The sequence below is a fragment of the Phyllobates terribilis genome, unplaced genomic scaffold (genome assembly GCF_046119375.1).
Source record: "Phyllobates terribilis strain yellow unplaced genomic scaffold, ASM4611937v1 Scaffold_7__3_contigs__length_470593459, whole genome shotgun sequence".
Lineage (NCBI taxonomy): Eukaryota > Metazoa > Chordata > Amphibia > Anura > Dendrobatidae > Phyllobates > Phyllobates terribilis.
In genome coordinates, this window is record NW_027362767.1 from 137,013,731 (window position 1) to 137,157,909 (window position 144,179).

A 144,179-nucleotide genomic window follows, 5' to 3' on the forward strand; every position below is an offset into this window, starting at 1 on the left:
CCTGTCTATATTTCCTGCCTTACGGTATCAGTTCCCGTGTCTGAACTGTGTCTTGTCTGTGCACTCTAGCCAGCTGTCTCTCTGCCTTCCTGGAGGCTGTATTTCCAGGCCTGTCTGAACACGCGCCTAGCCTGTTTGTCTCGCCCTCTGGGGGCCGCATACCCAGACTCGCTCCTGTATTTGTTGCAGTGCAGTTCCTGCCTGAACTGTCTCCTAGCTTCCTACCTGTTTTGTCTTTATGTCCATTTGTTCCCTTTTTCTGCAGTGTCTGAACCAGCGCTTGGCTTTACCTAGGCTCGTTCCTGCATTTTGTTGCAGTAACTGTTCTTGTCTGAACTGTCTCCTAGCTTCTTACCTGTTTTGTCTTTATGTCCGTTTTCTCCCTTTTTCTGTAGAGTCTGAACCTGCACCTAACTTCTACTCGTTGTCATTGTACTTCCGTTTGTGAGTTGGAGTCCTTTCGCTACTTCTTTGCAAGTACCTTGTGTGTATCTGGTTCTGCTTTTCTTTTCCAGTCTGTTCCGTGTGAACAAAGCCCTATCCCTTTTGCTTTGTCTTTGTTTACCTCTTCGGCGATTTATCTCAGCCTTGTCCACCGCGTCTGCGGTTTCGCTCTGCTCAGCCTTGTCCACCGCGTCTGCGGTTTCGCTCTTCTCAGCCTTGTCCACCGCGTCTGCGGCTTCGCTCTGCTCAGCCTTGTCCACCGCGTCTGCGGTTTCGCTCTGCTCAGCCTTGTCCACCGCGTCTGCGGTTTCGCTCTGCTCAGCCTTGTCCACCGCGTCTGCGGTTTTGCTCTGCTCAGCTTTGTCCACCGCGTCTGCGGTATCGCTCTGCTCAGCCTTGTCTACCGCGTCTGCGGTTTTGCCCTGCTCAGCCTTGTCTACCGCGTCTGCGGTTTCGCTCTGCTCAGCCTTGTCTACCGCACCTGCGGTTTCGCTTTACTCAGCCTTGTCTATCGCATCTGCGGCTCTGAACTCGTCTCCCAGTCTGTACTGGACCCTACCCAGCCTGCGCTCTAGCCTGCCTGTTCCTGTATTCCCCGGTGTGGGTCAACAGCCGTGTCCGGAGTCTGACCTGGAGTAGACCCTGGTCTCTCTGCTCGGTTCCTCCCTGGTGCACTGGCGTCGTATGCCGTCATGCGACCTTGGTCGGATCGAGCAGATACTTAGCTACGCCCCTCCAGGCACTCTCCAGTTCATGGCACAGTGGAACCACTAAACACGCACATGCCAGTCAGTCCGGGCGTGTGCATTACAGCATGCTCAGGCCATGGTTCCCGTTGAGCCCCACGGCCTTCGCTCTCTGAGACGTTTTTCAGCGAATACGTGCATCTAGAAGAAATTTATTATTTATTTTTTTTTTGCTACCAGCTGAGTTCCAGGCGAATTACGCACCCGTCCAGATGGATCTATCTGCACTCGTTCCTGCGGATCCGCCACGGTACTATGGGGATCCAAGACTGAGTCGTGCATTTGTGGAGCAATGCTTGCTACACTTCAAGTTCTACCCTCTTTGTTTTCCCACCGATCGGGTTAAGCTGGGATTCATGATGTCTAATCTAGCGGGTGATGCCATGGAATGGATCAACCCCCTATGGGAAACACAGGATCCTATCCTCCTGGACCTTCAGGCCTTCCTGGTGGCCTTTCTAATGGTCTTCGATGACCCTAACCCGGAGGCTCCTGCTGAAGCTTCACTTCCCAATATACCGGAGCAGCCCCGATGGGTAATGTGTGTGGGTAGCGCACTAGTCCTCCTGCCCGAAGAGACTACTGCCCACCCAGAATCCACACAGGATGACTACGCTCTCCGGAATACTTCTCCCAACCTCAAGAGGCAGTCCAGACGTGCTAGGCGTAGAGGCAAGCCGTCACGCCAGGGTCTGTCCTCCCAAAGACCTCCTGACCCCAACCTTGAAGTCCCTGCTGAAGCTTCACTTCCCAGTATCCCGGAGCAGCCCCGACGGGTAATGTGCGTGGGTAGCGCACCAGTTCTCCTGGCCGAAGAGACTGCTGCCCACCCAGAATCCACACAGGAGGACTTCCTGCACCCGGTATCTGATACTTTACCCACTTTAACCGGTGAGCCTGTCCAAGGGTACTCCGAAGCAGTGATTACCTCCGAGTCCATGCACCTCTGCAACCTGGCGGAGGACCCCCTGTTGCCTCCTGAATCCTCCGGGATATCACTTGATAACAAATGGAGAGAGACTTCCCTACACCCGGTACCTGATACCTCGCCCGCTTCGTCCAGTGAGTCCGACCTAGTGTACTTCGAAGCAGAGGTTACCCCCGAGTCTCTACACCCCTCCGACCAGGCGGAGGACCTCCAGTTGTCTCCTGAACCCTTCGGGGTGCTACCTGGTAGCGAATGGACAGAGACTTTCCTATACTCTGCACCTGATACCTCGCCCGCTTCATCCAGTGAGTCCGACCTAGTGTACTCCGAAGCAGAGGTTACCCCGAGTCTCTACACCCCTCCGACCAGGCGGAGGACCTCCAGTTGTCTCCTGAACCCTTCGGGGTGCTACCTGGTAGCGAATGGACAGAGACTTTCCTATACTCGGTACCTGATGCCTCGCCTGCTTCATCCAGTGAGTCTGACCTAGTGTACTCCGAAGCAGAGGTTACCCCCGAGTCTCTTCACCCCTCCGACCTGGCGGAGGACCTCCAGTTGTCTCCTGAACCCTTCGGGGTGCTACCTGGTAGCGAATGGACAGAGACTTTCCTATACTCTGTACCTGATACCTCGCCCGCTTCGTCCAGTAAGTCCGACCTAGTGTACTCCGAAGCAGAGGTTACCCCCGAGTCTCTGCACCCCTCCAACCCAGTGGAGGAGTTCCAGTTGTCTCCTGAACCCTCTGGGGTGCTACCTGATAATGAGTGGAGAGAGACTTCCTTGTGTGCTGTTCCTGGTATTCCATCCGTTTCGTCTGGTGCTGAGGATGGCTGGATAGGAGGTAGCATCCTAGCTACCCAGATGAGACCAGTTTTGTATCTTCCTGTGGACAGTAGAAGTAATCTCCTTGAAGAGAAGGATTGGCCCTCAAATTCCCTGTGAAAGATTCTGGCAGGCCTGAAGAAGAGGGGGCGTAAGGGGGGGGTACTGTAACATACCTGGCGGCGTCCTTGCATAGTGGTCCATCTCCCACTGTGCAAGAGCGCGCACTTGATCTCCAGTCCAGACTGCCACTCTGGCTTCTTTCCATGTTGTCTGCTTTGCTTTGCTCTTGCTGTTTAGGGCGACGCCCGCCGAACTTCCTGATTCTTGTAGCTGCTGCAGACACACCCCTAATGCTTCCTCAGCCTATTGCTGTCTGTCACCTGGTATTTAAACCAGCTGCTCCTTGGAATCCATGCCTGAGCATCTTATTCTATCAGTTGGCTTCTGGTCGCTGACATGCCAGGTCCTGTCTATGTTTCCTGCCTTATGGTATCAGTTCCCATGTCTGAACTGTGTCCTGTCTGCGCACTCTAGCCAGCTGTCTCTCTGCCTTCCTGGAGGCTGTATTTCCAGGCCTGTCTGAACACGCTCTTAGCCTGTTTGTCTCGCCCTCTGGGGGCCGCATACCCAGACTCGCTCCTGTATTTGTTGCAGTGCAGTTCCAGGCAGTATTATAATAGAATGTGAGCCCGCAAGGGCAGGGTCCTCTTCCCTCTGTACCAGTCTATCATTGTTAGTTTTTTTACTGTAAGTGATATCTGTATTTTGTTTGTAACCCCTTCTCATGTACAGTACAATGGAATCAATGGCGCTATATAAATAAATAAATAATAATGGCCCCTTCCGGGTATAATGTCCCTCTTCTTGGGCCCCTTCCAGTAATAATGTCTCCGTTTCACCTCTGTTCTCCAACACATTTTAAAAAAATTAATGATGCTTCTCACCTACCCACTCTCCCACGACGTCCTCTTCTATAGCTGGTACAGAAGCCGGCAGCTGACTTCGGTGAGCCTGACAAGGGGAGCACATGAAGTCAGTGCCATGCGCCGCCCATGATGACATGCTGACGTCAGCTGTCGGCCTCTGATTGGCCGTCGGCGTGTATTGCGGGCGGCACGGTGGCGCAGTGGTTAGCACTGCTGCCTTGCAGCGCTGGGGTCCTGGGTTCAAATCCCACCAAGGACAACATCTGCAAGGAGTTTGTATGTTCTCCCCATGTTTGCATGGGTTTCCTCCGGGTTCTCCGGTTTCCTCCCACACTCCAAAGACATACTGATAGGGAATCTAGATTGTGAGCCCCGATGGGGACAGCAACGATAATGTATGTAAAGCACTGCGGAATATGTTAGCGCTATATAAAAATAAAGATTATTATTATTAAAGATTATTATTGCGGTTGCAGGGAGCCGGCGGGTCTCTGTGGTGCAATACATTTCACCTGAATGTGTGTCTGAGGATGCTCATCCAGATGAAATATTCACTGGCGTCTACGGGCCCCCTTGTGGCACCCTCTGATCATTATGACTCTGCATATGGTAACGCCAGGGGCTTCAGATGGTGCGTGTTACTGCCGTGCACTACCGACTACCTGTCACATTCCTAAGGGACGGGATCGATGGCCTTTGCAGATACATTACACGTCCTTTAGTCTACATCATTATATTGTCTCCTCTTGCCTCATTCATTGCTAAAAGACTTAAATCTTTTGGCAATGAATCAACTACATGATAATAAAAAACATAAAAATTCGACTTAACCCTTTAAAAATAAAGGCATTAAAAAAAAACCTAACAAACATATTCCGTTTCGCCACATCCACAAAAGTCCAGTTTATCAAAATATAAATTTTATTCTGTACGGGAAATGCTGTAAAGGTTTAAAAAGAAACGCCAGAATTGCTATTTTTTCAGTGCCGCGTGCAATAACAGCCATCAAATCATCATATGTACCCCAAAATGTACAAAAAATAAAAAAAAGTTATGGATCTTAAAAAAAAAATAGCCAAACAAAAATCATTTTTTTATGTCTGAAATATTTTTTAACAGTTTAAATAAAAAAAAAGTCTAAATTTAGCATTGCCCTAGTGGTGCTGACGTGGATAATAGTATTACCAGGTCGTACTGTACAATGAACGCTGTAAAAACAAAGCCCTCGTGAGAAAGTACAAACTGGCTCTGCATCCCCTTCTTATATAACTCGCACCTTGTATACTGTATATACATCCAAGGTTAGGGCAATGTGGGTACGGCCTGGGGCTGTCACATAGCGTGTGTATATACGAGTTAGGCCAGGCACAGTGTAAGTACACCTGCTTCCTCAGATGATACTATGGATGGAGCTGTCCATATCAAAGTGTGTCCTCACATAGACATATATGTCCTCATCTTTGGTAGATCAGCGATATTATCCATAATGCTCCAGGAAACACTGCCAATACCGGACCTCTTAGTATTGCTCGTTAAAAGTCTCGTTATCTGCTCATCAGACGTAAATCCCCCGTCTTGTACGTTCAGTAATATATCTTCAGATTTGCTTTGTCTTTCTTCAGTTTTCTTATTTTTTCCTTCTCCTCTTCAGATAATTCATTGTCCCATAAACTGGAAAAGAAACAGACCCCCCCCCCCGTATTAGTGACTTTGTCACATCTCTCACATTAGTCAATGAAGCGATCAGCCTGAGGATGGAATCAGGACAAAGTTCTGTTTCTTGGACCTGGTGACACTGGAGGATTTATTAATACAATTACACCAGTGTAATGACTCTTCTGTAGATACTGTGTAACACAGCGGGCTCCTACAGTTACCACAATGTCTAGTGCTTTTCTGTTTTTTACCATTAGGCTGCGTTCACACTTTCAGTATTTGGTCAGTATTTCACATCAGTATTTGTAAGTCAAAACCAGGTGAGGAACAATCAGAGGAAACGTATAATAGAAACGTCACCAATTCTGCATTTATCACCCACTCCTGGTTTTGGCTTACAAATACTGATGTGAAATACTGACCAAATACAGAACGTGTGAACGTGGCCTTATACCGCGACCTGGACTTCTCCACAGGGGCCCATAGCGTGAAATGGCAACTGACGAGTGGAGCGAGCTGAGGGAAGAAACCAATCTAGGTTGAAACTAAAGGTTGACCAGAACAAAATATGATCCAATGCGTAATTTACGATAGTGAGTTAGAGTCTAGAAAGTCTACCAGGACCAAGCAGTCAAGGGGTCTAACCAGTGAGGGCATCCAAGGGTTAGTCAGGAGAACAGTCAGCTTGGTCAGAACAGAGGCTAAAAAATTTTAACATAGCGCCAAGAGAGCCTTTTGGCCATTAAATACACCCCATAATTTGGCTACTGACTGGACCCTGTGACTGGCTGGTCAGCCCTTGGACCTGCCTGGCTTCCTGGTTGGGCGACTCTTGGCACTGTCCAGCATCTCTGTCAGCAGACAGACTGGCACAGTGTGTGTTCAGGGCACGTACAAGCAGACATCTTCTTGGTGTATGAATATGACAGACGTATTCCTACAATATAAATCTCTCCTCATTTCTGTTCATCTTCTCCGTTCTCATTACGTCACTGATAAAGCTATGTACGTTGGAGATACTGAAGGAAGGCCGGACTGTATTCTAGGCACAACCTTCTTCCCCCTCAGAGCAGTAACTCCCAGCTCATGTGTAGGAAGCCTCACTGATTGTTCACGATAAGGAAGACCTATTACCGCTGTCTTAAATCTACACACAGTTTAATCAAAGTTTAGGGAGGAGGAAGAAGAAACTTAAAATTTATCATTGACGTATTCTGTGGGACACATATGAGGTATGGTTTCCTGACACCACCTCTTACTCGGTCAATACTTTGGTCTAAAATTTTGGCAAAAGCCTTTAATAAATTTGGCCCATTTTGTCACTCCATATACCCACGCCCACCCCTACAGGTCCCCGTCCTCTTCACACTTTTTTTTATACTCACAGTAATTCCTCTATTCCGCATTCTGGACTGGACAGAGCCTCCATCAAGTCAATGAAGTGAGGACCAGACAGACGGTTATTAGACAGGTCAAGGGTCTGAAGGGACTGGTTATTCTTTATTAAAGACGCCAACTGGATGCAGGATGTGTGTGGTAAATCATTATCAGCCAAACTGTAAGAATAAGATGAGAAGATGTAGGTCTTATCTCTTCAGCAGTCCAAAAGAGCACGCAAGAGCCATCTTGCAAAAAGATTTGATATGTCTCCCAACATAGTCTAAAGAGCATGGAGAAGATACCAGGACATGGGGCGTCACACAATGAGAGCTGGACTATTACACACCTGTCCCTTAGACTATAGCCGCTGCCCTTTTTTGTGCTCCACATTGGGTCTTAGATGTGGCCGCCATTCCTCTGTGACATTATCTCTCAAAGCTTTTTGAGGCCCACTTGGACTTGATTTGTACAATTTGCACCTACTGCTCCTCAAGCCTGGTTGGTAACCCATTAATTGCTCTAAGGATTACACTGATGAGCAAAAGGGTAACAATGTTTGAACTTTGGACTTTCAGGCTCCATATCTCACCATCCACTACTGCTTCAAATGTGACTACCATCATTTTATAGACAATCATCTTGGCTATCTCATACATAAATTTGACTTGCAGCTATTTAGCATATGATTAGTTATGCAGATTCTTGTTATGTCACTGCATTGTTACTATTTTACTCCTAAAAATCTAAATCTCAAGTTTTATTATTTTGTTAGTATTTTGTAAATCCACCTTTTGTCTTTCAACACTGCTTGAATCCTTCTGGGCATGCTGTCGATCCTTCTGGGCATGTCTCGACCAAAATCTGATCCCAGGTCTCTTCTACAAGTTCCCAAAGTTGGCGCAATATGCATCACTCATTTGGGTATGTGTACAGTTTTTTCTTCAACTCTACCCACAAGTGTTGGATTGGGTTGAGATCTGGGGACTGTGGGGGACAATCCAGCACCTCTACTTCATTGTCATTGAACCATTTCTTCGCCAGTCTCGACGTATGCTTTGGGTCATTGTCCTGCTGGAAAACTATGTTGTCCCATTCATACCCATAGTACTCGTAGGAAACTCACATATAGCTCAGCATTGAGACCACCATCGATCCTGGTCAAGTATCCAACGCCTTTGGCTGTGAAACAACCCCATATCATTAGGCTTCTTCCACCGAACTTGACAGTTCCTTCAATTTCTCGATCCGTTAGACCTTTTTTCCCTTGTTTCTTCCAGACCCATCAGAGCCTAGTCTATTGACTTTTGACTCATCGCTCCAAATCACCCCTTTCCAATCTTTTACTGTCCACTTTTCGCAAACTCTAGCCGACGCTTTTTACAACGATATTGAAGTCGAGGCTTCTTCGCTTTTTTTCGGGCCACCATTCTAGACTTGTGTAACGTGCGTTGCACGGTGCTTGCATGGACGTCTGTGTTCTCACTATTATGAAGCATATGAGCCACCTCCACTGCCGTGTTTGTCGCTCCAGAACTGATAGACCTTGTGATGAGCCAACTTGCTGACTCTGATATTTTGCCTGGACGTCCACCTCTTGGCTTTTGAATGGATGGATGGACTTCATTTCATATTCTTCCAACTGTCATGGCGCTCACATGATGCAGTTTGGCAATTTGCTTGGCTGAGACCACTTTCCATGAGCTGGATGATGCGGTTAGTCTTTTCTTGGGAAATCTTCTTCATGGCTGCTCCTCGATTAGAACCAGTGACTTTTTTGCTTTGGAATCAACCTAATAACACACTGAGCTATTAGGGAATGTGAGAACTGGTTGTAATTTGTAGTATGCATGAAGAAAAAGATTTTTCCACCACCCGGAGCAAAACAGTAACAATGCAGTGACATGACGAGAATCTGCATAACTAAACATATGCTAAATAGTTGTAAGTCAAATTTATGAATGAGATAACCACGATGATTGTCTATAAAATGATGGAAGTCTCAAAGCTGTAGTGGATATTGAGATATGGAGCCTTTATCACTAACTTGTCCTCAACACATTTCCATCCCGTACACATCTCTTATACTCACCATAATTCCTCTATCCTGCAGTCTGCACTGGACAGAGCCTCCATCAAATCACCAAAGTGAGGACCAGACAGACTGTTATTACGCAGGTCAAGTGTCTTCAGGGACTGGTTATTCCTTATTCCAGATGCCAACTGGATGCAGGAAGTGTCTAGTACACCATTATTGCCAACAAAACTGTAAAAATAAGATGACAAAACGTGGATGAAAGGTCCGCAGAGCATTAGTATAAAACCTGTAGATTGTGAATGTGATTAATCAAAGTATCCAAAAGAGTAGTATATCGGTGCAAATATTCTTACCTCTCACCATGAGAAAGAACATTACTCACAGAAAATTATTAATTGTCAGCCATTGTAATAAGCTGGCACTTTATAGTCTAGGGCCTGGATCAAGGAGGACATAGCTGCATCCAAAGTGTATATCTATAAGCAGAAATCATAGCTGCTTCTAAAGGGTTAGGCTAACTTCACATAAAGGTTGGGTCCAAACCACAAAAGAGGAGCAAGTATTTTAATTTAAACTCTTTCTCTGTGGTTTCTACTGACCCCTATCCGATTTTCCTGTAAGATCGAGTTCTACAAAAAGAGTTACTATTTTTTGTTCTAAGGTACTATCCTTTTGCAACATGAACCAACCATAAACCATGAAGAGTGAAGACTTCATACCTTTGTTTTAGATCCTTGAAGAACTATGTTAATCACACTAAGAATATAAAGAAGTCAGAGCATGTTTTTATTTTGATTTACAGGGAGAAATAAAGGTTTGAAGGTGTCAAAAGGTTCTTTATCCAGATGGATAAGGCAAACATCACCATCTGCTTTGATCTCACTGGTGCAGTTAGTTTATCTCCTAAACATAACAATGGTGCGGAGCATAAAATATAATAAGATGCATATATAACTTGTCTCCACACGTCTCCGTCCTGTACACGTGTCTTTCCTGTTCACGTCTCTTATTCCCTCACGTCTCCTCCTGTACACGTCTCTTATACTCACCGTAATTCCTCTATTGTGCAGGATGGACTTGACAGCGCCTCAACCAATTCACTGAACTGATGACTAGACAGACGGTTATGAGATAGGACAAGTGTCTTCAGGGATCGGTTATTTCTTATTACAGATGCCAACTGGATGCAGAAAATCTCAGGTAAATTATTTTCAGCCAAACTATAAAAATAAGAAGAGATGTTGGTGACGCGTCCACAGAACGTTTGTATAAAATCTGTAGATTGTGAATATGGAGAGAAAATGTCCTCGGGTGTTAGTAAAATGCATAAATGACATCATTATGTCACACACGTGGATCGTGGACCCACCGTGCCAAGATCCGGCCTTACCCAGGAGGGGTGTAGCTAAGCGGCTACCCGGTGTTCGCTAGAGCTCCTGATGGTGGAGTTTGGCTTGTGCTGCAGGTAGCCGCCAGGTACCACTCCTGGGCAGTCCCCAGTACTGCAGCAGTTGACCCCCAGGGTCAGGATCGCAGTCACAGACAGCGACTCAGAGTCACCGGCAGGACAGGATTCGGATACTGGTTCTGGTTCAGACAATGTGGATTCTGGAACACAAGACAGGACGGACACTGGTACTGGTTCAGGTACTGTTGGACAGGCTGCAGACTCAGGTACTGCCAGAGCAGCTTCAGGCTCAGGTACCGCCGGAGCAGCTTCAGGCTCAGATACCGCCGGAGCAGCTTCAGGCTCAGGTACCGCCGGAGCAGCTTCAGGCTCAGGTATCGCCGGAGCAGCTTCAGGCTCAGGTACCGCCGGAGCAGCTTCAGGCTCAGGTACAGCCGGAGCAGCTTCAGGCTCAGGTACCACCGGAGCAGCTTCAGGCTCAGGTACCGCCGGAGCAGCTTCAGGCTCAGGTACCGCCGGAGCGGCTTCAGGCTCAGGTACCGCCGGAGCGGCTTCAGGCTCAGGTACCGCCGGAGCGGCTTCAGGCTCAGGTACCGCCGGAGCGGCTTCAGGCTCAGCTACCGCCAGAGCGGCTTCAGGCTCAGGTACCGCCAGAGCGGCTTCAGGCTCAGGTACCGCCAGAGCGGCTTCAGGCTCAGGTACCGCCGGAGCGGCTTCAGGTTCAGGTACCGCCGGAGCGGCTTCAGGCTCAGGTACCGCCGGAGCAGCTTCAGGCTCAGGTACCGCCGGAGCAGCTTCAGGCTCAGGTACCGCCAGAGCAGCTCCAGGCTCAGGTACCCCCAAAGCAGTTTCAGGTTCAGACAATATGGGTCTCAGGAACAGGTTCTGGTTCAGACACACAGGATTCAGAGACATGTTCTGGTTCAGACAACATGGGGGACCTAGCAACTGACTAGTTGCACAAAACTAACTAACCAAAAGGTAAGGTGTTGCTCAGACACCTCCCTACTGGGGAGCATGCCTTATATACTTGATGCCTAACAGCTATTGGCTGAGGGCTTTTCCAAAGTGCACACTGCCACTTTAAGAAGCGGGGCGCGCACACACACTAGAGCGCCGCCGGGAGACCTATGTTTGCGTCCCTGCTGGGAGGAGGGCGAGGGACCACACAGGGATGTTTTACACACTACATGCCGCCTCTTGTGTGCGGTGGATGTCAGGGCTGCCGGCAGATATATGATATGTCTGCTGGCACCGAATCCATGTTATAGAAATCCAGAATCCCTGAGTAATATCCTCACTTTATGGCATGCTGTAAATCAGTGATTATTGCAGCATATGTAATGTACAATAGAAATAAAGCTGATGGAGGATCTTGTGTCACTGGTCATCTGCTAAAATTGTCTTGTTATAGTGAATATTGTTAGTATTGACTTGGGTCTAGTTGGACAACAGCTCCTTACTACTGACCTCACAGTAATAAAGTTTGTTGGAATATTGCTTATTATTGTGTATATTGCATCAGCTACTATTTACTGTTGTTTAATAGTGCATGAGTTTTGTCTCCAGCAATAGTGTTGTATTGCCAATAAATAATTCACTGTTAAAAAACAAACAAACAAAAAAAAAACCAGGAAGTTCCTGTTCAGAGTGTGTGTTACTGGAGCACATTTTCACTTTCACTTTGCAGGCTGACAGACAAGATGCTAAGATCCTAAGCTGTAAGAAATACCAGTTGTAAGCTGTGTTATCTTTGTTCCTGAATAAACATATATTCACTGTTGAATGGCTGGACAGTACAGGGATTAATCCGCTGCCAACAAAGTTACCGAGACACAGGCTGTGTATCGGAGAGCAGAGGACGCAAAAGTGGTAACAACTGCTTCTGTCTTTTCTCTGGTGCGGAAACATGATTATGGGCACAGAATGATCATATTAATAAGCGCATAGAGCGTTCACTGATCTGTCTACACAAGCCAGTATGTTAGAAACACGTTGCAAAGGACAAGCAGATGATATACATTTATGTTTGTATATATTCTTACTGATCCAATTGATCAACATAATGGAATAAATGTATATCTGCTACTTAAATTGGTAGACCAATCGGAAGACAATAACAACAAAACCCAATATATAGTAAATCCGACAAGAGGTCAATAAGTTAAGAACAAAGACCTTTATTACAATAATTTGGGTACATAGTGGCAAAGAAAAGAGCGCACACACATATATCTTAATTATATCGAGTGATAGTGGGAGGGTGTATGAATAATAACGATACCAGGGCTAGATTAGACTCAAATATACTCATGCATGCAAATGGTATCCTAGGTCATGTAATATAGGGATACAATCCTATGAAGAAGTAGCCAATATAGGCATTCCCAGATAATACCTTTAGGTATGCATATGTGTATCAAAATATATGTTATACCCAAATGGGTTAGTTGACAAATAACAATAATGTTATATTAGATACATTCATACCTGGTATATATATACCTGCTCCTCAGTGTGGCGCCCACCCCGACGTGCGTTTCGGTGCGTCCTTCATTCATGACCCCCTGATGAAGGACGCACCGAAACGCGCGTCGGGGTGGGCGCCACATTGAGGAGCAGGTCTATATATACCAGGTATGAATGTATCTAATATAACATTATTGTTATTTGTCAACTAACCCATTTGGGTATAACATATCTTTTGATACATATATGCATACCTAAAGGTATTATCTGGGGATGCCTATATTGGCTATTTCTTCATAGGATTGTATCCCTATATTACATGACCTAGGATACCATTTGCATGCATGAGTATATTTGAGTCTAATCTAGCCCTGGTATCGTTATTATTCATACACCCTCCCACTATCACTCGATATAATTAAGATATATGTGTGTGCGCTCTTTTCTTTGCCACTATGTACCCAAATTATTGTAATAAAGGTCTTTGTTCTTAACTTATTGACCTCTTGTCGGATTTACTATATATTGGGTTTTGTTACAAGCCAGTATGTGACCACTGATTGGCTTGCATACAGCCAATCGGTCCTTAAATGGCCTGGATAGATCCATCTGAAGGGACCATGGCAGACATTATTTATAATCAAACAAGTTTATCAGATGATTGTCAGACACTTAATTCTGCAAAAGAATATAATTAGCATTTTACCTTATATTTCGCAGGTTATGTAACGCTGGTGAAAGTCTCTCTAATCCTTCACTGTCTAAAGAACATCCATATAGATTGAGTTCTTCTAGATTTTGGTAGGTTTCCATAATAAATGCCAACATCATACAGTCTAGAGATGACATATGAATACAACAAAATTCCAATCTTCTGTGTGATTTTAATGATTCCCGCACTAGAGTCTTATTCCGAGTTTCAAATAAATAGAAGAATGTATTGAGAAGACGTCGCCTGTCCTCAATTTGCATCAACCTCTGTTCTTCTGAAAATAAGTCCTTTACCCAGGTGATGACATCTCTGGAGGCCTGAGCTGCTTGTTCATCCAGATATCCAGCTAGAAATGACCTGGTGGAGCCGTCTGATAGACCACACAGGAACCGGAGGAACATTTCACCGCGACCATCAGAATACGATCGGGTGTCTTTTAGTGATTTCTGTAACTTCTCAGGAGAATAATCGGCAAAATGCACCAAGGCGGAGAAGAATTCTTGCACAGTGAGATGTAAGAAGGAATAGGCCACAGGTTCCTCCGATTCCATCAGAAAACTTGATAAAAGCTTTGACTTATTGTTCACATGGAAAGAATCCAAATCTCGGTCATCAAAAATAACCCTGTGGTTCATCACCCCATGTTCTGCCATCCACCCGATGGACCTCAGGAGCTGCTGAGCATCTCTTTTGTGCAGACTGTGATTGGACAGGAGGTTGGCGATAAATATGGCAAAGAGTTGTGTCACAGTTTTGGGTAATAATGACATCGGCTGATCACTACTTGTGGGCTGGAAGCTCCTGGATAATACCGTACAGATGATCCAGCAGTAGGACGGGAGGTAACAGAACGTGTACAATGTCTCATTCTGCTTCACGTAATGAAAAGCCTTTTCTGCCAGTTCATGGTTAGAGAAGAAATTCTCAAAGTACATCTGTCGTTCTTCTGGAAAAAATCCAATGATTTCTACTTTTCTCTCAAAAATCATACATTTAATAGATGCCAGCCTGGTTGGGCGACTGGTCATCAGAACAGAACAACCTTTCAGAAGAGACTTTCTCACCAAACTAACGACAATCTGACCACAAGGTTCGGGCAGTTTAGGATGAGAGCACAAGTGACGGGATGTGAAATCCATTGTATGAAGACTTTCATCTAAGCCATCAAATATAAAGAGAAGTTTCTCTGGATCTTGTAAGATGTTCCCGAGCTGCTGCTCCAGATATGGGTACTGATGAAGGATCAGGGTCTCCAGACTAACATTATCCAGTCTGTTCAGTTCCCGGAATTTAAAGAAAAAGACAAAGGAGAATCTTTGGTAGAGATCGCCCCTTGTCCAGTCATAGACAAACTTCTGCATCAGGGTGGTCTTCCCTACACCGGGCACACCGCTCACCATTACCATATGGGGCACAACTCTGGATCGATTACACCAACAGAACATCTTATTATAAAAAATGTATTGTAGTTCATTTTGTTTTTTCTTAAAATATTCAACGTGTTTTTCGCCAGTCTCTATAAGTTCATTCTGAGAGTGTTCCCTGAAGTGATGGGTTGAGACAATGATTAAGTTCACATAACGTGAATTGAATGGAAAACTTCCCTCTCCCTGGTTACATCCTGGAGGTTGGTATTCAACAAATTTCTTAGTTTTACTATATAAATGTTCCTTGTGATTGTTCTTCACATCTAAAGAAAACAGGAGAATAAAGATCAAAATAAGAAACTTTAACAAAACCAGGTATTTAACTGAAAAAAAAAAAATGGGAACAGTTTTATATGCGTATACTATATATACAGTGGGGAAAATAAGTATTTGATACACTGACGATTTTTCACATTTTCCCACCTACAAAGAATGGAGAGGTCTGTAATTTTTATTGTAGGTACACTTTACCTGTGAGAGACTGAATCTAAAAATAATAAAGCAGAAAATCACATTGTATGATTTTTAAATAATTAATTTGCATTTTATTGCATGAGATAAATATTTGATCACCTACCAACCAGCAAGAATTCTGGCTCTCACAGACCTAGTAGTTTTTTTTTATGAAGCCCTCCTACCCTGCACTCATTACCTGTATTAATTGCCCCAGTTTGAACTCGTTACCTGTATAAAAGACACCTGTCCACACACCCAACCACACTCCAACCTCTACACCACGGCCAAGACCAAAGAGCTGTCTAAGGACACCAGGGACAAAATTGTAGACCTGCACAAGGCTGGGATGGGCTACAGAATAATAGCCATAAAAGCTATAGAAATGGAACAGATAATGCACTCACGAACAGTGTTGCTTGATAATAGTCCTGTTTATTTGGGATTACACAGGCGGAGGGGTGGTGCAGGTTCTGGGGTGCAGGGGGTAAGAGGACAACGGCCGTTTCGTGCGCGAGTCCTGCGCTTCAACGGGTCCACTACCATAGTGTCAGCCAGGGCAACTAAGGAGTGGCTCCACAAGAAGCATTTCAAGGTCCTGGAGTGGCCTAGCCAGTCTCCAGACCTGAACCCCAGAGAAAATCTTTGGAGGGAGCTGAAACTCAATGTTGCCCAGCGACAGCCCCGAAACCTGAAAGATCTGAAGAAGATCTGTATGGAGGAGTGGGCCAAAATCCCAGCTGCAGTGTGTGCAAACTTGGTCAAGAATTACAGGAAACGTCTGACCTCTGTAACAAACAAAGGTGTCTGTCCCAAATATTAAGTTTTGTTTTCCTATTGTATCAAATACTTATTTCATGCAATAAAATGCTAATCAATTATGTAAAAATCATACAATGTGATTTTCTGGATTATTTTTAAGATTCTGTCTCTCACAGATGACGTGTACCTATGATAAAAATCACAGACCTCTCCACTCTTTGTAGGTGGGAAAACAGCAGTGTATCAAATACTTTTTCCCCCCACTGTATATATATATCAGGGAAATATTAATGTCAGGGAAATAATGAGGAATATTGAAAGCCTGTCATGGATATTGACCATTCCTCCCAAACCTCTCTTCACCCCCCTCCCTCATTCCCCTTTTGCCCAGCACAAAGCCCTAATTAACACAGCCATGAGTAAGAGCTTACACAAACAAATGGCAGCCAAGAGGTGCCACCAAGCTACTTAGAATGCAAGCCTATTGTCCCTGGCACACACAGGGGGTAATTAGTGGCAGGATTGCAATAATTTGCCTGTAACTGGGAAGATTTGCTTTCCCGAGCCTAAAAAAAGAGATCTCCAGCCACGTCAACTCCGATATGAAATATGGAATAACTGATGTCCCTTAATTCTGACAGTAACGGGACCCATATTTTTGGTGGCAGGTCACAGCTAAGAAACAAGATGCTCAGTTTTTCATAGGCGTAGGCCCCTCTGGAGAGCTGTAGCGCAAAAACCCCAGAATAGCAGACTACAACTATGTGATGTGTGGTCTCTAAATGAAGGTAAAATCATAACGGGAAAAATGGCATCTTTTGCAAGCTTCTGCGATCAACGAGCAATGAGTTATCGCAGAAGTTAGCGTTTTTAATAAAAATGTACAGGCTGGAGACCGGCCCACATGATGTCACCACAAGAGGCGTGTGGGTAAATCTCCCCTTAGGTATAAAAGAACCCATGGACATTAGAGGAGCACTCATTGCCAGGGGGTATAAGGATTATAAGAAACGGGTCGCGTTCGATAACGCTCATATCAACTGGGGAGCCCCTCCTCCACCTATGCTGATTCGTCCCTGAGAACTGTATAGTGTAAGTGGTCTTCTCTTATCCTGTTTATTTTATGTAACTGCTTATGTATTTTAATATCTCCATTGTAACATCCTTGTGTACATATTTTTCTTAAACACTGCCTCCCTTTTGGATTAAATAATTAAATATAAAATGTAATAGTTCTGTTTCTTTTGTCCTGTAATTGTTCCCTCCCCCGAAGCCATATACGCTACCAAAATGCAGGCATCTGCCCAGGCCTGTATTATATTTCAAATCTGGACGGTGGTGGCAGAGAATAATATTAATAATCGGGCTATCGTGCAGCCGGAAGCAACCGTACGGGGCGTACACATATTCCTGGAGCTGGAATTCGGAGGTGTGACGCCATATGCTTTCTGCGTGCTCGCGATTCCGGACGAAATACTGACAGCGTGACGGCACAGTGAGATATTGCGTGATCTCCCCGGTATCGTCCCTGTGTGTGATCCCTGACAATATTTATATTTATTATATATATATATATATATATATATATATATATACACACACATATATACACATACATACAGTGTATGTATATATACAGTACAGACCAAAAGTTTGGGCATACCTTCTCATTTAAAGATTTTTCTGTATTTTCATGACTGTGAAAATTGTACATTCACACTGAAGGCATCAAAATTATGAATTAACACATGTGGAATTATATACTTAACAAAAAAGTGTGAAACAACTGAAAATATGTCTTCTAGGTTCTTCAAAGTAGCCACATTTTGCTTTGATGACTGCTTTGTACATTCTTGGCATTCTCTCTATGAGCTTCAAGAGGTAGTCACCGGAAATGGTCTTCCAACAATCTTGAAGGAGTTCCCAGAGATGCTTAGCACTTGTTGGCCCTTTTGCCTTCACCCCAAACCATCTCGATTGGGTTCAGGTCTGGTGACTGTGGAGGCCAGGTCATCTGGCGTAGCACCCCATCACTCTCCTTCTTGGTCAAATAGCCCTTACACTGCCTGGAGGTGTGTTTGGGGTCATTGTCCTGTTGAAAAATAAATGATGGTCCAACTAAACGCAAACCGGATAGAATAGCATGCCGCTGCAAGATGCTGTGGTAGCCATGCTGGTTCAGTATGCCTTCAATTTTGAATAAATCCCCAACAGTGTCACCAGCAAAGCACCCCCACACCATCACACCTCCTCCTCCATGCTTCACGGTGGGAACCAGGCATGTAGAGTCCATCCGTTCACCTTTTCTGCGTCGCACAAAGACACGGTGGTTGGAACCAAAGATCTCAAATTTGGACTCATCAGACCAAAGCACAGATTTCCACTGGTCTAATGTCCATTCCTTGTGTTCTTTAGCTCAAACAAGTCTCTTCTGCTTGTCGCCTGTCCTTAGCAGTGGTTTCCTAGCAGCTATTTTACCATGAAGGCCTGCTGCACAAAGTCTCCTCTTAACAGTTGTTGAAGAGATGTGTCTGCTGCTAGAGCTCTGTGTGGCATTGACCTGGTCTCTAATCTGAGCTGCTGTTAACCTGCGATTTCTGAGGCTGGTGACTCGGATAAACTTATCCTCAGAAGCAGAGGTGACTCTTGGTCTTCCTTTCCTGGGGCGGTCCTCATGTGAGCCAGTTTCTTTGTAGTGCTTGATGGTTTTTGCAACTGCACTTGGGGACACTTTCAAAGTTTTCCCAATTTTTCGGACTGACTGACCTTCATTTCTTAAAGTAATGATGGCCGCTCATTTTTTTTTACTTAAAATTTGTATTATGGCAAGAAAAAAGCAGCTAACAGTCTATTCAGTAGGACTATCAGCTATGTATCCACCAGACTTCTGCACAACACAACTGATGGTCCCAACCCCATTTATAAGGCAAGAAATCCCACTTATTAAACCTGACAGGGCACACCTGTGAAGTGAAAACCATTTCCGGTGACTACCTCTTGAGCTCATCAAGTGAATGCCAAGAGTGTGCAAAGCAGTCATCAAAGCAAAAGGTGGCTACTTTGAAGAACCTAGAATATAAGACATATTTTCAGTTGTTTCACACTTTTTTGTTAAGTATATAATTCCACATGTGTTAATTCATAGTTTTGATGCCTTCAGTGTGAATGTACAATTTTCATAGTCATGAAAATACAGAAAAAACTTTAAATGAGAAGGTGTCCAAACTTTTGGTCTGTACTGTGTATATATCTATCTATCTATCTATCTATCTATCTATCTATCTATCTATCTATCTATCTATATATCTATCTATATATATATGTGACAAAGTCACTGGCAAAGTACTAGGGGGAGAGATATGTTTCACTGAGGCTATTAGCTTCGGTGGTTTGAAGCCTAAAAGTTTTCTCCAGCACACTAAGTACTGAGAGGGATTAATCGGCCATTTTTAATGAGCTAGGTTTTATGTGAACAGCTGTAGAGCTGGTGGGAGTCTGGCTACCATATTTCCATCCCAGGGCCCAGGGTGGGGTCTGGGATATAAATAACTAGCTTTTTGAGTCATTAGGTGTTCAGTGGTTCTGGAGGCGATGCCCACAGAGATGTGTTCTGTTAAACTGTGCTGAACGCGGTTGTTTTCTGAGCGGGGGAGATCTCTGCAGACATATGGACTGTGCTATACATTTGCTTTCCCGTTATTTCAGAAAGGCAGTGTTTGCTTTGATGATGCTTTCCATTGGTTTATGCCGTACTTTAATAAACCATTGTGAGATTTAAAGAGACAGCGTTCCTGTGTCTACCTTTATGTGCAGCTGAGTGAGCCGATCTACTACAGTTGATGCTAGAAGTGTGGGCAGTTTCCCCAGGGAGCACTTGTGGTGGTTGTGGATAACCTGCATGTCTTGGGTGAAGTCGGCAGTGAGCCAGGAAGCGAAGTCTGACAGCATGGAGGACCTGATTAAGCACCTTGTGAAAGCCCAACAGCAGCAACAGCTGGCCCAACAGCAGCAACAGCTGGCACATCAGGAGACAAGTAAGCTGCTGATGGAACAGGTCCAACAACAGCAGCAGCAGCAACAAGACCAGTACCGACAACAGCAGCAGCAGATTGAGTTGCTCACAGAGGTGGTTCATGGAAGGCCGCCCGCCCTCCCCCAAGTCAAGTGATGACACAAACGTCCAGAAGGTGGTAAGACGAGCGATTCAAAAAATGCCCCTGAGGAGATGATGTGGAAGCTTTTTTGACTGTGTTTGAAAGGGTAGCAGAGGGGGAGAAGCTGCCGCCAGAGCAGTGGGTGGAGGTGCTGGCCCCCTATTTAAATGGCAAGCCCCAGAAGGCTTATTACAACCTGGCCATACAGGATGCCCAGGAATATTCCAAAGTAAAAACTGAGACACTTGTACGCCCAGGGGTGACTATGTCTGTCCGAGTTCCAAGGGTCCATCACTGGGCGTATTGCGGTAATAAACCCCTTTGCTCCCTAATGTTCGATCTGCTGCATCCGGTACAGACGTTGCTGCAGCAGGAATCCTCCACCCCAGCCCAGATGGTAGAGTTGGTCGCAATGGACAGATTTATCCACTCCCTTCCCAGGCCTGTGCAGACCTGGGTTGCCCAGGGGGACCCTTAAGATGCAGACGACCTAGTTGACGTAGTGGAAAGGTACCAGGTGGTCGAGAGGCCTATAAGAAAGCCAGGCACTGTTGCATCCCCGTACTGGGATACCCAGAAGGTGCATGAATCTCTAAAGAGGGGTAGTAGAGCCACAACTGGGGGGAGTTCGAGGTCACAAGGGGTTGCCAAAATCTGCTAGTAAAGACTTAACCTGATGGAGATGTCATGGTCCTGGACACATAGCCGCCAATTTTCCTATGTCCTTGTTAGGAAGCGTGGTTCTGTGCTCCCACCTGGGAATGGAGCAGATCCAGTGCTACGCTACTCCGGTCGCAGGTGCCTCTATTGTCCTGACCCTGGAGGCGGAGCTACTACACGTGCACGGAGACTGTCCCAATCTTATGGAGCATCTCGTTCTGGTGTCCTGGCAATGCAGGATGCTGCTTTGTCTGGCACTAAGCAGAGGTGGATTTATGTTCATTCTGCTGTGTAGTCATCAGGGAGTGGCAGTCTGGGGATGATTGGAAGGTATTCAATACCTGATCAATAGGCGGGCTATTTAATCCTGCTCCCTGCTCAGTGCTTTGCTGTTTATTGAAGTTCTTATGTGCTGTGGTGATGAGTGGTGCTAGCATTAGTGTTGCTATCTTTTCAGGGGTTTTCTCATTTTCTCTTCTGGTTCCACTTCCCGGGGTTCTTACAGAGGTACTCACCTGGTTCTTGACTAGGCACCGACCACGTCACCAGACGCCAGCTTTCTGGTGACAGTGGGCCTGGGAAGGCCTTTGACAAAGTCCCCCTTACATTTACTGGGAGCTGGGTGAAGAGTATTCCCGGCCCTCAAGAGCTCGCCTAGATGGGCAGTTTGTGCCAAGTGCATCTGCAGCTGCGCCTTTGCTGTTTTTGGTGCAAGTCTTTCTGGGTCCCTCTGCAAAGCGCATAACAGTCCTCTGAAGAGATGGACTGCAACATGGGGAGACGCTGTTCGTATTATGCCTATCAAGCCTGCAGTGTGGACTATCAGCCCGGTGAGGGACCGAAGGCATGTCCCGTAACAATAAATGGGGTACTGCTGACGGGACTCTTGGACTCGAGGAGATTGGTGATCCTGGTAAGGGCCACACTCCTCCACCAGTTGATCCCGGAAAACGTGGGCGTCAGCTGCATTCACGAGCAGACCAAGGACTACCCTGTTGCCATTGTGACTATAAAAACGAACTGTGGCGCTGAGTCCCATGAGGTTGTAGTGGTTAAAGACCTGCTACACCCAGTGATAATATGGCGCAAATTTAGCTTGTTCTGAGACTTATAGCGGAATGTGGGGGTGCCATATGACTCAGACAGGAGCCTGTCCAACTATGATGAATCCCCATCGCAGTTGGAGGCAGATGAGCTCCCCCTGTGTGTCCTTGCTGGTGACGAGGACGAGACAGTGACTGATGAGGCTGAGATTCCTGAATTGGTGGTTTCTGGGGGGAATTTTGCAACTGCTCAAATGTGGGATCTTACTTTAAAAGGGGCATTTGACAATGTGACTGTGATAAATGGAGTCGCTCAAGAGCCAGGAGCCAACACCATGTTTCCACATTACGCTTTAAATGAGGATCTGTTATATCAGGTCACTAAACTAAGAGAGGAAGTGCTAGAGCAGTTGTTAGAACCGGGTCCCTATAGGTGTAGGGTACTAGACCTGGCCCATTCTCATGTTTTGGGTGGGCATCTGTGAGTAGACAAAACTCAGGAGAGGGTCCTTCACAGGTTCTACTGGCCTGGATCTGACTGAGAGATTATTAATTTCTGCCCTATCTGTCAGTTAACTGCTCTAGTATCCCACTTCCGCAGTCCCCTAGTGCTGTTGCCCATTATAAAGGTCCCATTTGACCGGATTGCCATGGACCTTGTCGGGCCCCTAGGTAAGTCTGCCAGGGAACACCAATACATCGTGATGGTGATGGACTATGCAACACGTTACCAGGAAGTGGTACCACTAAGAATGCTAGGAGTATAGCCCGAGAGCCAGTCCATGTTTTCTCCCGGACAGGCCTGCCAAAGGAGATCCTGACAAACCAAGGAACTCCTTTTATGTCCAAAGTGGAAGTTGTGTAAGGCTCTCCAGACTCAGGACATCTGTGTACCATCCGCAGATGGGCAGCCTGGTGGAGAGGTTCAACAAGACTTTGAAATCCATGCTTAAGAAGGTTGTGGAGAAGGATGGCCGAGACTGGGATTGCTTACTGCCGTTCCTGCTGTTCTCTATCAGGGAAGTCCCACAAGCCTCTACAGGGTTCTCACCATTCGAGCTGCTGTATGGAGAGCATCCTCGGGGACGTCTGGATATTGCAAAGCAGACCTGGAACGCAGAGGTTACACCCCTCCGGAGCGTCATCGAGCATGTGGCCTAGATGCAGTACCGAATCGCGAAGGTGTTGCCGATTGTCAAGGAGAGCCTCCTTCAAGCACAAGAGACCCAGGCAAGGGTCTACAATCGGGCAGCCCTGGAGGCTGGGTATTGGTGTTGGTACCCACGGTCGAAAGTAAGTTTCTGGTCAAGTGGCAGGGGCCATATGAGGTGTTCAAAAAATTGAGTGACGTAAATTACAAGGTTCACCAGCCAGGGTGAAGATAACCATACCAAGTGTACCACATCAACCTGCTCAAACCTTGGTGAGACAGGGAACCGGTGGAAGCTACGTGTCTGGGGGCCAATCCTGAGGCCCGGGTCAAGGATGGCACAGTGGCAGAGACACTGTCACCGGCCCAGAAACAACAGTGCAGAGATCTGCTTCACTGGAACCAGGACCTGTTTTCAGAGTTGCCGGGATGTACGCAGGTTGTGGAGCATGAAATCGTGAAGGAACCGCATGTGCGGGTGAACCGAAAGCCGTATCGGTGCCGAAGCCTGATGGAGAATAGCATTTTTGTAACGATTACAGGAAGCTAAATGAAGTATCCAAATTCAACGCCTATCGATACCCCATGTTGATGAACTTATTGAGAGGCTAGGGTCAGCCAGATACATCACCACCCTGGACCTAACAAAAAGGTACTGGCAAATCCGCCTGTCCCAACGTTTCATGGATAAGGTGACTGTCATAAAAATATTAAGAATTTCTCCCCCTCCCCTATAGTATTTGTCAGGAGAGAAGAGATGACAATCTACCATCTGTCTGTAGGCAAATTATCATCCACAGCAGAAGTGGCTTGTACAGATGCTGGCACAAAGAAAGGTGATACAACCCCAATGAGCATGCGAGTGTGTTTTCCTCTGACACAGACTTGCGACAATTTACATCTAGCTGAGGAGGACGCAGCTTGTTAACTAAGACAATTCCCCAGGTGCAAACTGCAGGATTTTCGGCACCGAAACAAAATATGGAATAACTAAAGTTCCATACGTCCGATAATGATGGGACCCATATTTTTAGTGGCAGGGTCAGCCAAGGAACAATATGCTTATTTTCACATAGCTGTGAGCCACTTCGGGGAGCTGTGGCGCTAAAGTACCAGAATAACGGGTCGCAGCTGCGGCATGTGTGGTCTCTAAAGAAAGGCAAATTCAGCCCACGTGATGTCAGCACAGGTGGGGTGGGGGCAGGTCTCCCCTTCAGCATAAAAGAATCCACTGAGGATGGATCAGTGTTCATTGCCGGGAGTATATATTTATTATAGCAAAGGATCACATTTGATAACAGTCTAATCAAGTGGAGTGTCTCCCCTCCAGCTATATTGAATCATCTCTGCGATCGTATAGTAAGTTTCTTCTTTAATCCTTATTATCTTGTGTATGTGTTTAACTGCATATGTATTGTATTGTCCCCTTTTGTAAAATCTTTGTATATTTTTCCTAAAAACTGCCTCCCTTTTGGATTAAATATAAAATTTAATAGTCCTGTTTCTGTTGCTCTGTAATAGTTCCCTCCCCCGTAGCCATATACGCTACCAGAAAACAGGTGTTATGTTCTGCTACCAAAGCTAAGGAAAGAGAGGAGATCTGTCCCTACTATGAGACTCAGCTGAATCCCTACGATGTAACAGGGAACCTGATCCTGCGATCAGACCTGCTAAAGTCCTAATCTAGTCTGTACGAAGACCTATAGATGTGGGGAGGGAATCCCTACAAGTACTAAGGACTGGGAGGAATATGGGACACCTCCTAACAGAAATAGTAGCAGACAGACGAACAAACAAAATAGATAGAACATAGAGGTCCGTAGACCAAGCAAACTAACAGAGTTAGATACAGAGCACAGGCTAGCTAGAAAGTAGATATACAATGAAGTCCAGCAAAGCCAGAAGGGCGGAGCAGGATTAAATAGGCCAACAAGGTCATGTGACCAGCAAAGGAAAAAAAACCTAACAGCAAGGTTCTAACAGTACCCCCCCTTCTAAGAGGATCCTCCGGATCCCCTAGGACCAGGCTTATCAGGAAATCTCCTGTGAAACGCTCTGATAAGTCTGGACGCGGAAACATCATCTGACCTCACCCAAGAGTTATCCTCGGGTCCGAAACCTTTCCAGGCCACAAGATACTGCAAACTACCTCTATACCGTCTAGAGTCAAGGATGCGAGAAATTTCATATTCCCCGTCCTCCACCACCGGAGGAACAGAGGCAGAGGCGTCACCATCCGACACAACAGCTTTTTTTAACAGAGAGACATGAAAGACCGGATTAATTCTCCAGGAGGTAGGAACCTCCAACCTAACAGCAGATTGGTTGACAACCTGAAGCACCTTAAAGGGCCCTACAAACTTGGGACCCAATTTCTTAGAAGGAATCCTCAACCGCAGATTCCTAGAGGACAACCAAACCATGTCACCAACAGCGAACAAAACCTCCTGTCGTTTCCTATCAAAGTAGTCTTTAGATTTTCTGTTGGCCTCCTGAAGATTACCACGCACATCCGTCCAAACTCTTTCCAAATCACCGGAAAAATTCTCCTCCTCAGGCACGGCAGATCCCAACTTGGAGAACGATCCAAACGACGGATGTCTCCCAGAACAACAAAAAAAAGGCGAACAACCAGCAGAAGAAGATGTATGATTGTTCAGAGCAAATTCGGCAAGTGGCAGAAACTCAGACCACCCCTCTTGATTGTCTGCCACAAAACAACGCAAGAACTGCTCAACATCCTGGTTTTTCCTTTCTGTCTGGCCATTAGATTCAGGATGATATCCGGACGAAAACGACAAATGAATTCCCAACCTGTCACAAAAGGCACGCCAAAAACGAGCCACAAACTGAGGACCCCTATCAGAAACAATGTCAGTAGGAACGCCATGAAGTCTGACAATTTCCTTGACAAAGGCCTTAGCGAGAGTTTTAGCGCAGGGCAGTTTGACGAAGGGAACCAAGTGACACATCTTGCTAAAACAGTCCACGACCACCCAGATGACAGTAAAACCCTCAGAGGAGGGAAGGTCAGTTATAAAGTCCATAGCCAAATGTGTCCAAGGAGCACTGGGGACCTCCAAAGGACAAAGCAACCCCGCAGCAGGAGTATGTGAGGACTTAGATCTAGCACATATAGTACATTGGCGCACCCACTTAATGACTTCCTTCTGCCATCCAGGCCACCAAAAACTGCGACCCACCAGTCTCTTGGTCTCAGAGATTCCGGGATGACCTGCCAACCGAGATTCGTGACACTCAACAAACAAATCTCTCCTAAAGGTCTCAGGCACAAACAACCTCCCATGAGGAGTGTTAGAAGGGGCATTCTCCTGAGCTTTAAGAATCTCATCTTCCAAAACGGAGTCTAAAGCAGCTATCACAACACCTTCTTGTAAAATGTTTTCCTCTTTCTCAGCACCGACTATGGGAGAAAAACTGCGAGACAAGGCATCCGCCTTAACATTCTTAGTACCAGGGATGTAAGTAACGGAGAAATTAAACCGCGAGAAAAACAGTGCCCACCTAGCCTGACGGGCATTCAGGCGCTTGGCAGCATCAAGATATATCAGATTTTTATGATCCGTAAGAACCTGAACGGGAAATTCCGCACCTTCCAAGAAGTGGCGCCAGTGTTCAAATGCGAGTTTAATAGCCAATAATTCCCGATTACCAATATCGTAATTCAATTCAGTCTCCGAAAATTTTTTTGAAAAAAAGGCACAGGGATGTAATCCATCCCCGTTATCCTGAGACAATACTGCGCCAACCCCCACAGAGGAAGCATCAACCTCAACCAAAAACGGCCTAGTCACATCAGGCTGCATAAGGATGGGAGCAGAGGTGAACCTCTCCTTGAGATACACAAAAGCTTCAATGGCCTCAGAAGACCACTGAACCGCATCAGCACCTTTCCTGGTGAGATCAGTCAGAGGTTTGACAATACTAGAAAAATTTTTTATGAACTTTCTATAGTAATTGGCGAAACCCAAAAACCTCTGTATCGATTTCAAACCAATAGGCCTAGGCCATTCCTGCACAGCCTGAACCTTAACCGGATCCATCTCAAAACCTTTGCTGGAGATAATGTAGCCCAAAAAACTAATTCTCTGTACAGCGAACTCACATTTCTCCAGCTTAGCAAAAAGCGAATTGTCCATTAATAACTGTAATACCTCACGCACGCTCCGCCAATGAGACTCCAGATCTGGCGAATAAATCAAAATGTCATCCAAATACACAACCACATTTTTACCGATCAAAGGTCTAAGGATGTCATTAATCAGATTCTGAAAAAATGCAGGAGCATTAGTAAGACCAAAAGGCATAACCAAATTCTCAAAATGACCCACAGGAGTGTTAAAAGCAGTCTTCCATTCGTCACCCTCCTTCATGCGCAACAGATTGTATGCCCCCTTAAGGTCAATTTTAGAGAACCACTTGGCCCCCAATAACTGGTTAAACAGATCAGGAATCAATGGCAGTGGGTAAGGATTGCGTACCGTAATTTTGTTAATCTCACGAAAATCCAGACAAGGACGTAAACCGCCGTCCTTTTTTTTTACAAAAAAAAATCCAACCGCCACAGGAGACTTAGAAGGCCTAATGTGACCGGCGGCCAAGCTTGTCTGTATGTATTCCTCCAAAGCCTTCCTCTCAGGAATAGTAAGGTTAAATAAACGACTCTTAGGAAGAGTCGCTCCAGGGACAAATTCAATAGAACAATCATAGTCTCTATGGGGAGGCAAAACCTGCGATTCCTTCTCAGAAAAAACTCTCCAAAAATCCTGAATAGGAACAGGCAATTCTCCCCTATCCAAAGCTGCAATACGCCCGTTACAACACTTGTCATAACATTCATGGCTCCAGGATTTAATTTCACTGGTAGACCAATCCAGTACAGGATTGTGAAATTTTAACCAGGGCAAACCCAATATTACTGGAGAAGGCAAGTTATTCAACACTACCAAATCCAATTTCTCATGGTGAACACCATTAATAGTGAGAGGAAATTCACTGACCTTGAGAGTAATATTCTTCAAAGGGGAGCCATCCACAGAAACCACAGCAATGGGGGATGATAAAGGTTCAGGTTTTAAATTGAGTTTTTCCACGAATCCCCCATCAATTACATTCAGTGTAGACCCGCAATCAACAAACACCCGAAATTCCATTAATTTTTCCTGAGCAATCGTGGAAGCAGCTAAAAATATACCCTTGGAATTTAAACAGGCAATACGGGCGTGACTGACTATTTTTTTTTCTTTCTTCATACGAAGCTCACAGCCTTTAATCAAATGACCAGATTTTCCGCAATAGAAACACAAGCCTTGCGAAAAACGACGGTCTTTTTCTTGAGAGCGAGGTGCCACCGATCCAATCTCCATCGGTTCACCACTGTTAGTACACACATTATCATAACCAGAAACTGACATAGCAGAGGATTTGCTCTCATTAACCCTAGCACGCAGTCTTCTATCCACCCGTATAGCTAATTGCATAGCCTGTTGCAAATCTTCAGGTGTAGGATAAGCAATTAGCAGGTCTTTAACCCTTTCACTGAGCCCAGCAAGAAATAGACTTTTCAGAGCAGAATCGTTCCACCCTGTTTGAGTGGACCAACGACGAAAATGTGTACAATATTTTTCCACATTACCCGATCCTTGTTTTAGACGTCTCAACTCAGTCTCAGCTGATGCGACACGGTCAGGATCATCATATAATAGTCCCAAAGCAGAAAAAAAACTATCCACTGATCTGAAGCATGAATCACTAGGTTGCAAAGAAAAGGCCCACTCCTGAGGCTCTTTGCGCAAAAGTGACATTATGAACCCTACGCGCTGGGATTCATCCCCAGAGGACTTAGGTCTCAAACGAAAATACAATAAGCAAGCATTTTTAAATGAAAAAAATTCTCGGTGTTCACCAAAAAACAAATCCGGCAAACATACCTTAGGCTCCAAGAAATGTGCTCCAGGACAGTTACTCACGTGCTGACGGAGCTCGGCCACCTCCAGAGAGAGTCCCTGCAGGCGATGAGCCAAATCCTGAACCGACACCATGATGGAACAGAAAAATCTTTCCTTAGAGAATTTGCTGGCTGGACTTACTGTTATGTTCTGCTACCAAAGCTAAGGAAAGAGAGGAGATCTGTCCCTACTATGAGACTCAGCTGAATCCCTACGATGTAACAGGGAACCTGATCCTGCGATCAGACCTGCTAAAGTCCTTATCTAGTCTGTACGAAGACCTATAGATGTGGGGAGGGAATCCCTACAAGTACTAAGGACTGGGAGGAATATGGGACACCTCCTAACAGAAATAGTAGCAGACAGACGAACAAACAAAATAGATAGAACATAGAGGTCCGTAGACCAAGCAAACTAACAGAGTTAGATACAGAGCACAGGCTAGCTAGAAAGTAGATATACAATGAAGTCCAGCAAAGCCAGAAGGGCGGAGCAGGATTAAATAGGCCAACAAGGTCATGTGACCAGCAAAGGAAAAAAAACCTAACAGCAAGGTTCTAACAACAGGTGCCCGGCCAGGCCTGTAATATATTTCAAATTTGGTCGGTGGTGGCAGCGAAAATTAATATTAATTGGGCTATCGTGAAGCTGGCAGTAACCGTACGGGGCGTGTACACATATTCCATGCGCTGGAATCCGGAAGTGTGACGCCATACGCTTTCTGCTCGCTTGCCGATAGCTACGTAGTGAGCAATCGGGATCATGTGCTTGCAAATCCCTGCTCAATCCTGTGAATTCTTGACAAAGTGACGATAGTGGCGGGATATTGTGTGATCTCGATGGTGTCGTCGCTGGCGTCCCTGACAAATTGGTGGCAGCGGTGGGATATTACAAAACATCAGTGGCTGGATTGAGCAATCATTCCTGTCACTGAAAACTTGTGCAGTTCTTGCGAGAATGCTGTGCAGAGTTTTAAGAAATCAGACTCAGTGTTTTAATATTTTTTATCTGGGACATTACTATACGTGTAGCAGTGGCATCCCCTTCCCTTCTCTTGTTTTTCTGTCCTATCTTTTATTTGGCAACGATGGCTACATGTGGAAAGCCCTGGTATACCCAGCAATCGAAGGTCACTCTCACTGCCCTCTGTGAGCTGAGACAGATTGACCCCAAGGGCAAAAACAAGGCCCAAATGATTGCTGAACTGTTGAAAGTTGCCACAGAGCCAGTCCGACAGCAGAGTCCTGATGAGGGTGTGGCCAGCCAAGGCCCGGATGGCGATGCTGCAGGGGTCCCACCTGTGCTTACCATCTAGACCCACAGCCAGGGTAGTGTGGACCCCCACCTGCAGATGGCTTTGAAGCAGCTGACCGACAGGCTGCTGAGCGCCAGGCACAAGCTGAATGAGAGGAGCGTCAGGCCAAAGCTGAATGAGAGGCTGCTGAGCAGGAGCGACAGTACCAGCTGGAGCTAGCCTGGATTCAGAAGGAGCCATCCTCCACAGAGTCCCGTGAGTCCAACAGTGCCAACTGTTTTAAACCCTGTGTGACATGCAGAAGTAGTGCTGTTGCAGAGTGTGACATGCAGAAGTAGTGCTGTTGCTTTAAAACCATTCAGCAACTATTAGAAGTAATACAAGCACAGGAAACAAGAAGTATTGTGCTCCAGAAGCATCCAGCAACTAGAGGGGTTAACACAGTCACAGGAGAAGGGGAGTGTTTTAGCAGAGCCCCAGGAGGATTGTGTGGAAGTTGTTTACTGTCTGGCCGGAGCCGAAGAGAAAGGTGGCTTATGATCTGTATCTCACAGAAGGCAAGGGAACAGAATTCAGGTCAGGTGGAAAGCTAAACAAAGGTCAGTTAGACTCCCTGAGCTAACAGTGTGGAGTATTATCGGCCAGGAAGATAAGGACTGGAAGAAAGCCTGTCATAGAGATCATCTCTCTCATCACACCCTTCCCCCGCTCCATCTCCATGCAGGATAAAGAATGCTGTGTACTATTGAGTCCTTGTGAAGGAAAAGCCTGTGATTGTGTATCCATTAAAACTGCGCTGTACTGTGCTACCAGGTAATAGACTGTGTACAGCTGTGCTGCAAAGGAGACTGTACTGTTATTACTGGAGCCTGTTGCTCAAAGAGACATTTGCATTGCACTGGCCGTGCCTCATTAAATGTTACTGTTACTGTTCTACCTTTTATGAAGACCCTTGTCAGATGTGTCTGGTCAGCAACTGAATCTATCGTGTGCTTGAGAGAAGCTGCAGCCTATGGTCGCCCTGAGTAACGATTTCCCCAGGATTCCAACGAATTCATGTAACCGGTCTCGCCCCTTTCTGAACTTAGCTGGTGTGCGTGTAACATTGGTGGCCCATACGGGGAATCCTGTAGAGGGAGAAGAGGAAAAGTGTCTGGAAAAACACAGCAGCACAGCACCTCAACTCAACTCTGCTACACCAGTTAAACGGGACCAGCCCTAAAGAAAAACTCACTAGCTGCAATGGATGTGGAAATATAAATGGACAGAATTAGTGAGCTGTTTCTTCAGTTAACCTGTGAAGAATTAAGAACAGTAGCAGAACATATAAAGATGTCAGTAGAACAGATTTCTAAAGCACACAACCGCAGGCAACTGTTAGCTGCCATTAATGCAAAAATGGATGAGCTGGGGAGAAAGAAGCTGAAGACGTCATGGGGACATTCCTCCAGGAACTAACTCAGTTTCTAACCAGGTTGAAGTTGGAGGATGGAGGGGCGGCACCAATTACCAAAAGCGGGAATCTCCGTCCACAGATTGAACTACAGGAATTGAAATAACATTTGAAAGCCCTAACAGCCCTGCAGGAATCGGCCAAAACCTCTGAACGGGTGATAGACTTAGACAGGACCTTTAAACTGCTCGGGTTAGGTAAATCAGGGAGACAGTCCTCTCTAACACCACAAATCACCATAAGGAAAGAATTCAAGATCCTAGGACAGATTGGAGAGAGTGAACAGAATTAGAGACTGTCTTATAAGAACTTGTTGCACCAGATCGATGCAGGCTTACAGAAAGGCTACCAGCCAGATGAGATCGTCGAGGGGGTTGTGAAAGCGATCAGCCCAGGACTGAACCTCCGTAGTATGTTAGAAATGAAAAGTCAATTGACCTTTTAACAGCTGAAGATGATTTTAAAAGGGCACTATAAAGAAGAGAGTACTTCAGAATTGTTCCACCGACTCATTAACCTCTCACAGAAAAATAATTAATCACCCCAAAGTTTCTTGTTCAGAGCAATTGAACTGAAGGATAAACTGTTGTTTGCATCCAGAGATGTAGAAGCGGAAGAGAAGTTTGATGCTGGACTAGTCCAGAATAAGTTCTTGAGATCATTGGGAACGGGATTAATCAGCAAAGATATCAAGTTGCAGCTGAAACAGTACCTAGAAGATCCTGGCATTCTGGATGAAGTCCTAATTGAAAAAATTAATGAGGCAGCTAGTTTGGAGTCAGAGAGCGAAAAGAAGTTAAAGAAAGGCTCTGCTCCTAAAATCACCAAAATGAGTCAGCTGAAGTTGGAGACCCCCGGTGGCCAGTCCGAAGATCATCATAGAGACCCTCCAGTGCCACCTCCGAGAGGAAACCTTAAATCACCAACAAAAGAGAGGACCTTCAGCGCCGACTGGGAGAAAGTAATGGGAGAACTGCGAGCCGAGTTGATTGAGGCAAAAAAGTTGATTCGTTCCAGGCCAGTACCGGTATCCCACAGACCCAGGAGTGGGTTCCAAAACAGAAGATACCCGGCTTGTGAAGCGTGCCGTTCATCAAATCAGAGTACGGTGTGTGTCCATTGTCTAAGATGTGGTGAGGAAGGACATTATGCCAAGGAATGCCAATGGCCACGGTCATTTGGGTTAAAAGACAGGAGGTTACCAGTGCAGGGCAACTGGTAACTGCAACACTGAGGAGGCCCCAGAAGCAAATCCAAATCTCACCAAACCCCATAACGGTGCATGAGGTAAAACGGCTGCGTCAGTACAATCCCCAAGTATGTTCCCGTGTACAACTGCAAGGGAGACAGGGGCATCAGTTACTTAATGCCCAGTGCGGAGGTCAAATGATGTACTCCTGGGAGGAGGATTCCTTGGTCAGTAAAGATAGCCTCATCACCCTAATCAGTGAAAGGTGCTTTATACAGTGCCAGCTAGATGGACTCCTAGTAAAAACACTGTGGGATACAGGAGCCCATACGAGCCTTTTAAATGAAGAATAGAGAAGGCGCTACTGCCACACACTTGCCTTCGGTCACTAAAAGTACTCTTGGGATCAATGGAACTCCACGGCAAAGCCGTCAACCAGACCGAAATCCCTTTCATAGGCTGGGTGGAAGTGACTTTCCAACTCAGGGCCACGAAGAACAGCAACACCATTGAGCTTTTGATTTTGGTACCTTTTCTCGTGACCAGTGATCAGAATGTGGCAGAAAATCTTATCCTGGGTTATAATGTAATCAGTGAGGTCATCACGAAACACAAGGCAGAGGCGATGGTGGTGGATGCAATCGCCACATCGCTCGCCATACCCAACGCCGGGGCGGAAAGGGTGATTCATAGAATGAAGCACAGAATACAATGGACCTAAAATAAGTTAAGGTAGGCTTGCGCCCAACCATCATCCCTGCAAACCAAATGGTGGGGGTGAGGTGTGGAGCCCGGGAAGAACCGGGAAGTAAAGTGCAGAAAAGACTGTTCGTGCCAAAAGACTCCTCAGAACTTCCGGAAGGCCTGGTTCAAGGTGAGACTGTGCTTACGATTCCTACTGGTGGGTTTGCTCGAGTGACAGTATCGGTGATGAATACTACGATACACGAAATTACACTGGATCCAAAGACTGTTAGGTCACATCGAAACCGTTAAAACAGTATATCCAGCCAGTGTGAGACCAGCCCAGCAGTCTACAGTGTATTCAGTCTCCCCACCAAGGAACAGAAGTTGCCCAGGGGAGGAAATCGCGTAACCCACCTCGGGGTCCTGGGATCCCCCAGTACCCCTGGAAAACTTGTGTGCTGAAGAGCTAGCGGTAGCAAAACAGATGCTGAGAGAAGAATGTCATGTGTTCTCCAAAGATAACTCTGATATAGGCTGTATCCCGTTGTTGCAGTTGAAAATCAATTTGAAAGACACGACCCCAGTAACCAGAAGTTACAGGTCTGTGCCAAAACCATTACACCGTGAAGTGAAAGAATATTTACAAGACCTAATCAACAGAGGTTGGGTCCAAAAGTCAAAGTTGTCTTATTCCCCTCCTATTGTCTGTGTTAGGAAGAAGGAAGGTACGTTGAGACTCTGTTGTGATTACCGGGAACTAAACTGAAAGTCAGTACCTGATCGACACCTGATAACAAAGGTTCTCTGTTCTCGATCAGGGTAAGGCATACCACCAAGGGTTTGTCGAAGAGTGCAGTAGACCCTTGACAGCATTCATCACACCGTGGGGGTTATATGAGTGGATCTGCATACCGTTTTAGCTCAGTTCAGCTCCAGCAGAATTCCAGAGGAGCATGCAGACATGTTTAGAAGGATTGAGGGACGATATCTGCCAGCCGTACTTGGATGACAATGTGGTACACAGCAAAACCTTCAGGGAGCATGTTGAACACGTTAGGACCGTATTACAGCGGTATCAACAACATGGAGTTAAGTTTTTTCACTTTTTGTATTGAAGAACTGAAAAAAAATTAACTTTTTAATGATATTCTAATTTAGTGAGATGCACCTGTACAAATGTACAGACACAGATTATATGCGTCTCCATGCAAGTCAATGGCGGCCATTCCGCTGCGCTTCCGCAAAATTAATGAATATGCTGCAGATTTATGAGCGCTGCAGAAACGCTGCGGAAAAATCCGCAGCATGTGCATTGACATTGCGGAATGCCATTGGGGACCATGGGGTGCGGAATACCAAGCGTTTTTGATGCGGAAATTCCGCAGCGGAAACGCATGAAAAATGCATCGTGGGCACGCAGCCTTACTTTGTGAATTTCTGGAAAATAAAGACATTTAAGTTGAACTTTACTGGGTCATGGCCTCATTACCGCACAGTGTGAACACCGCCGCACTACAATATGGTGGAGAATGTGGGCAGTGTGAACTGAGGCATACCCCAACGACAACTGCATATCCGTGATCAAGCCTGCAAAACTTCAGCTCAAGTCTGCCGACAACATGGAGCAGCTACTGAAGCAGTTGGTGCTCACCCAGCAGCAGCAGCTGCATCTCCAGCGGCAACAGCAGGAACAGCACCAGCCGCAGCGGCGCACTAATCAACTGATTGTGCAGTAGATTGCAAGTCTGCGAGAGACACCACCACCACCGACCCCGGAATGTCGTGAGGCCCGGGACAAAGTCCGTTCAGCATTGAGGAAGCTGAGTCTGGAGGACGATGTGGAAGCCTTCCTCACCGCCTATGAGTGCACAGCGGAGCGGGAGAACCTGCCAGACGACCAGTGGTCTGAAGTGGTGGCTCCGTTCCTGATAAGTGACGCACAGAAGGCCTACTTTGACCTCAGTCGGGAGGATGTCCAGGACTATGGGAAGCTGAAAGGTGAAATCCTTGCCCGACTAGGGGTTAATACATATGTGAGACCTTCGAGAGTACCCCACAGCGGAGGTTACTTTTTCCACCCCGTGTGGAGAGATGAAACATGTGGTGGGAGTGGTGAAGACCCTTCCTTATGGGATTGTGTTGGGAAGAGACTTGCCCCTGTTCTGGTCCCTGTGGGAGAACAAAATTAACCCTCCCAGGATAAATGTCATTCCAGGCGCGGAACCCAAAGATCCCGAGTCAGGGATACTTTCCGTAGGGGTCGCCAATCTAGGGACACAGTGTAACCCCAATAGGTTTCCCCTAGAGGTATTGGCAGGAGAGGTCAAGGAGACCCCGTCGATCCCAGAGCTGGAAGTGTCCCCTGGTACGTTTGGGATAGCTCAGCTCCAGGATCCCACTCTAGCCCGGGCACGAGAAAGGGTGGTAGAAATAAATGGGGTGCCTCAGCAACCGGGTGCAGAGGCGGTTTTTCCCTGCATGGCTGTCAACCAGGATTTATTATAGAGGGTTGATAAAATCCGGGATGAAGTAGCAGAACAGCTGGTAGCGCCCCAGTCGTACTGTCGGGCGGTCCTAGAGATGGCCCACACACACATGCTGGGTGGACACTTAGGGGTAAAGAAAACACAAGAACGTATTCTGCAGCGGTTCTTTTGGCCTGGGATTAATGCCGAGGTGCAGAGGTATTGTGAGTCATGTCCCGAGTGTCAACTTACCACACCCACTGCAAACTTCTGGAGTCCATTGGTACCTCTACCCATTATAGAGGTACCATTTGAGCGGATTGCAATGGATCTGGTGGGGCCTATAGTAAAATCCGCCCGTGGCCACCAACATATTTTGGTGGTAGTAGATTATGCCACCTGTTACCACTTTGCACTGCCACCTGACCAGAAGTCCGGGGTGAGGGGAAGGGGCTGCAAATGATGGAGTGAGGGCTGTAAATTATGGAGTGAGGAGGCTGTAGGTGATGAAGTGAGGGGAGGGGACTGCAAATGATGGAGTGGGGGGGGGGCTGTAAATTATGGAGTGAGGGGGAGCTGTAAATTATGGAGTAAGGGGGGCTGTAAGTGATGGAGTGAGGGGTGGCTGCAAATGATGGAGCGAGGGGGGTGACGAGGAACTGCAAATGATGGAGTGAGGTGGGGATGAGGGACCGCAAATGATGGGAGTGAAGGGGGAGCTGCAAATGATGGAGTGAGGGGGGAGCAGCAAATGATGGGGGATGGGAAGCTGCAAATGATGGAGTGAGGGGGGAGCTGCAAATGATGGAGTGAGGGGGGAGCTGCAAATGATGGAGTGAGGGGGGAGCTGCAAATAATGGGGGAGGAGGAGCTGCAAATGTTGGAGTGAGGGGGGAGCTGCAAATAATGGGGGAGGAGGAGCTGCAAATGATGGAGTGGGGGGGCTGCAAATGATGGTGTGAGGGGGGGAACGAGGGACTGCAAATGATGGAGTGAGCTGGACTGTAAATGATGGAGTGAGGCGGAGGGGGACTGCAAATGATGAAGTGAGGGTGAGGGGGACTGCAAATTATGAAGTGAGAGGGGGAAGGTGACTGCAAATGATGGAATGAGTGGGGACTGCAAATGATGAAGTAAGGGAGGGACAGCTAATGATGATGTGAGGGAGCGACGGGGACTGCAAATGATGACATGAGGGGGGTACTAAAAATGATAAAGTGAGGGGGGGGACTGCAAATGATGAAGTACAGAGTGAGGGCGTTGAGGTTGCTGGAGTGTGACTGATTGAACTGGCGGAAAGAGTATGGGTGCTTACTAATTTAACCTAATTTTAGTAGCCTCCTCATGTGGATCCTTCAGATGGAACATGAAAACCCATCTCTTCAAACAAGCTTACAGCCTTCCATGACCTTGCTTGCTGCCACCTCAACAACACCGGAGCTACTACAACCCCCCAACCTACTGTCTCCTTTCCCACCATCCTGTAGAATGTAAGCCCGTAAGGGCAGGGTCCTCTACCCCCTATACCAGTCTATCATTGTTAGTTTGTTTACTGTAAGTGATATCTGTATTTGGTATGTAACCCCTTCTTATATACAGCCCCATGGAATCAATGGCGCTATATAAATAATAATAATAATAATAATAATTTATATATTAGGTGGGGAAAGTGGCTATTTATAGTTAGTGGGGGTGCAGTGGTGGATTACAATTTATATTTGGAATGGTGGGTTGCATAATAACTAATGATATATTAATGGTGGGTGCAAGTCTGTATTCAGCTGAGTAGAAGAGGAAAAAGTGGGGAATCTACTCTAGATAACTGTTGTAGGGCAGCGGTGTTCACACCGTGCAGTAACTGAGGCAGTGACCCAAGCAAGTCCAACATAAGCAGCTTTTATTCAGCAAAACTCACAGGTAAACAGAAAGTCCTCCGGTTCACAGCTGGGCTAACACAAGTCCATAACAATGGTTGCCGGGGGCAATGGCTGTGCCGGGCCGTTCAGAGCCTGACGGGTGCAGAGCCTTCCCAGGCGTGGGTTCAACTACACACAAAGGTCCGCCGAGCTTTCCTGCTATCCTCCTAGCAGGTCCCAACACTGAACAACACTAATCCTTAATGCAGGGTTTTTAAAGGACATGTGGCAAGAGCCACTGGAAAACCCGGGTTGGAGGGAGGAGGCCGCCCCACTGCCTTTCTGTAGCCTCCCCCAAGAAATGAAGGCCCTGCCGGGTTTTACCTAATCTGCCTTAGACAGATAGCCTGACCAGGTCAATGCTCACCTTCATTCCTGCATTGCAGCAGCAGCTGTGTCTGTGACTGCAATGCACTCCAATGGGTTTAATAGGTCTCTGTACACATTTTGGGGAATATATACCGTCCCTTGTACAGTCCCTGACAGAAGTTATGTCGCTTATCCATGTTATGTAAATAAAAGCTTATAACTAGTGTTGAGCGAACATGCTCGACACTGCTCAGTACTCGCCCGAGCATCACGCTACTCGGGATGTTCGGCGAGCACCGAGCATTTCCGGGTTACTCGGGCGGGAGCTCGGGTCTCCGCCCTGCATGTTTGGCGCTCTTTACAGAGCCAATGAACATGCAGGGATTGCCAGCCAGTCACTGTAATGCTGCAGCCATGTTGTTTGTGGGCATTACAGTGATTGGCTGGCCGCACAGCATCACCTCGAGTGTTTAAACCGGGCGCCGCCATCTTGGACACAGTCGCTCCGGATTAGACAGTGTAGGGACAGCGCTGCTGATTTAGGGAGAGATATAAACTGCGAAATCGGTAGTGTAGGGTCTGTAAAGGCTGCCAGATCAAACAATCAGTCCTTTTCAGGACTAATATCCATCCCAGATACCAGGCAGGCAGGCGGTATAGGAGACACAGTGGTTATACCAGCAAACGCTGCATTACAGTCCTGTGTGCTCCTGTTGCTGAAATTGCTGGACTTATCACCAGGTGTCGGGGGCCAGGAAAAATCCTTTTTTTTTCATCTAAATCCTCCTTTTTTTTTTCCTCCTTCACACTGTACAAATACCCGTCTTATTAACCTTTTGCTGTCCCCCCCCCCAAAAAAAAAGCGTGTCTCTGATTTTTCAGACACAAATATATCTGTTGAAAATAGTCTGGTGTAGGCCAGAGAAACAGAAGTGTTGTTTTGCACTTCCACGGTTCAAACCTCTGTATTATCCATTTTGGGCCATTTGTATATAAAAAAATCTCTATTATTCAGGTTTTGGTATATTTTCCGTAAAGAAAAACAGTAGTGTCTCCTGACTGTTGTGACACAAAAATATATCTGTTGAAAATAGTCTTGTGTAGGCCCGACATCCCAGTGTGGTTTCGCAGTTCCACGGGTCAAATCGCTGTACTATCCAGTTTTGGGCCTTTGGTATCTAAAAAAAAAAGCAGTTTGAGTGTGTCGCTCACTGTTCAGCCGCAAATATCTCTATTTAAAAAAGTGTGGTATACCCCAGTAAACAATAACTGTGGTTTTCCTCTTCCACGGTTCTAATCTACTCTTTATTACCCTTTTTCCATTGATAGTGTGAGTGTAAGCTATTTTACTTCATTTACAATGGGCAAGGCGCGTGGCAAGGGACGTGGAAGTGGACATTCTGGTGATGGTTCGTGCAGAGGACGGGGCCGTGGCCAAGGTGAAAATGTGCCACAACCAACAGCCACATCTTCTCGCTCCCACTTCTTGACCGAATTACTAGGGAAGCACAGAACAACACCAGTATTGCGAACTGATCAGTGTGAACAGGTTATTAATTGGATAGCAGATAATACTTCCAGTTACCTGGGCACCACCACCTCCGGTCTGTCTTCCACACGGTCAACTCTTAGTAGCCGTGAGTCTCGACCGCATAATCCTCCTCACCCTGATGCTCCTTCCTCCTACCATGCCGAGTGTCGTCAGACAACAAGTGATCCCACACTTGGACACTCTGAAGAGCAGTTCACTGGTCCATTTCCATATTTGGGCCCCTCGCCTGATACGCTTGAAGTGGTGGAAGAGGAGATCCCATGTTGCGATGCCCAAATATTTGAACAGCCACGGCCACAGGAAGTCGACGTTGGCAATCTGTCACAAGAGGTGGACGATGACGAGACACAATTGCCAGGAAGTGAGGAGGAGGATCGCGGTGCGCAAGTGGAAGAGGAGGAGGTGGTGGATGATCTAGTAACTGACCCAACGTGGAAGGAGGACATGCAGAGTGAGGCCAGCAGCACACAGGGGGAGGGAGGCAGAGTACCCCAACAGGCAGGAAGAAGCAGTGTGGTGGCCGCAGACAGAAGGCAGGCAACCGTTCCCCGTAACACCAACACGAGGGACGTTGCCAGTACAAGCGGTAGGTCTTCCAGAGTCTGGAATTTTTTTAAAGACTCTGCTGATAACCCCAAAAAGGCCATATGTTCCACCTGCCATGCCAGCATCAGCAGGGGTGACAAAACTACCAGCCTGACCACCACCAGCATGATCAGGCACATGGCAGCAAAGCACCCAACTTTGTGGGGCGAAACCCAGGGTCCATGACCAGTGTCAGCGGGTGTCACCACTGCTTCTTCCACTGTTGTGAGTGCAATAGAACCCCCTGTTGTGTGTGCAAGGCAATCCCCTGTCCATACTGCATGTAAAGATGCCCCCTCCTCTTAGTCTTCACTTGTTATGGCAGTTTCTCAAGAAACAGCATCAACGTCCACGTCCACGTCCCACCGCAGCGTTCAATTGTCCATATCCCAGACCTTTGAACGAAAGCGGAAATTCGCAGCTAACGCCCCACAGGCCACAGTCCTAAATTCGCACATTTCACGACTGCTTGCGTTGGAAATGCTGCCTTTTAGGCTGGTGGAGACGGAATCCTTCCGCAATCTTATGGCGGTGGCCGTCCCTCGGTACTCGGTCCCCAGCCGACACTATTTTGCCCGGTGTGCCATCCCCGCACTACACAAGCACGTGTCCCAAAGCATCTGCCGTGCCCTCAACAACGCAGTTACTGGGAGAGTCCACCTGACAACGGACACGTGGACAAGTGCTTGTGGCCAGGGACGGTACATCTCTCTGACGGCACACTGGGTAAACATAGTGGAAGCCGGGACCCAGTCGGACCTTGGGACAGAACAAATCCTCCCCACACCAAGGATTGCGGGCCCTATGTCAGTCAGAGTTGCCCCCACAGTGTACCGCTCCTGCGCATCCTCCTCCTCCTCCTCATGTTCAGCCTCCATCTCAGATATCACCACATCAGTTACAAGCTGGAAGCACTGCAGTACTGCCTCCGCCAAGCGGCAACAGGCTGTGCTGAAACTCATAAGCTTAGGTGATAAACCTCACACTGCTTGTGAGTTGTGGACAGCTGTGAAAGAGCAGGCAGATCTGTGGCTGAGACCGCTGAACCTACATCCAGGCATGGTCGTGTGTGACAATGGCCGTAACCTGGTGGCGGCTCTAAGGCGAGGCGAGATCACACACGTACCATGCCTGGCTCATGTGCTTAACCTCGTGGTTCAGCAGTTTCTTAAATCGTACCCCGAGTTGCCAGATCTGCTCGTGAAAGTACGCCACCTGTCAGCTCATTTTCGCAAGTCGGCTACAGCTTCCGCCGCCCTTGCTGTGTTGCAGCAGCGTTTGCAGCTTCCGGCACACCGACTGGTGTGTGATGTCCCCACACGTTGGAACTCTACCCTCCACATGTTGCAAAGGATTTGTGAGCAGAAGAGAGCAGTTGTGGAGTACCAGCTGCAACAAGGCCGTCGATATTCAGGTCAGACTCCACACATAAGACCTCAGGAGTGGACCTGGATGTCTGACATATGTACCATCCTGACAAACTTTGAGGAGGCCACCAAGATGGTGAGTGGCGATGACGCCATCATTAGTGTCAGCATCCCACTTGTCTGTCTTTTGCAACGCTCTCTGCAGAGAATTAAAGAGGAGGCATTGCAGCCAGAATATGATGAGATGGATCAAGAAGCCGTAGCGGGTGATTACACACAGCCCAGCCTCATCTCATCCCAACGTGCATTGGGGGACAATGAGGGAGAGGAGGAGGAGGAGGAGGAGGAGGAAGAACAGGAGCTGCTATCATGCGTTGTAGACGGTAGTACCTGTACAAGTGTCATACCGTCGGTTCAGCGTGGGTGGCCTGAGGACAGGGGGGAGGAGGAAGAGGAGGAGGAGGAGGAGAGCATGGTCAGTCGTCATCTTGGTGAGGACACAGAAATCTTGCCCGTTACCAGTCTGGCACGCATGGCTGACTTTATGTTACGCTGCCTTAACCGTGACCCTCGCGTTGTCAAAATTTTGGGTGACAGTCATTACTGGTTGGTGACACTTGTAGACCCCCGCTACAAGGAGAACTTTCACTCTCTTATTCCTGAGGTGGAGAGGTCTACAAAAATGGGGCAGTACCAGAAGGCCCTTGCTGCAGAACTCTTAAAAAAATTCCCATCTGAACACGCTAGCGGCAGAGGTCACAGTTCGTTGCCCAACCAAGGAATACAGGCGAGAGAGATGCAACTCCAATCCAGCAGAGGCAGGGGAACACTGTCAACGTTCTGGGACAGTTTTCTGACACCCGCCCAGCTTACAGGCCCTAAGGCGTGGGGTACTCTCACAAGGAGTGGAAAGTTTCAAAAGATGGTGAGGGAGTACCTTGCCGACCGTACCAGCGTCCTCCGTGATTCCTCTGTGCCTTTTAATTATTGGGTATCCAAGCTGGACACTTGGAATGAACTCGCTCTGTACGCCTTGGAGGTCCTGGCCTGCCCTGCCGCTAGCGTGTTATCGGAGCGTGTTTTTAGTGCCGCTGGGGGAATTATAACTGATAAGCGCACTCGCCTGTCAACTGACAATGCTGACAAGCTGACCCTTATCAAAATGAACAAGGGCTGGATTGGGCCAGACTTCTCATCACCACCAAATGACAGCAGAGTAACATAAAGTCAAATCCACTGTGTTATTTCGGGAGGTGTATTCACATGCACCGCTTCACACCCACACATGGGTATACGCTTCCTCGTTTCGGCTGTTTTATCTTCTTCTCCTTATCCTCAGCCTCCATCACCACTATACCACCAGGGTGCCAGCATTGCAAGTTCGTCCTTATTTTTGGCAACTTTTGCTTGCAAGGCATAAGCAAATACTATGGGACACCCACTCCCCAATAATGGGACTTATGTTTGTAATATGCTGTACTGCATGGCTCTTGTAAGGGGCTTTGCAAGTTGCTCCGTCCTAATTTTTGGCAGCTTTTGCTTGGAAAGCATAAGCAAATACTATGGGAGACCCACTCCCCAATAATGGGACTTATGTTTGTAATATGCTGTACTGCATGGCTCTTGTAAGGGGCATTGCAAGTTGCTCCGTCCTAATTTTTGGCAGCTTTTGCTTGCAAGGCATAAGCAAATACTATGGGACACCCACTCCCCAATAATGGGACTTATGTTTGTAATATGCTGTACTGCATGTGACGCGCCCCCTGGGCCATGTGTACACGTGTGTGGGATACCCGGTGCCGGGTATCTGGGGTCTGTAGTCTCCGTGGCGGTGACCCGGTCCCGTGGCTCAGGCTGGTCAAACCAGTGGCAGTCTTTCTTAGGTTTTGAGGTTAATTGTCCGACTGCACCACCCGTGGATTGCGGTCAGGGAGTACCACCGCTGCGAGGCAGACCGCTGAGGCTGGTGTTGTGTGCGCAGCAGAGAATGGGATAACTCCCCACGGGAGGAGTATAGCCTCAGGGCAGTGAGTGTGGATGATGGGGGTGATGGTGCACGAGCGCAGCAGGAATGACTCAGAGTCTTTGCAGTGCAGTTCAGGGTCTTTACTGATGATTATAAGGTAGACCCTCCCGGGAGTACTGTCTGGCATAAGAGGCCTGGTCAGTCTGTGAGCAAGCAGGAGTTCCCCTGGCCAGGTGGAGTTGTAGGCCTCCCCGTCTGTCTGCACTCTTCCTGGCTACCTTGCTGTAAGCGGGTAGAAGTAGCCCACATCCCTGAGTGTACCGTGTAGTGCTCACCCATATGGCTGGTGACTTGGGGCCTTCTGTTAGCCTCCGCTCCACGACGGCGGTGCTGGTCCCTTGCTTGTGACTGAGCCTCCGGGCTTCTATGGCCAGAGGACCTGAAATCCCCTGCCGGCTGGTTTCTGCTGCTGGATATATAAGTCCTCACAGCCTCGGACTCCTGTGTCCGGTTCCTATTGTCTTCTGCCAGGGCGAGCTCTGCTCAGCTTCCAGCCCCTGGTCTTTAGCTCCTAGCTCCTACAGAGCTCCTTGCTGTTACTTTCCCATGCTCTCACTCTGACTCTGACTGTTCTCTGACTCACTCAACCCCGCCCAAGATCCAGTTTATAAGGGCAGAATTCTCCCCTCCCAGGACTGGGGCAGGAGGATGTTGCATGTTTAAGGGATCCTGACCAGGAAACCTCCCACTTGCTCCCCGACGTAATATCTCTATTACTGTGGTGACCAGACCCCTGGGGTGCCACACATGGCTCTTGTAAGGGGCATTGCAGTTCCTCATAATTTTTGGAAAGCCTTCCATTCACTGCTTAGGCCAACAGTGCACAGGAGACCCAGTTGCTATAAATGGAAAAAAAGGTTTAGTTAACGCCCTCTGACCTCCATGTCATTTCCAAGGGGCATTGGAGTGCCTCGAAATTTTTGTTAGGCATTGCACTCACTGTATGCCCTATAACTGTGTAGCCGAACCGCTCCTTTTGTTACAGAAACATATCCTACAAGACATATGTGGTTGACTGGCCTGATATTGATGTGAATGGTCCCTGTTCCTCCTGCTCTTTCACCTTTGCCACTACCTCATCCATCATTTATCACCTGAAGCTTTGTTTTAACGGGAGTCATACAACTTGGATAGTAGCAGGAAAACATCCAGCAATCCTCGGAGGAGGTAGGATATGCGCCAAAACGCTGACCACCTCAGGCCTAGCCGCTACTACATACATGCGCTTGTATTACAACAAAACAAAGCAGATGCTAACTTCTATCATCCTCATCATGCTCCTCACCTTGGCACTCTCAACTCCCCTGATGGAGAAGCCAGGGCCCACCGGAGGAGTCTGATAGTCCGGTGGGCTCGGCCAATGCTGCCCTAAAGCAGGCCAGGCTAAGAAAAGTGTGGGAAAGGTTACTGGGACAAATAGGGGTGGCTGGGGACCGAGTATGGACACCCGGCCACCCCCTGGAGGCTGGGGAGCAAGCGGGGACACCCAGCCACCAGGTGGCTGGGGACTGAGTATGGATACCAGGCCGCCGACACAGCCATGGCGTGGTGGCCAGATTCCGCCTCCACATGCCTAAAAGGCCCAATTTAAAGTGCAAGCAAGCAAGCAGTATGGTATTGCAGCCTGGGGGTGGGTGGGTGGCAGGCTGCATACTTGCGCTTGCATTGCAAGGAATGGGAGAGGTACAATTGAACACTGCCCTGGGACAAGGACTTGAATGGGGATAGTTGCAAGTCTGCAACGACAGGTGCAAGGTGGGAGGCATCTTCGCATGTACCATGAACAGGGGTTTGGCATGCACACACTACAGCGGAATAGGCTCTCCTTCCCACTAAATGCACTGGGGAGGGCACAGGTAATGTTTTGTTATACGCGCTTAATCTTATGTATAAGGCACACCAGGACAAATAGGGGCGGCTGGGGACTGAGTATGGATACCTCGCTGCCGAAGCAGCCATGAGGTAGTGGCCAGCTTCGGCCTCCTCCAAACTAAAAGGCCCCATTTCAAGTGCAAGCTAGCAGTATGGAATTGCAGTCTGGGGGTGGGTGGGTGGCAGGCTGCACACTTACACTTGAATTAAAAGAAAACATAGCAGATGCTAACTTCTGTCATCATCATCATGCTCCTCACCTTGGCACTCTCAACTCCACCGATGGAGAAGTCAGGGCCCACCGGAGGAGTCTGGTTCTCTGGTGGGCTCATTCAATGCTGCCTAAAGCAGGCTGGACTAAGAAAAGTGTGTGGGGGGGATGTTCCAAGGAGAAATAGGGGCGTCTGGGGACCGTTTATGGACACCCGGCTGCCCCCAGACGGCTGGGGACCGTGTGTGGACACCCGGCCGCGGGGCGGCTGGGGACCGAGTATGGACACCCGGCCGCCGGGCGGCTGGGGACTGAGTATGGATTCCAGGCCGCCAACACAGCCATGACGTGGTGGCCAGATTCCGCCTCCACATGCCTAAAAGGCCCAATTTCAAGTTCAAGCAAGCAAGCAGTATGGTATTGCAGCCTGGGGGTGGGTGGGTGGCAGGCTGCATACTTGCGCTTGTATTGCAAGGAATGGGGGAGGTACAATTGAACACTGCCCTGGGACTAGAACTTGCATGGGGATAGTTGCAAGTCTGCATCTTCTGATGCGGCAAGGATCACTTATGATGGGCACACTTTTAGACAGTGACCTGGGAGTCAGAGATGCTTCCAGGGGTCTTCCCCATGCTGTTCCCATGTCTTTTCAGCACTTTATTGTCACGCTGTCTCTGTGTACTGGAGGTAGGGGGCCTAAGCTGACCCTAAGCTGGGGCCCTGACTAATCCCTCTACCTGGAGGTACTGTTAAAGGTACAGAGGTCCAGGCCGCCAGCGTAACCCCTACCTCCTGAGGATCCCTGCACCTAAGTAATCTAGTCCTGAGAAGGACCCCTGATCACAACAAAAGGGGACAGGTAATAATATGCCCACACTCAGTACTTAGACGAACGAGACAGTACAAGGGCAAAACCAAAACCACCTTGCATACAAAAACTACACAACTACAACAGAGGGAACACCAACGGGAAAGGAGATAAATGATAAAGCGAGGAAGGGAAAAAACACTCCAAATACACTTAGCTCTGAAACTCCAAATACCACGATCCGCTCTGTTAGTCTGCATGAAATGCTTTCACCGACACTTCCCTAACAGACCGGCAGGCATTTGAAGGAGTCCCACTACAGCAGCATTGATTGCAGCTGGGCGAGGCTGGACCTCGTCTAGCACAGAGAGAGAGAGAGTTAACTCCCTCACTGCCGAAAAACACAAAGCACCAAAAACTCAGCTGCGAGAAGTCAGGCTGTGTAATCGTGACGATCTTCGTGGCGACACACCCGTGACAGTACCCCCCTTCTACGAGGGGCCTCCGGACCCTCAGGGCCAGGTTTATCCGGGTGAGTCGTGTGGAAGGCCCGAACTAATCGGTCTGCGTTAATATCCGACGCAGGAACCCACATCCTCTCCTCAGGACCATACCCCTTCCAATGAACCAGGTACTGAAGGGACCGGCGATTAAAGCGTGAATCGATGACCCTCGATACCTGGAACTCCAAGTTACCATTGACCACCACTGGAGGGGGAGGTAAAGGTGACGGTACCACCGGCGCCACATACCTCTTAAGCAATGATCTGTGGAACACGTTGTGAATTTTAAACGTAGGGGGGAGGTCAAGACGGAATGCCACCGGATTAATTATAGAACTGATCCTGTACGGCCCGATGAACCTGGGACCCAGTTTCCAGGAGGGAACCTTAAGTTTTATATTCCTGGTAGACAACCATACCCGATCGTTCACACTTAGGTCCGGACCAGACACTCTCCTCCTATCAGCCATACGTTTGTATCGGTTCCCCATAGTATTCAGATTCTTCAGCACCCCTCTCCATAGTGAAGCGAGTGATGAGGAAAATCGTTCCTCCTCAGGAACCCCCGAAGAGCCCCCCCTACTGAAAGTACAAAACTGGGGGTGAAAACCATATGCCCCAAAAAACGGGACTTACCAGTGGACTCGCTCCGCCTATTATTAAGAGCAAACTCTGCCAGAGGTAAGAAAGAAGCCCAGTCCTCCTGGTTCTCTGACACAAAACACCGGAGATATGTCTCCAAGCTCTGGTTCATACGTTCCGTCTGACCATTGGTCTGAGGATGAAAAGCCGATGAGAACGATAAATGCATCCCCTGCCGTGTACAAAACGCCTTCCAGAATTTGGACACAAACTGAGACCCCCGATCTGACACCACCTCGGAGGGTACCCCGTGAAGCCTCACAATCTCCCCAATGAACACCTGCGCAAGAGTTTTAGCATTAGGAAGAGCAGGAAGAGCGATAAAATGTGCCATCTTGCTGAACCTGTCCACTACAACGAGTATGACCATTTTACCCGAAGACGGCGGGAGGTCCGTAATAAAGTCCATAGACAGATGAGTCCAAGGACGCTCCGGGATCTTCAAAGGTAAGAGGGCCCCAGATGGACGGGTATGTGAGGTCTTAGAGCGCGCACAAACCCCACAGGACGCGACAAAAGTTACCACCTCCTTATGTAAGTTAGGCCACCAAAACCGACGCGAGAGGAGATACACAGTTGCTTTACACCCCGGGTGTCCTGCAAAAACTGAGTTATGGTGTGCCTCGATCACCTTTTGTCGTAACTGATCTGGAACAAACAGTCTCCCCGGAGGTCCAACAGGGGCGTCCCCCTGAGCCTCCAATACCTCCTCCTCAAGCTCAGAGCATACTGCCGAAACCACCACCCCCTCCTGAAGGATAGGAATCGGGTCGTCCGTATTCCCGGCCCCAGGGAAACTACGAGATAAGGCATCCGCCTTTACATTTTTTGACCCAGGATGATATGTAACGACAAAATTAAACCTGGTAAAAAACAATGACCACCTAGCTTGTCTGGGATTCAGACGTTTCGCGGACTCCAGATATAGCAGGTTCTTGTGATCGGTGATGACGGTGACCGGATGGACTGCCCCCTCTAAAAAATGGCGCCACTCCTCAAAAGCTAACTTAATGGCCAAGAGTTCCCTATTGCCGACATCGTAATTCCTCTCAGCGGACGACAATTTTTTAGAGAAAAAGGCGCACGGATGCCACTTACCAGGGGACGAACCTTGTGACAATACTGCTCCCACCCCTACCTCAGAAGCGTCTACCTCTACAATGAATGGCTGTGACGCATCAGGTTGAATGAGTATGGGTGCCGAGGCAAAACATTTTTTCAAGGAGGAGAATGCTTGACAAGCCTTGTCAGACCACCTAGAAAAATCCGTCCCCTTTTTAGTCATGTCTGTGAGAGGCTTAACCATGGACGAGAAATTACGAATGAACTTCCGGTAATAATTAGCAAACCCCAGGAAACGTTGTAGTGCCTTAAGATTCTCTGGCCGATCCCACTCAAGAACTGCCCGCACTTTCCCAGGGTCCATACGAAAACCGGACGCTGAAACCAGGAAGCCTAAAAACTGGAGTTCCTGTACGGCGAACACACACTTTTCCCATTTGGCATACAGTTTATTATTCCGCAAGATCTGTAACACCTGCCTAACGTGCTCCTGATGAGACACCAGATCCGGCGAGTAAATTAAGATATCATGCAGATATATGACAACAAACTGTCCCACCAGGCGGCGAAAAATGTCATTAACAAAGTGTTGGAACACCGCCGGGGCATTAGTCAGACCGAATGGCATGACCAGGTTCTCATAATGCCCCTCCGGAGTGTTAAACGCCGTCTTCCACTCATCCCCCTCCTTCATCCTAATCAGATTGTACGCCCCCCTGAGATCCAACTTAGAGAACCATTTGGCGCCCACGATCTGATTAAAGAGATCGGGAATAAGTGGGAGCGGATACGGATCTCGGACCGTAATCCGATTAAGTTCACGGAAATCCAGGCAAGGGCGTAGGCCTCCATCTTTCTTCTTAACAAAGAAGAACCCCGCGGCCACCGGTGAAGATGAAGGTCTAATATGCCCCTTAGCCAGACTTTCTGAAATATAATCCTTCATGGCCTGCCTCTCAGGACCAGAAAGGTTATACAACCAAGCTTTAGGTAACTTGGCCTCAGGGAGCAGTTTTACCGAACAGTCATACTCGCGATGACGAGGTAGTTCCTGACACCCTTTCTCCGAGAATACATCCTCAAAGTCCGCCAGAAATGGAGGTAAGACCCTAGGAGTAACCGCACCGATGACCGTATTCATGCAGTTTTTATTACAGAATTTACTCCATTGGCTTATCTCTCTGGATTGCCAATTAATAACCGGGTTATGCTTAGTTAACCAAGGAAGGCCCAACACTATAGGAGTGGGAAGACCCTCCAACACGTAGCAAGACAACAGTTCTTTATGTATCGCCCCCACTTGAAGTTTTACGTTATGCACAGCTTGCAAAAAACTTGCCTGACCGAGAGGCCTGGCATCGATCGAGAATATGGGGATGGGTTTAGCCAACTCACTCAATCGCATACCTTGAACCCGGGCAAACCGAGCGTCCACCAGATTAGCTCCGGCCCCACTATCCAGAAGAACAGATATCCGCTCAGTTCTCGTACCCACCACCACCTCCGCCGGTACGAGAAACTGAGACGAACCTAGGGACGAAATACCTACTCCCAGATTGCCATCCACCACACAACCTGGGATCAACAGTTTTCCGACAACTCTTCACTCTGCAAGGGACGGGATGGACACCCCCCAATAAAATGTCCCTTTCTCCCGCAGAAGAAACACCTTCCTGTCTTATGGCGCACCACCGGTCCCCTCCCCCGAAATGATGTCCCTCCTAATTGCATAGGCTCCTCTGGACTGACCAGGGGAACCACCATATGAGGGGACCTTGTAGGAGGTGGAGTCATCACAGGGGGTGGAGTTATCCCGCACCTCTCCCGAGGCCGTCAGTCAATGGGAATAGCAAGGGCCATAGCGGCTTCCAGTGACGCGGGAGAGTCATACTGTGCCAACACATCCTGTAATTTGTCGGATAAACCTTGACAAAACTGGCTCCTAAGAGCCGGGTCATTCCACTGGGTGTCAGTGGCCCACCTACGGAACTCTGAACTGAATTCCTCCGCCGGACGATCTCCCTGCTGGATCCTACGTAACTTAGATTCAGCAAGGGAGATCCGATCCGGGTCATCATATACAAGACCCGGAGCAGCAAAAAACCTATCCACTGACAGGAGAGCCGGGGGAAGAGAGAACGCCCAAGATTGTGGGTCCCCTTGTAGGAGCGAGATGACAATTCCCACCCTTTGTTCTTCACTCCCCGATGACCGAGGCCGCAGCCGAAAGTACAACTTACATGCCTCCCGGAAAACAAAAAACTTGTCCCGCCCCCCAGTGAACCTGTCAGGGAGAGCTACTTTAGGTTCTGGTCCGGCTTGCTCCTGAGGATACAAAACCTTGGACCTAACGTCCGCCAGCTCCATGGACAAACTCTGCAACTGCCGAGCTAGACCGGCTACTGGATCCATGGTAGCTGGAGAAAATCTAAGTGGTCGGTGAAAATGTCACGCTGTCTCTGTGTACTGGAGGTAGGGGGCCTAAGCTGACCCTAAGCTGGGGCCCTGACTAATCCCTCTACCTGGAGGTACTGTTAAAGGTACAGAGGTCCAGGCCGCCAGCGTAACCCCTACCTCCTGAGGATCCCTGCACCTAAGTAATCTAGTCCTGAGAAGGACCCCTGATCACAACAAAAGGGGACAGGTAATAATATGCCCACACTCAGTACTTAGACGAACGAGACAGTACAAGGGCAAAACCAAAACCACCTTGCATACAAAAACTACACAACTACAACAGAGGGAACACCAACGGGAAAGGAGATAAATGATAAAGCGAGGAAGGGAAAAAACACTCCAAATACACTTAGCTCTGAAACTCCAAATACCACGATCCGCTCTGTTAGTCTGCATGAAATGCTTTCACCGACACTTCCCTAACAGACCGGCAGGCATTTGAAGGAGTCCCACTACAGCAGCATTGATTGCAGCTGGGCGAGGCTGGACCTCGTCTAGCACAGAGAGAGAGAGAGTTAACTCCCTCACTGCCGAAAAACACAAAGCACCAAAAACTCAGCTGCGAGAAGTCAGGCTGTGTAATCGTGACGATCTTCGTGGCGACACACCCGTGACATTTATGCATGTGTCACACAGCACATGGCCAGATAAGGTTGTAAAATGTTAAAATGACATTTCCCGGTGAATGCATTTGTCATAGTTGAAAGCAATACAAAACTGCAAAAACGCATAAAAAAATGCTACTTGTGAACATAGCCGAAGGTGTGGAGGAGTATTTTTGTTTTTGGTCATTTATTTTAACTTATACACAAGTCTTTTCCCTGGAAAGGATGTTCCTTAACATATTTCACAGGAAAAAAGTTTCACTTACGTTTTTGAACGTTTTATTGTGAGCCCGTAAAAGTGGCTTAATACCTCTGACAACGTTGTTGACAGCAGTGACCTGGGGTTCAGAAATGCTTCCTGGGGCGATCCCCATGCTGTCCCCATGTCATTTGAGCACTGTCACTATCGTTTTGGGCACTTGTTAGGCTTTTAAAAGACTGCCGGGAGTGCCACCGCAAAAATGCTCGAGTATCCCATAGACTAACATTGGGCTCGTTGCTCGGGTCGAGCACCCGAGTATCACGGCGAGCTCGGCCCGAGCTTCGAGCACCCGAGCATTTTAGTGCTCGCTCAACACTACTTATAACCTGACGTTAAATTCATCCATTGGTTTTATAAATTACTCTTTTGAAAACTGAAACCCTCCCAAATTTGGTTTAGGTTAAGAAAATAAATTGGCATCAATGCTGAAATATTGATCATTTAATGAACACAGAATGGTCAGATTTTGGCAAGACAAAAGTTTTGTCGCCTGGTCATATAATGCACCCAATCCTAGTTTACATCCTCACCAGTGCTCAGTAAATGATCGGTTAATTAGTGGGTGTGTATAAAAAGAAACCCAGCACCCCAGACCTTCACTTGAACTGCAACTTGAGCTCTGACAACATGCCAAAAATCCACCCTGAGACCAAAGCCTTGATTATCAAGAGGCTGAAGAGCAGATCCACTGCAGAGGTGGCTGGCACCTTTAATGTGTCTCAGCGACAAGTACAAAGAATTAAAAAAAGATTTGAAGAGACTGGAGATGTGTTTGACAAGCCCAGGTGCGGCAGACCCCACAAGACAACTGCTCAGGAGGAACGTTTGTTGGTTAGAAAATCCAAAGCAAGCCCCTCTTCCACTGCAGCAGAGCTCCAACAGGCCTGGTCACCTCAAGTCCCTGTGTCAACTAGAACAGTTTGTAGGATTCTGTCTCGAAATGGCCTCCATGGTCGAATCAGTGCCCAGAAGCCAGCACTAAACAAAAGGCAAATAAAAAAACGTGTGGCATTTGCAAAGTCCCACAGCCTGCTAAACAGATGGATGCTGGAAAAGTGGCGGAAGGTGGATTTCTCTGATGAATCTTCAGTAGAATTACACCACAACCGCCGCAAATACTGCAGAAGACTTAACTGGAGCCCGTATGGAACCAAAGAACCAAAAAACACCCAGAAAACAGTTAAATTTGGTGGTGGAAAGATAAAGGTCTGGGTTACATTCAGTATGGGGGTGTGCGAAACATTTGCAAGGTGGAAGGCAATATTAATAGCCGAAAATATCAAGAAGTATTAGCTACCTCTTACATTCCAAATCATAAAAGGGGTCAAATTCTGCAGCAGGATGGTGCTCCATCTCATTCATCCATCTCTACACCAAAGTTCCTCCAGGCAAAAAAGATGAAGGTGCTCAAGGACTGGCCAGTCCAGTCACCAGACATGAACATTATTGAGCATGTTTGGGGTAGGATGAAAGAGGAAGCTTGGAAGACAAAACCAAATAATCTAGATGAACTCTGGGAGGCATGTAAGACGGCATTCTTTGCTATTCCTGATGACTTCATTAATAAATTGTATGAATCATTGTTGAACCGCATGGATGCAGTCCTTCAAGCTCTTGGAAGTCACACAAAATATTAAATATGACTCTAATAGCACCACAACTTCATTCACCAATGTTATGCAACATATAATTGTATTTTAAGATAATTATTTGTTTGAATATCACATTACTTTCTGTGGGCGACAAAACTTTTGTCTTGCCAAAATCTGACCATTCTGTGTTCATTAAATGAACAATATTTCAGCATTGATGCCAATTTATTTTCTTAACCTAAACCAAATTTGGGAGGGTTTCAGCTTTCAAAAGAGTAATTTATAAAACCAATGGATGAATTTAACGTCAGGTTATAAGCTTTTTTTTACATAACATGGATAAGCGACATAACTTCTGTCAGGGAGTGTATACAATCCCAGTCACTGCCTCACATATCCCCCCCCTCTGTTCAAACTTATGGGGTTGAACATTTGTCACCATACAGGGTACTCGGGACAGAGAACTTCTACAGAGAACTGAAATTTTGTAGTGACAGAAACCACCTGGTGACTTGCGCATTCCTCTCCTTGGTGTTGGACAAAGGTCCAACTTCGACACTTCATTTAATTTCCAAAAATCGTTACAGGAGCGTAATGATTCGTCTGGTTTCGGGATCAGTATGATGGGGCTAGCCCATTCACTCCGTTATTCCTCGATGACTTCTAACTGGAGCATTTGTTTTACCTCAGCCGTGATGGTTTGCCTCTGGGCTTCGGGTACCCGGTACGGTCTCATTCGTACCCTTACACCAGGTTCGGTGACAATGTCATGTTGGAGAACCGTAGTCCCACCCGGTAGCTCTGAGAACACGTCGGTATTCTGCTGCACCAGCGAGCGAGCCTCCTGTCGCTGCTGTTTAGTGAGAGCATCACTTATCCTGACCTCTCCCTTGGACGCACCCCTGGCTGAGGGTACACGTACTACCACCTGATCGCCCTTGTTAAAAGACCTGACCGTGGCTCTTTTATTATATGTGCGCCTCCGTGCTGCCTGGGCATCTAACAGATGTTCTTTCACGATGGGCATGACCGCCGCGATCCGGTCCTGCATACTAGCCACGTTTTCAATTAGACTCCTATGTGGAGTCGGCTCTTGTTCCCACGTCTCTTTGGCTACGTCCAACAGACCCCTAGGGTGTCTGCTGTACAATAACTCAAAGGGAGAGAACCCTGTGGAAGCCTGGGATACCTCACGGACGGCGAACATCAAATAGGGTAGTAACATGTCCCAATCCCGTCCGTCCATAGAAATCACCTTTTTTAACATGGACTTAGGGTTTTATTGAACCGTTTTACTAGCCCGTCGGTTTGAGGGTGATACGCCGAGGTGCGCAATTGTTTTGTTTTTAGCAGTTTGCACAGTTCCCTCGTCACCTTAGACATAAAAGGGGTCCCTTGATCCGTCAGGATCTCCTTAGGTAGCCCAAGGCGACAGAACATGGCAAACAGCTCCCGTGCAATCAGTTTCGCCGAGGTGTGGCATAGCGGTATAGCGTCCGGGTACCTGGTGGCACAGTCGATGACCACAAGTATATGTTGGTGGCCACGGGCGGATTTTACAATGGGCCCTACTAGGTCCATTGCAATCCATTCAAAAGGTACCTCTATCACTGGCGGAGGCACCAATGGGCTACGGAAGCTTGCGGTGGGTGTGGACAGCTGACACTCGGGGCAGGATTCGCAGTACTTTTGAACCTCCACATAAATCCCCGACCAAAAGAAACGCTGCAAGATACGCTCTTGCGTCTTTTTAACCCCTAAATGTCCACCCAGCAGGTGTGTGTGTGTGCCATCTCCAGAACCACCCGACGGTACTACTGAGGTACCACTAACTGTTCCACGACCTCGTTCCTGATTTTGTCTACCCTATACTGTAGAGCAACTCACCATTGACCACCATGCGTGGAAACACAGTATCTACACCGGGCTGTTGAGTTACACCATTTACCTCTAACACCCTTTCCCGCGCCCGAGTCAGGGTAGGATCCTGTAGCTGAGCTGTCTCAAACGTGCCCTGGGACACTTCCAGCTCGGGGATCAATGGGATCTCCTCGACCTCTCCTGCCATCACCTCTAGGGGAACCTATCGGGGTTACACTCTGTCCCTAGGTTGGACACCACTACGGCAGGTACCCCTGACTCGGGTTCTTCGGGAACAGCGCTCGTAATAAATTTTGTGTGGTTTTTGTTTTTTCACAGAGTCAAGAACAGGGGCAGGTCTCTTCCCAACACAGTCCCATAGGGAAGAGTTTTTACCACTCCCACCACATGTTTCGTGTCCCCACATGGCGTGAACAAAACTACCTCCACAGTTGGGTACTCTCGGAGGTCCCCATGGATACACACAACCCGACAGTCCGTCCACTGGGGTTGTCTCCTGCCACCAGCGACTCATGTACCAAAGTCACTAGGCTCCCCGAGTGACTAAGAGGGCCTCTGTTGGGTACCCATTAACCAGTACCCAGCACAGTTGGGGTTCGCTGTCCGGGGGGCGGGCACTCGCAGTGCAGTCGGTCCGGGTGTACAGTGAGACCCGGCGGTTATACCCGCAGTCCATGGGCTCTGTAGTCAGGGGGAAGTTAGCAACCACATGTTCCGGCCCCTGACACCACCAGCACCTAATGGCAGAAGTACTGTTGGATCTTATAACCTTTTGGGAGGGAACTGGTCTCTTGCCACTCTCACTCCGGGGTTCACCTTCAGCACGGGTACGGTGCTGACTGTCCTCAGCAGATGGACGCGAGCCCTTTTCCGGTTCCTTGTTTGGCAGGGTCCGACGTGACAGCCTCGAGCAGGCAGAGTCTTGTATAAAGTCCTGAGTGGCCGAGTACTGCTCGATCAGGCTGACCACCTGGTCGAGGGTGCCGGGGTCCCCTTGCCCCACCCAACGTTGGATAGCAGCCGGTAGAGTCCTCACCAGCCGGTCGACCACCACCCTCTCCACCATCTGGGCTGGAGTCAAAGTCTCAGGCTGGAGCTACCTCCTTACCAGCTGCAGAAGGTCATAAGGCTGAGACCGGGCTGGTCGGGTCGCCACAAAAGCCCATGAAAATACGCGCTGAGCCCTCATGTATGTACTGATTCCTAGTCAGGCAAGGATCTCACCTTTGAGCCTCTGGTAGTCCTGGGCGTCCTCCCGACTGAGGTCAAAGTAGGCCTTCTGGGCATCGCCGACCCTCATTAACCCTTAATGCAGGGTTTTTAAAGGACCTGTGGCAAGAGCCACTGGAAAACCCGGGTTGTAGGGAGTAGGCCGTCCCACTGCCTTCCTGTAGCCTCCCCCAAGAAATGAAGGCCCTGCCGGGTTTTACTTAATCTGCCTTAGCCAGATAGCCTGACCAGGTCAATGCTCACCTTCATTCCTGCATTGCAGCCGCAGCTGTGTCTGTGACTGCAATGCACTCCAATGGGTTTAATAGGTCTCTGTACACATTCTGGGGAATATACACCGTCCCTTGTATACGATCCCAGTCACTGCCTCACACTGTGTTATTCTATGCAGAAAAGACTCCTGGCTGGAAGAAGTGATGGCGGTCTGTGCTGGATGAAAAAGACAAGCGAAGATGAAGGACTTCTACTAGAGACATCACTGGTGAGTCAGTGTGTAACTTGTACACTTACACTATATATAGAGCTCCCGTGTACAATGTCACTGGTGATCCCTGTATTACCTGTACACTGACACTATACACTATGTACAGAGCTCCTGTGTATAATGTCACTGATGTTCACTGCATTACCCGTACACTATACATTATATACAGAGCTCCTGTGTATAATATCACTTATGTTCACTGTATTACCTGTACAGTATACACTATATACACTATATACAGAGCTCCTGTGTGTATCATCACTGGTGACCACTGTATTACCTGTACACTGACACTATACACTGTATACTATGTAAAGAGCTCCTGTGTACAGTATAATGGCACTTATGGTAATATTAGTATTGTGTTTTTTTATTAATGATCAGTATTGTAATATTCGGTCACTATGTGGTGGTAATATGAGGTCTGATGATGGTGTGGCGGTATTTGTTCCTTGTGTGTGGTATTATTCACTTACTATGTGGTGGTAATATGTGGTCTAGTCATGGTGTGATGGTATTTGTCCCTGTATGTGGTATTATTTGGTTACTATGTGGTGGTAATATGTGGTCTGGTTATGGTGTGGCAGTATTTGTTCCTTGTATGTGGTATTATTGGATCACAATGTGATGGTAATATGTGGTCTGGTTATGGTGTGGTGGTATTCCTTGTATGTGGTATTATTCTTTCACTATATGGTGGTAATATGTGATCCGGCCATGGTGTGGCAGTATTTCTCTCTTGTATATGATATTATTGGTCATTTTAAAAAATGTATGTGACACATTCCCTTAAAGAAAAATAAATAAAAATATGCCTAAAAAGAGTATTGGATATTTTAACAAATGTTTAATAGGTTAGAGTAGAGTAGGGCCCGGCCAGAAGAGTCTCCTTGTCGTTGTGGCGGCTTAAAAAAATCTTTTGGCCAAAGCAAAGCTGCTGGCTATGTGTGTGATCTGGTGTTCAATGGGAACTGTTATAGTGTGATTGGTGAGGACGGGGTGCAGAAGTGGAGTTTTTCCAAGAGTTAGGGGTGAGAATGTGGAAGTTTAGAGGTGTGGAGTCGGAGCTGAGGTGGAGGTGGAGCAGGGGTGGAGCCTGGGTGGAGTCTCAAGGGGGCCCGAAAATTTTGTCAGTATGGGGCCCTGAAATTTCTGGTGGCAGCCCTGTACACACATATATGTATTTATACAGTCATGGCTGAAAGTGTTGGCACCCTTGAAATTGTTTTAGTAAAATGAAGTATTTCTCAGAGGAAATGATTGCAATTACACATGTTTTGTTACACAGGTTTATTTCCTTTGTGTGTATTGGAACAACACAAAAAAATCAATCACTTCCTATAACCATCAACAAGCTCCTTACACCTCTCAGATGGAATTTTGGAGCACTTTCATATTTGAAAGCGCCTTCTCCAAACAGTAATGTTAAGATCTCTTCACAGGTGATCAATGGGATTTAGATCCAGACTCATTGCTGCCACTTCAGAACTCTCCAGCACTTTGTTTCCATACATTTCTGGGTGATTCCTAAAATATGTTTGGGGTCATTGTCCTGCTGAAAAAAAAAATGACCTAGGACGCAAACCCAGCTTTCTAACACTGGGCACTAAATTGCAATCCAAAATCCTTTGGCAATCTTCAGATTTCATAATACCTTGAACACAGTCAAGGCACCTAGTGCCATAGGCAGCAAAACAACCCCAAAATATCTTTGAACCTCCACCATATTTGACTGTAGGTACTGTGTTCTTTTCTTTGTGGGCCTCATCCATTTTCGGTAAATAGTAGAATGATGTGCTGTACCAAAAAGCTCTATCTTAATCTCATCTGTCCACAAGACGGTTTTCCAGAAGGATTTTGGATTATTATTATTATTATTATTAGCTTATGTACATTTTGACAAACTGCAGTCTAGCTTTTTTATTTCCCTGTGTCAGCAGTGGGGTCCTCCAGGGTCTCTTGGCATAGCATTTCATTTCCGAATCTAAATCCCATTGAGCAGCTATGGAGAGATCTTAAAATTGCTGATGGGAGAAGGCGCCTTCACATATGAGAGACCTGGAGCAGTTTACAGAAGAGTGCTCCAAAATTCCAGTTGAGAGGTGTAAGAAACTTGTTGCAATTATTTTGTAACACAGGTGGGTGTTAGCCTACTGCGCAATTGTGCCGGGCTTACCCTAGAGGGGCATGACTAAGCAACTACCTGGTTTTCGCTAGAGCCTCTTGTGGTGTGGATAGGTTTGGCAGCAGGTAGTCGCCAGTTACCACTCCAGGATAGTCCCCGGGACTGCAGCAGCTGACCAGAGGGTCAGAGGAACGGATACGCAGTTCAGAAGGGCAAAGAAAAAACGTATTCAGATGGTCCGAGGTCGAGGCTGGCAGCACAGTTTCAATACACGTAGTTGAGGTCAGGGGCGGAGAGGTCAGACAGGACAGGTAAACAGGCTGGGATACGAGATACAGACAATGGAAGTACGCATGAACGGGTGCTATAGAAATAGGAACCAACATTCAGACAGGGAGTGGTATCAGAGCCGCCTTATAAAGGCCCTGCTAGCACAGGATATGCCGGGGAAACTAATCTCTGCAGGTCATAGCAGGGTAAAATTCCTGCAGAGACTAGCCACACCCCTAAGGCTACATGAATGTCACAAGTAATGCAGCAGTGCAGCATGAGGCAGACTAGCGGAAGGGCCTGACACTGGGAGAAATCGCACAGTGAGTAGAGGGGCGCTGAGGAGGCAGGCAAATTACTGCTGTGACATTTTTATTCCAAAGGGAGTGCAACCAAACATTAAGTTGAGGGTGCCAACAATTTTGTCAGGCTCATTTTTGGGGTTCTGTGTGACATTATGTCCAATTTCCCTTTTTTTCTCTGTTTTTGTGTGGTTCCAATACACTCAAAGGAAATAAACATGTGTATAACAAAACGTGTAACTGCAATAATTTTCTGGTAGAAATACTTAATTTTTTGGAACAATTTCAAGGGTGCCAACACTTTTAGCCATGACTGTATATATACATAAATCATGCATCAGTGGCATATTATGATGCATGATTATGACGTGCTCGTGTGACAGAACAATGTCACACAGATTCCAGCAGACCTGTCGCTGGTGCAGGGGTAGTAGTAAGTTTTTTTTTTATTGCGTATGGTAACTTGGCATGCACCTCTGATGTCACACCCTTAAGTCTTAGGCCATGTGCCCACGTAGCGTTTTTGCGGCGTTTTTACAGCTGCGAAAACACTTGTAAAACCGTCTGCCATGCAAAGCAACGTGAATTCGGATGTGCTGTGCACATGATGCACTAATTTGCGCACCGAATTCGCATTGCGTTGCAAAATGCAGCATGACCATTTCTACCGCGATTACGCTGCAAATTCGTGGCCATTGAGGAACATTGAAAAGCAGCAAACCCGCAGGTATATGTGGATTTGCTGCGTTTCAATTAAATTCAATGGCCGTGAATTTGCAGGGTAATCGCGGTGTGTGTGGTACCCGGGATGAAGAGGAGACTACAACTCCTCTTCATCCCGGCTACCACGCGGTGAAAAAAAGAAATAAAAAAGTTAAAAATAAACAAAACCTGTATACTCACCTCTCCGGCCTCCTCCGGTCTGCTCCCGGCCGCGTCCTCTACAGTCAGGACCTGCGGTGACGTCATTTAGTCACCTGATGGTCACGCAACCACTGACGTCGGTGGTCAGGTGATGGTCGCGTGACCATCGGCTGACTAAATGACGTCACCGCAGGTCCTGACGGTAGACTGCGGGACGCCGAAGAGAGAGGACGTGGCCGGGAGCACGTTTTAATTCTCTTTTTTCTTACTATAGATGATGCATTTAAAGCATCAGTTGTTCACACATTATAAATCCATGCCGGTTGCATGGATTTATATTGTGTGACCAACTTGTCAAGCACTTTTCCAAGTGATGCTCAAAATCACCTGGAAAGGTGCTTGAAAAAACGCTGAAAAAACGCTTCTCTCTGGCAGAAAAAAACTCATGTAAATCTGCATGTAAATCTGCATGTAAATCTGCATGCGTTTTTTTCTGCCAGAGAGAGGCAAAAATGCTCTGCATCAAATCTGCTACGTGGGCACATAGCCTTATAGATCGCGGTTTAGGTGGTGATAATCTGCCTCGGTATTACAGTAGTTATGTTCCACCACTATTGTTTTACCGGTTCCATAACCTTTTCCAATGTACAGTCTTGGATCTGCTCATACAGTGTGTCTGTCTCCTGACACGTGATAAGTCCTGTGACAAGGCTCCTTAAAGGGTCACTATTGACTTTTAGGATTGCTACTTCCTGTAGGTGGCAGTAGAGTTCTAGTCCTCTTCCTCTCTGAAGAGACAATTTGCATGTCTCCAGACAGACTCAGCTCACCCATTCTGCTGGGCTCAAGTTCCATGTGTACCTCTAGATTGTCTCCGCTCTGCTACATATGCCCAAAGTGAGTCTGACTACAACTCATCTCTGCTGTTCCAAGTTGTCTATCTACATACTGTACTTGGCTCTGCTGTTATAAGGTGCCTGCATAATCAACTGTACTATTCCAAGATGCCTGTCTTCATACTCGACTGATACTGTTCCAAGGTGTCTGTCCACATACTCTGCTCCACAGTTTTACATTGTTGTCTGCATTCTCGGTTCTGCTGTTCTTTGTACTTTTTCAGATTCTTGGCTTGGCTGTTACAAAGTGCTTATTTGCATATTTGCCTCTGCTGTTCTCAGGTGCCTCTCCACATTCTTGGCTTTGCTGTTCCAAGGTGCCTGACTACAAACTCTGCTCTTCTGTTCTAAGGTGCAATGATGCAACCTCAAATGTGTCATTTCATAACCAAGGTGCCATTCCGCCCACTCAGCTCCGCCATTCTATACCTCAGGTGCTATCCAGCCTACAAAGCTTTGCCGTTCCATGATGTACACAAGATGGATGAGTTTTGAAGCAGATATGCTTCAAAGATCACATCAAAGAGTAGACAAAGAGAATTTGAAGCAGTTTCTGATTTGGATTTTGAAATGGATCTGCTTCAAAACACGCGTGTGTAAACTTTGTGAGAACATACCCATATTCTTAATATTTTCCCTAAAAACTATATATATCAGTCTGTTCAGCGTTCCAGGCTCTCTAACATGCTGCTAATAGATAGCACAGCATTTCTAAGTTGACAGGTCCCTTTTAATCACCATTGTTTGTTTCTCGACCACCACCATACAAGCTTTTAATTGGTGCTTGTTCACTATATGGTGCTTTGTGGATGTTAATCCATTTAGGTTATGACAACGAGCGCTCCAGATATTGGAAACCATGAAAGCGATGGATCAGCTTCTCCTGATTACAGCCGTCCACCTGCTTTATCCCTTTAATCTGTTTTTGGTTACATTGGTTGAGTGTCATGACTGTAAGCATTATTTCTATTATATTTATATGCTGTAATTTTTACCTGCTAATTCTGAGGTCAGTGTGTGTCCACATTCATCCAGTATGATCTGCTCCACCAGAGTGTCACCTAATAGAAAATCACAGCTATGAGTGATTTTTATAGTGTACACACATCATCAGTGCAGGGTGTACAAACATAAATGAGAACTGTCAGGAATTATCACAATATCACAGCCCGGGAACGTCACGCAGAACCACCCACTGTGATCTCTGTGTCAAACAGCTCTCTGCTGCCCCCTATCATCCGGACAATTACATGATTGGCCGGCGATCAATGGAGGAGGCTGCAGGCTGTTCAATAGTAATGCCAGTTATCGGGAAACTAACAGTGAGCGTATGGTATATACACCTCCGGATTCCAGCACATAGCATATGGGTATATACCTTCGTACGATCACAGCTAATTCCACGATAACCCCAGACTGCTCGCTGCCACCACCAGTCGGTTTTTTAAATACAGTCTGACTGGAGGAAGGCCTGGTTTCTGGTAGCTTATGGCTTTATCTCCTGGTTATAGAACAAAGGAACAGAACTATTAAATTTTATATTTAATCCAGTGTTTGTAAAAAATATACAAGAGATTTTACAAAGGGGACAAAACAATACAGCATATACAGTTACAGAAAATAAAAGGGATTAACAAAGGAAATTTGCTAAGCCGCTTGCAGAGACGGATCAACTAAGCTGAAGGAGAGCGCTTCGCTTAGTTTATGAACAACACCCAAGCCATGCCGTGATACCTCGACCGTGCAGGGTTGTGTTCATTGCCGGTGGAAACCAACTGGTGATTGTGCTCATATGAAGTAACTGCCCCGCCTGTGCCTCCTTGTAGTGTAACCTCCAAGTGTTGTGCCTCAAGATTAGAGACTATTGTTACTGTGTAACTGACGCGCCCCCTGGGACATATTCCGTTTTGAGGGGAATACCCGGCACCGGATCAGATGGGGGGGGGGTTGTAGTCTCCGAGCGGCTGTGACCCGGTCCCGTGCCCAGGGCGTCAAGCTCAGGGTTATGTGGCAGTCTTTACTGATGTTATTAAAGTTCGTTGTGTCGACTACGCCACCCGTTGTGATGCGGTCACTGTGGCCGCCGCTGCAGCAGGGTCCGCTGAGGCTGATGGTGAATGCGCAGCTTGGTGGGATAACCCCCAACGGGAGGGGTATAGCCTCAGAGGGGACAGGCGCAGAGGATGGGGGTTGTGGTGGTGCGGTGCAGCCGGTAATGATGACAGACTCGGGTAGTGCAGTTAAGGGTCTTTACTTACTGCAGATGTTCCTGGTCACTCTAGCTCCAAGTGACCTCCCGAGCCGTGCTGCGTCCACCAGGTCCTGGATCCGGCCAACCCCCAAACAAGTCCGGAGCGTGGCCCTGAGCTCTCCCTCTGTCCTTCCTTCAGCCGTCCCCACCAGTGATTCACCTAAATCCAGCTCCCTCGGGCCTTCTGTTGGGCAACCTTTGGCCTCAGGTTCCCTGACCCTCCATGTGGTGTGCCTTCAGGGTGAATGTAGTGGGTGACCGTGACAGACTCTGCCCACGGTCTCCGGTCTCTGGCTGGGGAATGTCTTTACCCCCACCAGCTTGGGTTCCGGTACCCTTCTGCTGACTCCTCACCCGGTGTTCTTATTTGGGTTCTTGGGTCCCTTCTTTGTCCCCCTCTGGGTCTCCTTCTTTACTCCACTCTCTCTCCAGGGCTGTTGTTTCTTTCTGCAGGCTTGTCCTCTGCATCTGACTTACTCTCTGCGTCTGACCCTGATCCTAGTTGGTGCCCTCCTTATATATCCCTCTATGTGTGAGCTCAGGTGACCAGCACCCAATGAGCTCCTACCACTACCCAGACTGCTCCCCCTATCTGCCCCTACACTACATGGGATGTTCCTCCCCCCTCCCACTCCAGCCAGGAACAGGCTCGGTCGCACCTGCACATTTCTAAGTGGGAGTGCCGTCGGCCTGCTCCTCTGGAATGGGATGTATGTAGTGCATGCAGTCTATCTGAGCTCAGTTCCACACTCCATCCTTACCCGGGAGTGGAATATCACACCTCTGGGTTGAGGTGCAATACCCCTGTAGCAGCCGAATCCTCAGGGTGCTACATAACTATCAAGCTCAGTGCCTCAATACTGACATGTAACCAACAAGAAATGTGCCAATACTTATTAACCTTCCGCCCTCCTTTCTTCTGATCCTCCATGTGTATACACTGCTGTGGATAACGGAGATCTTTATTATTGTGGTAATGTAAGGTATTAATGACTGACATCACATACACAATGTTACCTCTGTGACGGAGCTCATCCAGTACAGCGTCCAGGCCGGGGGATCCATGACTCCTGTGTAACACATAGAGACTGACCCACAATCCAATCACGGCTTCTCTTCCTCTGTCATAAATATCCTGTAGTAAAGTCCGGGCCAAGGATTTTCTATCATTTTCTAGACTCTTGTATTTCTAGAACAAAATCAAGATCCCACATAAGGATCATTATACTGAGATAAATGATAGCAAATGGATACTATACACAGTTATATCATGTCTGTCTTCTTATTGTATTGATCTAGAGAAAGATAAATTCATGGAATACAGAGAAAATCCTTCCTGAATTCACAAGTAACTGTTATGCGCTTTGCAGAGCGACCCAGCAAGACTGGCCCCAAACCAGCAATGACACAGCCACAGACTCACTTAGCGCAATCTGCCCAGCCAAGCGAGCCCTTGTGGGCTGGGAATGCTCTTCACCCAGCTCCCAGTAAATGGAAGGAGAACTTTGGCAAAGCCCTTCCCAGGCCCACAGTCGCCGAACAGCTGGCATCTGGTGACACGGTCGGTGCCTTTGTCAAGGACCAGGTGAGTACCTCTGCAAGAACACCAGGAAGTGAAACCAGAAGAGAAAATGAGAAAACCCCTGAAAAGATAGCAACACTACTGCTAGCACCACTCACCACCACAGCACATAGAAACTGCAATAAACAGCAAAGGACTGAGCATTGAGCAGGATTAAATTGCCCTCCTAATGATCAGGTGTTGAATACCTCCCAATCATCCCCAGACAACCACTCCCTGCTAGCTTGCACAACAGAATGGACAACATCCCACCCCCAGAAGAACCACCCCCAGAAGAAGGCTTACGCCAAAACGTGCGTAGGGGCTTGGCAACACTACACACAAGAAGGTAAAGTATATACTTTAATGATTATTTATATCATGTATTTGCCTGGATAGTAGACATGTCTGCAGGTAACTTTTACAGTGTTTGACACTAGGTTCCCACTGGATATACATATCCAGGCAGAGTAGGGATTACAGTATCTATTGATTCCATATTGTGGGTTTGTGGCGCCATCTTGTGGTTTCCCACTGTACCTTTTATTGAAATGTTATTTGTGTATTTTCTTCTGTATTTAGTAAAACATTGTTATATTTTATGTATTTTGGTTCAGGAGTACATTTTTCTATATGATATGAAAATCCCACCACTGCCTAGTGCCAGACACAGCAGAGTCCTGCGTTGCCTGGCAACTGGGGAAATCAGTGAGAGACAGGGCGTCCCGCATCCTCACACATCTTACAATACCAGAACGCGATGCTCCATAAGATTGGGAAGGTTTCCCTGCACGCGTATTAGCTCTGCCTCCAGGGTCAGGATAATGGTGGCGCCTGCGACTGGAGTAGCGTAGCACCGGACCTGCTCCATTCCAGATGGGAGCACAGAATCACGATTCCTAACAGTAACAGATATTATGTGGACATTAGAACCTGGGAAATAATGAATGGAGGAGCGAAACTTGATTTTTAACTTTTAAGGTGTTCTCCAATGTATAATATATAATCTGCTACTGGAAATTGTTCTACATTTTACTCTTTGATATGAAGTACAATTAAAATCCAGTCCATCAGAAACATCAAGATGGCGACATGGACTAATCTTTCCCTGTGACACATGAAGCTCTTGTACACCACAGCGGCAGGTCATGTCTTACCTCAACATCAGGGAGATTTCGGGAATGCAGCTCACTCAGAAGTGAGGTAGTATGTATGTTCTCTAAGATATGGATCAGATCGTCCTGGAAATACTCCTGTATCATCCGCATGGCATGGTCTTCATACTGACCAAACTGCTGGTGAAACGTCCGGGCCTCATCATCATCTAGGAAATGAAGGAGAAACAAGTATGAAACCTAGAACCTACAGAACATGGACGGTGTTTTATGATGAATATTCCTGTCCGGTCGTTTAAAAGGAACCAATAATGAGGAATCCACAACCCTCTGTAATTTACCAGTATAAATAGGATGTATTCTCAGGCGAGACAGATCATTCAGTAGTGAGAGGGGCAGGGGAGTGTTCCTCTCATGGAGGAATTGTCCTGTCCTGCATGACGCAAACATCTAGAGCTGAGCAAAAAGATTCGCCCCTGCGGACCTCCTCCTGCGGCCACCATGCTCAGTGCTTCGGTGTTTAGGCTCACCTGGTGAGGTGGATACTCTAAGCTTGAGGTCCGGGTGGGCACACGGATCCCGGGCGTTGATACAGCAGCTTGAAGACATGTGTGGAGCGAGGACTTGGTGCCCTGGAGGCCACAAACAGGTGCAGTGAGGACACAGGAAAGTCCGAAACAATGCAGGCCAGGAGCAGATAGAGATGCACAGCAAAACAAACAGGACAAAGAGTCTTAACAGAAGTGTAATCCGGTTAATGTATGTAAATGTATACACAGTATTGTGAGGGAGATCTGCCCAGTACATACTGTAGGGACGGAGCATGCACAGATATGAAATGAATGTACACCCAGATGCAGTGCGCATGCACGGGGACCTGATAGTCAGTGCGCAAGCATGGGATTTACTAGGAGATTGCCGTGACATCGGGATAGTCAAGCCAATCAATAAGGCTGCAATGGGCATGAATAATTTGAAGAGGACAGTAACTGGAAGGATAAAAAGTGCCACCCCTTTGACTGAAAGAGAAGTTACAGTGCCTACAAGTAGTATTCAACCCCCTGCAGATTTAGCTGGTTGACACATGCGGAATTAACTTGGCATTGTGACATTTGTACTGTAGATCAGCCTGGAAGTGGGAAATGCACTGCAGCAAATTTTGTTTGTTTTTTTTTGTTTTGTTTTTTTAAAACGTTAAAAGTTAATTCAGAGTGTCATTTATTATTCAACCCCTCAAACCACAAGAATTCTGTTTGGTCCCCCTAAAGTATTAAGAAGTAGTTCAGGCACCAAGAATAATGAGCTTCACATGTGTGGATTAAAGATCTCTTTTGCCAGCCTTTTCTGACTATTTAAGACCCTCCCCAAACTTGTGAACAGCACTCAGACATGGTCAACATGGGAAAGACAAAGGAGCATTCCAAGGCCATCAGAGACAAGATCGTGGAGGGTCACAAGGCTGGCAAGGGGTACAAAACCCTTTCCAAGGAGTTGGGCCTACCTGTCTCCACTGTTGGGAGCATCATCCGTAAGTGGAAGGCTTATGGAACTACTGTTAGCCTTCCACGGCCTGGACAGCCTTTCAAAGTGTCCTCCGGTGCCGAGGCCAGGCTTGTCCGAAGAGTCAAGGCTAACCCAAGGACAACAAGGAAGGAGCTCCGGGAAGATCTCATGGCAGTGGGGACATTGGTTTCAGTCAATACCATAAGTAACGTACTCCACCGCAATGGTCTCCGTTCCAGACGAGCCCGTAAGGTACCTTTACTTTCAAAGCGTCATGTCAAGGCTCGTCTACAGTTTGCTCATGATCACTTGGAGGACTCTGAGACAGACTGGTTCAAGGTTCTATGGTCTGATGAGACCAAGATCGAGATCTTTGGTGCCAACCACACACGTGACGTTTGGAGACTGGATGGCACTGCATACGACCCCAAGAATACCATCCCTACAGTCAAGCATGGTGGTGGCAGCATCATGCTGTGGGGCTGTTTCTCAGCCAAGGGGCCTGGCCATCTGGTCCGCATCCATGGGAAGATGGATAGCACAGCCTACCTGGAGATTTTGGCCAAGAACCTCCGCTCCTCCATCAAGGATCTTAAGATGGGTCGTAATTTCATCTTCCAACAAGACAACGACCCAAAGCACACAGCCAAGAAAACCAAGGCCTGGTTCAAGAGGGAAAAAGTCAAGGTGTTGGAGTGGCCTAGTCAGTCTCCTGACCTTAACCCAATTGAAAACTTGTGGAAGGAGCTCAAGAATAAAGTCCACATGAGACACCCAAAGAACCTAGATAACTTGGAGAAGATCTGCATGGAGGAGTGGGCCAAGATAACTCCACAGACCTGTGCCGGCCTGATCAGGTCTTATAAAAGACGATTATTAGCTGTAATTGCAAACAAGGGTTATTCCACAAAATATTAAACATAGGGGTTGTATAATAATTGACCCACACTTTTATGTTTAAAATTTAATAAAATTCAACTGAGCAACATAACTTTTTGGTTTGTAAGATTTATGCTTCTGTTCATAAAACCTACTCTCGTTTGCAGTTTGAAGGCTCTAACTTATTTGCATCTTATCAAACCAGCTAAATCTGCAGGGGGTTGAATACTACTTGTAGGCACTGTATGTGATGCAATCACCTAACGATACAAAGTGTTTCTTTGAGATAAATAGTGGGAGGTTTTGCTTGAGAAGACAATGTTATTGATGCACGTTGAATCACTAGCATGACACTGGGGGGCAGTTTAATATAAAAAAGGACAGGTTCCCTTTAAAGTTTGGGACTAGCCCACAGTGGGGGGGGGGGCTCATAAAAGAGGACTACTTCCTGATAGTCAGATAGGGAAGTACAGTGTCAGTGAAATATTGAGGACTATTGAAAGTCTGTCACAGATATTGACCATGATATCACTTTTGGGCTTCTGGGATCAAGGCGTGATGAGTTATCCCAAAAAAACAGGTTGTTAATACAAATCTGAAGGGTACAGCCCAGCCACAGGGGGGTCTTTCCCTTCAGCATAAAATAGTTTGTTGAGGCTGAAGCCGTGCTCTTTTCCCGGGAGTATTTGTCTATCATAGCAGAGGACCCTGTTTGATTCAAACAGTTTGAATGGAGCGTCTCCTGTCCACCTATAATGAATGGTCGCAGCGATCTTTATAGAGTAAGTTGTCTTCTTTTATCCTATTTTATTTGTGCAACTGCTTATGTATTTTAATGTCTCCTTTGTAACATCCTAGTATATATTTTTCCTAAACACTGCCTCCCTTTTGGATTAAATATAAAAATTAATAGTTGTTTCTTTTGTCGTGTAATCGTTTCCTTCCCCGAAGCCATATATGCTACCAAAACGCAGGCGTCCGGCCAGGCCTGTATTATATTTCAAACTCGGCCGGTGGTTGCAGCGAATATTATTAATAATCGGGCTATCGTGCAGCCGGCAGCAACCGTACGGGGCGTACACACACATATTCTTGGAGCTGGAATTTGGAGGTGTGACACCATACGCTTTCTGCATGCTCGCCGAAGCCAAAGGAGTGAGTAGTCTGGATGGCGTGCTCTGCACGAAATACGGAGAGCGTGACGGCAACGGCGACATATTGCGTGATCTCCCCGGTGTCGTCCCTGTGGTGATCCCTGACATACAGTAACCAAGGTCAAGCTCAAGTTGCAGTGGACAAGCATCTATTGTTCGGGGCAGTGGAAGTGTAGCACCCCGAGGGCTCGGCTGCTACAGGGGTATTGCACCTCAGACCAGAGGTGTGATATTCCACTCCCGGGTAAGGATGGAGTGTGGAACGGGGCTCGGTAGGCTGCATGCACCACACACACCCCATTTCCGAGGGACAGCTCAACGGTGCTCCCACGAGACAAGAGTGCAGGCACGACAGCATCTGTTCCTGGCTGGAGTGGGGAGGGGGGTGGAATACCCAGTGGTGTAGGAGCAGATAGGGGTGGGTCTCTGGGCATAGGCAGGAGCCCATTGGTTGCAAGTCACCTGGGCTCGGGTGTCAGAAGGAGGTATAAAAGGTGGGCACCATCTTAGATCAGGGTTCAGTCCAGTTCAGTTCAGTGGAGACAGTCTGAGGAGAAGACAGGAAGCAGAGCCTCTGCATGGGCTCTGCTCTGCAGGCAGGCCTTGTCAGGAGGCTGGAGCCTGAGAGAGAGAGAGAGAAGAAGGAACAGAAAGGAAAGTAGGAAAGGAACTGGAACAGAGGAGAAAGGAAGCAAGGAACACAGAGAAAGGCCCAGAGACACGAGGACAGAAGGAACCCCATATGCCCAGAGGAGATACAGGGTGAAGGGTTGGCAGAACAGGGTACCGGAACCCAAATTGGTGGAGGCAACAGATTCCTCAGCCAAAGACCGGAGGTTGTTACCACATCTTGGTGCGACCCCTCACTACATCCACCAGAAAGGCATACCGTATAGGGTCAGGGAAACCGGAGAGAGGTTTCGCCAACAGAAGGCCCGAGGAAGCTGGACAAAGGTGGGTCACTGGTGGGGACGGCCAGAGAAAGGAAAGAGAAGGGAGCTCTGAACCACACTCCGGAATTGCCTGGGAGTCCCTCACCTGGTGGACACAGCATGACTCGGGCGGTCCTAACTGCGCACAAGTGACCTGATAAAGAACTGTGAGTAAAGCATTGAAAACTGCACGTCTCTGTGGTTCCTTGCCGCACCAGCACCATCAGTACTGGGACACTCACACCATCACCACCATCATTCACATTAGCTGCCCTGAGGCAATACTTCTCCCGTGGGGAGTCATCCCATACTTGGCTGCGCAAACAACATCAGCCTCAGCGGTCGGCAGCGCAGCGGCGGTCCCCACTGACCGCAATCCACGGGTGGCGTAGTCGGACATTGTTAGTACTTAAGACTGCCACTGGTTTGACCGCCCTGGTCACGGACCGGGTCACCGCCACGGAGAACTACAACCCCCAGCGATCCGGCTCCGGGTATCCCCTTGCACAGCACAGGCCCAGGGGGCGTGTCAACTTTGGCGTAGTCGGCAGGATCATTACCAACCCGCTACAAGCGGGTATTGCGTGCCTGAAGAATACTGCACATGTACCTTAAAAAGAAGTTTCCCACCATCCGGAGCCGATTCCCGCCATCAGACGCCATCTTGGACCGTTTCCCGCCATCTTCATCCGTTTTTCCCGCCCTGGCAGAGCGGACGCCATTATGTGCGCACCAAAGGACAGCAGGAAGCCACCTCCCATCATGGGCCAGGTCCCAGAGTGGCGCCAAAAAAGGAGCCCGCCCCCACCAGCCATGAATGCAGCAGTGGAGATGTCCATCAGCGTGGGAGGGCTGCCCTTGAAACTGACTGTCACCAAGTTGCCCCAGGACCACCCCCAATGGGGGCGGGAAGTGAAGAAAACTGTGGGGCAGGGCGCGGTCTGGATCAGTCTGGACAGACCGCACCCGGAAATGGAGGAAGCGTCCAGCAGTGCCAACACCTTGGTCCGGAGCCTGCTGCAGGCCGCACCGCCGGACAGCCTGGTGGAGATCCTGGCGCAGCTCCCCAGAGACCCGGAGCGTGCACAGGCTGCGCTGGAGGACTTAGACCGGAGGATGGTCCGGGCACAGCAGGATGCGCTGGCCGAGTGGAGAAGGGAAATGGCCCGGCAGGCTGGAACCCGCCAGCAGGAGGCGCCACCCGCAACCTGGAGCACGCCTGCCTCTGAGGATGGTGCAGGAGGGACGAAGGCCGGAGACGACGCCGCGGAGGGAGCCGCGAGGATTGAGGCAGGTAATGGGGACGTCATCACCCCGAGCCCAGCAGCTGTAAGCCTGCCCCAGCCTCCCGTCGCAGAGCCCGAAGCCCTACTCACCACACCCGTTGCCGCGCCGCCACTGCTCCCAACTAGGCCTCAAGCGGCAGGAGCCGCGGTCACGCCCCGTTCCGCGCCACGCCCCTCGACCCCGGGCGCGGCAAAAGAGGAAGTACCACCGGCCTGGTCGCAAGGCCTGGTGAACCCGGGCGCCGCTGCCCCTCCAGCGCCCTCTTCCTCAACAGTGTCACCCCCAGACCCAACCAGAAATTCCCCGGCCTGGTCGCAAGGCCGAGTGCCCCCGGGCGCTGCTCCCCGACCGAGGCCCGTGGTGCCACCCCTGGGCGCAGACCTCTTTGCGCAACATACCAGCCCGGACGGGCTGCCCTTCGTGTGGCCACCGGAGTACGTCAACCCCCGTCTCCGGAGGGAACGACCCCTGTGTGAGCCTCTGATTCCGGCTCCGGAGCCCGCCAAAATCGCTCCGCTCCCGCTGGAGGACACTCAATTCGCATGGGATCCCACCGGTGAAAATCTCATGGGGTTCACCCAGGAGACCCGGGCGGACGCAGCCCGGCGTGAGGAGAGCTGCCGTCAACAGCTGGAGGTATTTGAAAGGGAACGGCGGGAGAGGCGAATCCGAGAGGAACAGCTGCAGGCCCGGAGCGCGGAGCAGAAGCGCAGGGCCCGACAAGACCCCCGAGCCGCCCGCGGTCCCCGAGTCAACGGGACCGTAATAAAGTTCCAGCTGGAGCATGGCTGGGGCTTTATCCGAGACCATCGAACCCCCGGCGACGTCTTTGTCACCCGCAGGGACGTCGAGAGCCACCTGCCAGAGGGACACCGCGGACGCGATCTCTACCCGAGTGATGTGGTCACCTTCACCCGGCACAAGGGTGCCAAGGGACCGTACGCCCTCCACGTTCACCGGCTCACGGAAGAGGAACTACAGTACCGCCCAGAAACTGAGTACACCGAGGGTCCGGACGGACCAGAAGATTACCCGGAAGAGCGAGGAGGACGCCGTTACCAGTGAACGGTAAAGTGGAACTGTATATAGTTACCCGTCAGGGTACAAGAACTGTTGCTGATTGAAGTGTGGTCCCCGTTGGGACTAGTATGGAACTGTTAAAGAACTGTTACCTGTGTGCCCCTAATCCCTAACCAGGCTGAGGACTGTGAGCAGCCATTCCCCTACCCCCACTGGCCGAGGACTGAGAGCGGCCATCCCTTGTATATAGTTGTGCTTCTTAAAGCGCCCCCTACTGGTTTTATACAAAAACTGCAACGCCTACCTCGGAATTAAATGGACTGTTGCACCTTTACCCGGTCGCAAGTTGCACAGTGGCCAGTGAAGAAGAGAATCTACTAAAATGTTTTACCAGAAAAAGTTTGATATGCTGAATAGTTTTATATGCTGCTAGAAAATGTTATATGACAAAAGAGTTCCAGTAATATTAAATTATTTTGAATTGTCTTTGCTCTTTTCCAGCCCGAGGACGTGCTGTGATTTACCAGGGGGGAATGTAGCACCCCGAGGGCTCGGCTGCTACAGGGGTATTGCACCTCAGACCAGAGGTGTGATATTCCACTCCCGGGTAAGGATGGAGTGTGGACCGGGACTCGGTAGGCTGCATGCACCACACACACCCCATTTCCGAGGGACAGCTCAACAGTGCTCCCACGAGACAAGAGTGCAGGCACGACAGCATCTGTTCCTGGCTGGAGTGGGGAGGGGGGTGGAATACCCAGTGGTGTAGGAGCAGATAGGGGTGGGTCCCTGGGCATAGGCAGGAGCCCATTGGTTGCAAGTCACCTGGGCTCGGGTGTCAGAAGGAGGTATAAAAGGTGGGCACCATCTTAGATCAGGGTTCAGTCCAGTTCAGTTCAGTGGAGACAGTCTGAGGAGAAGACAGGAAGCAGAGCCTCTGCATGGGCTCTGCTCTGCAGGCAGGCCTTGTCAGGAGGCTGGAGCCTGAGAGAGAGAGAGAGAGAAGAAGGAACAGAAAGGAAAGTAGGAAAGGAACTGGAACAGAGGAGAAAGGAAGCAAGGAACACAGAGAAAGGCCCAGAGACACGAGGACAGAAGGAACCCCATATGCCCAGGAGATACAGGGTGAAGGGTTGGCAGAACAGGGTACCGGAACCCAAATTGGTGGAGGCAACAGATTCCTCAGCCAAAGACCGGAGGTTGTTACCACATCTTGGTGCGACCCCTCACTACATCCACCAGAAAGGCATACCGTATAGGGTCAGGGAAACCGGAGAGAGGTTTCGCCAACAGAAGGCCCGAGGAAGCTGGACAAAGGTGGGTCACTGGTGGGGACGGCCAGAGAAAGGAAAGAGAAGGGTGCTCTGAACCACACTCCGGAATTGCCTGGGAGTTGACCGAGTCCCTCACCTGATAAAGTGACCTGATAAAGAACTGTGAGTAAAGCATTGAAAACTGCAACTGCACGTCTCTGTGGTTCCTCGCCGCACCAGCACCATCAGTACTGGGACACTCACACCATCATCCACATTAGCTGCCCTGAGGCAATACTTCTCCCGTGGGGAGTCATCCCATACTCAGCTGCGCAAACAACATCAGCCTCAGCGGTCGGCAGCGCAGCGGCGGTCCCCACTGACCGCAATCCACGGGTGGCGTAGTCGGACATTGTTAGTACTTAAGACTGCCACTGGTTTGACCGCCCTGGGCACGGACCGGGTCACCGCCACGGAGAACTACAACCCCCAGCGATCCGGCTCCGGGTATCCCCTTGCACAGCACAGGCCCAGGGGGCGCGTCAGAAGGCCTTACTGGAACCCCTTGCGGAGCTCAGGGCTGGATACATGTACTAGAAGGAGTGCCTTATCCTCTGGCATACAAGGGACTATGTATGCAGGACCGAGTGAAGGGAAGGTAATGGATCCCAGTGATGCTGGAACCTTACTGTATTAAGGAAACAAGTAATAAGAAGTATTGTGCTGTTACATATGTAAGTGGCACACGTGGTTCGTGGACCCACTGTGCCACACGGCCGGGCTTACCTAGGAGGGGTGTAGCTAAACGGCTACATGGTCATCACTGGAGCTCCTGATGGTGGAGTCAGGCTTGGGTTGCTGATAGCCACCAGGTACCACTCCTAGGCAGTCCGCGGTACTGCAGCTGCTGACCCCAGGGGTCAGGTACCCAGACATGGATAGGACTATGGCTCCATTCAGACTAATAGGTTTAGGATCCATGGGCAGAATGGTTACTGACACGGAGTCTCAGACAGGACTGATTCAGAGACTGATAGGACAGTCCGGATATACGGAATACTCGGATAGGCACACGTTCAGACACATGGGTCTCGGATACTGATTTAGGGACCAGCTGCACAAGGACCTGAGGATGAGGTTCAGGTACTGGCCACACTAGGACCAGGGACTCAGGTTCAGGATAATGGCCGCACATGGACCAGGAGACCTCACCACTCACTAGTAGACTACACAATACCTAATGATTTAATGTTGATTGGCCCCTCCCTATTGGGGAGGGTGCTTTTTAAACAAGATACCCCCCAACCATTGGCTCTGAGCCATCTTGCAGGTGCATACTTATACTAAACTAGATGGTGGCCCGATTCTAACGCATTGGGTATTCTAGAATATGTATGTAGTTTTGGGCGCGACCAATCCGCGAAGCGGGGTTTAAATTGCGCACAAATATTGCTGATTGGTCGCAGCCGGCCAGGCGCGACCAATCAGCGAAGCGGGGTTTAAAGGGGTTGTCCACTACTTTAAATTAATCCCCCAATGTATCCCCCCGGGGACCCTAATGAATTTCATAAATATCTCATGTTGCCAATACTGCCTGAGCACGGCGCTATCGCCGACCGCGCACAGGCAGCACGTGACCCCCGGCTGCAGCCGTCTCTTGCTTTCGCTTACATCACAACTATTTGCGGCTGCAGCCAGGGGTCTCCTGTTCCACGTTCCATGGTGACTGACAGGTTGTGGGCAGGGTTATCCCCCATCGCGTCACACCCGGCATCCACCGCGCGCCCATTCATTGAGAGCCGGCTGCAGCCGGGGGTCACTTGCTGGCGCAACTAATCAACGACGCGGGATTTCCGTTACAGACAAACAGACAGAATTAGACGATTATATACAGTTATATGAAAAAGTTTGGGCACCCCTATTAATCTTAAGCTTAATGTTTTATAAAAATTTATGTTTTTGCAACAGCTATTTCAGTTTGATATATGTAATAACTGTTGGACACAGTAATGTTTCTGCCCTGAAATGAGGTTTATTGTACTAACAGAAAATGTGCAATCTGCATTCAAACAAAATTTGACAGGTGCATAAGTATGGGCACCCTTATTTTCTTGTTTTAAATACTCCTACCTACTTTTTACTGACTTACTAAAGCACTTTTTTTGGTTTTGTAACCTCATTGAGCTTTGAACTTCATAGCCAGGTGTATGCAATCATGAGAAAAGCTACTTAAAGTGGCCACTTGCAAGTTGTTCTCCTGTTTGAATCTCCTCTGAAGAGTGGCATCCTGGGCACCTCAAAACAACTGCCAAATGATCTGAAAACAAAGATTATTCAACATAGTTTTTCAGGGGAAGGATACAAAAATCTGTCTCAGAAATTTAACCTGTCAGTTTCCACTGTGAGGAACATAGTAAGGAAATGGAAGAGCACAGGGACAGTTCTTGTTAAGGCCAGAAGTGGCAGGCCAAGAAAAACATCAGAAAGGCAGAGAAGAAGAATGGTGAGATCAGTCAAGGACCATCCTCAGACCACCTCCAGAGAGCTGCAGCATCAACTTGCTGCAGATGGTGTCACTGTGCATCGGTCAACTATACAACGCACTTTGCACAAGGAGAAGCTGTATGGGAGAGTGATGCGAAAGAAGCCGTTTCTGCAAGCACGCCACAAACAGAGTCGGCTGAGGTATGCAAAAGCACATTTGGAGAAGCCAATTTCTTTTTGAAAGAAGGTCCTGTGGACTGATGAAACCAAGATTGAGTTGTTTGGTCATACAAAAAGGCGTTATGCATGGCGGCAAAAAAACACAGCATTCCAAGAAAAACACTTTCTACCCACAGTAAAATTTGGTGGAGGTTCCATCATGCTTTGGGGCTGTGTGGCCAATGCCGGCACCGGGAATCTTGTTAAAGTTGAGGGACGCATGGATTCCACTCAGTATCAGCAGATTCTTGCCAATAATGTTCAAGAATCAGTGACAAAGTTGAAGTTACGCAGGGGATGGATCTTTCAGCAAGACAATGATCCAAAACACCGCTCCAAATCTACTCAGGCATTCATGCAGAGGAACAATTACAATGTTCTGGAATGGCCATCCCAGTCCCCAGACCTGAATATCATTGAACATCTGTGGGATCATTTGAAGAGGGCTGTCCATGCTCGGCGACCATCAAACTTAACTGAACTGGAATTGTTTTGTAAAGAGGAATGGTCAAAAATACCTTCATCCAGGATCCAGGAGCTCATTAAAAGCTACAGGAAGCGACTAGACCCTGTCATTTTTGCAAAAGGAGGATCTACTAAATATTAATGTCACTTTTCTGGTGAGGTGCCCATACTTATGCACCTGTCAAATTTTGTTTGAATGCAGATTGCACATTTTCTGTTAGTACAATAAACCTCATTTCAAGGCAGAAACATTCCTGTGTCCAACAGTTATTACATATATCAAACTGAAATAGCTGTTGCAAAAACACCAATTTTTATAAAACATTAAGCTTAAGATTAATAGGGGTGCCCAAACTTTTTCATATAACTGTATATAGATGCCTTACAGCCATTGGCTAGGGGGATTTTACTAGGTGCGCTCGCTGCACCTTTAAGAACAGGGAAGCATATGCACACTAAGCACGCCACCGGGAAGTGCAGCGCACATCACACAAAGAGACAGGTAGTACGCCGCGTGGTCGGGATCGTGAGTATGCTGGTGTCCCTGTATGGAGGAGGAAGGGGAGCCATGCAAGGGTGCCGGCAAATAGCATTACATGTGCCTGATACTGCGTATTACAATCTGATGACCTTGAACTGTCCTATAAACTTTCGGTTGTTAAATCGAACTGGGTGTCCGCTGAGTTATGTGCGGCGGCTTCACAAGATAGTGGCCTGGAGACAGCGGAGGCCTGCGGCCTACACGTGAGTGTGATGTACCCCGCACCCGACAGCACACTGGGACTAGGACACGGTTTTCCTGTAAAGTGCCAGAGTGTGCAGGTGCTATATCTCATCCATGGCTACCTCCCTTGGTCACTTTACACATGTATGGGACTTCAACTTTTGATTGAACCTACAATATTGCAGTATATAGTAGAGATTAAGGAAATTCATGGGAGTAAAAGATGATGGGAAGTAGAGCCTTAAAGGGGTATTCCCATCTCCAAGATCCAATCCCAATATGTAGTAGGTGTAATAATAATATTAGCAAATACCTACAATTAGAAATGTAGTATAGTATTTTGAATTCGCTATGCCACTTACCTCATGTGCAGGCAATACAGGACCTTAGGTACATAGGCGGATTATAATGAGGGCAATCCGGGCGACCGCCCGGGGCCCCGAGCCGGCAGGGGGCCCGCGGCTCCAGGCGGGGTGTCTAATGCCGGATTGCCCTCATTATATGTGCGGGCCGCCGCGGCACATAGCGGTAGCAGTGGCGGGAGGGGGGGGTCCGGACCGCTCCCCCAGCAGCGGCCGCCGCTACTTCTTCATCGGCCGAGCCAGCACTGCAGCAGTTAACTTCCCTGTGCTGGCCCGGCCGCGTCACTGCTAGGAGACACAGCCCTGTGCGCGGCTGTGTCTCCTAGCTGTGACGTCATGCAGTGCGCCCCGGCCTGCAGTGCTGCATCGGAAAAGAGACAGAGCAGGCAGGAGGAATGGAGCCGGGGGATGGTGAGTGTGTGTGTATGTATGTATGTATGTATGTATGTATGTATGTATGTATGTATAGGTGGATTATAATGAGGGCAATCCGGGCGACCGCCCGGGACCCCGAGCCGGCAGGGGGCCCGCGGCTCCAGGCGGGGTGTCTAATGCCGGATTGCCCTCATTATATGTGCAGACCGCCATGGCACATAGCGGTAGCAGTGGCGGGAGGGGGGGGCCCGGACCGCTCCCCCAGCAGCGGCCGCCGTTACTTCTTCATCGGCCGGGCCAGCACTGCAGCAGTTAACTTCCCTGTGCTGGCCCGGCCGCGTCACTGCTAGGAGACACGGCCCTGTGCGCGGCTGTGTCTCCTAGCTGTGACGTCATGCAGTGCGCCCCGGCCTGCAGGGCTGCACCGGAAAAGAGACAGAGCAGGCGGGAGGAATGGAGCCAGGGGATGGTGAGTGTGTGTGTGTGTGGGCAGATGTGTGTGTGGGCAGATGTGTGTGTGGGCAGGTGTGTTTGTGGGCAGGTGTCTGTGTGGGCAGGTGTGTGTGGGCAGGTGTGTGTGTGTGTGGGCAGGTGTGTGTGTGTTTGTGGGCAGGTGTCTGTGTGGGCAGGTGTGTGTGTGTGTGTATATGTGTGTGTGTGTGGGCAGGTGTGTGTGTGTGTTTGTGGGCAGGTGTGTGTGTATATATGTGTGTGTGTGTTTGTGGGCAGGTGTCTGTGTGGGCAGGTGTGTGTGTATATATGTGTGTGTGTGTTTGTGGGCAGGTGTCTGTGTGGGCAGGTGTGTGTGTGTGTGGGCAGATGTGTGTGGGCAGGTGTGTGTGTGTGTGGGCAGGTGTGTGTGTGTGTGTGGGCAGGCGTGTGTGTGTGGGCAGGTGTGTGTGTGTGGGCAGGTGTGTGTGTATATGTGTGTGTGTGGGCAGGTGTGTGTGTGTGTGTGGGCAGGTGTGTGTGTGTGTGTGGGCAGGTGTGTGTGTGGGCAGGTGTGTGTGTGTGTGGGCAGGTGTGTGTGTGTGTGTGGGCAGGTGTGTGTGTGTGGGCAGGCGTGTGTGTGTGGGCAGGTGTGTGTGTGTGTGTGGGCAGGTGTGTGTGTGTGGGCAGGTGTGTGTGTGTGGGCAGGTGTGTGTGTGTGGGCAGGTGTGTGTGTGTGTGTGGGCAGGTGTGTGTGTGTGTGTGGGCAAGTGTGTGTGGGCAGGTGTGTGTGTGTGTCTGTGTGGGCAGGTGTGTATATATGTGTGTGTGTGTGGGCAGGTTAGAAAGTCTTGCCCTGTTGAACACTACACCTGACTTGAGGCCACCACCTCTTGGTTCTCCAATGTTCTGGCTTCTCTAGGGCTCTTCTCAGATATTCATTATACCAGCTCCCCAGAATACCAAAGCTAGGGTGGGTGACCGCGAGCCCTGGTGGTGGTCATAACTGCGGCCACCCAGGGGCAATACTCCATAACAACAATCCCCTGAGGTGGCGTAGGATGTAAGGACCTATTCACACTACATTCAGCGCTGCATTCAGGTCTTTACACAAGGCTTACAACTGAATCCCTGAAATTCAGGATTGTGCTGTCTGAAATGAGACATCTGAATGCAGAGCAAATGGAGCCTAAAGATTCAGGCTTTAGCCTCGGTTTGCCTTTGTTCAAATCAATGGCTATGTCAAGGCCCATCTGAATGCCATTTTTCAGGGATTTAGATAGAAACCTGGAAAGAGGAGATGAATGCACTGCAAAATTTAGTGTGAATAGGCCCTTATATCTGGAGTCTTGATATTGATGCCACATGCATTTTACTTGTTTTTAACTTAAAAAAAAAATACACACACAAATTATACACACACACACACTATACATACACACACACTATACATACACACACATTATACACCCTATACATACACACACTATACATACACACACATTATATACACACACACACACACACTATACATACACACACACTATACATACACACACATTATACACACACACACACACTATACATACACACACAAAGATGTGTGTGTGGGCAGGTGTGTGTGTGTGTGTGTGGGCAGGTGTGTGTGTGTGTGGGCAGGTGTGTGTGTGTGGGCAGGTGTGTGTGTGTGATGTCTGTCTGTTTGTGTGTGTGTGTGTGTGTGGGCAAATGTCATTGTGTGATGTCTGTTTGTATGTATTTTTGTGTTTCAAATGTGTTTATGCGTGTCTGTATATGTTTGTGTGCGTGTATGACTGCATGCGGCCTCCTGCTGAGTATAGTTGGCGCCGTGCGGCCTCCTGATGTCTCTGGGGGGGGGCGCCGTGCGGCCTCCCGCTGTGTATAGATGGCTACGTGCGGCCCCCCGCTATGTATAGACGGCGCCGTGCGGCCCCCCGCTGTGTATAGATGGCTACGTGCGGCCCCCCGCTGAGTATAGATGTCGCCATGTGGCCTCCTGCTGTGTATAGATGGCTACGTGCGGTCTCCCGCTGAGTATAGATGGCGCTGTGCGGCCTCCTGCTGTCTCTGGGGGGAGCGCCGTGCGGCATCTATACTCAGCAGGAGGCCGCACGTAGCCATCTATACATGTATACTCAGCAGGAGGCCGCACGTAGCCATCTATACGGTGCCATCTATACACAGCGGGAGGCCGCACAGCACCATCTATACACAGTGGGAGGCCGCACGGCGCCATCTATACACAGCGGGAGGCCGCACGGCGCCATCTATACACTGCGGGAGTCTCAGTGCTTTGCAACAGCAGTCAAATTCTGCTTGACTAATTCTGAGCACCATAAAGTCTGGGTCGCTTCTAACCTGCTCTCCTCATTTTCAGCTTGCTGAATTCTAACTCATTTACTGTCATTCGAGACGATGCCTTTGCTGGTCTCTTTCACCTTGAATACCTGTAAGTGCTCCACTTAATGTCATATTTTTGATTCTGTTCTTCATCTTTTGGCATGTGCAATTGTATGAGCAAGTATTCATATGAATTTATGACCTACTTAAACCTTCGAGGACCTTAAATTTTATTCAATCAAATTTTTTTCCAGTTTAAAACTCTGGGACATATATGTGCCTTGGTCCTCAAAGGGTTTTTAAAGGGGCTGCAAACATAAATACGAAAAAAATAATTCAATTAGTGCTTTTTGTGTTCATTTAATTTTTATTTGAAGTCCATTTTTTTTATATACCTTGAAATTAAGCCCTACCCCATGGAATGAAGCCCTACCTACATGACATCTGAGAGCTACATGGATCCCGCTTGTGAGGTGCCTGTCCGTCACTACTATTCAGTTTTAGGGTCCACTCACTAAGCCATATATTCTCTCATGCAAGAGAATAGGGTCAATTATGCTAATGACACTCGGCTCAAACTCTGTCAGAGCTTCAACTGAGTGTGATCCGATTCTCTCGCGGCACAGATATGGAGAAGATGGAGAACTTAATTTCTCCAGCTTCTCCATAGTCTCTGTGAGTGTTCATCGGACCGCACTTGGATGACATCCGAGTGCAGTCCAATGTTTTACGTGCACCCGTAGACTTGTATGGGTGCACATGGTCCGAATATCGAATGAGATTATTTTCTCATGCCAATAATCGCACTGTCCCATAGTATAACATAGGGCCGAGTCCTATCCGATAAAACATCACATAGCATTCGGCCGTGTTATACGACAGTGTGAGCGAGCCCTTAGAGTCAAGGAATATTTACATGCAGATGATGATATTACTCTCCCAGTGTATATTTTTTTAGGCGAGTTCATAGTAAATGCTTTGCCTTTTGACATGTGATCAACTAAAGAACAAGAAAGATTTAGGACCTCGCCTATAGAGAAACGGAAAATAGTTTGGAGGACTTGCATGTCCTTTTTTATTTATTATGAGAAAATCATAAAAGATCCCATTTTTTAACCATGCTGTGACTTTCTGCTGAGGGAGAGGGAGAGAGCTGCCCTATTCAGAGTCTGTAATAAGACCTGCTGACAAAAGTGTTGAAGATACAGTCTAATGTGAATTAACAATGAAAAAAAGTTAATTTCACAAATGGCTTGTATTTTTTTTAATACAAACTTTTTTGTCTTTACAGCTCCTTTAAAGGGAATCTGTCATCAGGTTTTTGCCACCTAATCTGAGAGCAGCATAATGTAGGGTTAGAGGCACTGATTCCAGTAATGTGTCACTTACTGGGCTGCTTAGTGTTGTTTTGATAAAATCATTGATTTGTCAGATGGTAATTATCACTAGATGACTAGTAAGTTCTGTAGGACCCCACCCCCATCACTGATCAGTAGATTTCTGTGTACACTGAGCATGGGCAGAAAGCTGCCAATCAGTGGTGTGGGCGGGGCTATACAGAGCGCAGCATTCAGAGAGCTGCTAGATCTGCAGCAGATAAAACGGTGATTTTCTCAAAATGACAACAAGCAGCTGAAAAAGTGACACATCACTGGAATCAGGGTATCTGCCCCAATATTGTGCTGCTCTCAGATGAGGCAGCACAATTAATATTGTGCCAAATTAATTTCCCGTGAACTATCACATGATCTATCACAGGGGATCATGTGACATGTCACGTGATAAATCAGGTGGGGGGGGGGGCCCGCGCCTTCTAAACTGCCCGGGGCCCTTGCTACTCTTAATCCACCCCTGCTTAGGTATCCAAGGTTACGACCACTAGCAGCTACCTAACTGTTACTTCATCAGTGGACGCAACCATGGATACCTAAGGTCATATTGGGATAGGATCTTGGAGATGGGAATGCTCCTTTAAGCAGGCTTCCTGCTGCCATGGGTGAAATAGGCGCAGGAACGGTCACGTTGCACTATAGCACCTTTTAACCCCTTTATGACCTATGATGCATAGGTTCGTCATAGGTGCCTCCCCCTCTTTGATGCGGGCTCCGGCGCTGAGCATGCACCTTTTCGACACATGACAGCTGATCTGATCATGTGCCCCTAACAGCCGCGGGTGGAATTGCGATCCACCGACGGCTGTTAACATGTTAAATTCCGCTGTCAATCTGTGACAACGGCATTTAACATGGCTTCACTGGAAGTGCGTTATAAGACCCGCCCATCGGCGCCCCTGTTAACCCAGCAGGAAGTACGGCGGCGTCTAAAAATCACTACAGTAGACAAATCCCCGGGCCCGGATGGGATACACCCGCGAGTACTGCAGGAATTAAGTAACGTCATAGATAGACCATTATTTTTAATCTTTAAAGATTCCATAATAACAGGGTCTGTACCACAGGACTGGCGTATAGCAAATGTGGTGCCAATATTCAAAAAGGGGACAAAACTGAACTTGGAAATTATAGGCCGGTAAGCTTAACCTCTACTGTGGGTAAAATCCTGGAGGGTTTCCTAAGAGATGCTTTACTAGAGTATCTGAAGAAGAATAACCTCATGACCCAATATCAACATGGGTTTACGAGGGACCGTTCCTGTCAGACTAATCTGATCAGCTTTTATGAAGACGTAAGTTCCAGACTGGACCAAGGAAATGCGGTGGATGTTGTGTATATGGACTTTTCAAAAGCTTTTGATACGGTTCCACACAAAAGGTTGATACATAAAATGAGAACAATGGGGATAGGGGAAAATATATGTATGTGGGTTAAGAATTGGCTCAGTGATAGGAAACAAAGGGTGGTTATTAATGGAAAACTCTCAGACTGGGTCTCAGTTAACAGTGGGGTACCACAGGGGTCAGTATTGGGCCCCCTTCTTTTTAACATATTTATTAATGACCTTGTAGGGGGCATACAGAGAAGTATTTCAATATTTGCAGATGACACTAAACTCTGCAGGGTAATCAATACAGAGGAGGACAATTTTATATTACAGGAGGATCTATGTAAACTAGAAGCTTGGGCTGATGAATGGCAAATGAGCTTTAATGGGGATAAATGTAAGGTAATGCACTTGGGCAGAGGAAATAAAATGTATAATTATATGCTTAATTGTAAAACACTGGGCAAAACTGTCACTGAAAAAGACCTGGGTGTATTGGTGGACGACAAGCTCACGTTTAGTGGCCAGTGTCAGGCTGCTGCTGCAAAGGCAAATAAAATAATGGGATGCATTAAAAGAGGCATAGATGCTCATGAGGAGAACATAATTTTACCTCTATACAAGTCATTAGTGCGACCACACTTAGAATACTGTGTACAGTTCTGGTCTCCGGTGTATAAGAAAGACATAGCTGAACTAGAGCGGGTGTAGAGAAGAGCGACCAAGGTTATTAGAGGACTGGGGGGTCTGCAATACCAAGACAGGTTATTACACTTGGGGTTGTTTACTGTGGAAAAAAGAAGGCTTAGGGGTGATCTTATTACTATGTACAAGTATATGAGGGGACAGTACAAAGACCTTTCTACTGATCTTTTTACTCTGAGGCCTGAGACGGGGACAAGGGGGCATCTTCTACGTCTGGAGGAAAGAAGGTTTAATCATAATCACAGGCGCGGATTCTTTACTGTAAGAGCAGTGAGACTATGGAACTCTCTGCCGCATGAAGTTGTAATGAGTGATTCACTACTAACATTTAAGAAGGGCCTGGATGCCTTTCTTGAAAAGTATAATATTACAGGTTATATATACTAGATTCCTTGATAGGGCATTGATCCAGGGAACTAGTCTGATTGTCGTATGGAGTCGGGAAGGAATTTTTTTCCCCAATGTGGAGCTTGGTATTTGCCACAAGGGTTTTTTTTGCCTTCCTCTGGATCAACATGTTAGGCTATGGGTTGAACTACACTGCTCAAAAAAGTAAAGGGAACACTGAAATAACACATCCTAGATCTGAATGAATGAAATATTCTCATTGAATACTTTGTTCTGTACAAAGTTGAATGTGCTGACAACAAAATCACACAAAAATCATCAATGGAAATCACATTTATTAACCAATGGAGGCCTGGATTTGGAGTCACCCCCAAAATTAAAGTGGAAAAACACACTACAGGCTGATCCAACTTTGATGTAATGTCCTTAAAACAAGTCACAATGAGGCTGAGTATTGTGTGTGGCCTCCACGTGCCTGTATGACCTCCCTACAACGCCTGGGCATGCTCCTGATGAGGCTCAGTATTGTGTGCGGCCTCCACGTGCCTATATGACCTCCCTACAACGCCTGGGCATGCTCCTGATGAGGCTGAGTATTGTGTGCGGCCTCCACGTGCCTATATGACCTCCCTACAACGCCTGGGCATGCTCCTGATGAGGTTGCGGATGGTCTCCTGTGGGATCTCCTCCCAGACCTGGACTAAAGCATCCGCCAACTCCTGGACAGTCTGTGGTGCAACGTGACGTTGGTGGATGGAGCGAGACATGATGTCCCAGATGTGCTCAATCGGATTCAGGTCTGGGGAACGGGCGGGCCAGTCCATAGCTTCAATGCCTTCATCTTGCAGGAACTGCTGACACACTCCAGCCATATGAGGTCTGGCATTGTCCTGCATTAGGAGGGACCCAGGGCCAACCGCACCAGCATATGGTCTCACAAGGGGTCTGAGGATCTCATATCGGTACCTAATGGCAGTCAGGCTACCTCTGGCGAGCACATGGAGGGCTGTGCAGCCCTCCAAAGAAATGCCACCCCACACCATTACTGACCCACTCCCAAACCGGTCATGCTGAAGGATGTTGCAGGCAGCAGATCACTCTCCACGGCGTCTCCAGACTCTGTCACGTCTGACACATGTGCTCGGTGTAAACCTGCTTTCATCTGTGAAGAGCACAAGGCACAAGGCGCCAGTGGCGACTTTGCCAATCCTGGTGTTCTGTGGCAAATGCCAAGCATCCTGAATGGTGTTGGGCTGTGAGCACAACCCTCATCTGTGGACGTCGGGCCCTCATACCACCCTCATGGAGTCGGTTTCTAACCGTTTGTGCAGACACATGCACATTTGTGACCTGCTGGAGGTCATTTTGCAGGGCTCTGGCAGTGCTCCACCTTGCACAAAGGCGGAGGTAGCGGTCCTGCTGCTTGGTTGTTGACCTCCTACGGCCCCCTCCACGTCTCCTGGTGTACTGGCCTGTCTCCTGGTAGCACCTCCAGCCTCTGGACACTACGCTGACAGACACAGCAAACCTTCTTGCCACAGCTCGCATTGATGTGCCATCCTGGATGAGCTGCACTACCTGAGCAACTTCTGTGGGTTGTAGAGTCCGGTTCATGCTACCACGAGTGTGAAACCACAACCAATATTCAAAAGTGCCCAAAACATCAGCCAGAACGCATTAGTACTGAGATGTGGTCTGTGGTCCCCACCTGCAGAACCACTCCTTTATTGAAGGTGTCTTGATAATTGCCAATAATTTCCATCTATTGTCTATTCCATTTGCACAACAGCATGTGAAATTGATTGTCAATCAGTGTTGCATCTAAGTGGACAGTTTGATTTCACAGACGTTTGATTTACTTATAGTTATATTCTGTTGTTTAAGTGTTCCCTTTATTTTTTTGAGCAGTGTAGATGGACTTAGTCTTCCTTCAACCCTAAAAACTATGTTACTATGTTACATGATTGTGGGGCGCCAATGGTTTGGCCTGACAACCCTGGGTTTACAGGAGACCCCTGTGGTTGTCATTGCAGATCTGCTTTGAGCACTGCCTTGCTGTTGGCGCTCATAGCAGATGAGGCTGAGGCCCTCCCTCCTATGTGTAATACAAGTGATCAGACGATCGCAGCTTCAAGTCTCCTAAAGAGACTATTGAAGCCAGTAAAAAGTAAATAAAAATGTTTTTAAAAATATATATAAAAAATTAAAAATATAAAAAGTTCAAATCACCCCCCTTTTGCCCCATTCAAAATACAACAAAAAAAAAAAATGGTATTGCCCAATCTATCAATATATAAAAAGAATTAATCAATTGGTAAACGGTGCAACGAGAGAAAAAAATGAAAACCCCAGAATTATATTTTTATGATCGCCGCAACATTGCAATAAAATGCAATAACGGATGATCAAAACATCGTATCTATCCCAAAATTGTATCAATAAAAACGTCAGCTCAGAGGGTAAAAAAATAAGCCCTCACCCGTCCCAAGATCACGAAAAATGAAGACGTTATGAGTCTCGGAAAATGGCGCCATGTTGCTTTTTGTTTTTTTTACAAACTTTGGATTTTTTTTCACCACTTAAATAATAAATAAGAACCTATACATGTTTGGTATCTACAAACTCGTAATGACCTGGAGAATAATAATGGCAGGTCAGTTTTATCATTTAGTGAACGTGGTAAAAAAAAAAAAAAAAAAGTTTGTGGAATTTCACTTTTTTTGCAATTTCACTGCACTTGGAATTTTTGTTCCCAATTTCCAATACACTGTATAGTAAAATGAATGGCGTCATTCAAAAGTACAACTCATCCCGCAAAAAACAAGCCCCCACATGGTCATATTGACGGAAAAATAAAAAAAAAGTTATGGCTCTAGGAAGAAGGGGGGCAAAAAATGAAAACGCAAAAATGAAAAATCTCAAGATGGTGAAGGGGTTAAATGTACAGTTGTATTCTGGGGACCATAACCTGAGGATTCTCATGTTGGGGGCAATGGATAAGATCAGGGAACTCCTTCGACTCTGCCTCCGGGTCTAGCCTGCACTTAGCTGCCTGTCCTGTCATCATGGCTAAACAGTAGTAAACATTTTTCATCCGCATAGTCGTAAAGAATAGTTTAATTGTCTGGTTATTGCTCAAAGGCGTCACTTTATGGTGCAGGCATGTGCAGGCTCAAGGTCGTCCATGCTGCTCACGTCCCGACGCAGAAGTGAGTGGCGCTGAGAAAACGCTATCCAGGACAATACACAGCAGCTATATGACGGTATTCACTGATAGGAGCCATGTCCTAGTTATATGGAGATTGTAAGGCATTCACCAAAAACAGTAATATAAGGTAGAAAGAAGATGAGGCATCCTTACCATCCATCAGTCCTAGCAAATAGTACAATTCCTGGAAAGGAAAACATTACATTTAGTCTATTACACAGAGTTCTTTTGGGTCTTTTTTGACTACGATTAAGTCAACTGGGCTCGAAACATCTCACATAGCTTTCTAGGAGATTTTGGATAAGTTTTACCTTTCCTTAAGTGGTTTTGAAAGCATTTTGGAAGAGTTTATCTTGAGACATTTCTTTTTTTGTTGTTGTTGCTGCTGGTGCTACTGGGAGCAGAAGAAATACTTTAAATCCGATGGTCATAATCGTTCCGACCCGTGGAATAAAAGTATTAAAAATGGGAAAAATAATGGCAAAGTTGATACTGACCAGTGACTCCATAATGCGGCCGTATCCCGTACGTGCTGCAGTCACAGCGCTTAAAGGGTTAATATATATATATTTTTTTATGCTGCCGTTTTCTCCATTTTAAGTAAGGAGAAGCTATGCCGAGGCGTGCCATGGCTACACAAGCAAAATAAATATATAGCGCTTTTCTCTGTGCTCGAGTTGTCGGAGAATCTCGCTCACACTTTGTGTCCGCGCTGCGTGCGTCCTGGGCTACCTCTTACTATATGTAATGTATCCGCCACCTGTCCTGTGTTTTGTGTCTACAGGGGGTTTATTTCTTTATCGGCTTCAACAGTCAAAAGAAACGGTGCGAACTTGGCCTAGATTGGATCTGTCTGGAAGTTTGTGACCCGATCCGTGTAATATCATCCACCCTAAAAACAAGTGACCCTTTTGTATATACAACAGAGAAGAAGGTCTTACCTGGACGCCGAGCTTAGAGTGTACAAAGAGAAGTAAAACACGAGGCGGGTACAAAGGAAGGACCTAAACTGGACAAGCAGCATTTCTGACGCTCCTCAGTTGTTAATCCTGGAGGTTATATTGTCAGATTCTGTATTCTTCACCCCATAACTTTTTATATGTTGGTTATAATGGGAGGTGGCGGTCATGCCTGCTGATCTCCAGCACAAGAAAGTGCGCCAAAACCAAAAATTAAGAAATACTGGAAAACTATTTTTTTCATCAGAAATATAAACTTAAAGTCAGCTGTCACGCAAGGTGTGGGAAAGACTAAGTGCAACGCGAAGGGAAGATGGGGAGGAAGCCCAAACACTAGGGAAAGGGGGAGTGGAGACCCCTAGGCAAATCTAATTTCACCCTGCCTCCCCTATCATCCCTATATTGGTTCTACACCTATCACCAAGCAGGACCCTAAGCCCTGAATGTCCCTAGAGCTAGGCCCTAGATAGTGAGGGGGAGGGGTAATCACTGGTCAGGCCCCACTACAAACTAAAGACAACAAGGTCGACAAATACAGGGGATGAACTTATCTTGAGCACACACCAGAGAAGTAATGCCACTTTTCCCCAAGGGCACCAGAGAAGAAGCCAGCCAACAGATAGTGCTCCAAGCATGCACAAATGTACATAGAAGTATCACTGGCTTTTGCCTGGAGCAAACTGAGGGCTTTTAACTCCCAGGCAAGGGTGTGTCAATCAGATGCAGAAGAGAGGTCGCCGCTGGGTTTTAAAGGAAGGATTAAGAAAGCGTCTGTAATGCCAAGTGCAGTGACCTTCTACAGCCAGATCCAGAGCGACTGTCTATTACACCTGACACACCCGGTGACATCAGCCTTGGAAACCAGAGGGCCATCTGCTGTCCACCAGACAGATGTGCACGCCGATATATCCGCTGGTGTCGTAGTGGGGATTCTTGAGCCCACCATATAAATATGCAAAAAACATTTCACTTTCCGACACGCCTTGAAAAGCTGCCATGATTTTATATTACTCAGCTGCTATATCTGAGCAGAATGCGGCGATCTGGGTATTTTCTGATTATCTGTTAGGCCACGTTCACACGTTCAGTATTTGGTCAGTATTTTACATCAGTATTTGGAAGCTAAAACCAGGAGTGGAATAATCAGAGGAAACGTATAATAGAAACACGTCACCATTTCTGCATTTTTCACCCACGCCTGTTTTTTGGCTTCTAAATACTGATGTAAAATACTGACCAAATACTGAACATGTGAACGTGGCCTTATCGGAGGAGAATAACGGAAGAGATAAGAAATTGGTGCAATATCCAGAAATGGTCAAATGACGTTTTTATTTCTTAGTTGATGAAATGATTATCTAAGAACATAAGTGAGGATGGGGATCAGTAGGGCGAGATAACTAACGATTAATCTTGGCTAGTTGCCATCACCTCTTTCCAGGAGGAGAGAATCCCCTTTGCTTCGGATTAAAGAAAAGAGAATTTACGGTAAGAAGTGGCACTAGATGTTATTTTGTGGGGCTTGACGTATCCGTCCATTAGATGAGGTTCACTGAGGATAAATGTAAAGTTCTGCCTAGGTCTACTAATAATTTACATAAATCGTATGTCGGGGTGAAGTAACAGGATGGATGATGTAGATAGCAGCGCGCAGTATCAATCAATTGATTTTCTTATGTCATACACACATGAATAAGTACATAGCGTAATGCAAAATACAATAATGCTAATTTACTTATTCCTACACAATAGCACAGATGTTAAAATCTATGTAAAACAAAGAGCAAGCCTCGAGAATTCCCGCTCTGTAACGTTATGGGGTCTCTGAGTTGCTGCCGTTCCTGCCACTTCTCCACAGGTGATGGAATATATAGAAGGGAAGAAATGTCAAGATCTGACTTGTTACTCCAGGACCTCACTGGTATCAGTGAGCTCTTTAGCTTTACGCCACTCCATCCGACGCTCAGCGTTGTGCTTGGTGATATAAGGCTGGTATGCAGCGATGAAGCGCCTGGAGGGGGTATGAACGTAAGTAAAGGCAGATTGACCTAAGTCTGTGGTTTTATACATGTGTGGCAATGGGGCTGAGTTAAAAACCTTGATGAAATGATTAAGTCGTGTGTCCCAATACTTTTCTCCAGGTGATGAATACTCTAAGAAGGATTATTCTACTCCACACCTCGTCTTCACTGTGCATGTTTCCACATTTGAGGAATTACCGGAGCGGCCGCTCTCACACCCTGATTCTACCACATACTATGTAAGCTTCAGGGTGGTAACCACTTTCTATTGTGTTGAGAACAGGTTCTGAGATTGCAACCTCTCTTCCCCGCACGGTGATAGGATCTATCACAATACGTGGTACATTCAGGGCACTTTGGTCTCCTCTCTGTTTGCATTTCGACATTATATCATTTTTCCACGAGGGACATCACAGAATACAATGTTTACTTAATTGTTTCCCAAGAGTTTTCAATTTGCAAATAACTCAAGGTTATCTGATGGAAGAAGGGATCCACACCCCCAAATATCTGCTATTACGTCTCAGCAAAAAACTGTAGATGGAAGATATTCACAGTCACTAAAAAAAGCATTACTTTAAAGAGCAGTATTCATTAGAATGTAATGTGAAGTGTGGTGTGGTGGTCATCTTACTGTGTGGGGGTGGGACTTCATACTGTGTGGAGACCATAAATGGGTAACATAGTGGGTGGGAACACCGAGCGGCTTTACACTTTCTGTGTGTGAAGCACTGAGAGGTGAAATAGCAGAAAAATTGCTCTGGTGCTTTGATACAGGGAAAATATTTATCTTTGTGCCGTGTTAGCCAGTAGATAGAAAAATATTAAGATTTGAGAGTCCTCAGTGGTTGATACCTTTAATGGCTAACTGAAAAAATGGTAACAAATTGCAAGCTTTCGAGACTACTCAGGCTTCTTAATCAGGCATAGAATAACACAAAATGTGAAGAGTCACATATTTATACACAATAAGACACAGAAATAATGTAATAGATGAGACAAGTGATGGGAAACAGAACTACTGTGGGTACGGAAAGTATTCAGTCCCCTTTAAATTTTTCACTCTTTGTTTCATTGCAGCCATTTAGTAAATTCTAAAAAGTTCATTTTTTTTTCTCATTAAAGTACACTCTGCACCCCATCTTGACTGAAAAAAAAAACAAATGTAGAAATTTTTGCAAATTTATTAAAAAAGAAAAACTGAAATAACACATGATCATAAGTATTCAGACCCTTTGCTCAGACACTCATATTTAAGTCACATGCTGTCCATTTCCTTGTGATCCTCCTTGAGATGGTTCTACTCCTTCATTGGAGTCCAGCTGTGCTTAATTAAACTTATAGGACTTGATTTGGAAAGGCACACACCTGTCTATATAAGACCTCACAGCTCACAGTGCATGTCAGACCAAATGAGAATCATGAGCTCAAAGGAACTGCCCAAGGAGCTCAGAGACAGAATTGTGGACAGGCACAGATCTGGCCAAGGTTACAAAAGAATTTCTGCATTACTCAAGGTTCCTAAGAGCACAGTGGCCTCCATAATCCTTAAATGGAAGAAGTTTGGAACCACCAGAAGTTTTCCTAAACCTGGCCGTCCAGCCAAACTGAGCAATCGTGGGAGAAGAGCCTTGGTGAGAGAGGTAAAGAAGAACCCCAAGATCACTGTGGCTGAGCTCCAGAGATGCAGTAGGGAAATGGGAGAAAGTTCCACAAAGTCAACTATCACTACAGCCCTCCACCAGTTGGGCCTTTATGGCAGAGTGGCCGACGGAAGCCTCTCCTCAGTGCAAGACATATGAAAGCCCGCACAGAGTTTGCTCAAAAACACATGAAAGACTCCCAGACTATGAGAAATAAGATTCTCTGGTCTGATGAGACGAAGATAGAACTTTTTGGTGATAATTCTAAGCGGTATGTGTGGAGAAAACCAGGCACTGCTCATCACCTGCCCAATACAATCCCAACAGTGAAACATGGTGGTCGCAGCATCATGCTATGGGGGCTTTTCACCTGCAGGGACAGGACGACTGGTTGCAATTGAACAAAACATGACTGCGGCCAAGTACAGAGATATCCTGGTTGAAAACCTCTTCCAGAGTGCTCTGGACCTCAGACTTGGCCGAAGGTTCACCTTCCAACAAGACAATGACCCTAAGCTCACAACTAAAATAACAAAGGAGTGGCTTCAGAACAACTCTGTGACCATTCTTGACTGGCCCAGCCAGAGCCTTGACCTAAAGCCAATTGAGCATCTCTGGAGAGACCTGAAAATGGCTGTCCACCAACGTTCACCATCCAACCTGACGGAACTGGAGAGGATCTGCAAGGAAGAATGGCAGAGGATCCCCAAATCCAGGTGTGAAAAACTTGTGGCATCATTCCCAAGAAGACTCATGGCTGTACTAGCTCAAAAGGGGGCTTCTACTCAATACTGAGCAAAGGGTCTGAATACTTATGACCATGTGATATTTCAGTTTTTCTTTTTTAATAAATTTGCAAAAATTTCTACATTTCTGTTTTTTCAGTCAAGATGGGGTGCAGAGTGTACTTTAATGAGAAAAAAAATGAACTTTTTAGAATTTACCAAATGGCTGCAATGAAACAAAGAGTGAAAAATTTAAAGGGGTCTGAATACTTTCCGTACCCACTGTATCATTATGGGAGAGGGATAAACAGTTGTGGCCGTAAATATTGGAATAGTTCATAGATAAGGAGTGTGAAAGTTTTATTGTCCTGTGATTGAGGTCTGGTCCATGGTTCTGATGCCCCCACAAGGTCTGAGGAGCACATTCCTTAGTTGATATAGAAAGACATAAATCCATGCGACACATTCATTCCTGCACTGAATGTCAAAGGTTGTCATGAGTTTGTACTCCCAGACTCTTCTGTCTCTCTGAGATCTGAAATTACCTTTTAATACCAGTAATTTCATGTCCGTGATGCTGTGATCAGGGATACAAAAATATTTGGCCACAGGTAGATCTATTCTTTTTTTCTTTTATTGTGTGGCAATGAGAATTCATCCTTGTTCTAAGTTTTTGCCGTGTCTGCCCCACATACAGACCCTGGACATTTGGTACATATAATTAAGTACACCTGGTACTCTGCACATTAACCCAATAGAGAGGGAGAAGTGGAGAAGAATCAGTATGGCTCTTAATCTTCTAAATGCCGGGATCAATAGAGATCACAGCATTTAGAAAGCTACGAGAGGAAGGGGGCTGCATCCGAAACAACCTGATCTATAAAAATGTCTCATTATTTAATCCCTTAAGTGAACACCATAATAAAAAAGTAGCAAAAATTGTTGTTTTTTTTATCATGTACAGTCGAACAAAACATAGAATAGAATGAGATAAAAAAAAAAACATTTAAATAGGAATGGTATTGCTGAAATGTCATCTTGTCCTGCCAAGAAAACAAGCTCTAATTTAGCTCCGTCAGTGGAAAGATAAAAAAGCTACAGCTGTCAGAATAAAGTGATGCAAAAACATTTTTTTTCTATAACAGTGTTTTTATTTTAAAAAAAGCAGCAAAACATACCACATTTATATAATTTTTGTATCGGTGTAATGGTATTGACCCGAAGAATAAAGGTGCCTTATCATTTGTACCACAAAGTGAGCTGCATAAAAAATTATAGAAAAACAATTCCTAAATTGCAGTTTTTTGCTATTTCGACCTCCCCAAAATTGGAATAGAAAGCAATCAAAAAAGTTATGTGCCAAAAAATGGTACCATTAAAAACGTCAACTCATCCCAAAAAAACAAGCCCTCACATGACTGTCAGCCAAAAAATATAAAAGCTACAGCTCTCAATATTTGGCTATGCAAAAAAACTGACAGCAGGAAAACATAATAAACGATATAAATCTGGTATCACTGTAATCAAAGCGACCAGAAGAATAAAGTCGTCTAATCACTTATACCACACGAGGAATGGCATAGAAAATATATAAAACCAATTCTTCACCTACTGTTTATTTGTTCATTCTGCCTCCCAAAGATTGCAGTAAGGATCGGCACACATTTATCCTGCGCTCTGCGCTGAGCGCTTACACTGGGGTTTCTGGGTAAATCTCTGAAATATGTGATTCAGACAGAACCCCCGGTGGAAGAGTCCCTATAGTGAGGCAGATGGAGGCACTGTGGATGCTGTCTGACCTGTGATCCAGCGGTGTCTGCATGCATAAAAGTGCCATCGGCCACAGTTTTGTGCACTTTTGAAAAAAAAAAGGACACCACTGAACAGAGTCCAGACAGAGTCCAGTGTAACTCTGCTGCCTCTGGGTTTCATCTGAATCACGTATTTCAGAGATTTAGATAGAAACCCCAAAGTAAGTGCTCAGCGTAGAGCGCAGGATAAATGTGAATTGATCCAAAATGTTCTGGACCCCAAAATGCCACCAATAAAAGCTTCTACTCAACCCACAAAAAACAAAGCCCCAGTTAACCTGTTAACAGATATATAGGGTGTGTCCATGTTACTGGTAGCATAAAGGCTCGCTAAAAGCGACATGGCTTGCTGCAAAAAAAATCCTGTGATCTTTGTACTCCCAAATCCACATGCCTCCTCTGTCCTGAGCCCCACAATGTGCCTAAACCACAGTTAGCATCCAAATGTTTTCCATTAATGTAGTGAGGAGAACCCTCCTAATTTATGGGGTGTGTGTGTCTCCAGAAGCACGAGTCAGGCACTACAATATATGGGCACTACAATGGCATATTTGCAATTTTCACTCATCAACTTCCACTGTTTATTTCTGGAAAACACCCATATAGTCAAAATCATCACTACACCCGTAGATGAATTCCCAAAGGAGTGTGGTTTCCAAAAATTAGTCACTTGAGGGGGGATTCTGCTCTTCAGACACTTAGGGGCTCTGTATATGGAGTCTGCAAACTATTCTAGAAAAATCTGCGCAGCAAAAGTCAAATAGCGCTCCTTCCCTCCTGAGTCTTGCCGTGCGGCCAAATATTACTGTACAGCCACGTGGTATTTCCACATCCAGATGAGATTGTGTAACAAATTATGGGGCCTTTTTTTACTAATTTCACCATGTGAAAATGAAATATCAGGAGTAGTGATGAGCGAGCGTGTTCGGTTAACCCTTTCGGCGAGCATGCTTGGGTGCTTGCCTAGTATCTGCGGCGTGCTCGAATGTTATGTTTGAGTCACTCCATGTGCATGATTTGCGACTGACAGCTTTAATACATGTGAGGAATGCCTAACGAACAGGAAATCATGCACACACTAACTCAAACATAACCTTTGAGCACGCCAAAGATACTCGGAAAACACCCGAGCATGCTTGTAAATGCTCGCTCATTGCTAATCAGGAGCTAAAACAGTATTTTAGTGTTAAAAATGTTTGTTAATTATTTCTTCACCAACCAATGATGTAAAATTCTGAGACCAACCTTTGCTGTCAATATGATCACTGCACCCCTAGATGAATTCATTGAGAGGTGTAGTTTGTAAAATGGGGTCACTTATGGGGTGTTTCCGCTGTTCTGGCACCTCAGGGGCTCTGCCAATGTGACATGGCACCCTCAAAGCATTCCAGCAAAATCGGAACTCCAATATGGCGCTTCTTCCCTTCTGAGCTTTGCACTGTGCCTGAAAAGTAGTTTCCAACCACATGAAGGATATTGGCATACTCAGGAAAAATTGCGTGAAAAATTATGTGGTCCATATTCTCCTAATAGTCTTTAAAAAATTAAAAACTTGGGCTAAAACAACATTTTGGTGGGAAACAATTTTTTTTTTAATTTCCACAGCCCAATATTACACAATTGTTTGAATCATTTGTGGGTTTAAAATTCTCACTATAACCCTAGATGAATTCCTCAAGAGTTGTAGATTCCAAACTGGGGTCACGTGTGTGAGGTGTCTGCTGTATTGTCACCATAGCCGCTCTTCAAATGTGACATGGTGCCTGCAGTCTATTCCTGCCAAATCTGCGCTAAAGAAGTCAAATAGTGATCCTTCCCTCCCAAGCCTTGCCATGTGCCCAAACAGTAGTTTTCCCCCACATATGGGGCATAGACGACTCAGAAGAAATTGCACTACAAATTGGACGGTCCATTTTCTCCTGTTACCCTTGTAAATATGAAAAATGTAGGGTTAAAGCAACATTTTTGCGCAAAAAACGTTTTCATTTTTATGGTACAACATTGTAAAATTCTGTAAAGCACCAATGGTTCAAAATGTTCACAAAACATCTAGATAATTTCTTGAGGGGTGTAGTTTCCAAAATGAGGTCACTTGTGGGAAGTTTCTGCTGCTTTGGCAATTTTGGGGCTCTTCAAACACGACAAGGTATTCGCAGTTAATTCCAGCAAAATCTGCTCTCGAAAAGTCAAATAGCGCTCCTTCCCTTTTGAGTCCTGCCGTTCGCCTAAACTAATTCTAACCACATATTGGGAATTGTTGCACTCAGATAATGGACAACAAATTGTGCAGTCCATTTTCTCCGGTTACCCTTTTTGAACATGAAAAATTTTGGGGGCTAAACCAATATTTTTGTGGAAAAAAATGAATTTTGCATTTTTACAGTCCAATGTTTTAAAATTCTGGGAAGCCCCTGTGGGTTCCAGGTTGTTACCACACACCTATACAAATTCCTTGAGGGGTGTAGTTTTGAAAATGAGGTCACATGTGGGGGTTTTCTTCTGCTTTGGCACCATAGCAGCTCTTCAACTGCGACATGGTGTCCGCAGTCTATTCTGGCCAAATCTGCATTTGAAAAGTCAATTAGCGCTCCTGTCCGTGCGCCCAAACAGTAGTTCCCCCCCACATGGGGCATTGGTGCACTCAGGAGAAAATAGACCACCCAATTTGTTGTGCAATTTCTCCTGTTACCCTTGTGAAAATGAAAAATCTGGGGTTAAAGCAACATTTTTTGTGTAAAAAAAATATTTTTTCAACCTTCCTGAATGCGGTTTTGAACAGTGACGGATGCAGTTTTGATATTGTAGTCTTATATGTTCTTTTTCACATATAGGACACTCAAAGTCACTTCAAAAGTGAAGTGGTCCCTAAAAAAAAAAATAGTATTTTCAAATTTCGTTTGAATAATGAAAAATTACTGTTAATTTTTTAACCCTTCTAACTTCCTAACAAAAGAAAAAGGTTTCAAACATGATGCTGAGATAACATTTCCCACATGTCTGCTTTATCTATTAATTATTTTGTGTGGTGTGACTATTTGTTTTGAAGTCATAAAAATTCTATGTTCAAAAATTGCAAATTTTTCAAAATTTTTGTCAAACTTTTGTTATTTTCATAAAAAAATGAAAATTATATTGACGTAAATTTACTACTATCAATGTGTCACGGGAAAAAAAGTCTCATAATCATTGGAATATATAAAAGCATTCAGGAGATATTACCTCATTAAGTGGCACTTGTCAGAATTGAAAAATGTGGCCTGGTCAGGAAGGTGAAAACAGGCTGGGGGGTGAATATTGGCCTAGTGATGAAAACGTATGGACATTTAGTAACAGCCCCTGTGAGAGCGGCGATGATGGCTTTCACCCAGATTTCCCAGAATGATAGATATAAAATTATATTTATAGAGAATGTGTAGACTATTATAAACATCCCTCTTTATGGATGAACGGCCTGCACTACCATAGGTGAGCACTAGATGGCAGAGACATCCTCCACAGTTGTGATCTGATTGGGTCATTTGTGCATCACTCCGGGCAGAAATCACTTACGATTGACGTCCGTATTGGACTGGCGTTCGCTCCTCTTTTGTTTTACCCCCCAGCAGTGAATGCCGCCCTCTGATACAAGGCAGATATGTTTGATATGTATTGTGTAAGGTTAGGACAAGTGCTGGAAGCAACGTTTGGGGCTCTGGGCTCGGTCCGGTGACATCGCGATCATAGCTCAGAACTACCATGACAGCCATATCTGAGGTCTCAAAAAAAATAGGGGCAGAGATTGCAAATATGGTAAGAAAATGTCCTGAGTCACCGATCAACGACAACGTCTACCAGTTCTACCTGTTGTATGGCCCCTCCTAATTATGCTAATATATGTAAATCTGCCTGTGCTAGACATCATCTATATCACAATAAGGAGCCGGTCAGCCCGCAGATAACTACTGGGATCAATGTAACATCAGACATAACGCAGTGGGTAGGTGGTGGGGGTATCACGGGGGTCCTGGGGTGGAATGTGACCAGGAATAACATCACCGTGAGGTTGTAGGTTCTCCCCATGTTTACAAACTCTGAAAGGGAACTAAGAGGTTAATTAAAAGAAGGGTCTGCAGAAATCCGAAAAGTGTGGGTGGGTCAAAAAAATTATGTGGGGGTACGGGATAAAGACGCCGACACTGGGGTACAGGGTAATGACACTCTGCGTACGGGATAATGACACTGACACTCAGGGTACAGGATAAAGACACTGGGGGTACGCAGCACTAGTATGATACTTTGGCACTAACCCCCTGTTCCTCGTCTGGTGTATCTCAGTGTCAGCGACAATCTCTTCTGCACGTTGCGCCATCAGTCAGTATTTCCCGCTCGCTCATGGTGGTCACCTTCTATTACCGATGTATTACGTAGACCGAGCAGATTAGGTTGTTTGCCTTTGGGGTGGTGGAACGGAAAATGAAAGCTTCTCCTCAGGGAACTCAGAAAGCTTCTGCCAAGGAACAGTGAGGTGCTGAGAAAGAACGGGAAAAACATCCCATTAACTGATGGATCTTAAGCCCCCGTCTCACATAGTGAGATAGCTAGCGAGATCGCTGCTGTGTCACGGTTTTGGTGACGCAACAGCGACCTCACCAGCGATGTCGCTATGTGTGACACTTCGCAGCGATCAGGCCCCTGCTGTGAGGTCGCTGATCGCAGCAAAGTGTCCTGGACCATTTTTTGGTCGTTGCTCTCCCGCTGGTCAGCACACATCGCTGTGTGTGACCAGCGGGAGGAGCGATCAGGCTGGTAACCATGATAAACATTGGGTTACTAGGGGCACGCGCACACTTAGTAACCCGCTGTTTATCATGGTTACCACTCAGCTACGGTGAGCGGTAACCTGCTCACCATAGCAGAGTGGTAACCATGATAAACAGCGGGTTACTAGGTGCGCGTGTGCCCCTAGTAACCCGATGTTTATCATGGTTACCAGCCTGCTCCTGCTTCATCAGGCTGGTAACCAGGAGCAGGACATCATGGAAAGATTCTTTCCACGATGTCGCTGCTCCCCTGATGGTTGGTGAGCCTGCCTGTTTGACAGCTCACCAGCGACCACATAGCGACGCAGCAACGATCCCTGACAGGTCGTATCGTTGTCGGGATCGCTGTAGCGTCGCTAAGTGTGACGGGGCCTTCAGGCTGCGTCCTCCATATCCGCGGCTTCACATCACTTCCTGAATTCCTCACCCCATCTCCTTCCAGGAGGCCGCTCGCTCTCTGACTCAGGCATTTTTTTTCTTTTATTTAACCAGTCAACTAAATAAATAGAGGAAGCGAGTCTGTAACTCCAATCAATAGTTATGGATAGAACTTCTCAGCACGACCAATGATGGAGGCAACTGAAACCGGATCCCCAGATTCTATATCTGGGTGACAGGACACGATCACATCCTGCTCCAGCATCAGTTTAATCCATTGACATTGTCCAAACGAGCCCTTATTGGGGCTGGTATTGGCATGTAGACTGGGCATGGAGGGGGTACACCGTGATCCCTGACCTACCACCCATACTTGACAGTCTGCTTGTGTCCTCTATGTCTGTAGTCTGCAGCCTATTGTTCCTCTGTGGTTATACAACTATAAATCAAAGCACGTGTGTACCTGCAGACCCCACTAATCCCTCCTGTATAGAACACCTGGCCAGTCACATGCCTGGTTAAAGAAGTATACTCATATTCTTTATGCAGGAGCGCCCTCCTTCTCGCTGGGGGGGGGGGGGGGTAGTGCGATCCTGATGACTGACTGGTTGGGCTGAAGGCATGGCTGGCACACACTGCGCCCCCTCTGGTGCTACTAGCATAGGCCGTTATACCCCTGCAGTATCGGAGGAGCGCAGAGGCACTGAAACTGGCCGGCCAGCATCAGAAGGGCACATGCAAGTCCACACTTCTTTGCCTAAAAGGTAAGGGGTAACATTTCTCCTTGTGGAGAATGACAAGCCAGGCTTGGCAAGTCAGAGTAATGAGACTTATAGGCCATGCATGCTCCTCTGGGAAATTAAATTCCCAGAGGAGCATGCATGGCGTTCCTTACAACTGACATGCCAGACCTGGCTAGTCACTCTCCAGAAGGAGAAACGTTACCCTTTAGATCCCAGTCTTACGGGGGGCAGCACCCCGAAACACTGTCTGCAAATTCATTAAAGGGTCGATATTGACTTACCTGCAATAGGTGGCACTAGTGGCAGTCCCGCTACTCTTATCTTTCAAGGCAGGCCCGGCTACTCTGGTCGTACCGGGCAGACACGGCTACTCTGGTCGTACCGGGCAGACACGGCTACTCTGGTCGTACCGGGCAGACACGGCTACTCTGGTCGTACCGGGCAGACACGGCTACTGTATTGTACAAGACAGACCCGGCTAAATGATCATACAAGGCAGAGTCTGCTAATTAAGAAAGACCTGGTTAATCAAATCTGAAGACCTAACTAATTGACTATGCAGAACGAGCCAAGTAATCAGTCGCAAGACCTGGTTAATAAAATCTAAAGAGCTGTCTAACCTATTCCGCAGGTCTAAGAAGTCCAAAAAATTAAGTAATTGAAAATTGTGTATGAAATGCAAGGAGAAGACGAGGCGTGGTGATGAGGATTTTACTGGTTATCTATAAAAGATAAATATAATTACAAAGATCTAACAGATAATATATATATACATCATGAACAATGCAGGAAAATGTGTCCTTCATATCACGGCTCAGTAATACTGCACATTAAACGCCCTACAAAAAATATACGTTTCTTTTCTAGCTTCTTTTTTGTTTTACAAATGTTTTCACATGTTGCTTTATGTATTTTGTGTAAAAAATACCAGGAAAAAAAAATGCTATATCCAAAACTGGATTTTTTTTATGGGGAAATGCAGAACAATGTATGACCTCTATAGGCCATTTTCAGATGCTTCCTTCATATTAAGGAAAAATATAAAATCTGCATTAATTATAAAATGTTTATATACAGTATGATGATGCCGCTGGCAGCAGCTTCAACCTGGTGTCTCGCAGGACGGCCATAGATGATGCTTCCTTCCAGAAAAGTAAAATATAGGTTTAAATTGGACCGATCACCAGTCAGCTTCTGACCTGTGAGGTTTCCCTATTTCATTTCATTTTAGAAAAATCTGATTAATACGGCTCATTTTCTGCCGTCGACACATCTGCCTTAAAATAAAAACTTAAAAGAACCAAGACATGTCTCTAGAAACAAGTCTGTAGATAAGCAGTGTACCTTTAGCAAAAAAAACTGTCAGACATGCTGCTATTTTGGCAGTTCTGACATCATTTTAGTCCTCAGTTTGCATTATTAATCAGATTTTCCTGAAAAAAACCCATAGTAAGTAGGAGAGATCCACTCCTGTAAAGCTGCAGGCATGCCACTGATAATACACTCACGGGCTTATTGTGCGCTAACTAAAAAGGTTAATTTACAGTAAATACATTATACAAAAGGTAGGAAAAAAGCCCCATAAAATCACAGCTCAACTATCACCATCATAAGTGAAATTATTGCTTTACACCATGTCCTATACTCCAGTCACATCCAGAGCTAAATTCACAATTCTGCAACATAGCACTAGTCTATATATCTGCACTGCGATCTGATGCTTTACATTATTTTAGTTATAACATGTATGAATCTGCAGAGGACAACTGTAAGATCTGAGGAAACCTACAGTATTGTGAATGCTGCTCTGAAGCATGAATGGTGATGTAATTCTGTAACAGGAATGAGGTTTAATGCAGAATTAAGTGATGTTTAAAAGTGGACTCCGATGGTTAAAATCCCACCGTGATCAATCACGTGTCTTCAACTACCAGGCAGGTTGAGATTACATTTTGGTGTCATAGTTAGAGATTCTTCCGAACTACCGTCTACTACCACGGTAACTGTTTCAGTTACCAATGAAATATTTTCTTGTCCTGAAATACTTTGGCTGCTTTTACCCAGGATGCTCTTAAGTTGGACCCAGAAAAACGGCTGTCGGTTCTCCTCCAAGGGCCACTCAAGATAAGTTTTAGTGCTAAGCATTTTTCTCAGCCTGCAGAACCTTTTTGGTAGGTCCTCCATACTGACGTTCTCCTTGACCACGAGTATGACATCTTCAAAGGCATGGCCAATGGCCCTCTGGTGAGCAAAGTAGAGTTCGTAGTTACACCATTCACTGTTGACGAAGTTATGAGACAAAATGAAGATGATCTTGCGGCTGTTCTCGATGTTTTCGATGATGTTGTCAATGATCCATCTCCCAGGAAGAAAGTCTCGTTCGTGAATGCAAACTCTGTACGGAGGGTTGGAGTTCTCTAGACGAGGCAGTAATACTCCTCTTACCCAATCTGCATCCGAGTAGCTATATGATATGAAGGCATGATAGGCATATTCTCTGGTCTCCTGATCTTTCTTGGACCGGTATTTGGACTGAATTATTTGACATGTCGCTCTCAAATACCAGGGGACATCAAACCTATAGCAAAGCAACATGCAGATGATGACTACGAAAGCCGTCGCAGAGACAGAGACGGCCACCACCAAGCGGACATCACACTGTAGTTTCCCTGGACTAAAATATTCAATCTTGGTATCTAACAGGTTTTGAGGATGATAGCAGTAGTAGTTTTCTGGCCAGTCAGAGAGAGTCAAAGACCCCTCATTCAGAGTCTCTGTGATGAAAGCATGGAGATCACATGTACAATGATAAGGATTGTTCCCGGCAGTCAAACTTCTCAATTGTTGCAAATTTTGGAAAGACCCTTGATCGATGACTCCGAAAGAGTTCCCTTCGAGTGCCAGGACCTGGAGATTAGGGCTGTACCAGCCTGTTGGTATAAACTTGATTTTATTATTTCGTAGAATAAGCTCTGTTAGGTTGGTAGCTTTGAGAAAATATTTAATATCCAAACGATCCAATTGGGAATTCGACATGTCGAGATATTCTAGAGTTATAGGTAGGCACCGAAACACATCCACTGTGAGTAGATTGTTTAATAAGATTAGGGTTTTGATGTTATTTTGCCACTCACAAGACTCGTTGAGGCTCCCGATGAAATTATCCGCCATATCCAACTGGGTGAGCTTTGGCCAGTTGGCAGTCAATTGTGAAATGGTCTTCAGACTATGTATTTGATTATTACTAATGTTGAATGTCTGAATTTTTGGTAGTATAGTCAGTGGACACAATGAGTTGTACAGATATCTGGCGAATAACCGGTTTCCTGATATATTTAGCATGATGACACTAGCCATTTGACCCCAAGCGTCACAGGGAACAAAGTTGAAGTTGACATTTATGATGCTCAGGTGGGTGACTTGGCTGAACCAAGTGAAGGTCCAGTCAAATCTCAGAATGTCAGGGTTAGTGACATCCTGTATGATCAAATTCTGCAGAGCCAAGTTATTAATCGCTACATCCGACTTGTTAGCGTTCAAGGAACGTGCAAAATCTATAGAGAGCAGAAGAAGGTTTTTGATGTTAGAATTCTGGACATTCCGCAGGACCTGATGGAGAAGATTCTCGTTAAATTTTCCTCTATAGAAGACCAGATCTCTTAGACCAATGGTGGGCAAGAAGGAGAATATATCCAAGACACCTACATAATAAGAAAACTCAAATAAGTTTCGGAAACGGAGAGTGGTCAAGTTTTTCTTTGTCAAGTCCATTAACATATAGGGTAGTAAAGATGCATTACCATCCAGGGCGATGTCTAGCCACAAGACTTCAGTGTTCAGCTCAGAGAAAGCCCCTGGCTCATAATATTCCAAACTTGATTTGGTTTTCAAAGAAACCTTCTGGAGACTGATATTCTGAAGGACTCGAAAGTCATCTCTTAGAATGTGAGAAACCAAAGGACCTCCGATAGATAATTCTTGTAAATTCTCCAACATGGAAAACTCTCCGCTCAGTGTTGTGAGCCTGTAGAAGTTATTGGACATATCAAGGATCTGCAGTCTGTTCAGAGACTCCAAGGATGAGGCTGGGATCTCCATGAGGGAGTTATTGAATAGACTCAGGTTCCTCAGAAGGAGGTTGTCTTCAAATGACCCATTTTCTACCTTGGAAATATTATTGTAGCTAAGGTTTAATGTATGCAAGTACGGGTAACGCGACAAGATGCCCGGGACCAGGTGGGTGATTTTATTATAGGAAAAGTCCAGATATTCCAGATCCTCTGACAAGTTCTGAGGGATATAGTCCAGCTTTTCTCCTTTGCAGTTGACATGTTTCCCACCCAGAGTGATTTCACATATCGACTCACACAACCCAATGGCTCCAAAGAGGAAGAGGAGAAGAAACAGCAATCGCCCATTTTGGAGAAACATAACTAAATCCTCCGCATCTTCTCTCTCTAAAAGAAAAATGCCAAATATTAGTAATAATATATTAATAGCAAAGTTCTACCTCAGTCAGCTGTGTATCTAATCCTAGCACGTGTGATACTCCTATGCTAAGCTGTGTATCTAATTCTATTTACACATGTTACTGTCTTCTAAGCCGGGTATCTAATCATATCCATGTGTGATACTGTATGATGAGCTACTGCACCTAATCCTATCATGTGTGATTCTGTATACGGAGTTGCTGCACCTAATCCTAACATGATACTGTCTTCTGAGTCAAAAATTTAATCCTATCATGTTATACTGTTTGTTGAGCAACTGTATCCAATTCTGTCCTGTGTGATACCATCTGCTGGAGATGCATGTGTTTTTATTGGAGAAAAGGATATTTGATTCTATCTGACCCTTATGGGTCGATCATTTTGTTTCCTTCTTGCCCTTGACATATGTCTTCAGGGGAGAATCGGGAGACCTCCATATACTTCTATAGATTGTTGGCCAGTCTCAGGTATCCTGGTTTAGTTGATGGCCTGCTAAGACTGTTAGTTCTCCAACATCCTTGTGTGTATGTCATTACTTGTGTAAGATCATGCTCCCCAACTCTTCTGGAATCGGGGAGACTTCCAGTGGACAGGTCTTAACCTTCTGGAGACCTCTCGGAGGGGTTATGTTAGGACTCTCTTCAATAGTGGTGTGCAGATTTCTCCAGTATGACTATATGTTATGTAATTACCACCGTCTCCCAACCTGCAGCCATAACAATGTCCGCCTCCGGTTAGCACCCCTTTGTCACATACTAATGCAGCTTCTCTTTCCCCTCGTCTGTTCTCTGTAAATACTTTCATGCCTCCTTGAGTTTTTTGGCCCAGAGTCTTGGATTGCAGACAGGAGCCATCACCGATCCTCTCTGCAGAGATGGGGATGGGGTGTGCCGCTTATCTACCTGTAATCACTGATTGTTTTCCAGGATGTTAGACTCTGGCCATGGAAAAAAAAAAAACTAGAAGTGAAGCGGTGCGATATAGGGAGGGATCAGCGGATGTGTACAGAGATTTGCTTCCTCTCTATAGTCCGTAACAAACCTTTCTACTGAGGGGTGGCTACTGCGAGGAGGAATCCAAAATGTGTGGTGGCCACCAGGACAGCAATGTCACTCTATGAGGGGTGCTGCACTTCAGATTTGACAGTCTGACATGTAAACCTCTTCCAGAAATGTCAGAAAATGGGGAGATCTCCTAAAGAAAACACGGGCTGCCCCCCAGTGATTTGGGGCCTGCCGGCTACCCACAGTTATTGGGGATCTTTTGATTGCCCCTTGTTAATGAGGACCAGAGTTGGGGCAAATTGATTTGCAGGACCCGGTCCACGGGCCACATGACTGACCTGCGGTCGCTGACGGGAGCCCTGTGAACCACCTCTTACCTGATGGCCTTCTTGGCTCCTCTTGATTAACTGACCTGGCATGAGTTCATCACCGTGCCATGACGCACATGTAAGAATCGCACCAAGAAAAGCCACGGGAGCTCGCAAGTTATCAGCCAGTGGCCACAAATTAGCAATCTGGCCGCTGGACTGGGTCCTGTGCCCCTCATCATTGGGGTTCCTTGGGCCTACCCTATTCATGAGGATCTTCTTAACCAACTCTAGTCCTGGGGATTCTTTTGGCCCACACTTGTCTTGGGGTGTAATGGGAGGCTCTCCAGCCAGCACTACTTATGGGGACTTCCTGGCCTCGCTAGATGAGGACAGGTCTAGAGCCTCCCTGGAATCCCAATAGGGCCCTTTTTGGCAGATAATATATTGGCTGATGGAAACATGCAGTTGATCACCCAACGCATAAGCAAAACGCTCGCTCGACAGGTGATCGGATCGTTTATTCCGGAATGAGAATCAGCATTGTCTGCAGCAGTCGGCAATTGGATCAATGGGCATTCAGTCCTGGAGATCAGTCAGTCGCACATGTTCTACTCACTCACAGCATTTACCTCAAAGAATTCATTATTGTGGGCTCCGCAGGCGCCAGGGGAGGACATGAAATCACGTGACCGGCGTGTTGTCGGGTTGTAAATTCCGGAACCTTTATCTTCATCCAGAACTTGGACTTTCACTGAGAAAGACGGAAAATATCAGTCAGAATCCAGGAAATAAGACATCTTAGAACTTCTAGACACGGTCTCAAGAAGCGTGACCCATAGCTACCCATCAAATCCCCCGCCATCATGAGCAGTTGTCACACTTCTGCCCCCTGCTGGTGACATCATCAGTCATGAGATCCTTTTGATGTCTCGGTCAAATTGAATAGAAGTGAGAAGAATCTGAAGCTCTCAGCACCTGATATGTGAAACCCAAGAGTTTTGTACTATGCGGCAATGACGCAGCTGCACCCCTGCGGATTAACCTCTTCATCCCTGAGGAAATCATTTAGAGGAATTCAACATAAATTGCTAGAAAGCAGCAAGTGACACGGCCCAAGGAGACTGTGAGCCAAAACCCGAAATGCCTGTTTGTCAGGCAGATTTGAGGTAAAAGTTGTCACCACCTCCATAACACCACTGACTGTAAAGAGACCATACACAGCGCTATGTCTACAGGGTCACGCTATGCCTACAGGGTTACACTGCCTCACGGGGGTCCTGAATACTGCCATCTCCATGGTTACATAGAGTACAGCCCCACCATTACCAAGGAACTGTTGTGATGATCTTCTCCCTCTGAGATGAGTAACGTTACAGCCGGCCACATCTGGGATCTCTTGGATCCTTCCCAGTGTAATGTGGAAACGTGTGTCACGTCGAGTGACACTTTGTGGTGGCGCGTCCCACAAAACACGAGACAAAGCGAAGAGGCAGAAATAAGTCTTCACACCCAGCAATTACCTCCATGCGCGCATTACTAGGACGGCGGATGGCGAGAAGCTCCGGGGGTGGAATCTTATTAATGTCATTGTGACAGGTTCTATCGAACAAAAAGGAAGAACCGTCCATAGAGGAGGGGAGCTGCCATTGTAAGATCTTTGGGGAGATAAGCGGAACCGGTGCCGCATTAATTGGTAAACTATAAGATCGCACAGTCACATTATAACTGCAGGTCAGATCCAGAAAATGTAATGCAAAAAATGACTAATGCGCCAAAAATTGCATCCAAGTCACATGACCTGCGGGATGAGGAGTCCAACGGCACGTGACCTGCGGGACGAGGAGACCCGACGGCGCGTGCCCTGCGGGACGAGGAGACCCGACGGCGCGTCACCTGCGGGACGAGGAGACCCGACGGCGCGTCACCTGCGGGACGAGGAGACCCGACGGCGCGTCACCTGCGGGACGAGGAGACCCGACGGCGCGTCACCTGCGGGACGAGGAGACCCGACGGCGCGTCACCTGCGGGACGAGGAGACCCGACGGCGCGTCACCTGCAGGACGAGGAGACCCGACGGCGCGTCACCTGCGGGACGAAGAGACCCGACGGCGCGTCACCTGCGGGACGAGGAGACCCGACGGCGCGTCACCTGCGGGACGAGGAGACCCAACGGCGCGTCACCTGCGGGACGAGGAGACCCGACGGCGCGTCACCTGCGGGACGAGGAGACCGACGGCGCGTCACCTGCGGGACGAGGCGACCGACGGCGCGTGACCTGCGGGACGAGGCGACCGACGGCGCGTGACCTGCGGGACGAGGCGACCAACGGCGCGTGACCTGCGGGACGAGGCGACCGACGGCGCGTGACCTGCGGGACGAGGCGACCGACGGCGCGTGACCTGCGGGACGAGGCGACCGACGGCGCGTGACCTGCGGGACGAGGAGACTGACGGCGCATCGGAAAAGTGAAAAGTGCTAACATGATGCGGTTATATGGCGCTCTGCAAGGATCCTGGCGTACGCTGCAGAATTCAGTCCTCAGGAACTGGACCCAAAAGGACACAACAACTATATTACATAGTATTACCAGCCAGCTAATATCTCTACGACCAAGAGTTGGAAACATATCTACAGGAACCAGAGGCATAAACACAATATGTGAAGATACACAGCGAAAGTGATGAGCACAGATCGCACTCATTATACTGATATCATGTGCGGCAGTTTATTATAAGATGATCATTACTACAGTCATACAACTACAACTCCCACCATGTGTGGAGCTGTGAATATGATCTACTGAACAGAAAAGTATAAAGTACTCACCCCCAGAGAGGAGGACCCCCAGAGAGAAGGACTGGAGGCCTCTCCACAGCACACATCCTCACATCTCCAGCCACCAGCCCTAGTGATCATCCCTGAGCAGGAGGTGTGTCACTACTCCCACCATCCCTGCCCAGAATAGTAACTCTTTCCTAGCCAGCCACTGATGAGCCGTGTATCTAATCCTGCCCTGTGTGATACTGTCTGCTGAGCTGTGTATCTAATCCAGTCCTGTGTGATACTGTCTGCTGAGCTGTGTATCTAATACTATCCTGTGTGATACTGTCTGCTGAGCCATGTACAGTACAGACCAAAAGTTTGGACACACCTTCTCATTTAAAGATTTTTCTGTATTTTCATGACTTTGAAAATTGTACATTCACACTGGAGGCATCAAAACTATGAATTAACACATGTGGAATTATATACTTAACAAAAAAGTGTGAAACAACTGAAAATATGTCTTATATTCTAGGTTCTTCAAAGTAGCCACCTTTTGCTTTGATGACTGCTTTGCACACTCTTGGCATTCTCTTGATGAGCTTCAAGAGGTAGTCACCGGAAATGGTTTTCACTTCACAGGTGTGCCCTGTCAGGTTTAATAAGTGGAATTTCTTGCCTTATAAATGGGGTTGGGACCATCAGTTGTGTTCTGCAGAAGTCTGGTGGATACACAGCTGATAGTCCTACTGAATAGACTGTTAGAATTTGTATTATGGCAAGAAAAAAGCAGCTAAGTAAAGAAAAACGAGTGGCCATCTTTACTTTAAGAAATGAAGGTCAGTCAGTCCGAAAAATTGGGAAAACTTTGAAAGTGTCCCCAAGTAAAGTTGCAAAAACCATCAAGCGCTACAAAGAAACTGGCTCACATGAGGACCGCTCCAGGAAAGGAAGACCAAGAGTCACCTCAGCTTCTGAGGATAAGTTTATCCGAGTCACCAGCCTCAGAAATCGCAGGTTAACAGCAGCTCAGATTAGAGACCAGGTCAGTGCCACACAGAGTTCTAGCAGCAGACACATCTCTACAACAACTGTTAAGAGGAGACTTTGTGCAGCAGGCCTTCATGGTAGAATAGCTGCTAGGAAACCACTGCTAAGGACAGGCAACAAGCAGAAGAGACTTGTTTGGGCTAAAGAACACAAGGAATGGACATTAGACCAGTGGAAATCTGTGCTTTGGTCTGATGAGTCCAAATTTGAGATCTTTGGTTCCAACCACCGTGTCTTTGTGCGACGCAGAAAAGGTGAACGGATGGACTCTACATGCCTGGTTCCCACCGTGAAGCATGGAGGAGGAGGTGTGATGGTGTGGGGGTGCTTTGCTGGTGACACTGTTGGGGATTTATTCAAAATTGAAGGCATACTGAACCAGCATGGCTACCACAGCATCTTGCAGCGGCATGCTATTCCATCCGGTTTGCGTTTAGTTGGACCATCATTTATTTTTCAACAGGACAATGACTCCAAACACACCTCCATGCTGTGTAAGGGCTATTTGACCAAGAAGGAGAGTGATGGGGTGCTACGCCAGATGACCTGGCCTACACAGTCACCAGACCTGAACCCAATCGAGATGGTTTGGGGTGAGCTGGACCGCAGAGTGAAGGCAAAAGGGCCAACAAGTGCTAAGCATCTCTGGGAACTCCTTCAAGATTGTTGGAAGACCATTTCCGGTGACTACCTCTTCAAGCTCATCAAGAGTATGCCAAGAGTGTGCAAAGCAGTCATCAAAGCAAAAGGTGGCTACTTTGAAGAACCTAGAATATAAGACATATTTTCAGTTGTTTCACACTTTTTTGTTAAGTCTATAATTCCACATGTGTTAATTCATAGTTTTGATGCCTTCAGTGTGAATGTACAATTTTCAAAGTCATGAAAATACAGAAAAATCTTTAAATGAGGTGTGTCCAAACTTTTGGTCTGTACTGTATCTAATGCTATCCTGTGTGATACTGTCTGCTGAGCCGTGTATCTAATCCCATCCTGTGTTATACTTTCGGCTCAGCTGTGTATCTAATCCTATCCTGTGTGATACTGTCTGCTGAGCTGTGTATCTAATCCTCTCCTGTGTGATACTGTCTGCTGAGCTGTGTATCTAATCCTGTCCTGTGTGATACTGTCTGCTGAGCTGTGTATCTAATCCTATCCTGTGTGATACTGTCTGCTGAGCCGTGTATCTAATCCTATCCTGTGTGATACTGAATGCTGAGCTGTGTATCTAATCCTATCCTGTGTGATACCGTCTGCTGAGCCGTGTATCTAATCCTATCCTGTGTGATACTGTCTGCTGAGCTGTGTATCTAATCCTATCCTGTGTGATACTGTCTGTTGAGCTGTGTATCTAATCCTATCCTGTGTGATACTGTCTGCTGAGCCGTGTATCTAATCCTATCCTGTGTGATACTGTCTGCTGAGCTGTGTATCTAATCCTATCCTGTGTGATACCGTCTGCTGAGCCGTGTATCTGATCCTATAATGTGTGATACTGTCTGCTGAGCTGTGAATCTAATCCTATCCTGTGTGATACTGTCTGCTGAGCTGTGTATCTAATCCTATCCTGTGTGATACTGTCTGCTGAGCCGTGAATCTAATCCTATCCTGTGTGATACTGTCTGCTGAGCTGTGTATCTAATCCTATCCTGTGTGATACTGTCTGCTGAGCTGTGTATCTAATCCTATCCTGTGTGATACTGTCTGCTGAGCCGTGTATCTAATCCTATCCTGTGTGATACTGTCTGCTGAGCCGTGTATCTAATCCTATCCTGTGTGATACTGTCTGCTGAGCTGTGTATCTAATCCTATGCTGTGTGATACTGTCTGCTGAGCCGTGTATCTAATCCTATCCTGTGTGATACTGTCTGTTGAGCTCTGTATCTAATCCTATCCTGTGTGATACTGTCTGCTGAGCCGTGTATCTAATCCTATCCTGTGTGATACTGTCTGTTGAGCTCTGTATCTAATCCTATCCTGTGTGATACTGTCTGCTGAGCTGTGTATCTAATCCTATGCTGTGTGATACTGTCTGCTGAGCCGTGTATCTAATCCTATCCTGTGTGATACTGTCTGTTGAGCTCTGTATCTAATCCTATCCTGTGTGATACAGTCTGCTGAGCTGTGTATCTAATCCTACCCTGTGTGATACTGTCTGCTGAGCTGTGTATCTAATCCTATCCTGTCTGATACTGTCTGTTGAGCTCTGTATCTAATCCTATCCTGTGTGATACTGTCTGCTGAGCCGTGTATCTTATCCTATCCTGTGTGATACTGTCTGCTGAGCTGTGTATCTAATCCTATGCTGTGTGATACTGTCTGCTGAGCCGTGTATCTAATCCTATCCTGTGTGATACTGTCTGTTGAGCGGTGTATCTAATCCTATCCTGTGTGATACTGTCTGCTGAGCAGTGTATCTAATCCTATCCTGTGTGATACTGTCTGCTGAGCGGTGTATCTAATCCTATCCTGTGTGATACTGTCTGCTGAGCCATGTATCTAATCCTATCCTGTGTGATACTGTCTGCAGAGCTGTGTATCTAATCTTATCCTGTGTGATACTGTCTGCTGAGCTGTGTATCTAATCCTATCCTGTGTGATACTGACTGATGAGCTGTGTATCTAATCTTATCCTGGGTGATACTGCTGTGTATCTAATCTTTTCCTGTGGGATACTGACTGCTGACCTGTGTAGGCTCCAGCTACCACAGACTCCTGTAGACGATGCCCCTGGTCTGGAGCCACCAGTGCCCATAGAGGACTAGATGCCAGCATAAGGCAATCAGTCCTCCTGGCATGCAGGGTGCCCTCTTGGTGCCACTCACCAGCCTGTGAGTCACTGCAGGAAGTCTTGTTATTTAATCACTGATAAAGTTCAGCTCTGAAACTTTTCCTGGGATTCTCCCCTCTGCTCCTCACTGACCCAAGCCCAAGGTTTCACAACTACTCTCATTCTGTATGTACAGATGCCAGGCGGATTACCCGCTGTGACAGAGCAGGCAGGAATGGCGGATGGGTGAAATATTACATTTTTAGAGGATAATCCACCAAACATTGACTATAACTAAGGGAAAAAAGGGGCTAAACAAAAGGGAAAAAGGGACTGTAACAAAAGGGAAAAAGGGACTGTAACAAAAGGGAAAAAGGGACTGTAACAAAAGGGAAAAAGGGGCTAAACAAAGGAAAAAAGGGGCTAAACAAAAGGAAAAAATCTAGGGGTGCAACCTGGTAATCTAACGCCGAGGAAAGTAAAAGTCTGGTCCCCAAATACAGCATGGTAGGCAAGGCGGGTGACAATAGTACGTGACAGATGATCTCACTGTTTTTAAGAACTTTGCTTGCTGACAAGGAGCAGAGACTTTTTTGATGATATGCTGAGGCTGTAGTTTGCTGCCACGCATTATTTACCTGTGGCTCACAGAAGGGGGCGCCGGATAGGAGAAGGTCGCAGGGGCTCCATCTCTCAGGATGAATATTTCTGGGGCCCCTTATTGTGACACTCTATGCAATGATGAAATTGCTGAGCTACAGAGACAATGTGATATTCCCAGAGACATGCAGGATATATATAGATAATGAGGAAGAGGAAATGCTGACTGGTGCAAAGTGACATTGTGGTCAGGGCAGCACGGTGGCTCAGTGCTTAGCACTATAGACTTGCGTTGGGGTCCTGGGTTGAAATCCCACCAAGGAGTTTGTATGTTCTCCCTGTGTTTGCGTGGGTTTCCTCCGGGTTCTCTGTTTTCCTCCCACACTTCAAAGACAAACTGATAGGGAATCTAGATTGTGAGCCCCGATGGGGACAGTGATAGTGTCTGTAAATCGTTATATAAGTGAGTAAAATAAATAAAATTAGCCCCCCACCCACTACAGAGTGCGATCATAGGGAATGTCTGTGACCCCAGCATCAGATACCACGTCTACTGCTAGGCGGTGACTGGCATATAGGTCTCTCACCCACTTATGTTGTGAGCTGGGAGTTTTGTAGTGCACTGGGTGGGATGAAGCCCCCCATTCTTCTGCAGGTTGCATCTATCTTGCATGTATGACTGACTAGATACAAATGTAAAGGGCTGGTAGCATCAAGCTCTAATTCAATTCCGTTTGTATCTAGTATTCTCTGCATTTTTCCTTGGTGCTTTCTACATCCTGGATACTTTTCCTATACAGTCTGGATAATCTGGAGCTCAGGAATGTGAGGAGGAGACGCTGCAGCAGCTGTGGCCCCCGATCCTGTGATTCCCCTGTCACATATTTCACTTCTAGTAGTTCAGGAATTTTGTTGCCTTTTTTCTTGGAATCACACGTAATTTCACTGCTGCATGCTTCTGAGAATTAGGGGATTATCCGACTCCTGAATGGCAATATGTAACACTTGCTGTCGGCCATGGTCGCTCTGCAGCACACAGATTATATGGCGCTTTCTGATGGGGAAAGCGCTATATATTCCTGGTGTCCAGTTAGTGAAGTTACATTTATCTTCCCGGGAGTCTAGGTGGTAAGGAAGAACAGCAAGGCTATAGTTTCTTACAGCATTATTGTAGCATTATTACCGCCACTATATGGCGGTATTATTATTGTTACTATTTGTCAGTGTGTGGATGTAAGTATCTGTTATAGGAGCGGAGCTTCATACAGTGTTTTGGGAAATCAGCATCAACCATTATATCAGCATATATAATGAATAACTGCTGAAAAGCACTTAAAAGGCCGCAGAGAGCACTGGGAGGGGCGAAGATTTCAGGATTTGTTCTAAGAAATCGGCTGCCTAGAATTATAAGCATGTCCTGAACTGACTGAATCTGGAGCAGATCAGATAGAAAATGTGGGGACGGCTCGTTTATCGCAGCAACGTGTCACCTCCGACTGCGAAGGGTCCTGGAGGGGAGCAAAAGTGTCTCTATCACCCGACATAATAAAACAATGTATAATAATAATCATACAATGTAAATACCCTAAACTAATTCAGATATAATTTACACAAACGATCTTGGCATACCGATATAAAATATTACATGATGTGCTTTAATAAAATGAAATATACCCTAATTTACTGCAACATGGAATTTAAGTAATGAAAAGTTCCGAAGTATAACAATGCAAGTCACAACCGAATATAATCGGATGTAGTAGAAGAATAAAATAAAAGAGTAATAGTAAGTAATAAAGCAAGATATAAAACATGCTTTATTACGGTTACAGAGCTGCCAGAGGAACAAGAGATGTGATAACATCAGATGGACAATGGAAAAGGTCAAAGAATACAAGAACTATTTCTGCTTCATCGACTACAGCAAAGCCTTCGACTGTGTTGATCACCAGAACCTTTGGATATGGGATATAGGAGTGCAGAACCATCTGATCAGCCGCATTAGGAACCTTTACATCGACCAAGAAGCAGCAGTCCGAACCTGAGGTGTAGCTAGGGGCTCAGCTCAGGGGTGCAAAACATCTGAGTGGGCCCCTAACCAGGTAACCATGATTACAACTATGGTGGTACACTGATATTACCGCCATATGGTGACATAAAGTGGTAGATACCAGTCCTGCAGGTCTTTCTGATGGAATCGTTCACTTTTCCCATCTTTTCCATCTGGCCCAGACCGACATGACAACTTCTCCAGCCAGGACTCATCTGCAGAAATTACAGCACAGAAAAATCTGACTTCTCACATTTCCAGCACCATCCCTATCCATTCCCAACCTACATAACCTCCTCATCCTACTGATACCGCAATACTGAGCCACTGCTGTGTGTGTCCCTATTACTGTACCTGCTGTGTGGTACAATAACAGTGCTCCTTTTAATGCCCCACATAATAGTTCACACCACTCTGTCCCTTACATAGTAATAAGCCTCCTTTGTGCTCTCCAGGTGGTACAATTGCCCCATAGAAAATATTAATGCCCTGTGCAGATGCCCTAGAAAACAGTGTCCACATTTTGCCCCTTTAATGACCACAACACTCTGAGTGCCCATATATCAATAATGCTTCTTAAATGCCCACTTGACATTTAATAATGTCCACTGAGTTCCCCAATATACAGGTCATCTATACACAGTATGGTGGGTCCACAGCTCCCTTATACAGAGTATGATGTCCCCACAGCTCCCCTATACACAGTATGATGTCCCCACAGCTCCCTTATACATAGTATGATCTTCCCACAGCTCCTCTAAACATAGTATGATGTCCCCACAGCTCCCCTATACACAGTATGATGTCCCCACAGCTCCCCTATACACAGTATGGTGGGCCCACAGCTCCTCTATATATAGTATGATGTCCCCTCTGCTCCCCCAAAACACAGTATAATGACCCCACAGAAGCCCTCATACTGTATAATGGCCCCCACAGTAGAACCCACACTGTATAATGGCTCCCACACTGTGTAATGGCCCCCACTATAGTCCCCACACTAGCTCTCAAACGGTATAATGGCCCCCGCATTAGCTCCCACACTGTATAATGCCCCCCACACTGTATAATGGCCCCCACATTAGCTTCCACACTGTATAATGGCCCCCACATTAGCTCCCACACTGTATAATGGCCCTCACATTAGTCCCCAAACTGTATAATTGCCCCTACATTAGCTTCCACCCTGTGTAATAGCCCCCGCATTAGCCCCCAAACTATATAATGGCCACTGCATTAAAGAGAACTAGTCATCAGGGTTATACATATTAAACTTATTTAAATTCCGCACAACTGCTGGCTCAGCTGTGGGTGGCGCTTGCACAGATTGATCTCTCGATGGGCTTCAATAAAATGGCGCTGGAAATGGCGCATGCGCAGACTGATCTTCAGGCAGTCTTTGGGAAAATGGTGCCAGTGGCATCAGAGGGACCATGGTACAGCCAAAGACCCTACCCACAGTCCGCCCCCTCCCAATGCACGGAGACCAAAACTTCTAATTATGATTTTATAAAAATCAGGCTACTGATTTCTTCACTGAAAGTATGTATTAAATCAGTATACTAGCAACAATATGACAATAACCTTGATGACAGGTTCTCTTTAATCCTCAAACTGTATAATGGCCCCCACATAAGCTTCCATTTATATAATAACCCCACATTAGCTCCTATACATTATAATTGGGCCCACATTAGCCCCCAAACTGTATAATAAGCTCCACTTTAGTTCCTGTACTGATTAATGGGCCGCACATTATCCCCCAAACTAAGTAATAGGCCCATATTTTATAAGGACCCCACAGTACTCCCTATAATGTATGAGGGCACTCCACTGTTTCAGGGTCTCCCATTGTTTATGGTGCCCTCACAAGTTTTAATTAAAATAAAAAAATATCATATACTCACCCAATCCAGGATCCTGAGGACTCCACTGGCGACACTCGGGTGGAAAAACGTGCTGTCATAGCGCCGACACATGCACAGGACATCAGTGACCCGGCACTGCGCGATGACGTCACTGTGCCGGAACTTTGAAGTTGTGCGTGATGGTCGGCACATTGGCTGTTCTGTAGACCACAGGTTTGAAGTGACCTGCAGTCTACAGAATGGTGAGCATGGTGCAGAGAGACTGTGTCTCCTTACTCTACCGCGAGGCTTAATGGTATTGGCATTCTACGCATGCCAATACAGTTAAGGGTAGCATAGCTCCAAGTGGGCCCCTCTGAGCATGGGGGCTGGTGCGACCGCACCCTCTGCCCTGTCTCTGGTAGCTACACTACTGGTCCGAACAGAACATGGTGACACAGCATGGTTCAAAGTAGAGCGAAGCGTTGGACAAGGCTACATCCTGTCACCATATCTCTTCAATGTATATGCAGAAGCTATTTCCAGGAAGGCTGGACTTGCCAAAGAAGGAGAAGGAATCAAAATTGCTGGACGAATCATCAAGAATCTTAAATACGCAGATGATACAGCACTGACAGCAACAAGTGTAGATGGAATGAAGGGCTTGCAGAGTGTCAAGATGGAAAGCTCGAGCATGGCACTGAAGAAGACCAAGATATTGACTACTGCCAGGTGTGACCGAGACACATTGGAGATGGACGGTGATGAACTGGAGGTTGTAAAGGACTTCAAACTACTTGGATCGATGATCACTCAAGATGCCACGATGACACCGGAAGTCAGTAGGAGAATAGTTACGGGGAAATCAACAATGAAGTCACTGGACAAGGTCTTCAGGTCGAGTAACATTTCATTGGTGACAAAGACACGGCTCTTACATACTTCGGTCTTTTCTGTAGCAAAATATGGATACGATCCTGGATGATAAAGAAACAAGACAGAAGAAGAATCGACACCTTCGAAATGTGGTTCTGGAGAAGGAGGTTATCAATACCATCATGGATGGAGAGAAGAAAAAACAAATCAAGCCAGAAATGTCACTCGAAGCAAGGATCACCAAGCTACAACTTGCCTACTTTTGTCACTTCATACGAAGAGAGCAATCACTGGAGAAGGACATCGTGGCCGAAAAAAACAGAAGGAACAAGTCGAAGAGGAAGACCAGCAACCCGATGGCTTGATACTATCAAGATAATGGCAGAGAAAACCCTGGTGGACCTATCTAGGCTTGTACGAGATCGATCTTCCTACAGATCGTTCATCCATCAAGTCGCCATGGCTCAAGATCGAGCAGAAGACCATTAAATAATAGTAAATAATAATAATAATTAAACAATATAATACAATGTAATAGCAGTACATCAACAACTATGACCACATCATTTAACGTCCAGACTATTCTAGATGACTTATTCATGTAAATACTTCATACACATTGGATGTGCTCCATTTATATCAGACTTTGCTCCGATGATACATGGTGGATACAAATTCTCGGGCCGCTCTCCTGATCTTGCTGATGCCAAACTGTGTCCACAAATATGAGCTGTGAGATAATGAATATTGTAATTTACTACAATGAAAAAGACGTCACTGACCCTGGAAACTGCCACCTGAATAACAGCTTGTATACCAGGAATCTGGGTTACACAAACGTGTTACTGAGCTGCTGTATCTAAGCCTCTTGTGTGGTGCACAGTCAACTCATATAAGAGCAGTGACATTTACAGGAGATATTTACATATCACCATGTACAAAACATCCCTCCAAGGACCGGCGGAGAAACCAGTCCGTCCACATGAACCTCATTCCTCATATCACATGCACCGACCACTGCAGAATGTAACCTTCACAACCTACTTCATAGGGGCAGTATTATAGAAGTTATATTCTTGTACATAGGAGGCAGTATTATGGTAGTTATATTATTGGACATAGGGAGCAGTATTATAGTAGTTATATTCTTGTACATAGGGGCAGTATTATAGTAGTTATATTCTTGTACATAGGACCAGTATTATAGTAGTTATATTATTGTACATAGGGGGCAGTATTATAGTAGTTATATTCTTGTACATAGGGGCAGTATTATAGTAGTTATATTCTTGTACATAGGAGCAGTGTTATAGCAGTTATATTCTTGTACATAGGGGGCAGTATTATAGTAGTTATATTCTTGTACATAGGAGCAGTATTATAGTAGTTATATTCTTGTACATAGGGGTCAGTATTATAGTAGTTATATTCTTGTATATAGGAGCAGCATTGTAGTATTTATATTCTTGTACATAGGAGCAGTATTATAGTAGTTATATTCTTGTACATGGGGCAGTATTATAGTAGTTATATTCTTGGACATAGGGGCAGTATTATAGTAGTTATATTCTTGTACATAGGGGCAGTATTATAGTAGTTATATTCTTGTACATAGGGGGCAGTATTATAGTAGTTATATTCTTGTACATAGGGGCAGTATTATAGTAGTTATATTCTTGTACATAGGGGCAGTATTATAGTAGTTATATTCTTGGACATAGGGGCAGTATTATAGTAGTTATATTCTTGTACATAGGGGGCATTATTATAGTAGTGATATTCTTGTACATAGAGGACAGTATTATAGTAGTTATATTCTTGTACATAGGGGGCATTATTATAGTAGTGATATTCTTGTACATAGAGGACAGTATTATAGTAGTTATATTCTTGTACATAGGGGGCAGTATTATAGTAGTTATATTCTTGTACATAGGGGGCATTATTATAGTAGTGATATTCTTGTACATAGAGGACAGTATTATAGTAGTTATATTCTTGTACATAGGGGGCAGTATTATAGTAGTTATATTCTTGTACATAGGGGGCAGTATTATAGTAGTTATATTCTTGTACATAGGGGGCATTATTATAGTAGTGATATTCTTGTACATAGGGGGCATTATTATAGTAGTGATATTCTTGTACATAGAGGACAGTATTATAGTAGTTATATTCTTGTATATTGGAGCAGTATTATAGTAGTTATATTCTTGTACATAGGGGCAGTATTATAGTAGTTATATTCTTGTACATAGGGGGCAGTATTATAGTAGTTATATTCTTGTACATAGGGGGCAGTATTATAGTAGTTATATTTTTGTACATAGGAGCAGTGTTATAGTAGTTATATTCTTGAACATAGGGGGCAGTATTATAGTAGTTATATTCTTGTACATAGGGGCAGTATTATAGTAGTTATATTCTTGTACATAGGGGCAGTATTATAGTAGTTATATTCTTGTACATAGAAGCAGTGTTATAGTAGTTATATTCTTGTACATAGGGGGCAGTATTATAGTAGTTATATTATTGTACATAGGAGCAGTATTATAGTAGTTATATTCTTGGACATAGGGGTCAGTATTATAGTAGTTATATTCTTGTATATAGGAGCAGCATTATAGTATTTATATTCTTGTACATAGGAGCAGTATTATAGTAGTTATATTCTTGTACATAGGGGCAGTATTATAGTAGTTATATTCTTGTACATAGGGGGCAGTATTATAGTAGTTATATTCTTGTACATAGGGGGCATTATTATAGTAGTGATATTCTTGTACATAGGGGACAGTATTATAGTAGTTATATTCTTGTATATTGGAGCAGTATTATAGTAGTTATATTCTTGTACATAGGGAGCAGTATTATAGTAGTTATATTTTTGTATATAGGAGCAGTATTATAATAGTTATATTGTACATTGTGGCAGTATTATACTAGTTATATTGTACATAGGGGGCAGTATTATAGTAGTTATATTCTTGTATATAGCAGTATTATAGTAGTTATATTCTTGTACATAGGAGCAGTATTATAGTAGTTATATTCTTGTACATAGGGGCAGTATTATAGTAGTTATATTCTTGTACATAGGGGCAGTATTATAGTAGTTATATTCTTGTACATAGGGAGCAGTATTATAGTAGTCATATTCTTGCACATAGGGGGCAGTATTATAGTAGTTATATTCTTGTACATAGGGAGCCGTATTATAGTAGTTATATTCTTGTACATAGGGGCAGTATTATAGTAGTTTTATTCTTGTACATAGGGGCAGTATTATAATAGTTATATTCTTGCACATAGGGAGCCGTATTATAGTAGTTATATTCTTGTACATAGGGGGCAGTATTATAGTAGTTATATTCTTGTACATAGGAGCAGTGTTATAGTAGTTATATTCTTGTACATAGGGAGCAGTATTATATTAGTTATATTCTTGTATATTGGAGCAGTATTATAATAGTTATATTCTTGTACATAGGGAGCAGTATTATAGTAGTTATATTTTTGTATATAGGAGCAGTATTATAATAGTTATATTGTATATTGGGGCAGTATTATAATCGTTATATTGTACATAGGGGCAGTATTATAGTAGTTATATTCTTGTACATAGGAGCAGTGCTATAGTAGTTATATTCTTGTACATAGGGGGCAGTATTATAGTAGTTATATTCTTGTACATAGGGGGCAGTATTATAGTAGTTATATTCTTGTACATAGGAGCAGTATTATAGTAGTGATATTCTTGTACATAGGGAGCAGTATTATATTAGTTATATTCTTGTATATTAGAGCAGTATTATAGTAGTTATATTCTTGTACATAGGGAGCAGTATTATAGTAGTTATATTTTTGTATATAGGAGCAGTATTATAATAGTTATATTGTACATTGGGGCAGTATTATAATCGTTATATTGTACATAGGGGCAGTATTATAGTAGTTATATTCTTGTACATAGGAGCAGTGTTATAGTAGTTATATTCTTGTACATAGGGGGCAGTATTATAGTAGTTATATTCTTGTACATAGGAGCAGTATTATAGTAGTTATATTCTTGGACATAGGGGCAGTATTATAGTAGTTATATTCTTGTACATAGGGGTCAGTATTATAGTAGTTATATTCTTGTATATAGGAGCAGCATTATAGTATTTATATTCTTGTACATAGGAGCAGTATTATAGTAGTTATATTCTTGTACATAGGGGCAGTATTATAGTAGTTATATTCTTGTACATAGGGGCAGTATTATAGTAGTTATATTCTTGTACATAGGGGGCATTATTATAGTAGTGATATTCTTGTACATAGGGGACAGTATTATAGTAGTTATATTCTTGTATATTGGAGCAGTATTATAGTAGTTATATTCTTGTACATAGGGAGCAGTATTATAGTAGTTATATTTTTGTATATAGGAGCAGTATTATAATAGTTATATTGTACATTGTGGCAGTATTATACTAGTTATATTGTACATAGGGGCAGTATTATAGTAGCTATATTCTTGTACATAGGGGCAGTATTATAGTAGTTATATTCTTGTACATAGGGGCAGTATTATAGTAGTTATATTCTTGTACATAGGGAGCCGTATTATAGTAGTTATATTCTTGTACATAGGGGGCAGTATTATAGTAGTTATATTCTTGTACATAGGAGTAGTGTTATAGTAGTTATATTCTTGAACATAGGGGGCAGTATTATAGTAGTTATATTCTTGTACATAGGGGCAGTATTATAGTAGTTATATTCTTGTACATAGGGGCAGTATTATAGTAGTTATATTCTTGTACATAGGAGCAGTGTTATAGTAGTTATATTCTTGTACATAGGGGGCAGTATTATAGTAGTTATATTATTGTACATAGGAGCAGTATTATAGTAGTTATATTCTTGGACATAGGGGTCAGTATTATAGTAGTTATATTCTTGTATATAGGAGCAGCATTATAGTATTTATATTCTTGTACATAGGAGCAGTATTATAGTAGTTATATTCTTGTACATAGGGGCAGTATTATAGTAGTTATATTCTTGTACATAGGGGGCAGTATTATAGTAGTTATATTCTTGTACATAGGGGGCATTATTATAGTAGTGATATTCTTGTACATAGGGGACAGTATTATAGTAGTTATATTCTTGCATATTGGAGCAGTATTATAGTAGTTATATTCTTGTACATAGGGAGCAGTATTATAGTAGTTATATTTTTGTATATAGGAGCAGTATTATAATAGTTATATTGTACATTGTGGCAGTATTATACTAGTTATATTGTACATAGGGGGCAGTATTATAGTAGTTATATTCTTGTACATAGCAGTATTATAGTAGTTATATTCTTGTACATAGGAGCAGTATTATAGTAGTTATATTCTTGTACATAGGGGCAGTATTATAGTAATTATATTCTTGTACATAGGGGCAGTATTATAGTAGTTATATTCTTGTACATAGGGAGCAGTATTATAGTAGTTATATTCTTGCACATAGGGGGCAGTATTATAGTAGTTATATTCTTGTACATAGGGAGCCGTATTATAGTAGTTATATTCTTGTACATAGGGGCAGTATTATAGTAGTTATATTCTTGTACATAGGGGCAGTATTATAGTAGTTATATTCTTGCACATAGGGAGCCGTATTATAGTAGTTATATTCTTGTACATAGGGGGCAGTATTATAGTAGTTATATTCTTGTACATAGGAGCAGTGTTATAGTAGTTATATTCTTGTACATAGGGGGCAGTATTATAGTAGTTATATTCTTGTACATAGGAGCAGTATTATAGTAGTTATATTCTTGGACATAGGGGGCAGTATTATAGTAGTTATATTCTTGTACATAGGAGCAGTATTATAATAGTTATATTCTTGTACATAGGGAGCAGTATTATAGTAGTTATATTTTTGTATATAGGAGCAGTATTATAATAGTTATATTGTACATTGGGGCAGTATTATAATCGTTATATTGTACATAGGGGCAGTATTATAGTAGTTATATTCTTGTACATAGGAGCAGTGTTATAGTAGTTATATTCTTGTACATAGGGGGCAGTATTATAGTAGTTATATTCTTGTACATAGGGGGCAGTATTATAGTAGTTATATTCTTGTACATAGGAGCAGTATTATAGTAGTGATATTCTTGTACATAGGGAGTAGTATTATATTAGTTATATTCTTGTATATTAGAGCAGTATTATAGTAGTTATATTCTTGTACATAGGGAGCAGTATTATAGTAGTTATATTTTTGTATATAGGAGCAGTATTATAATAGTTATATTGTACATTGGGGCAGTATTATAATCGTTATATTGTACATAGGGGCAGTATTATAGTAGTTATATTCTTGTACATAGGAGCAGTGTTATAGTAGTTATATTCTTGTACATAGGGGGCAGTATTATAGTAGTTATATTCTTGTACATAGGGGCAGTATTATAGTAGTTATATTCTTGTACATAGGGGTCAGTATTATAGTAGTTATATTCTTGTATATAGGAGCAGCATTATAGTATTTATATTCTTGTACATAGGAGCAGTATTATAGTAGTTATATTCTTGTACATAGGGGCAGTATTATAGTAGTTATATTCTTGTACATAGGGGGCAGTATTATAGTAGTTATATTCTTGTACATAGGGGGCATTATTATAGTAGTGATATTCTTGTACATAGGGGACAGTATTATAGTAGTTATATTCTTGTATATTGGAGCAGTATTATAGTAGTTATATTCTTGTACATAGGGAGCAGTATTATAGTAGTTATATTTTTGTATATAGGAGCAGTATTATAATAGTTATATTGTACATTGTGGCAGTATTATACTAGTTATATTGTACATAGGGGCAGTATTATAGTAGCTATATTCTTGTACATAGGGGCAGTATTATAGTAGTTATATTCTTGTACATAGGGGCAGTATTATAGTAGTTATATTCTTGTACATAGGGAGCAGTATTATAGTAGTTATATTCTTGCACATAGGGGGCAGTATTATAGCAGTTATATTCTTGTACATAGGGAGCCGTATTATAGTAGTTATATTCTTGTACATAGGGGCAGTATTATAGTAGTTATATTCTTGTACATAGGGGCAGTATTATAGTAGTTATATTCTTGTACATAGGGGGCAGTATTATAGTAGTTATATTCTTGTACATAGGAGCATTGTTATAGTAGTTATATTCTTGTACATAGGGGCCAGTATTATAGTAGTTATATTCTTGTACATAGGAGCAGTATTATAGTAGTTATATTCTTGGACATAGGGGGCAGTATTATAGTAGTTATATTCTTGTACATAGGAGCAGTATTATAGTAGTGATATTCTTGTACATAGGGAGCAGTATTATAGTAGTTATATTCTTGTACATAGGGAGCAGTATTATAGTAGTTATATTTTTGTATATAGGAGCAGTATTATAATAGTTATATTGTACATTGGAGCAGTATTATAATCGTTATATTGTACATAGGGGCAGTATTATAGTAGTTATATTCTTGTACATAGGAGCAGTGTTATAGTAGTTATATTCTTGTACATAGGGGGCAGTATTATAGTAGTTATATTCTTGTACATAGGGGGCAGTATTATAGTAGTTATATTCTTGTACATAGGAGCAGTATTATAGTAGTGATATTCTTGTACATAGGGAGCAGTATTATATTAGTTATATTCTTGTATATTGGAGCAGTATTATAGTAGTTATATTCTTGTACATAGGGAGCAGTATTATAGTAGTTATATTTTTGTATATAGGAGCAGTATTATAATAGTTATATTGTACATTGGGGCAGTATTATAATCGTTATATTGTACATAGGGGCAGTATTATAGTAGTTATATTCTTGTACATAGGAGCAGTGTTATAGTAGTTATGTTCTTGTACATAGGGGCCAGTATTATAGTAGTTATATTCTTGTACATAGGGGCAGTATTATAGTAGTTATATTCTTGTACATAGGGAGCAGTATTATAGTAGTTATATTCTTGTACATAGGGGGCAGTATTATAGTAATTATATTCTTTTACATAGGGGGCAGTATTATAGTAGTTATATTCTTGTACATAGGAGCAGTATTATAGTAGTTATATTCTTGTACATAGGGGGAAGTATTATAGTAGTAATATTATTGTACATAGGGAGCAGTATTATAGTAGTTATATTCTTGTACATATGGGCAGTATTATAGTAATTATATTCTTTTACATAGGGGGCAGTATTATAGTAGTTATATTCTTGTACATAGGAGCAGTATTATAGTAGTGATATTCTTGTACATAGGGAGCAGTATTATATTAGTTATATTCTTGTATATTAGAGCAGTATTATAGTAGTTATATTCTTGTACATAGGGAGCAGTATTATAGTAGTTATATTTTTGTATATAGGAGCAGTATTATAATAGTTATATTGTACATTGGGGCAGTATTATAATCGTTATATTGTACATAGGGGCAGTATTATAGTAGTTATATTCTTGTACATAGGAGCAGTGTTATAGTAGTTATATTCTTGTACATAGGGGGCAGTATTATAGTAGTTATATTCTTGTACATAGGGGCAGTATTATAGTAGTTATATTCTTGTACATAGGGGTCAGTATTATAGTAGTTATATTCTTGTATATAGGAGCAGCATTATAGTATTTATATTCTTGTACATAGGAGCAGTATTATAGTAGTTATATTCTTGTACATAGGGGCAGTATTATAGTAGTTATATTCTTGTACATAGGGGGCAGTATTATAGTAGTTATATTCTTGTACATAGGGGGCATTATTATAGTAGTGATATTCTTGTACATAGGGGACAGTATTATAGTAGTTATATTCTTGTATATTGGAGCAGTATTATAGTAGTTATATTCTTGTACATAGGGAGCAGTATTATAGTAGTTATATTTTTGTATATAGGAGCAGTATTATAATAGTTATATTGTACATTGTGGCAGTATTATACTAGTTATATTGTACATAGGGGCAGTATTATAGTAGCTATATTCTTGTACATAGGGGCAGTATTATAGTAGTTATATTCTTGTACATAGGGGCAGTATTATAGTAGTTATATTCTTGTACATAGGGAGCAGTATTATAGTAGTTATATTCTTGCACATAGGGGGCAGTATTATAGCAGTTATATTCTTGTACATAGGGAGCCGTATTATAGTAGTTATATTCTTGTACATAGGGGCAGTATTATAGTAGTTATATTCTTGTACATAGGGGCAGTATTATAGTAGTTATATTCTTGTACATAGGGGGCAGTATTATAGTAGTTATATTCTTGTACATAGGAGCATTGTTATAGTAGTTATATTCTTGTACATAGGGGCCAGTATTATAGTAGTTATATTCTTGTACATAGGAGCAGTATTATAGTAGTTATATTCTTGGACATAGGGGGCAGTATTATAGTAGTTATATTCTTGTACATAGGAGCAGTATTATAGTAGTGATATTCTTGTACATAGGGAGCAGTATTATAGTAGTTATATTCTTGTACATAGGGAGCAGTATTATAGTAGTTATATTTTTGTATATAGGAGCAGTATTATAATAGTTATATTGTACATTGGAGCAGTATTATAATCGTTATATTGTACATAGGGGCAGTATTATAGTAGTTATATTCTTGTACATAGGAGCAGTGTTATAGTAGTTATATTCTTGTACATAGGGGGCAGTATTATAGTAGTTATATTCTTGTACATAGGGGGCAGTATTATAGTAGTTATATTCTTGTACATAGGAGCAGTATTATAGTAGTGATATTCTTGTACATAGGGAGCAGTATTATATTAGTTATATTCTTGTATATTGGAGCAGTATTATAGTAGTTATATTCTTGTACATAGGGAGCAGTATTATAGTAGTTATATTTTTGTATATAGGAGCAGTATTATAATAGTTATATTGTACATTGGGGCAGTATTATAATCGTTATATTGTACATAGGGGCAGTATTATAGTAGTTATATTCTTGTACATAGGAGCAGTGTTATAGTAGTTATGTTCTTGTACATAGGGGCCAGTATTATAGTAGTTATATTCTTGTACATAGGGGCAGTATTATAGTAGTTATATTCTTGTACATAGGGAGCAGTATTATAGTAGTTATATTCTTGTACATAGGGGGCAGTATTATAGTAATTATATTCTTTTACATAGGGGGCAGTATTATAGTAGTTATATTCTTGTACATAGGAGCAGTATTATAGTAGTTATATTCTTGTACATAGGGGGAAGTATTATAGTAGTAATATTATTGTACATAGGGAGCAGTATTATAGTAGTTATATTCTTGTACATATGGGCAGTATTATAGTAATTATATTCTTTTACATAGGGGGCAGTATTATAGTAGTTATATTCTTGTACATAGGAGCAGTATTATAGTAGCTATATTCTTGTACATAGGGGGCAGTATTATAGTAGCTATATTCTTGTACATAGGGGGCAGTATTATAGTAGTTATATTCTTGTACATGGGGACAGTATTATAGTAACTATATTCTTGTACATAGGGGGCAGTATTATAGTAGTTATATTCTTGTACATAGGGGCAGTATTATAGTAGTTATATTCTTGTACATAGGGACAGTATTATAGTAGTTATATTCTTGTACATAGGGGCAGTATTATAGTAGTTATATTCTTGTACATAGGAGCAGTGTTATACTAGTTATATTTGTGTACATAGGGGCAGAATTAAAGTAGTATATTCTTGTACATAGGAGCAGTATTATAGTAGTTATATTCTGGTACATAGGAGCAGTATTATGGTAGTTATATTCTTGTACATAAGGTGCAGTATTATAGCAATTATATTCTTGTACATAGGGATCACAATTATATTAGTTATATGCTTGTACATAGGGGCAGTATTATAGTAGTTATATTCTTGTACATAGGGGCAGTATTATAGTAGTTATATTCTTGTACATAGGGGCAGTATTATAGTAGTTATATTCTTGTACATAGGGAGTCGTATTATAGTAGTTATATTCTTGTACATAGGGGTAGTATTATAGTAGTTATATTTGTGTACATAGGGGCAGAATTAAAGTAGTTATATTCTTGTACATAGGAGCAGTATTATAGTAGGTATATTCTTGTACATAGGAGCAGTATTATAGTAGTTATATTCTTATACATAGGGGCAGTATTATAGTAGTTATATTCTTGTACATAGGAGCAGTATTATAGTAGGTATATTCTTGTACATAGGAGCAGTAATATAGTAGTTATATTCTTATACATAGGGGCAGTATCATAGTAGTTATTTTCTTGTACATAGGGGACAGTATTATAGTAGTTATATTCTTGTACATAGGAGCAGTATTATAGTAGTTATATTCTTGTACATAGGGGTAGTATTATAGTAGTTATATTTGTGTACATAGGGGCAGAATTAAAGTAGTTATATTCTTGTACATAGGAGCAGTATTATAGTAGGTATATTCTTGTACATAGGAGCAGTATTATAGTAGTTATATTCTTATACATAGGGGCAGTATTATAGTAGTTATATTCTTGTACATAGGAGCAGTATTATAGTAGGTATATTCTTGTACATAGGAGCAGTATTATAGTAGTTATATTCTTATACATAGGGGCAGTATCATAGTAGTTATATTCTTGTACATAGGGGACAGTATTATAGTAGTTATATTCTTGTACATAGGAGCAGTATTATAGTAGTTATATTCTTGTACATAGGGGGAAGTATTATAGTAGTTATATTCTTGTACATAGGAGCAGTATTATGGTAGTTATATTCTTGTACATAGGAGCAGTATTATAGTAGTTATATTCTTGTACATAGGGGACAGTATTATAGTAGTTATATTCTTGTACATAGGAGCAGTATTATAGTAGTTATATTCTTGTACATAGGGGGAAGTATTATAGTAGTTATATTCTTGTACATAGGAGCAGTATTATGGTAGTTATATTCTTGTAAATAGCAAAAGGCAATGGTACTCACCAGCCAAGGTTTCAAGAAAAAATGCACACCAGGACACGGCCGGCCCCCTTCTGTTAGAAGGAGGTAACACAGGTGCAGAATGCTAATGAACAATCGCCCTCACCCACTCTCACTGGAGGGGCGACTGCCCAGCACTAAAACTGCACACAGATGAAACTTGCAGTAGGGTGCAATTCACACACTCGCGGCACCGTGCCTAGCCAGCATCCTATTACTCGCCCCTACTATTCAACTAGGCGGGATGCCCGGCACCCTATCCGTGCATCGCAGAGTTGTATTATACTAGTTATATTCTTGTACATAGGGGGCAGTATTATAGTAGTTATATTCTTGTACATAGGGGCAGTATTATAGTAGTTATATTCTTGTACATAGGGAGCCGTATTATAGTAGTTATATTCTTGTACATAGGGGGCAGTATTATAGTAGTTATATTCTTGTACATAGGAGCATTGTTATAGTAGTTATATTCTTGTACATAGGGGCCAGTATTATAGTAGTTATATTCTTGTACATAGGAGCAGTATTATAGTAGTTATATTCTTGGACATAGGGGGCAGTATTATAGTAGTTATATTCTTGTACATAGGAGCAGTATTATAGTAGTGATATTCTTGTACATAGGGAGCAGTATTATAGTAGTTATATTCTTGTACATAGGGAGCAGTATTATAGTAGTTATATTTTTGTATATAGGAGCAGTATTATAATAGTTATATTGTACATTGGAGCAGTATTATAATCGTTATATTGTACATAGGGGCAGTATTATAGTAGTTATATTCTTGTACATAGGAGCAGTGTTATAGTAGTTATATTCTTGTACATAGGGGGCAGTATTATAGTAGTTATATTCTTGTACATAGGGGGCAGTATTATAGTAGTTATATTCTTGTACATAGGAGCAGTATTATAGTAGTGATATTCTTGTACATAGGGAGCAGTATTATATTAGTTATATTCTTGTATATTGGAGCAGTATTATAGTAGTTATATTCTTGTACATAGGGAGCAGTATTATAGTAGTTATATTTTTGTATATAGGAGCAGTATTATAATAGTTATATTGTACATTGGGGCAGTATTATAATCGTTATATTGTACATAGGGGCAGTATTATAGTAGTTATATTCTTGTACATAGGAGCAGTGTTATAGTAGTTATGTTCTTGTACATAGGGGCCAGTATTATAGTAGTTATATTCTTGTACATAGGGGCAGTATTATAGTAGTTATATTCTTGTACATAGGGAGCAGTATTATAGTAGTTATATTCTTGTACATAGGGGGCAGTATTATAGTAATTATATTCTTTTACATAGGGGGCAGTATTATAGTAGTTATATTCTTGTACATAGGAGCAGTATTATAGTAGTTATATTCTTGTACATAGGGGGAAGTATTATAGTAGTTATATTCTTGTACATAGGAGCAGTATTATGGTAGTTATATTCTTGTAAATAGCAAAAGGCAATGGTACTCACCAGCCAAGGTTTCAAGAAAAAATGCACACCAGGACACGGCCGGCCCCCTTCTGTTAGAAGGAGGTAACACAGGTGCAGAATGCTAATGAACAATCGCCCTCACCCACTCTCACTGGAGGGGCGCCTGCCCAGCACTAAAACTGCACACAGATGAAACTTGCAGTAGGGTGCAATTCACACACTCGCGGCACCGTGCCTAGCCAGCATCCTATTACTCGCCCCTACTATTCAACTAGGCGGGATGCCCGGCACCCTATCCGTGCATCGCAGAGTTGTATTATAGTAGTTATATTCTTGTACATAGGGGGCAGTATTATAGTAGTTATATTCTTGTACATAGGGGCAGAATTATAGTAGTTATATTCTTGTACATAGGAGCAGTATTATAGCAGTTATATTCTAGTACATAGGGGACAGTATTATAGTAGTTATATTCTTGTACATAGGAGCAGTATTATAGTAGTTATATTCTTGTACATAGAGGGAAGTATTATAGTAGTTATATTGTTGTACATAGGAGCAGTATTATGGTAGTTATATTCTTGTACATAAGGTGCAGTATTATAGTAGTTATATTCTTGTATATAGGGATCAGAATTATAGTAGTTATATTCTTGTATATAGGGATCAGTATTATAGTAGTTATATGCTTGTACATAGGGGCGGTATTATAGCAGTTATATTCTTGAACATAGGGGGCAGTATTATAGTAGTTATATTCTTGTACTTAGGGGCAGTATTATAGTAGTTATATTCTTGTACATAGGGGCAGTATTATAGTAGTTATATTCTTGTACATAGGGGGCAGTATTATAGTAGTTATATTCTTGTACATAGGGGCAGTATTATAGTAGTTATATTCTTGTACATAGGGGGCAGTATTATATTAGTTATATTCTTGTATATTAGAGCAGTATTATAGTAGTTATATTCTTGTACATAGGGAGCAGTATTATAGTAGTTATATTTTTGTATATAGGAGCAGTATTATAATAGTTATATTGTACATTGGGGCAGTATTATAATCGTTATATTGTACATAGGGGCAGTATTATAGTAGTTATATTCTTGTACATAGGAGCAGTGTTATAGTAGTTATATTCTTGTACATAGGGGGCAGTATTATAGTAGTTATATTCTTGTACATAGGGGCAGTATTATAGTAGTTATATTCTTGTACATAGGGGTCAGTATTATAGTAGTTATATTCTTGTATATAGGAGCAGCATTATAGTATTTATATTCTTGTACATAGGAGCAGTATTATAGTAGTTATATTCTTGTACATAGGGGCAGTATTATAGTAGTTATATTCTTGTACATAGGGGGCAGTATTATAGTAGTTATATTCTTGTACATAGGGGGCATTATTATAGTAGTGATATTCTTGTACATAGGGGACAGTATTATAGTAGTTATATTCTTGTATATTGGAGCAGTATTATAGTAGTTATATTCTTGTACATAGGGAGCAGTATTATAGTAGTTATATTTTTGTATATAGGAGCAGTATTATAATAGTTATATTGTACATTGTGGCAGTATTATACTAGTTATATTGTACATAGGGGCAGTATTATAGTAGCTATATTCTTGTACATAGGGGCAGAATTATAGTAGTTATATTCTTGTACATAGGGGCAGTATTATAGTAGTTATATTCTTGTACATAGGGAGCAGTATTATAGTAGTTATATTCTTGCACATAGGGGGCAGTATTATAGCAGTTATATTCTTGTACATAGGGAGCCGTATTATAGTAGTTATATTCTTGTACATAGGGGCAGTATTATAGTAGTTATATTCTTGTACATAGGGGCAGTATTATAGTAGTTATATTCTTGTACATAGGGGGCAGTATTATAGTAGTTATATTCTTGTACATAGGAGCATTGTTATAGTAGTTATATTCTTGTACATAGGGGCCAGTATTATAGTAGTTATATTCTTGTACATAGGAGCAGTATTATAGTAGTTATATTCTTGGACATAGGGGGCAGTATTATAGTAGTTATATTCTTGTACATAGGAGCAGTATTATAGTAGTGATATTCTTGTACATAGGGAGCAGTATTATAGTAGTTATATTCTTGTACATAGGGAGCAGTATTATAGTAGTTATATTTTTGTATATAGGAGCAGTATTATAATAGTTATATTGTACATTGGAGCAGTATTATAATCGTTATATTGTACATAGGGGCAGTATTATAGTAGTTATATTCTTGTACATAGGAGCAGTGTTATAGTAGTTATATTCTTGTACATAGGGGGCAGTATTATAGTAGTTATATTCTTGTACATAGGGGGCAGTATTATAGTAGTTATATTCTTGTACATAGGAGCAGTATTATAGTAGTGATATTCTTGTACATAGGGAGCAGTATTATATTAGTTATATTCTTGTATATTGGAGCAGTATTATAGTAGTTATATTCTTGTACATAGGGAGCAGTATTATAGTAGTTATATTTTTGTATATAGGAGCAGTATTATAATAGTTATATTGTACATTGGGGCAGTATTATAATCGTTATATTGTACATAGGGGCAGTATTATAGTAGTTATATTCTTGTACATAGGAGCAGTGTTATAGTAGTTATGTTCTTGTACATAGGGGCCAGTATTATAGTAGTTATATTCTTGTACATAGGGGCAGTATTATAGTAGTTATATTCTTGTACATAGGGAGCAGTATTATAGTAGTTATATTCTTGTACATAGGGGGCAGTATTATAGTAATTATATTCTTTTACATAGGGGGCAGTATTATAGTAGTTATATTCTTGTACATAGGAGCAGTATTATAGTAGTTATATTCTTGTACATAGGGGGAAGTATTATAGTAGTAATATTATTGTACATAGGGAGCAGTATTATAGTAGTTATATTCTTGTACATATGGGCAGTATTATAGTAATTATATTCTTTTACATAGGGGGCAGTATTATAGTAGTTATATTCTTGTACATAGGAGCAGTATTATAGTAGTGATATTCTTGTACATAGGGAGCAGTATTATATTAGTTATATTCTTGTATATTAGAGCAGTATTATAGTAGTTATATTCTTGTACATAGGGAGCAGTATTATAGTAGTTATATTTTTGTATATAGGAGCAGTATTATAATAGTTATATTGTACATTGGGGCAGTATTATAATCGTTATATTGTACATAGGGGCAGTATTATAGTAGTTATATTCTTGTACATAGGAGCAGTGTTATAGTAGTTATATTCTTGTACATAGGGGGCAGTATTATAGTAGTTATATTCTTGTACATAGGGGCAGTATTATAGTAGTTATATTCTTGTACATAGGGGTCAGTATTATAGTAGTTATATTCTTGTATATAGGAGCAGCATTATAGTATTTATATTCTTGTACATAGGAGCAGTATTATAGTAGTTATATTCTTGTACATAGGGGCAGTATTATAGTAGTTATATTCTTGTACATAGGGGGCAGTATTATAGTAGTTATATTCTTGTACATAGGGGGCATTATTATAGTAGTGATATTCTTGTACATAGGGGACAGTATTATAGTAGTTATATTCTTGTATATTGGAGCAGTATTATAGTAGTTATATTCTTGTACATAGGGAGCAGTATTATAGTAGTTATATTTTTGTATATAGGAGCAGTATTATAATAGTTATATTGTACATTGTGGCAGTATTATACTAGTTATATTGTACATAGGGGCAGTATTATAGTAGCTATATTCTTGTACATAGGGGCAGTATTATAGTAGTTATATTCTTGTACATAGGGGCAGTATTATAGTAGTTATATTCTTGTACATAGGGAGCAGTATTATAGTAGTTATATTCTTGCACATAGGGGGCAGTATTATAGCAGTTATATTCTTGTACATAGGGAGCCGTATTATAGTAGTTATATTCTTGTACATAGGGGCAGTATTATAGTAGTTATATTCTTGTACATAGGGGCAGTATTATAGTAGTTATATTCTTGTACATAGGGGGCAGTATTATAGTAGTTATATTCTTGTACATAGGAGCATTGTTATAGTAGTTATATTCTTGTACATAGGGGCCAGTATTATAGTAGTTATATTCTTGTACATAGGAGCAGTATTATAGTAGTTATATTCTTGGACATAGGGGGCAGTATTATAGTAGTTATATTCTTGTACATAGGAGCAGTATTATAGTAGTGATATTCTTGTACATAGGGAGCAGTATTATAGTAGTTATATTCTTGTACATAGGGAGCAGTATTATAGTAGTTATATTTTTGTATATAGGAGCAGTATTATAATAGTTATATTGTACATTGGAGCAGTATTATAATCGTTATATTGTACATAGGGGCAGTATTATAGTAGTTATATTCTTGTACATAGGAGCAGTGTTATAGTAGTTATATTCTTGTACATAGGGGGCAGTATTATAGTAGTTATATTCTTGTACATAGGGGGCAGTATTATAGTAGTTATATTCTTGTACATAGGAGCAGTATTATAGTAGTGATATTCTTGTACATAGGGAGCAGTATTATATTAGTTATATTCTTGTATATTGGAGCAGTATTATAGTAGTTATATTCTTGTACATAGGGAGCAGTATTATAGTAGTTATATTTTTGTATATAGGAGCAGTATTATAATAGTTATATTGTACATTGGGGCAGTATTATAATCGTTATATTGTACATAGGGGCAGTATTATAGTAGTTATATTCTTGTACATAGGAGCAGTGTTATAGTAGTTATGTTCTTGTACATAGGGGCCAGTATTATAGTAGTTATATTCTTGTACATAGGGGCAGTATTATAGTAGTTATATTCTTGTACATAGGGAGCAGTATTATAGTAGTTATATTCTTGTACATAGGGGGCAGTATTATAGTAATTATATTCTTTTACATAGGGGGCAGTATTATAGTAGTTATATTCTTGTACATAGGAGCAGTATTATAGTAGTTATATTCTTGTACATAGGGGGAAGTATTATAGTAGTAATATTATTGTACATAGGGAGCAGTATTATAGTAGTTATATTCTTGTACATATGGGCAGTATTATAGTAATTATATTCTTTTACATAGGGGGCAGTATTATAGTAGTTATATTCTTGTACATAGGAGCAGTATTATAGTAGCTATATTCTTGTACATAGGGGGCAGTATTATAGTAGCTATATTCTTGTACATAGGGGGCAGTATTATAGTAGTTATATTCTTGTACATGGGGACAGTATTATAGTAACTATATTCTTGTACATAGGGGGCAGTATTATAGTAGTTATATTCTTGTACATAGGGGCAGTATTATAGTAGTTATATTCTTGTACATAGGGACAGTATTATAGTAGTTATATTCTTGTACATAGGGGCAGTATTATAGTAGTTATATTCTTGTACATAGGAGCAGTGTTATACTAGTTATATTTGTGTACATAGGGGCAGAATTAAAGTAGTATATTCTTGTACATAGGAGCAGTATTATAGTAGTTATATTCTGGTACATAGGAGCAGTATTATGGTAGTTATATTCTTGTACATAAGGTGCAGTATTATAGCAATTATATTCTTGTACATAGGGATCACAATTATATTAGTTATATGCTTGTACATAGGGGCAGTATTATAGTAGTTATATTCTTGTACATAGGGGCAGTATTATAGTAGTTATATTCTTGTACATAGGGGCAGTATTATAGTAGTTATATTCTTGTACATAGGGAGTCGTATTATAGTAGTTATATTCTTGTACATAGGGGTAGTATTATAGTAGTTATATTTGTGTACATAGGGGCAGAATTAAAGTAGTTATATTCTTGTACATAGGAGCAGTATTATAGTAGGTATATTCTTGTACATAGGAGCAGTATTATAGTAGTTATATTCTTATACATAGGGGCAGTATTATAGTAGTTATATTCTTGTACATAGGAGCAGTATTATAGTAGGTATATTCTTGTACATAGGAGCAGTAATATAGTAGTTATATTCTTATACATAGGGGCAGTATCATAGTAGTTATTTTCTTGTACATAGGGGACAGTATTATAGTAGTTATATTCTTGTACATAGGAGCAGTATTATAGTAGTTATATTCTTGTACATAGGGGTAGTATTATAGTAGTTATATTTGTGTACATAGGGGCAGAATTAAAGTAGTTATATTCTTGTACATAGGAGCAGTATTATAGTAGGTATATTCTTGTACATAGGAGCAGTATTATAGTAGTTATATTCTTATACATAGGGGCAGTATTATAGTAGTTATATTCTTGTACATAGGAGCAGTATTATAGTAGGTATATTCTTGTACATAGGAGCAGTATTATAGTAGTTATATTCTTATACATAGGGGCAGTATCATAGTAGTTATATTCTTGTACATAGGGGACAGTATTATAGTAGTTATATTCTTGTACATAGGAGCAGTATTATAGTAGTTATATTCTTGTACATAGGGGGAAGTATTATAGTAGTTATATTCTTGTACATAGGAGCAGTATTATGGTAGTTATATTCTTGTACATAGGAGCAGTATTATAGTAGTTATATTCTTGTACATAGGGGACAGTATTATAGTAGTTATATTCTTGTACATAGGAGCAGTATTATAGTAGTTATATTCTTGTACATAGGGGGAAGTATTATAGTAGTTATATTCTTGTACATAGGAGCAGTATTATGGTAGTTATATTCTTGTAAATAGCAAAAGGCAATGGTACTCACCAGCCAAGGTTTCAAGAAAAAATGCACACCAGGACACGGCCGGCCCCCTTCTGTTAGAAGGAGGTAACACAGGTGCAGAATGCTAATGAACAATCGCCCTCACCCACTCTCACTGGAGGGGTGACTGCCCAGCACTAAAACTGCACACAGATGAAACTTGCAGTAGGGTGCAATTCACACACTCGCGGCACCGTGCCTAGCCAGCATCCTATTACTCGCCCCTACTATTCAACTAGGCGGGATGCCCGGCACCCTATCCGTGCATCGCAGAGTTGTATTATACTAGTTATATTCTTGTACATAGGGGGCAGTATTATAGTAGTTATATTCTTGTACATAGGGGCAGTATTATAGTAGTTATATTCTTGTACATAGGGAGCCGTATTATAGTAGTTATATTCTTGTACATAGGGGGCAGTATTATAGTAGTTATATTCTTGTACATAGGAGCATTGTTATAGTAGTTATATTCTTGTACATAGGGGCCAGTATTATAGTAGTTATATTCTTGTACATAGGAGCAGTATTATAGTAGTTATATTCTTGGACATAGGGGGCAGTATTATAGTAGTTATATTCTTGTACATAGGAGCAGTATTATAGTAGTTATATTCTTGTACATAGGGGTCAGTATTATAGTAGTTATATTCTTGTACATAGGAGCAGTATTATAGTAGTTATATTCTTGTACATAGGAGCAGTATTATAGTAGTGATATTCTTGTACATAGGGAGCAGTATTATAGTAGTTATATTCTTGTACATAGGGAGCAGTATTATAGTAGTTATATTTTTGTATATAGGAGCAGTATTATAATAGTTATATTGTACATTGGAGCAGTATTATAATCGTTATATTGTACATAGGGGCAGTATTATAGTAGTTATATTCTTGTACATAGGAGCAGTGTTATAGTAGTTATATTCTTGTACATAGGGGGCAGTATTATAGTAGTTATATTCTTGTACATAGGGGGCAGTATTATAGTAGTTATATTCTTGTACATAGGAGCAGTATTATAGTAGTGATATTCTTGTACATAGGGAGCAGTATTATATTAGTTATATTCTTGTATATTGGAGCAGTATTATAGTAGTTATATTCTTGTACATAGGGAGCAGTATTATAGTAGTTATATTTTTGTATATAGGAGCAGTATTATAATAGTTATATTGTACATTGGGGCAGTATTATAATCGTTATATTGTACATAGGGGCAGTATTATAGTAGTTATATTCTTGTACATAGGAGCAGTGTTATAGTAGTTATGTTCTTGTACATAGGGGCCAGTATTATAGTAGTTATATTCTTGTACATAGGGGCAGTATTATAGTAGTTATATTCTTGTACATAGGGAGCAGTATTATAGTAGTTATATTCTTGTACATAGGGGGCAGTATTATAGTAATTATATTCTTTTACATAGGGGGCAGTATTATAGTAGTTATATTCTTGTACATAGGAGCAGTATTATAGTAGTTATATTCTTGTACATAGGGGGAAGTATTATAGTAGTTATATTCTTGTACATAGGAGCAGTATTATGGTAGTTATATTCTTGTAAATAGCAAAAGGCAATGGTACTCACCAGCCAAGGTTTCAAGAAAAAATGCACACCAGGACACGGCCGGCCCCCTTCTGTTAGAAGGAGGTAACACAGGTGCAGAATGCTAATGAACAATCGCCCTCACCCACTCTCACTGGAGGGGCGACTGCCCAGCACTAAAACTGCACACAGATGAAACTTGCAGTAGGGTGCAATTCACACACTCGCGGCACCGTGCCTAGCCAGCATCCTATTACTCGCCCCTACTATTCAACTAGGCGGGATGCCCGGCACCCTATCCGTGCATCGCAGAGTTGTATTATAGTAGTTATATTCTTGTACATAGGGGGCAGTATTATAGTAGTTATATTCTTGTACATAGGGGCAGAATTATAGTAGTTATATTCTTGTACATAGGAGCAGTATTATAGCAGTTATATTCTAGTACATAGGGGACAGTATTATAGTAGTTATATTCTTGTACATAGGAGCAGTATTATAGTAGTTATATTCTTGTACATAGAGGGAAGTATTATAGTAGTTATATTGTTGTACATAGGAGCAGTATTATGGTAGTTATATTCTTGTACATAAGGTGCAGTATTATAGTAATTATATTCTTGTATATAGGGATCAGAATTATAGTAGTTATATTCTTGTATATAGGGATCAGTATTATAGTAGTTATATGCTTGTACATAGGGGCGGTATTATAGCAGTTATATTCTTGAACATAGGGGGCAGTATTATAGTAGTTATATTCTTGTACTTAGGGGCAGTATTATAGTAGTTATATTCTTGTACATAGGGGCAGTATTATAGTAGTTATATTCTTGTACATAGGGGGCAGTATTATAGTAGTTATATTCTTGTACATAGGGGCAGTATTATAGTAGTTATATTCTTGTACATAGGGGGCAGTATTAGGCTATGTGCCCATGTAGCGTTTTACAAACGTATTTGATGCGGAATTTCCGCAGCGGAAACACTTGTAAAACGCTTGGTAATCCGCACCCCATGGTCCCCAATGAGAATCTGCAAGTTCTATGCCCATGCTGCGGATTTTTCCGCAGCATTTTTGATGCGCACAAAAATCCGCAGCATGTCAATTAATTTTGCGTTTCCACATGCGGAATTGCCTTTTCAATGCAATAAAAAACCCAAGGCAATTCCGCATGTCGAAAACGCGCGATAAACGCTTGCGAAATTCCGCACGCGTTTTTCCAGGAAACGACATGCGGAAATGATGCGCAAATTTTCCGCTTCATTTACGCAACGTGGGCACATAGCCTAATAGTATTTATATTCTTGTACATAGGGGCAGTATTATAGTAGTTATATTCTTGTACCTAGGAGCAGTATCATAGTAGTTATGTTCTTCTTGTACATAGGGGCAGTATTATAGTAGTTATATTCTTGTACATAGGGGGCAGTATTATAGTAGTTATATTCTTGTACCTAGGAGCAGTATCATAGTAGTTATGTTCTTCTTGTACATAGGGGCAGTATTATAGTAGTTATATTCTTGTACATAGGGGCAGTATTATAGTAGTTATATTCTTGTACATAGGGAGCAGTATTATAGTAGTTATATTCTTGTACATAGGAGCAGTATTATAGTAGTTATATTCTTGTACATAGGGGCAGTATTATAGTAGTTATCTTCTTGTACATAGGGGCAGTATTATAGTAGTTATATTCTTGTACATAGGGACAGTATTATAGTAGTTATATTCTTGTACATAGGGGTAGTATTATAGTAGTTATATTTGTGTACATAGGGGGCAGTATTATAGTAGTTATATTCTTGTACATAGGGGCAGTATTATAGTAGTTATATTCTTGTACATAGGGGGCAGTATTATAGTAGTTATATTCTTATACATAGGGGCAGAATTAAAGTAGTTATATTCTTGTACATAGGAGCAGTATTATAGTAGGTATATTCTTGTACATAGGAGCAGTATTATAGTATGTATATTCTTGTACATAGGAGCAGTATTATAGTAGTTATATTCTTATACATAGGGGCAGTATCATAGTAGTTATATTCTTGTACATAGGGGACAGTATTATAGTAGTTATATTCTTATACATAGGGGCAGTATCATAGTAGTTATATTCTTGTACATAGGGGGCAGTATTATAGTAGTTATATTCTTATACATAGGGGCAGTATTATAGTAGTTA

At 44.5% G+C, this 144,179-nt stretch overlaps 2 protein-coding genes across 5 annotated transcripts; both read right to left on the reverse strand.

The window, feature by feature from the left end:
• Window positions 1-4,826: 4,826 nt before the first annotated feature.
• Window positions 4,827-90,426, reverse strand: LOC141153946 (NACHT, LRR and PYD domains-containing protein 3-like). Of its 4 annotated transcripts, none has more exons than XM_073639253.1 (11): window positions 89,685-89,761; window positions 89,527-89,557; window positions 67,475-67,576; window positions 66,987-67,153; window positions 65,286-65,457; window positions 63,013-63,078; window positions 13,524-15,219; window positions 9,990-10,160; window positions 8,995-9,168; window positions 6,911-7,081; window positions 4,827-5,540 (listed from the first exon to the last, which is right to left on the reverse strand). In XM_073639253.1, exons 2-11 carry the CDS (start codon window positions 89,531-89,533, stop codon window positions 5,453-5,455), a joined length of 2,814 nt encoding a protein of 937 aa, XP_073495354.1. In that variant the 5' UTR covers window positions 89,534-89,557; window positions 89,685-89,761; the 3' UTR covers window positions 4,827-5,452. The 4 variants fall into 4 exon arrangements, with proteins under 4 accessions (XP_073495354.1, XP_073495355.1, XP_073495356.1 ...); XM_073639252.1 differs by lacking the exon at window positions 89,685-89,761 and adding an exon at window positions 90,315-90,426 and having other exon boundaries at window positions 4,828-5,540; XM_073639254.1 differs by lacking the exons at window positions 67,475-67,576; window positions 89,685-89,761 and adding an exon at window positions 90,315-90,425.
• Window positions 90,427-103,130: 12,704 nt separating this feature from the next.
• Window positions 103,131-111,204, reverse strand: LOC141153947 (toll-like receptor 2). Its single transcript, XM_073639256.1, has 3 exons — window positions 111,084-111,204; window positions 108,887-109,008; window positions 103,131-106,909 (listed from the first exon to the last, which is right to left on the reverse strand). Exon 3 carries the CDS (start codon window positions 106,881-106,883, stop codon window positions 104,376-104,378), a length of 2,508 nt encoding a protein of 835 aa, XP_073495357.1. The 5' UTR covers window positions 106,884-106,909; window positions 108,887-109,008; window positions 111,084-111,204; the 3' UTR covers window positions 103,131-104,375.
• Between the last annotated feature and the right edge of the window lie 32,975 nt (window positions 111,205-144,179).

Bases quoted from the DNA above. Each gene is read 5' to 3' on its own strand.
- LOC141153946 (XM_073639253.1), bottom strand. The intron at 15,220-63,012 runs GTAAAAATTACA...TGTTTTCTTTAG, and splicing joins ACTGACCTCAGAATTAGCAG to ATGTGAAGAACAATCACAAG. The intron at 10,161-13,523 runs GTAAAATGCTAA...TTATTTTTATAG, and splicing joins CATAACCTGCGAAATATAAG to TTTGGCTGAAAATAATTTAC.
- LOC141153947 (XM_073639256.1), bottom strand. From the start codon at position 106,883: ATGTTTCTCCAAAATGGGCGATTGCTGTTTCTTCTCCTCTTCCTCTTT.